The sequence below is a fragment of the Arachis ipaensis genome, chromosome B2 (assembly GCF_059453495.1).
Source record: "Arachis ipaensis isolate K30076 ecotype BB chromosome B2, ASM5945349v1, whole genome shotgun sequence".
In the NCBI taxonomy this organism is placed as follows: domain Eukaryota; kingdom Viridiplantae; phylum Streptophyta; class Magnoliopsida; order Fabales; family Fabaceae; genus Arachis; species Arachis ipaensis.
Window position 1 is genome coordinate 83,893,415 of NC_142437.1, and position 144,179 is coordinate 84,037,593.

The 144,179-nt window shown below is 34.8% G+C and overlaps 1 protein-coding gene and 3 non-coding genes across 4 annotated transcripts; 3 read left to right on the plus strand and 1 right to left on the minus strand.

Moving 5' to 3' along the window:
- Nucleotides 1-19,875: 19,875 nt before the first annotated feature.
- Nucleotides 19,876-19,983, plus strand: LOC148574649 (small nucleolar RNA R71). Its single transcript, XR_015906456.1, has one exon. It is a non-coding gene; the product is annotated as a small nucleolar RNA R71 (small nucleolar RNA).
- Nucleotides 19,984-34,228: 14,245 nt separating this feature from the next.
- On the plus strand, nucleotides 34,229-34,332 carry LOC148574650 (small nucleolar RNA R71). The gene has a single exon (XR_015905817.1). It is a non-coding gene; the product is annotated as a small nucleolar RNA R71 (small nucleolar RNA).
- A 15,071-nt stretch (nucleotides 34,333-49,403) lies between these two features.
- On the plus strand, nucleotides 49,404-91,268 carry LOC107625408 (lupeol synthase-like). The gene is made up of 19 exons (XM_088503425.1): nucleotides 49,404-49,598; nucleotides 50,560-50,632; nucleotides 55,269-55,381; nucleotides 57,293-57,382; nucleotides 57,497-57,685; nucleotides 62,647-62,731; nucleotides 63,110-63,276; nucleotides 64,221-64,409; nucleotides 64,872-64,985; nucleotides 70,485-70,604; nucleotides 72,232-72,354; nucleotides 75,362-75,460; nucleotides 75,708-75,764; nucleotides 75,865-75,911; nucleotides 82,699-82,842; nucleotides 83,818-83,995; nucleotides 85,809-85,889; nucleotides 90,072-90,155; nucleotides 91,032-91,268. The coding sequence occupies exons 1-19, from the start codon at nucleotides 49,404-49,406 to the stop codon at nucleotides 91,140-91,142; spliced, it is 2,259 nt and encodes a 752-aa protein (XP_088359551.1). The 3' UTR covers nucleotides 91,143-91,268.
- A 41,971-nt stretch (nucleotides 91,269-133,239) lies between these two features.
- On the minus strand, nucleotides 133,240-133,347 carry LOC148574651 (small nucleolar RNA R71). Its single transcript, XR_015906365.1, has one exon. It is a non-coding gene; the product is annotated as a small nucleolar RNA R71 (small nucleolar RNA).
- Between the last annotated feature and the right edge of the window lie 10,832 nt (nucleotides 133,348-144,179).

Consider the following 144,179-nt stretch of genomic DNA (forward strand, 5'->3'; position numbering starts at 1 on the left):
AACGCCCACCAAAGACCCTTTTCTGGAGTAAAACGCCAGAACTGGCACCAAAACTGGAGTTAAACACCCAAACTGGCACCCAAGCTGGCATTTAACTCCAAGAATGGCCTATGCATGTGAAAACTTCAATGCTCAGCCCAAGCACACACCAAGTGGGCCCCGAAAGTGGATTTCTACACTATCTGCACTTAGTTATTCATTTTCTGTTATCCCTAGTAATTAGTTTAGTATAAATAGCAATGTTTACTATTGTATTAGTGGAGAATGATATTATAATCCTTGGACTTGGAGGCTGGCCACACGGCCATGCCTAGACTATTTTCTCTTATGTATTTTCTACGGTGGAGTTTCTACACCTCATAGATTAAGGTGCGGAGCTCTGCAGTTCTTCATGAATTAAGGCAAGTACTATCATTTTTCTTTCAATTCACGCCTACTTCTTCTCCAAGATATACTCTCGTACTTAATTCAGTTAAGTCAGAATGAAGGGATGACCCGTGACAATCACCCACTATCTTCGTTACTCGCTTAGCCAAGATCCGCGTGCCTGACAACCACAAGCGGTCTACATGATGTTCAACATAGTCATTGGACGACAGCCGGAGTATATTCTCTTGGGTCTCTGATCCACGATTCGCATCATCTATCTTGACAACAGATCATCCGAATCTGAGATTAGAGCCTTCGTGGTATAGGCTAGAACCATTGGCAACATTCCTGTGATCCGAAAAGTCTAAACCTTGTCTGTGGTATTCCGAGTAGGATCTGGGAAGGGATGACTGTGACGAGCTTCAAACTTGCGAATGTTGGGCGCAGTGACAGTGTGCAAAAGGATAAAGAGATCATATTCTGACGCTAGTGAGAACCGACAGATGATTAGCCGTGCGGTAGCTGTACCTGGTATTTTTCATCCGAGACGAGAAATCCGATAGTTGATTAGTCATGCAGAGATCGTACCTGGTATTTTTATTCCGAGAGGATCATACAGCTTGCCATGGAAGGGAACACGCATGATTGGAAGAAGACAATAGGAAAGCAGAGGTTCAAAAGCAACAAAGCATCTCCAAACGCTTATCTGAAATTCCCACCAATGAATTACATAAGTATCTTTATTTTATTTTATGTTTTATGTATCTTTTAATTATCAAAACCTCATAACCATTTGAATCCGCCTGACTGAGATTTACAAGATGACCATAGCTTGCTTCAAGCCGACAATCTCCGTGGTATCGACCCTTATTCACGTAAGGTATTACTTGGACGACCCAGTGCACTTGCTGGTTAGTTATGCGGAGTTGTAAAAAGTGTGAATCACAATTTTGTGCACCAAGTTTTTGGCGCCGTTGCCAGGGATTGTTCGAGTTTGGATAACTGACGGTTCATCTTGTTGCTTAGATTAGGTAATTTTATTTTATGTTTAAGCTTTTTATTTTTATTTTCAAAAAAAACAAAAAAAAATAGTTTTCAAAAAAATTCAAAAAAAAATTATTTGTTCTTCAGAGTTTTTAAGAATGAATTCTAGAGTTTCATGAGATATGTTGAAGCCTGGCTGGCTGTTAAGCCATGTCTAATCTTTTGCACTGAGGTTTCCACTTATCATTGCAGGAGCCTTTGGATTCCTATATATTTGGCTGTTGTATGTAATGCTCTGCTAAAGCTTGGCTGGCCATTTGGCCATGTCTAATTCTTTTGGACCAAAACTTTAAACTAACATTGCACGAATCCTAGAATTCTTATTAAAAATCTTAAATTTCTTTATTTTCTTTGTCCAAAAAAAAATTCGAAAAAATATACAAAAAAATTTAATAAAATCATAAAACCAAAAAAATTTTATGTTTCTTGTTTGAGTCTTGTGTCAAATTTTAAGTTTGGTGTCAATTGCATGTTTTTAATTTTTCTTGAATTTTCAAAAATATATGCATTGTGTTCTTTCTTGATCTTCAAGTTGTTCTTGATGATTTTACCTTGTTTGATCTTTAATTTTTCTAGTTTTGTGTTTTCTGTTGTTTTTCATATGCATTTTCAAATTCATAGTGTCTAAACATTAAAAACAATTTTTAAGTTTGGTGTCTTGCATGTGTCTCTTTTCTTAAAAATTTTCAAAAATATGTTCTTGATGTTCATCATGATCTTCAAAGTGTTCTTGGTGTTCATCTTGAAATTCAAAGTGTTCTTCAAATGCATTGTTTGTTTTGATCTTAAATTTTTATGTCTTGTGTCATTTTATTGTTTTTCTCTTTCTTCATTAATTCAAAAAAATCAAAAATAATATCTTTCCCTTATTTACTCATAATTTTCGAAATTTTGAGTTGACTTAGTCAAAAATTTTTAAAATTAATTGTTTCTTGTTAGTCAAGTCAAAATTTCAATTTAAAAATTCTATCTTTTCAAATCTTTTTCAAAAATCAAATCTTTTTCAATTTTCTTCTTAGTATTTTCGAATTTCTTCAATAAATTTTCAAAATCTTTTTTCTTATTTTTAGTTCACATTTTCGAAAACTTTACTAACAATTAATGTTTTGATTCAAAAATTTCAAGTTTGTTACTTTCTTTTTAAGAAAGGTTTAATTTTTAAATTCTAGAATCATATCTTTTAGTTTCTTGTTAGTCAAGTCATCAACTTTAATTTTCAAAATCAAATCTTTTTAAATTTCTTTTTCAAATCTTTTTCAAAACTTAATTTCAATCATATCTTTTTCAAAACTTAATTTCAAATCTTTTTCTAACTTCTTATCTTTTCAAAATTTATTTTCAGATCTTTTTCAATTAACCACTTGACTTGTTTGTTTTAATTAAAAAGTTTACTATTTCTTATCTTTTTCAAAATCACCTAACTACCTTTCTCTCTCTCTAATTTTCTAAAATCACTAACCACTTTTTCAAAATTCCTTTTAATTAACTAATTGTTTTAAATTCTAATTTTATTTTATTTTTTTTAATAATTTCAAATTCTAACTAATAATTAAAATAAAAACAAAAATATTTTTCTTTTATTTTAATTAATATTCGAATACTCTCTCTCTCTCTATCTCTCTCTCTCATCTCTTTCTATTTATTTTATTTATTCACTAACATCCCTCCTCTTAAAATTCAAACCCTATCCCTCTCTCTGTGTTCGAATTCTTCTTATTCCCTCTCTACCTCATTCTTCTATTCTTCTATTCTTATACTCACATAAAGGAATCTCTATACCGTGACATAGAGGATTCCTCTTCTTTTCTGTTCTCTTCTTTTTCATATGAGCAGGAACAAGGATAAGAACATTCTTGTTGAAGCTGATCCTGAACCTGAAAGGACTCTGAAGAAGAAGCTAAGAGAAGCTAAAGCACAACACTCTGGAAAGGACCTTACAGAAATTTTTGAAAAAGAAGAAGACATGGCAGCCGAAAACAATAACAATGGTGGAGATGCAAGGAAGGTGCTTGGTAACTTTACTGCACCAACTTCTGACTTCTACGGAAGAAGCATCTCAATTCCTACAATTGGTGCAAACAACTTTGAGCTTAAGCCTCAATTAGTTTCTCTAATGCAGCAGAATTGCAAGTTTCATGGACTTCCATTGGAAGATCCTCATCAGTTCTTAGCTGAATTCTTGCAAATCTGTGACACTGTTAAGACCAATAGGGTTTATCCCGAGGTCTACAGACTTATGCTTTTCTCTTTTGCTGTAAGAGACAGGGTTAGGATATGGCTGGACTCACAACCTAAAGAAAACCTGAACTCTTGGGAAAAGTTGGTCAATGCTTTCTTGGCCAAATTCTTTCCACCTCAAAAGTTGAGCAAGCTTAGAGTGGAAGTCCAAACCTTCAGACAGAAGGAAGGTAAATTCCTCTATGAAACTTGGGAAAGATACAAACAATTGATCAGAAGGTGTCCTTCTGACATGCTTTCAGAATGGAGCATCTTATGTATATTCTATGATGGTCTATCTAAATTGTCCAAGATGTCATTGGACCACTCTGCTGGTGGATCTCTTCATCTAAAGAAAATGCCTGCAGAAGCCCAGGAACTCACTGAGATGGTTGCAAATAACCAGTTCATGTATACTTCTGAACGAAATCCTGTGAATAATGAGATGACTCAGAAGAAAGGAGTTCTTGAGATTGATACTCTAAATGCCATATTGGCTCAGAACAAAATATTGACCCAACAAATCAATATGATTTCTCAAAATCTGACTGGAATGCAAGCTGCATCTGGCAGTGCTAAAGAAGCCTCCTCTGAAGGAGAAGCTTATGACCCTGAGAATCCTGCAATGGAAGAGGTGAATTACATGGGAGAATCCTATGGAAACACCTATAGTCCTTCCTGGAGAAATCATCCAAATTTCTCATGGAAGGATCAACAGAAGCCTCATCAAGGCTTCAATAATAATAATGGTGGGAGAAATAGGTTTGGCAATAGTAAGCCTTTTCCATCATCTTCTGAGCAACAGACAGAGAATTCTAAGCAGAGCCTCTCTAACTTAGCAACCATAGTCTCTGATCTATTTAAGACCACTCTTAGTTTCATGACTGAAACAAGGTCCTCCATCAGAAATTTGGAGGCACAAGTGGGTCAGCTGAATAAAAGAGTTACTGAAACTCCTCCTAGTACTCTCCCAAGCAATACATAAGAGAATCCAAAGAGAGAGTGCAAGGCCATCAATATACCCAACATGGCCGAAACTATAGAGGAGGAAGAGGCAGTGATTTCCAGTGAGGAAGACCTCAATAGATGTTCACTAACCACTAAGGAGTTCCCTAATGAGTAACCAAAGGAATCTGAGGCTCATACAGAGACCATAGAGATTCCACTGAACCTACTGTTGCCATTCATGACCTCTGATGAGTACTCTTCCTCTGAAGAGGATGAAGATATTGTTGAAAAGCAAGTTGCTCAGTATCTAGGAGCAATCATGAAGCTGAATACCAAGTTATTTGGTAATGAGACTTGGGAGGATGAACCTATATTGCTCATCAATAAACTGAATGCCTTGGTTCAACTAAAACTACCTCAGAAAAAACCGGATCCTGGAAAGTTCTTAATACCCTGTACCATAGGCACCATGACCTTTGAGAAGGCTCTGTGTGACCTGGAGTCAGGAATAAACCCCATGCCACTCTCTGTAATGGAGAAACTAGGGATCTTTGAGGTACAAGCTGCAAGAATCTCACTAGAGATGGTAGACAAATCAATGAAACAGGCTTATGGACTTGTAGAGGATGTCTTAGTGAAGGTTGAAGGCATGTACATCCCTGCTGACTTCATAATCGTAGACACTGGAAAGGATGAGGATGAATCCATTATCCTTGAAAGATCCTTCCTAGCTACAGTAAGAGCTGTGATTGATGTGGACAGAGGAGAGTTAGTCCTTCAATTGAATGAGGACTACCTTGTGTTCAAGGCTCAAGGATCTTCTTCTGTAACCATGGAGAAGAAGCATGAAAAGCTTCTTTCAATACAGAGTCAAATAGATCCCCCACACTCAACTTCTAAGTTTGGTGTTGGGAGGCCACCATTAAGCTCTGAGCCTCTGTGAAGCTCTCTAAGAGCTCACTGTCAAGCTATTGACATTAAAGAAGTGCTTATTGGGAGGCAACCCAATGTTATTTACTTATATTTAATTTTATAGACATTTGTTTTCCATTGTTATTTTATGTTTTCTTTAGGTTGATGATTATGTGAAGTCATAAAAACAGCTGTAGAATTAAAGCAAAATCAAAAACAGCATCAAAAACAGCAAACCCTGGAGGACAGGCTTGCTGGCATTTAAACACCAGTAAGGATAGCAGAATGGGCGTTTAACGCCCAGTCTGGCAGTATTCTGGGTGTTAAATGCCAGAAATGGCAGGCAGACTGGCGTTTAACACCAAAAAAAGGTGTCTGGTGTCTGGCTGGCATTAAACGCCAGAATTGGCAGACAGACTGGCGTTTAACGCCAGAAAAGATAGCAGAGTTGGTGTTAAACGCCAGAAATGGCACACAGAGGGCATTTAAATGCCAGAAAGGTGCAAGGAGCAGAATTCTTTGACACCTTAGGATCTGTGGACCCCACAGGATCCCCACCTATCCCAACTCACTCTCTCTCCTCTTCACACCGCTCCATAACACTCTTCCCCAAATATCCTTGACCAATCACGTCAATACCTCTTACCCATAATCTCTTCACCACTCACATCCATCCATCATAAAACCACACCTACCTCACCATTCAAATTCAAAACATTTCTCTCCCAAACCCAACCCCTCTTACACGAATTCCCCCTCTCTCCTACCCTATAAATACCCCTCCTTACCACTTTCAATTTCACACATCATAAACACTTAAACCCCCTCCCCCTTGGCTGAAACCTAAACACCCGTCTATCTCCCCCATTTCTTCTTTTTCTCCTCCTTTCTTTCTTCTTTTGCTCGAGGACAAGCGAACCTTTTAAGTTTGGTGTGGGAAAAGGCTCTGCTTTTTGTTTTTCCATAACCATTAATGGCACCTAAGGCCAAAGAAACCTCTAGAAAGAGGAAAGGGAAGGCAATTGCTTCCACATCCGAGTCATGGGAGATGGAGAGATTCATCTCAAAAATCCATCAAGACCACTTCTATGAAGTTGTGGCCAAGAAAAGGGTGATCCCTGAGGTCCCCTTCATGCTCAAAAAGAGTGAATATCCAGAAATTCGATGTGAGGTTCGAATAACAGGTTGGGAAGCTCTCACCAACCCCATCCAATAAGTCAGAATCCTAATGGTTCAAGAGTTTTATGCTAATGCATGGATCACTAAGAACCATGATCAAAGTGTGAACCCGAACCCAAAGAATTGGCTCACAATGGTTTGGGGAAAATACTTGGATTTCAGTCCGGAAACTGTAAGGTTGGCATTCAACTTGCCAATAATGAGAGGAGATCCTTATCCTTTCACTAGAAGAGTCAACTTTGATCAAAGGTTGGACTAAGTCCTCATGGACATTTGTATGGAAGGAGCACAATAGAAGAGAGACTCAAGAGGTAAGCCGGTTCAATTGAGAAGGCCTGACCTCAAACTCGTGGCTAGGGGATGGTTGGAGTTCATCTAACGTCTATCATTCCTACTAGCAACCGGTTTGAAGTTACAATAGACTGGGCTATCATGATCCATAGTATCATGATTGGAGAGGAAGTAAAAGTTCATGAGATCATACCTCTAGAACTCTACAAGGTGGAGGAAAAACCCTCCACTTTGGCAAGGTTAGCCTTTCATCATCTCATCTGTCACCTATGCAATTCAGCTGGAGTTGTCATAGAGGAAGACATCCTCATTGAAGAGGACAAGCCCATCACTAAGAAGAGGATGGATCAAACAAGAGAGCCCACTCATGGACCTCAACAATAGCATGAGGAAATTTCTCATCAAGAAATCCCTGAGATGCCTCAAGGGATGCATTTCCTCCATAAAACTATTGGGAGAAACTCAACACCTCTTTAGGAGATTTGAGTTTCAACATGGAGCAACTAAGAATGGAGCACCAAGAGCACTCCATTATCCTCAATGAAATCAGAGAGGACCAAAAGGCCATGAGAGAGGAGCAACAAAGGCAATCAAGCACTCCATAAGATCTTCAAAAGGAAGAACTAGCCGCCGTCACTAAGGTGGACACGTTCTTTAAATTTCTTGTTCTTATTTTTCTGTTTTTCATTTCTGATGCTCGGAAAACTTGTCTCTCAACAAATCTCCCTTCGGCAAGTGTACCAAATTTATCGTCAAGTAAAAACTCACAAAAGAGTGAGGTCGAATCCCACAGGGATTGATTGATCAAGCAACTTTAATTAGAAGAATGTTCTAGTTGAGCGAATCCAGAATTTGGGTTGAGAGTTGCAGAAAATAAAATGGCGGGAATGTAAATAACAGAAAAGTAAATGCTAGAATTAAAGAACTGGAAGTAAATGACTGAAAATAAATTGCAGAATTGTAAATGGGAATGGGGGATTTGCTCATAAAAGTAAATGGCAGAAATTAAAGAGAATGGGTAAGATTAGAGATGGGGAGTTCATTGGGCTTAGGAGATGTTGCAATTCTCCGGATCAAGTTCATTTTCATCTCTTCCTCAATCAATGCACTCATTGATCTCCTTGGCAATCTTAAGTGATTGAATTACAATTTCTTGCAATTCAATCTCTCAAATCTTGATCAATAGCCAATTCCTTGGTCAATTGCTCATGAGAAGAGATGAAGTATGGTCACTGATTATACCACATGCATTTCCCAAATCAAGTATTGAGAGGGTTATAGTCACATACCCATCCAAACCCAATTTGGTCCAGCATGAGAAAGCATTTCTAGCTTGATCTCTTCATTCCTCTTTCAAGGTTCAAAAGAGATCCAAGTTTGAATAGCTTCTCTTCCAAGATAACTACTCAATTGGATGAAGATCGAAAGCTTTCAAGTAAAATCAAGAGGAAAGATAGAAGAAGAATAATGAAAATTAGTATTGATCCATCAAATTACAACAGAGCTCCCTAACCCAATGAAAGGGGTTTAGTTGTTCATAGCTCTTGAAAATGAAAACAAAGATGGAGAATACATCACAAAACTAGAAATTGCAAAGAAAGTAAAATACAGAGAGTAGTTCTCTTTTTCCTAGCCTTCAGAACTTCTTCTCAATTCAAAGCTACTCCTATATATACCACTCTTCTCAGCTTCTAGTGTGATTCTTCAAGTCTTGGGCCTTTGGATCTTGAGTTTGAAGCAATTCCTTTCTTTATTTAGGCTTGGCTTTACTTGCAGAGAGAAAGTGCGAAGTGGGCGGAGACTTTAGTTCAGGACGTTAGGGGTGTTAATATTTAGTGAGAATATAAGTTTGAGAACGTTGGTGACACTTAACATTGTCACTAACGTTCCAATGCACCCCTTTGCCTCACGTTAAAACCCACGTTAACTAGGTTAACGTGGCTTTTAACGTTGCCTTGTTAACCTTCGATAACGTTAGTGACACTCAACATTGTCACTAATGTTCCAGTGTGCCCCTTCTTGGTTCACGTTAAAGCCCACGTTAACTAGGTTAACGTGGCTTCTAACGTGGCCCTTGCCATCCTTCGAGAACGTTAGTGACATTCAACATTGTCACTAACGTTCCAATGTGCCCCCAGGTCTCACGTTAGAGTCCACGTTAACTAGGTTAACGTGGCTTCTAACGTGGCCATCTTTAGCCATCCCAACGTTAGTGACAATGTTGAGTGTCACTAACGTTGGCTCATCCTTCATTCCTCATCGTTAGCTTCCACGTTAACCAAGTTAACGTGGAAGTTAACGTGACTCTTAGGGGTTGTGTGGTTGCTTCAACGTTAGTGACACTGTTGAGTGTCACTAACGTTGTCGACAACTCTTCATCCCTTACGTTAGTTCCCACATTAACCAAGTTAACATGGGAATTAACGTGGTACTTTGCACCATAGGCCAACGTTAGTGACAATGTTGAGTGTCACTAACGTTGGCTTCTCTTCCCCCCTTAATGTTAGAGGCCACGTTAACCTAGGTTAACGTGGCTTCTAACGTGACCACTTATGAGTAATTGCCAACGTTAGTGACAATGTTAAGTGTCACTAACGTTGGCTCAACTTCTCTTCTCCACGTTAGAGTTCACGTTAACTTAGTTAACGTGACTCTCTAACGTGGGCATTGATGGCTTTTTTTGAGAGTGTTATTGGCAATCACTTTTCTCATTAACCTTGCAAGTTACCTCCCCTTTTCTTGCTTCTTTTTGGTCCTGAAATCAAGCAATAAAGTGCATCAAAGCTCTAGTCCAAGTCATGAGTAATGCAACATAATATTTGTCACTAAACTTATGCAAAATCCTCATGAAATTATGTAAAATGCACAATGTATGCTTGAATCAAGGCATAAGTGAATATCTACCCAAAACTAGCTTATTTCCTAAAGAAATGCATGAAACTAACCTAAAAACAGTAAAGAAAAGGTCAGTGAAACTGGCCAAGATGCCCTGGCATCACAACACCAAACTTAAAGCTTGCTTGTCCCTAAGCAAGTACTGGAACAAGAGAATGATGAATGGAATATCCAGAGGAATGAGTCATTCTTGTGGAAGTTATGTTACTGATTTTATGGTGGTTTCATGCATAGCAATTTAGGTTCATTCCATTACTGGCTTTCAGACCTTTATCATGTCCTAAAATACCCACTTTCTTTATATCCTATGAGACTTTTATTCATTGATCCTTTTATTGTTATTTCAAGGGTAGTTTGTGTTATTTAGGCTAAGTGCTCTGTAAGGGGGCAACTCTTTAAGATAAGCTTTCAGCCAACACTCCCGAACCAGTTGGTTCAAGGTGCTAGGTGTTGAGACACCCCTAAGGACTTACTCCCTCAAGCCTATCCCCCATACATACACACTACAGGCATTTAGTTTATTTATTTTCTTTTCTTGAGACCTTGGTGTCCAGCAACTCTTTGGGTTACTAAGTGTTCTAGTGAAGGTTACTCTTGATAGTGGACTTTCAGCTGATAATCCCGAGTTAGTTAACCCAAGTTACCAAGTGCTAAGGCACCCCTAAGAGCTTATTCATCCAAGTAGATCCCTCACACAGGAGCACCACAGACACTTGCCTCAAGATTAAAACCATTGATGCCTAGCCTTATTGCTTACTCTTTTTCTTTTGTTTTTCACTTCCATTGTTCTTTCCCTTTTCTCTTCTTAGGATCTTGTTATTAACTTAGTCTCATGAGTGTATCCAAAGCAAAGTATTCAGGCCAGATAATTGTCATCCCAGCCTTGTGGTTGAACCAACTTAGCTAACTTATGACTACCCCAAAGATTCATGAATGCACTTCCACAATATGAACTCTACCCTGGTCTTTTGAAAACAATCATTCTCTTTTTATTTGATTTAAAGGGACAAGCATACAATTAAGTTAAGTGATGGTGCAGTAACATAAAGACCAGCACACAGAGACCTATTCAGAACTTAAAAGACAGAATTTAAAAAGGGTTCAACTACGAGTAACTACAAATCAAAAGTGCATTCGGACTTCCAACTTTCAACAATTCTGAGTACAATGGAATTAGGTAACAATACAACCTTCGGGTGATGATCTCTGGTCCCCCTCTCTCTTTGTCATCATCCTAGTTTTTGCTGCCTCACTTCTTTGGGTGAAGGTGCACCATTTCCTTATAAGATTCCTGCAAGGTTACTGGAAGTTGCTTGTTCCCAAAGCACTTGAGATATAGTTAGCTTACATATATGCTTGTGCCTCTCGAACTCAATTTGGTGTGTGAACACCAAACTTAGTTCTTTGCCCAGTACAAAACATTGCATATATGCAGAGACCCTCATATCTTGTTATCAACAAAGCAATGATCACCTATAGTCTAACTTCATCTAAGTGGTTTCTCTTGATTGGATGGAGCTAGCAATGTTCTTTTGGAGTGGAGTGTAATTCTAACCAATGTCCTTTAGTGGAACACCAAACTTAGAACTACACTATCACTCTTGGATTGTGCTGGTGTGGAACACCAAACTTAGCTCCTTACAATACAGGGGAAACAACTTTATGATTTTTATTGAAATAAAGATGAAAGTGAAACTACCTGAGGTTGGGTTGCCTCCCAACAGAGCGCTCTTTTATCGTCGCTAGCTCGACAAGTTCTTAATTACTTGAGATGGTACTTTACTCTGGGATTTTCCCCCATGTTGCCCAGATAATGCTTGAGTCTTTGTCCATTCACTGTAAAAGTCCTCTCTGAACCTTCATCCGTGATTTCGATGTGGCCATATGGTGATACTTTTGTAACCATGAAAGGTCCGGACCACCTTGACTTGAGTTTTCCTGGGAACAGCCTTAATTTAGAATTGTAAAGGAGTACTTGCTGTCCTTTTTCAAAACTCCTGGGTGCCAGATGCATGTCATGTTTTCTCTTTGCCTTATCTTTATACATCTTAGTGTTTTCATAGGCTTGTGACCTGAATTCCTCCATCTCTTGCAGCTGCAAGATCCTTTTTGCACCAGCAGCAATGCTGTCAAAATTTAGTATCTTGATAGCCCAAAGAGCTTTGTGTTCCAGCTCCAGTGGTAAATGACAAGCCTTCCCATAGACTAGTTGATATGGAGACATTCCAAGTGGAGTTTTGAATGCTGTTCTGTATGCCCAAAGAGCATCATCCAACTTCTTCGACCAATCCTTTCTAGATGCGCCCACAGTCTTTTCCAGGATCCTCTTCAGCTCTCTGTTGGATATCTCAGTTTGCCCACTTGTTTGAGGATGGTAAGGTGTGGCTACTTTGTGTTTTACCCCATATCGTAAGAGGAGAGCTTCTAGTGGTTTGTTACAAAAGTGGCTCCCTCCATCACTGATGAGGGCTCTTGGGACTCCAAACCGGCTAAAGATATTCTTCCTGAAGAAGTTCATGACTATCTTGTTATCATTAGTTGGGGTTGTAATAGCCTCTACACACTTGGAAACATAATCCACTGCTACCAGGATGTACTTGTTTGCATATGAGGTTGGGAATGGTCCCATGAAATCAATTCCCCACACATCAAACAGTTCCAGTTCCAAGATGAAATTTTGTGGCATGGCATTTCTTTTGGGCAGGTTTCCGAATCTTTGGCATTCATTGCAGCTTTTTACTAGTTCCTTGGCATCCTTGAAAAGGGTGGGCCAAAAGAATCCGCTTTGTAACACCTTTGCTGCAGTTCTGTCCCCTCCAAAGTGCCCGCCATAGCATGAACCGTGGCAGTTCCACAGGACTTCTCTCCCTTCCTCTTCCGAAACACATCTTCTAAGAATTCTATCTGAACATTTCTTGAAGAGATATGGCTCGTCCCAGACAAAGTATTTTGCATCATTCATGAGCTTCCTCTTTTGATGTTTATTGATCCCTGGGGGTAATGCCCCAGTTGCCTTGAAATTTGCAATATCTGCGAACTATGGTGCTTTGTGAACTGTCATCAACTGCTCATCAGGGAAGAGCTCGTTCACATTTGTATCATTTTCTCCACCTTGATCATGAGGGATTCTGGATAGGTGATCTGCCACCTTGTTCTCCACTCCTTTCTTGTCTCTGATTTCAATATCGAATTCCTGCAATAGTAAGATCCACCTTATTAGTCTTGGCTTTGATTCTTACTTGGCAAACAAATATTTAAGTGCTGTGTGATCTGTAAAAACAATCACTTTAGCACCAATGAGGTATGATCTAAATTTGTCAAATGCAAAAACTATTGCTAGCAACTCCTTTTCAGTAGTGGTATAATTTCTTTGAGTTTCATTAAGGACTTTGCTAGCATAGTATATTGGTGCACGAAATTGTGATGTCCAGGCTCAAACAATCCCTGGCAACGTGAGCAACTTGGTACGCGTAATCGTGATTACACTTTAATTATGTAAAATTCATGGATCTTTCTTTCCCTGGCAATGGCGCCAAGAACATGGTGCCAATACCATGGTTCACAACTTCGATACAACTAACCAGCAAGTGCACTGGGTCGTCCAAGTAATACCTTACGTGATTAAGGGTCGAATCCCACGGAGATTGTTGGTATGAAGCAAGCTATGGTCACCTTGCAAATCTCAGTCAAGCAGATATAAATTGATAATGGTGTTTTCGAATTTAATATAACAAAAGGGATAGAAATACTTATATAAATCATTGGTGAGAATTTCAGATAAGCGTCTGGAGATGCATTTGTTCCTCTGAATCTCTGCTTTCCTGCTATCTTCATCCAATCAGTCTTACTCCTTTCCATGGCTGGCTTTATGCAAGGGCATCACCGTTGTCAGTGGCTACATCCCCTCCTCTCAGTGAAAAATATGCTCACATGTTCTGTCACAGCACGGCTAATCATCTGTCGGTTCTCGATCATGCTGGAATAGGATTCACCCTCCTTTTGTGTCTGTCACTAACGCCCAGCACTCGCGAGTTTGAAGCTCGTCACAGTCATTCAATCATTGAATCCTACTCGGAATACCACAGACAAGGTTTAGACTTTCCGGATTCTCTTGAATGCCGCCATCATTCTAGCTTACGCCACGAAGATTCTGGTTAGGAGATCTAAGAGATATTCATTCTAGCTTATTTCATGTAGAACGGAAGTGTTTGTCAGGCACGTGTTCATAGGAGAGAATGGTGATGAGCGTCACACATAATCATCACCTTCATCACGTTCTTGGGTGCGAATGGATATCTTAGAAGCGAAATAAGATGAATTGAATAGAAAACAGTAGTACTTTGCATTAATCTTTGAGGAACAGCAGAGCTCCACACCTTAATCTATGGAGTGTAGAAACTCTACCGTATGAAAATACATAAGTGAAAGGTCCAGGCATGGCCGAGATGGCCAGCCCCCAAAACGTGATCACAGGATCAATAATACAATCCAGGATGTCAAAAAGACTAGTAAAAGGTCCTATTTATAATAAACTAGCTACTAGGGTTTACATGAGTAAGTAATTGATGCATAAATCCACTTCCGGAGCCCACTTGGTGTGTGTTTGGGCTGAGCTTGAGTGTTGCACGTGTAGAGGTCTTTCTTGGAGTTGAACGCTAGCTTTTATGCCAGTTTGGGCGTTCAACTCTGGTTTTGGCTCCTTTTCTGGCGCTGGACACCAGATTTGGGCAGAGAGCTGGCGTTGAACGCCAGTTTACGTCGTCTATTCTTGGCCAAAGTATGGACTATTATATATTGCTGGAAAGCCCTGGATGTCTACTTTCTAACGCAATTGGAAGCGCGCCATTTCAAGTTCTGTAGCTCCCTAAAATCCACTTTGAGTGCAGGGAGGTCAGAATCCAACAGCATCAGCAGTCCTTCTTCAACCTCTGAATCTGATTTTTGCTCAAGTCCCTCAATTTCAGCCAGAAAATACCTGAAATCACAGAAAAACACACAAACTCATAGTAAAGTCCAGAAATGTGAATTTAACATAAAAACTAATGAAAACATCCCTAAAAGTAACTAGATCCTACTAAAAACATACTAAAAACAATGCCAAAAAGTGTATAAATTATCCGCTCATCACAACACCAAACTTAAATTGTTGCTTGTCCCCAAGCAACTGAAAATCAAATAGGATAAAAAGAAGAGAATATACTATAAATTCCAAACTATCAATGAAACAGAGCTTCAATCATATGAGCGGGACTTATAGCTTTTTGCCTCTTGAATAGTTTTGGCATCTCACTTTATCCATTGAAGTTTAGAATGATTGGCATCTATAGGAACTTCAAATTTCGAATAGTGTTATTGACTCTCCAAGTTCAGTATGATGATTCTTGAACACAGCTTCTTTATGAGTCTTGGCCGTGGCCCTAAGCACTTTGTTTTCCAGTATTACCACCGGATACATAAATGCCACAGACACATAATTGGGTGAACCTTTTCAGATTGTGACTCAGCTTTGCTAAAGTCCCCAATTAGAGGTGTCCAGGGTTCTTAAGCACACTCTCTCTTTTTTTTTTTTTTTGCTTTGGACCTTGACTTTAACCGCTCAGTCTCAAGTTTTCACTTGACACCTACACGCCACAAGCACATGGTTAGGGACAGCTTGGTTTAGCCGCTTAGACCAGGATTTTATTCCTTTAGGCCCTCCAATCCACTGATGCTCAAAGCCTTGGGATCCTTTTTATTTGCCCTTGCCTTTTGGTTTTAAGGGTTATTGGCTTTTTGCTCTTGCCTCTTGGTTTTAAGAGCTTTTGGCTTGTTCTGCTTGCTTTTTCTTTCTATATTTTTTTCGCCTATTTTTTTTTTCTTTTTTTTTTCTGCAAGCTTTGTTCTTTGCTGCTTTTTCTTGCTTCAAGAATCATTTTTATGATTTTTCAGATTATCAAATAACATGTCTCCTAGTCATCATTCTTTCAAGAGCCAACATATTTAACATCCTTAAACAACAACTTCAAAAGACATATGCACTGTTCAAGCATACATTCAGAAAACAAGAAGCATTGTCACCACATCAATATAATTAAGCTAAGTTCAAGGATAAATTCAAAACTCATGTACTTCTTGTTCTTTTGAATTAAAACATTTTTCATTTAAGAGAGGTGAAGGATTCATAGGACATTCATAACTTTAGGACATAGTTACTAACTACTAATGATCATGTAATGAAGACACAAACAGAGATAAGCACATAACATAGAAAACGAAAAATAGAGAAAGCAAGAACAAGGAATGAATCCACCTTAGTGATGGTGGCGTTTCCTTCTTGAGGAACCAATGATGTCCTTGAGCTCTTCTATGTCTCTTCCTTGTCTTTGTTGCTCCTCCCTCATTGCTTTTTGATCTTCTCTTATTTCATGAAGCATGATGGAGTGCTCTTGATGTTCCACCCTTAGTTGTCCCATATTGGAACTCAATTCTCCTAGGGAGGTGTTGATTTGCTCCCAATAATTTTGTGGAGGAAAGTGCATTTGAGGCATCTCTGGGATCTCATGGAAATGAGCTTCTTGTGCCTCTTGAGCTCCATCACTGGGCTCTCTTTCTTGCTCCATCTTTTTCTTAGTGATGGGCTTGTCCTCTTTAATGAGGATATCTTCCTCTATGTCAATCCCAGCCGAATTGCATAGGTGGCAGATGAGGTGAGGAAAGGCTAACCTTGCCATAGTGGAGGACTTGTCAGCCACCATGTAGAGTTCTTGAGGTATAATCTCATGAACTTCCACCTCTTCTCCAATCATGATGCTATGGATCATGATGGCCCGGTCTATAGTAACTTCAGACCGGTTGCTAGTGGGAATGATTGAGCATTGAATGAACTCCAACCATCCTCTAGCTACAGGCTTGAGGTCCAATCTTCTTAGTTGAACCGGCTTGCCTTTGGAGTCAATCTTCCATTGAGCTCCTTCTACACATATGTCCATAAGGACTTGGTCCAACCTTTGATCAAAGTTGACTCTCCTTGTGTAGGGGCGTGCATTCTCTTCCATGTTTGGTAAGTTGAACGCCAGCCTCACATTTTCCGGACTAAAATCCAAGTATTTCCCCCGAACCATTGTAACATAGTTCTTTGGATCCGGGTTCTTACTTTGATCATGGTTCTTGGTGATCCATGCGTTGGCATAGAACTCTTGAACCATTAGGATGCCGACTTGTTGGATGGGATTTGTTAGAACTTCCCAACCTCTTCTTTGAATTTCATGTCGGATCTCCGGATACTCATTTCTTTTGAGTTTGAAAGGGACCTCAGGGATCACCTTCTTCTTGGCCACAACATCATAGAAATGGTCTTGATGGGCTTTGAAGATGAACCTTACCATCTCCCATGACTCGGAGGTGGAAGCTTTTATCTTCCCTTTCCCCTTTCTAGAGGATTCTCCGGTCTTAGGTGCCATCAATGGTAATGGAAAAACAAAAAGCTTATGCTTTTACCACACCAAACTTAGAATATTGCTCACCCTCGAGCAATAAACAAAAGAATAGAAGAAGAAGAAGAAATATGGAGAGAGAGAGGGAGATGTGGTTTCGGCCAAGAGGAGTGTAGAGGGATGTGTTGTGTGAATTTGACGAAGAATGGAGGTCTTTATATAGGGAAGGGAGGGGGAAGGTTTCGGCCATATGGGTGGGTTTGGGTGGGAAATTGGTTTTGAATTTTTGAAGGTAGGTGGAGTTTATGAGGTAGGTTTATGGGGAAGAGTAGATGGATGTGAGTGGTGAAGAGGTGATGGGGAAGAGAGTTTGAGGTGATTGGTGAAGGGTTTTTGGGGAAGAGTGTATATGTGGTTTGTGTGAAAGAGAGTGGTGAGAAGAAGTGAGTGAAGGTAGGTGGGGATCCTGTAGGGTCCACAAATCCTGAGTGGGTCCTGTGGGGTCCACAGATCCTGAGTGGATCCTGTGGGGTCCACAGATCCTGAGGTGTTCAAGGATTTACATCCCTGCACCCATTAGGCATGTAAAAATGCCTTTGCACACAACTCTGGGCGTTCAGCGCCAGGTTGGTGGCCATTTTGGGCGTTCAACGCCCATTTGTGTGCCATTTCTGGCGTTCAGCGCCCAGAAGCTGTCCATTTTGGGCGTTCAGCGCCAGAACCATGCTCTGTTCTGGCGCTGAACGCCAGACAGATGCTCCTCCAGGGTGTGATTTTTCTTCTGCTGTTTTTGATTCCGTTTTCAATTTTTATATTTATTTTGTGACTTCACATGATCATGAACCTACAAAGACATATAACTAAGAAAGATATAGTTAGATAAATAAAAATTGGGTTGCCTCCCAACAAGCGCTTCTTTAATGTCAATAGCTTGACAGTGGGCTCTCATGGAGCCTCACAGATGTGCAGAGCTTTGTTGAGACTCTCCAACACCAAACTTAGAGTTTGGATATGGGAGTTCAACACCAAACTTAGAGTTTGACTGTGGGGGCTCTGGTTGACTCTGCTTTGAGAGAAGCTTTTTCTGCTTCCTCTCCAAGGTTGCAGAGGGAGATCCTTGAGTTTTGAACACAAGGGAGTTCTCATTTCATTGAAGGACTATTTCACCTCTGTCAACATCAATCACAGCTCTTGCTATGGCCAGGAAAGGTCTTCCTAGGATGATGGATTCATCCTCTTCCTTTCCAGTATCCAGGACTATGAAATCAGCAGGGATGTAAAGGCCTTCAACCTTTACTAACACATCCTCTACTTGTCCATATGCATATTTTCTTGAACTGTCTGCCATCTCTAATGAGATTTTAGCAGCTTGCACCCCATAGATTCCCAGTTTCTCTATTACAGAGAGGGGCATGAGGTTTATTCCTGAACCAAGGTCACACAGAGCCTTAAAGATCATGGTGCCTATGGTGCAGGGTATTATGAACTTTCCAGGATCCTGTCTCTTCTGAGGCAATGTCAGTTGATCCAGATCACTTAGTTCATTGATGAACAAGGGAGGTTCAACTTCCCAAGTATCAATGCCAAATAATTTGGCATTTAGCTTCATGATTGCACCAAGAAACTTGGCAGTTTGCTCTTCAGTAACATCCTCATACTCTTCAGAAGAGGAATACTCATCAGAGCTCATGAAGGGCATAAGGAGGTTCAATGGAATCTCTATGGTCTCTAGATGAGTCTCAGATTCCTTTGGTTCCTCAGAGGGAAGCTCTTTATTGGTCACTGAACGTCCCAGGAGGTCTTCCTCCTTGGGATTCACGTCCTCTCCTCTCCTCACAGGTTCGGCCATGGTGCTTATGTCAATAGCCTTGCACTCTCCTTTTGGATTCTCTTCTGTATTGCTTGGGAGAATACTAGGAGGGATTTCAGTGATCCTTTTACTCAGCTGGCCCACTTGTGCTTCCAGATTTCTAATGGAAGATCTTGTTTCATTCATGAAACTTACAGTGGCCTTAGACAGATCAGAGACTAAGTTTGCTAAATTAGAAATATTTTGTTCAGAGTTCTCTGTTTGTTGCTGAGTGGATGATGGAAAAGGTTTATTATTGTTAAACCTGTTTCTTCCACCATTATTAAAGCCTTGTTGAGGCTTTTGATCCTTCCATGAGAAATTTGGATGATTTCTCCATGATGAGTTATAGGTATTTCCATAAGGTTCACCTAAGTAGTTCACCTCTGCTATTGCAGGGTTCTCAGGATCATAAGCTTCTTCTTCATGAGAAGCCTCTTGAGTACTGTTGGATGCAGCTTGCATTCCATTCAGACTCTGAGAGATCATAGTGACTTGCTGAGTCAATATTTTATTCTGAGCCAATATGGCATTTAGAGTATCAACCTCAAGAACTCCCTTCTTCATAGGCGTCCCATTATTCACAGGATTCCTTTCAGAAGTGTGCATGAACTGGTTATTAGCAACCATGTCAATGAGTTCTTGAGCTTCTGCAGGCGTTTTCTTTAGGTGAATGGATCCACCTGCAGAAGTGTCCAGTGACATTTTTGATAGCTCAGATAAACCATCATAGAATATATCCAGGATGGTCCATTCTGAAAGCATGTCAGAAGGACACTTTTTGGTCAACTGTTTGTATCTTTCCCAAGTTTCATAGAGGGATTCACCTTCTTTCTGTCTGAAGGTTTGAACATCAGCTCTAAGCTTGCTCAGCTTTTGAGGAGGAAAGTACTTGGCTAAGAAAGCCGTGACCAGCTTATCCCAAGAGCTCAGGCTGTCTTTGGGTTGAGAATCCAACCATAATCTAGCTCTGTCTCTTACAGCAAAAGGGAAAAGCATGAGCCTGTAGACTTCAGGATCTACTCCATTAGTCTTAACAGTATCACATATCTGCAAGAATTCAGTTAAGAACTGAAAAGGATCTTCAGATGGAAGTCCATGAAACTTGCAGTTCTGCTGCATCAGAGAAACTAATTGAGGTTTCAGCTCAAAGTTGTTTGCTCCAATGGCAGGAATGGAGATGCTTCTTCCATGTAAATTGGAATTAGGTGCAGTAAAGTTACCAAGCATCTTCCTTACATTATTATTATTTTCGGCCGCCATCTCCTCTTCCTGTTCGAAAATTTCTGAAAGGTTTTCTCTGGATTGTTGTAATTTAGCTTCTCTTAATTTTCTCTTCAGAGTCCTTTCAGGTTCTAGATCTGCTTCCACAAGAATGTTCTTATCCTTGCTCCTGCTCATATGACAAAGAAGAAGGCACAGAAAAATAATAATAATAATAATAATAGAGATCCTTTATACCACAGTATAGGAATCCCTGTGTGAGTAGAAGAAGAGGGGGAGACAAAGAATGTAATATAATGGAAGAAACACAACTGTGAGGATGGCAGAGATGTGAGATGAGATATTAGGATATGAATGAATAAATAGAATAAGTTGGGGGAGGGATAATTTTCAAAAATTATTTTGAAAAAGAGTTAGTGATTTTCGAAAATGGTTTTTGAAAATTGTTAGTATTTTTTCGAAAAAAATTTTTAAAATTAAAAATAAAAATAAGAATACTTAGTTAATTAAAAAGAAATTTTTGAAAAAGAGGGAAGATATTTTCGAAAATTAGAGAGAGAGAGTTAGTTAGGTAGTTTTGAAAAAGTTAAGAAACAAACAAAAAGTTAGTTAGTTAGTTGAAACAAATTTTGAAAAGATAAGAAGTTAGGAAGTTAGAAAAGATATTTTGAAAAGATATTTTTGAAAAAGATAAGATAAGAAGATATTTTAGAAACTAATTTTGAAAAAGATTTGATTTTTAAAATCTCAATTAATGACTTGATTCACAAGAAATCACAAGATATGATTCTAGAACTTAAAGTTTGAATCTTTCTTAACAAGCAAGTAACAAACTTCAAATTTTTGAATCAAAACATTAATTGATTATGTTATTTTCGAAAATTTGATATAAAAATAAGAAAAATATTTTTGAAAAATATTTTTGGAATTTTCGAAAATAACTAAGAATTTTGAAAAAGATTTGATTTTTGAAAAAGATTTTGAAAAAGATAAGATTTTCAAACTGAAAATTTGATTTGACTCATAAGAAACAACTTAATTTTAAAAATTTTTGAAAAAGTCAACTCAATTTTTGAATTTGATGAGAGAAAAAGGGAAAGATATTTTTTTGATTTTTGAAATTTTTATGAAAAACATGAAAATTATGCAATGCATGAAATTTTTAGATCAAAACAATGAATGCATGCAAGAATGCTATGAATGTCAAGATGAACACCAAGAACATTATGAATGTCAAGATGAACATCATAGACACATTATTGAAAAATTTTTAATGCAAAGAAAACATGCAAGACACCAAACTTAGAATTCTTTAATGCTTAGACACTAAGAATTCAAGAATGCATATGAAAAACAAGAAAAGACACAAAACAAAAAATCATCAAGATCAAACAAGAAAACTTACCAAGAACAACTTGAAGATCATGAAGAACACTATGAATGCATGATATTTTCGAAAAATGCAGGATGCACATGCAAGTGACACCAAACTTATAACATGACTCAAGACTCACACAAGAAACAGAAAAATATTTTTGATTATTATGATTTTCTAATTTTTTTGGATTTTTTTTTTTCGAAAATTATATGAAAAAGAAAAAATAAGGATTCCAAAATTTTTAACATGAATTCCAGGAATCTTGCATTCTTAGTCTAAAGCTTCAGTCCAGGAATTAGACATGGCTCACTAGCCAGCCAAGCTTTCAATGAAAGCTCCGGTCCAAAACACTAGACATGGCCAATGGCCAGCCAAGCTTCAGCATGTAATTCAGACATGGCTTTACAGCCAGCCAGGTTTCAACATGCTTCATGAAACACTAGAATTCATTCTTAAAGATTTTAAATCTAAAATTTTTTTCGAAAACAGGTGAGAAAATTTTGAAATATTTTTGAAAAAATTTTTGAAAAAATTTTTGAAAAGAAAATAAAAAGAAAATTACCTAATCTGAGCAACAAGATGAACCGTCAGTTGTCCAAACTCAAACAATCCCCGGCAACGGCGCCAAAAACTTGGTGCACAAAATTGTGATGTCCAGGCTCAAACAATCCCTGGCAACGTGAGCAACTTGGTACGCGTAATCGTGATTACACTTTAATTATGTAAAATTCATGGCTCTTTCTTTCCCTGGCAATGGCGCCAAGAACATGGTGCCAATACCATGGTTCACAACTTCGATACAACTAACCAGCAAGTGCACTGGGTCGTCCAAGTAATACCTTACGTGAGTAAGGGTCGAATCCCACGGAGATTGTTGGTATGAAGCAAGCTATGGTCACCTTGCAAATCTCAGTCAAGCAGATATAAATTGATAATGGTGTTTTCGAATTTAATATAATAAAAGGGATAGAAATACTTATGTAAATCATTGGTGAGAATTTCAGATAAGCGTCTGGAGATGCATTTGTTCCTCTGAATCTCTGCTTTCCTGCTATCTTCATCCAATCAGTCTTACTCCTTTCCATGGCTGGCTTTATGCAAGGGCATCACCGTTGTCAGTGGCTACATCCCCTCCTCTCAGTGAAAAATATGCTCACATGCTCTGTCACAGCACGGCTAATCATCTGTCGGTTCCCGATCATGCTGGAATAGGATTCACCCTCCTTTTGCGTCTGTCACTAACGCCCAGCACTCGCGAGTTTGAAGCTCGTCACAGTCATTCAATCATTGAATCCTACTCGGAATACCACAGACAAGGTTTAAACTTTCCGGATTCTCTTGAATGCCGCCATCATTCTAGCTTACGCCACGAAGATTCTGGTTAGGAGATCTAAGAGATATTCATTCTAGCTTATTTCATGTAGAACGGAAGTATTTGTCAGGCACGTGTTCATAGGGGAGAATAGTGATGAGCGTCACACATAATCATCACCTTCATCACGTTCTTGGGTGCGAATGGATATCTTAGAAGCGAAATAAGATGAATTGAATAGAAAACAGTAGTACTTTGCATTAATCTTTGAGGAACAGCAGAGCTCCACACCTTAATCTATGGAGTGTAGAAACTCTACCATATGAAAATACATAAGTGAAAGGTCCAGGCATGGCCGAGATGGCCAGCCCCCAAAACGTGATCACAGGATCAATAATACAATCCAGGATGTCAAAAAGACTAGTAAAAGGTCTTGTTTATAATAAACTAGCTACTAGGGTTTACATGAGTAAGTAATTGATGCATAAATCCACTTCCGGGGCCCACTTGGTGTGTGTTTGGGCTGAGCTTGAGTGTTTCACGTGTAGAGGTCTTTCTTGGAGTTGAACGCCAGCTTTTATGCCAGTTTGGGCGTTCAACTCTGGTTTTGGCTCCTTTTCTGGCGCTGGACGCCAGATTTGGGCAGAAAGCTGGCGTTGAACGCCAGTTTACGTCGTCTATTCTTGGCCAAAGTATGGACTATTATATATTGCTGGAAAGCTCTGGATGTCTAATTTCCAACGCATTTAGAAGCGCGCCATTTCGAGTTCTGTAGCTCCAGAAAATCCACTTTGAGTGCAGGGAGGTCAGAATCCAACAGCATCAGCAGTCCTTCTTCAACCTCTGAATCTGATTTTTGCTCAAGTCCCTCAATTTCAGCCAGAAAATACCTGAAATTACAGAAAAATACACAAACTCATAGTAAAGTCCAGAAATGTGAATTTAACATAAAAACTAATGAAAACATCCCTAAAAGTAACTAGATCCTACTAAAAACATACTAAAAACAATGCCAAAAAGTGTATAAATTATCCGCTCATCATATATCACACGAACTAGGTTATCTTTCCTTTGTCCTAACACTGCCCCAACTGCAAAATCAAATGCATCGCACATAAATTCAAATGGTAGGTTCCAATCAGATGGGGAAATGATAGGAGCAGAGGATAACCTCAATTTCAAATGTGCAAATGCTAGCATGCATGTTTCATCAAAGATGAATGGTGTATCAGATACAAGGAGATTGCTTAAGGGCTTGGCTATCTTTGAAAAATCTTTAATGAACCTTCTGTAAAAACTAGCATGCCCTAAAAAACTTCTAATTGCCTTGACATCACTGGGTGGGGGTAGTTTTTCAATAAGTTCTACTTTAGCTCTATCAACCTCAATGCCTTGGTGAGAGACCTTGTGACCAAGGACTATTCCTCCTGTCACCATGAAGTGGCATTTTTCCCAGTTCAAGACCAAATTGGTTTCTTGGCATCTTTTCAATACCAAGGCGAGGTGATGTAGGCAACTAGGAAAAGAATCTCCGAATACCGAGAAATCATCCATAAAAACTTCAATGAATTTTTCTATCATATCTGAAAAGATAGAAAGCATGCAGCGTTGGAAAGTTGCAGGGGCATTACATAATCCAAATGGCATGCGCCTATAGGCAAACACTCCATACGGACAGGTAAATGAGGTTTTCTCTTGGTCTCTTGGATCAACCACTATTTGGTTATATCCTGAATAACCGTCAAGAAAATAATAATATGCGTGCCCTGCAAGTATTTCCAACATCTGATCCATGAATGGAAGGGGAAAATGGTCCTTTCGTGTAGCCTCATTGAGTTTCCTGTAGTCTATGCACATCCGCCATCCTGTGACGGTCCTTGTAGGTATGAGCTCGTTCTTCTCATTGGTAACCACAGTGATCCCTCCCTTCTTTGGCACATGTATGTTTGATTGTTGCTTAATTGGTAAGCTAGTATGTTTGATTGTTGCTTAATTGCATTAGATTTTATTTAATTGAAGTTTTCATCTAGGACATTTTGTGAAATCTTTTGAAAATCATGAAAACCTTGAAGAAGCAAATGCAAAAATAAAGCAAGAAAAGAAAAAGGGAAAGAGTGAGAAAGCTGAAGGCTCTGAGTACCAATGGCAATTTATTTGCTAAGTACTTGTGGTGTTTATGTATCAAGCCAAATGCTTGAAAACAAAACACTTAGAAGTCAAGGCTAGGCTCAAAGTGCAAAAGCACTCCCTCAAAGCTCAAGGCTCTGAGCATCAATGATTAGAGAGTTAAGAAAAGAAAAGAAAAATGAGCTTAATGAAGTCCTCTAATCAAATGCTTGTGGTGCTTATGTATCAAGTGGTAATACTTGAAAACAAAGCATTTAGAAGTCGTAGCTTTGTTATCAACTCATGGGGCAAAGCACCCAAAAAGGAGAAGCTAAATAAGAAAATCAAAAGTTTGTTTCAAGGAAGAAATATAAGAGAAAGATTTCATAAATTGAGCTAGATGGAAGCATCAATCATTTACATTTCTTTTGTGATTGTAGCATGCTTAGAAAACTAGCTTACCATGAACATTGAGTTGCTATCCTTCTTGCCTTGGATTGTCAATCTTTATTGCATGATTCTTTTCTTGCTTCGGGACAAGCAAGGTTTAAGTTTGGTGTTGTGATGACATGTCATCATGTCATGTTTTTCTATGCCTTTTTCCTTTGTTTTCAATAGGTTTTATGCACTTTCTTGAGCCATAAGCAAGCCAAGTGGGTAGATTTTCATGCTTCCTTTGATTTAATCAACCATGTATGAATTCATGCTATTTCATGAGGTTTTATGCTAAAATTGTCACATATTATGAAAGAATGAATATCTCATGATTTTGAGCATAGCTTTGATGTGTTTGGTTGATTAATGATAGGTGAAGAAGGCTTGGAGAAAGGGTGAAGCAAGAAGGAATGGCTAGGAGTAAAGAGAGGACAATGGAATAAGTTGAACCAGGAAGCAAAATCTTTTGGGTGAAAAGTTAGCCTCAAAGTTAGACCCCTAACTTTGAGGCTAACGTTGGCACATGAATTTCTCCCCTGGGCACCAACGTTTGCGCCAACGTTAGACCCCTAACTTGGAGGCTAACGTTGGCACATGAATATTCAAGGAAGAGGAGCAAAAGTTAGCCCCAACGTTAGCCCCCTAACTTGGAGGCTAACGTTGGAACTTGAGAATTTCTCCCCTGGGCACCAACGTTTGCGCCAACGTTAGCCCCCTAACTTGGAGGCTAACGTTGGCACATGAATTACAATGGGGAAGGAGCAAAAGTTTGCGCCAACGTTAGCCCCCTAACTTTGAGGCTAACGTTGGCGCCACACACCACAACAGCTTGAAAGGGTATACTTCCAACAAGAATAACTTGAGCTACAGAGCTCCAAATGAGGTGATTCAAGAAGCATTCGAAAGTAGGAATCAAGAGCTTTCCAAGCATATATGGCACTGCATGGTGGACACTAAAATTGAGGGAGAAAACTGCCCCGCAATGTGCATAAATGAACATGGTGGCAACATGCAGTGAGGCCACTTGACCTCTGCACCTTCGATGGAGTATAACTCGAGCTGTAGAGCTCCAATTGATGTGCTCCCAACGGCATTGGAAAGTAGACATCCAGGGCTTTCCAACAATGTATAATAGTATGGGGTGGACAATATGTTTGAGCCTCCAGAACTGGCGTTTTCGCCAACGTTTGAGGCAAACGTTACCTCAAACGCTGCACACCAAAGCCAGCGACCATGCCCTCTTCAAATGATCATAACTTGAGTTGTAGATGTCCAATTGAAGTGATTTTAAGTGGGTTAGAAAGCTGACATTCAGAGCTTTCCAACCATATATGATAGTCTATATTGGGCATAAAATTGGCAACATGACAAGAGGACAAAGTTGGCGCCATAAATGTGCATAAGGGAGGCCAACGTTAGGGTCAAAGTTAGACCCCTAACGTTGGCACCAACGTTCATACCAGCAAGTTTTGTGGGCTGCTATGAAAATTTGGAGCCAAAGTTAGACCCCTAACTTTAGCTCCAACTTTTGGTCCAACTTTTGCAAACTCAACCCGGTTCAATTCGGTTCCTCTTCAAACTCCAAGAGCAATCAACCAAGGCCTTTATCAACCCAATTCCATCAAGAGCAAGGGCCCATATGATCATCACTCAAAGGCACAAGAAATAGATAAAATAGGAATTTCATTTAATTGTAATTTATTTTTAATTTCATTTTCATTTCCATTTTGTAAAGCCTATATAAGGCATCATTTTCATATTTGTGAGGAGGCGAGCTCCACTAGGGAGCACGAGGATTTGAGAGCTCTCTTTAATTTTCTTTGTTTTTGAGTCTTGGGTGGAGAATTGAAGGTGTTCTGTTTCATTCTCCCTCTGAGAGTTCTCTCTGCTTTCTTTGCTGCTACATTGAATTAAATTTTCTGTTAATTGCTCTTCATCTACTTTCTCTGCAATTTACATTTCCTTTGCAATTGTTCTTGTTGGATCTAGGAAGGCATTGAGATTTAGACTTGATTATCTAATCTCTTGGGTCCTGAGATCTTAATTCCAATTTTACATTCTCTGTTATTGCTTTTCATGTTTATTTACATATCTGTTTTGGTTCCGAATCAATCAAATCCATCTTTTACTTCTCTGCTTGTTGAAATTTAACTTTTCCTTGTCTAAATCCAGCCCCAATCCCCTTTACATTTAATGCAATTTATATTTCTTGTCATTTAAGATTCTTGCAATTTACATTTCTTGTTCTTTAAGTTACTTGCCAATTTACATTCTGCAACTTTAAATTCATTGTCATTTACTTTCTGTTGGCTACAATTTCACACAATTCACATCAATGTTAGCTTGACTAAACTAATCACCCACTAAAGTTGCTTGATCCATCAATCCCTGTGGGATCGACCTCACTCCCGTGAGTTTTATTACTTGATGCGACCCGGTGCACTTGCCGGTTAGATTTGTGTTTTGGGAGAAATTTATTTTTCACCAAAATACTCATCAAGTTTTTGGCGCCGTTGCCGGGGATTGATTAGATCAACAATGATTATGTGGGTGAGAAGTCTAGATCAAGCATTTTCTTTATTTTTGTTTTCTGTTTCAAAGTGAAACCAAGGTGTTTGAGTTTTTGCCTCACTAAGAAATTCTCATCTCTGATATGAGTAATTTCAGTTTTCCTTGGTTGTGTGTTTTACAAAACTCAAATGGAGTTCAACTCATCTTATGATCAAACAAATTCTATGGAATATCACCCACCATCACCAATTTCTAATGATGGATGGGAATATCACCAAGAAACTTCAAATTCTGGGCTCTCCAATTCATGGAGCCATGCTTCAGAAACACAAGATGAGCAAGAGAATCATATGGGATACCAACCACCACCACAAAATGATTCATATCATTATCCTCATGGAAGATGGAAGCGTCGCCAAAGAATGGAAAAGCATCCACCCCCACGTCCCAGTTTCTCATTTGAAAGTTCTTCATCACTTGATTATGCCTCAACACAAAGTTTCCTCCAAAATCCATACCAGTCATTCCACACCCCTCAACACAACTTCACCACAACACATTCACTTCACCAAAATTACTCTCGACCTTCATCTCTTGAATTAAAAGATGAGGAATACCTTGAAGGCATTGAATTAACAGATGAGGAATACCGTGAAGGCATTGAAATACAGAGAAAACTAGTGGAATTTTACACAAAATCCCCATCTTGGGAAGAAACCATCCTCGAGCAGATAAATGGGTCCTTAGAGCAAACAAGGGGAAACTTAGAACCATCAACCAGTGAGGATGAAGACAAATGTGTGGGTGAGGAAGTGGAAAAGCAAGATAAGGAGGCCACTGCATCAAGTGAACTTTCAATGAAGAATGAGGTGGTTGAACCTGAAACTACACTTGAGATGACAAGAGAACATGAAAACTCACAACTCTCACAAACCTCCCTGGACCAAAATGCCTCAACATCTGAATCCATGATTGAAAGGTATGACGAGGAGATGAAGAAATGTTGGGAAGATCGACAAACCTCTCCCATGATAGAGCGATTGAAACAAATGTTGGGTGTAAAAGAGGAAGTGGAGGAACAAGAATGTGAAGAAGTCATTCCAAACTCAAATGAGGCAAAGAAGTACATGAAGGAAGAATTCACAGAACCACCATTGCAAGAGACTCTTGATGAAGACAAAACTCCAACAATCACACAACCACCAAAACATGGATTCAAAGAAGTGAAGGCAATTAACAAAAGCACCAAGAAGAGGATTGTGACCAAACTACCAAGGACAACATTCAAGAGGAGGTCAACCACAAGCAATCCAACCCCTGGACCAATAGCAAGCAAGCTCAATCAAGCCATGTACAAAAGAAAGCTTGCTGAGGAGAGACCAAGACAGGGGGTAATAGCTGAATCTTCTCCTCCTTTGAAGTCATTTCTCTTAACAAATTGAAAGAAGAGGAAGAAAGTAAAGAACAGGTAGACAGTAGGTACATTTCTTTTCCTTGCTTTGTTTAAATTTCAATAAATTGACATAGGATTGCATTCTAAGTTTGGTGTTGCTATGCAACACAGTTTGCTTCAAATCTTTACTGGATACTTGCATTGATTCCAAGTGAAAGTGTCACATTAAGTTTGGTGTGCCACTTATTCTTTATGCAAAGTATTATGCTCACCTTCTTAAGCTTGCAATCACAATGTCTCTGTCTCTTGTGCCTTGATTATTATCTTTAATTTTGCTTGCTTGAAACACATGTACTACTAACATTTCTTGTGTAAGACATTCATGATCCATCTTAGCCCCATAGCCACGGTTCTAATAGTTGCTTGAGGATGAGCAAGCATTCTGAGTTTGGTATGGAAGGAGGAGAATGGGAGGAAAATGACAACAATAGAGAAGATGAACTACAAGGTTGTAAAGTTCTTTTTCCTCTCATTTGTTTCAAGCACTATAAACTGCATGATTGTCTTTACCTTCTCTGTATGCATGTGTGTATGAAAAGGCATAGTTGATTTTTAATTTGCAACATGGTGCTGTGTCATTATGAATACCAACTTGAGTTTTGTGAATTCAAAAGCAACAAAGTATCATGATCATAAACAAACAAGGCATTAAAGAAGATTTTAGCATGTGCATAAAAGTATTGGTAAGCTAGTATGTTTGATTGTTGCTTAATTGTATTAGATTTTATTTAATTGAAGTTTTCATCTAGGACATTTTGTGAAATCTTTTGAAAATCATGAAAACCTTGAAGAAGCAAATGCAAAAATAAAGCAAGAAAAGAAAAAGGGAAAGAGTGAGAAAGTTGAAGGCTCTGAGTACCAATGGCAATTTATTTGCTAAGTACTTGTGGTGTTTATGTATCAAGCCAAATGCTTGAAAACAAAACACTTAGAAGTCAAGGCTAGGCTCAAAGTGCAAAAGCACTCCCTCAAAGCTCAAGGCTCTGAGCATCAATGATTAGAGAGTTAAGAAAAGAAAAGAAAAATGAGCTTAATGAAGTCCTCTAATCAAATGCTTGTGGTGCTTATGTATCAAGTGATAATACTTGAAAACAAAGCATTTAGAAGTCGTAGCTTTGTTATCAACTCATGGGGCAAAGCACCCAAAAAGGAGAAGCTAAATAAGAAAATCAAAAGTTTGTTTCAAGGAAGAAATATAAGAGAAAGATTTCATAAATTGAGCTAGATGGAAGCATCAATCATTTACATTTCTTTTGTGATTGTAGCATGCTTAGAAAACTAGCTTACCATGAACATTGAGTTGCTATCCTTCTTGCCTTGGATTGTCAATCTTTATTGCATGATTCTTTTCTTGCTTCGGGACAAGCAAGGTTTAAGTTTGGTGTTGTGATGACATGTCATCATGTCATGTTTTTCTATGCCTTTTTCCTTTGTTTTCAATAGGTTTTATGCACTTTCTTGAGCCATAAGCAAGCCAAGTGGGTAGATTTTCATGCTTCCTTTGATTTAATCAACCATGTATGAATTCATGCTATTTCATGAGGTTTTATGCTAAAATTGTCACATATTATGAAAGAATGAATATCTCATGATTTTGAGCATAGCTTTGATGTGTTTGGTTGATTAATGATAGGTGAAGAAGGCTTGGAGAAAGGGTGAAGCAAGAAGGAATGGCTAGGAGTAAAGAGAGGACAATGGAATAAGTTGAACCAGGAAGCAAAATCTTTTGGGTGAAAAGTTAGCCTCAAAGTTAGACCCCTAACTTTGAGACTAACGTTGGCACATGAATTTCTCCCCTGGGCACCAACGTTTGCGCCAACGTTAGACCCCTAACTTGGAGGCTAACGTTGGCACATGAATATTCAAGGAAGAGGAGCAAAAGTTAGCCCCAACGTTAGCCCCCTAACTTGGAGGCTAACGTTGGAACTTGAGAATTTCTCCCCTGGGCACCAACGTTTGCGCCAACGTTAGCCCCCTAACTTGGAGGCTAACGTTGGCACATGAATTACAATGGGGAAGGAGCAAAAGTTTGCGCCAACGTTAGCCCCCTAACTTTGAGGCTAACGTTGGCGCCACACACCACAACAGCTTGAAAGGGTATACTTCCAACAAGAATAACTTGAGCTACAGAGCTCCAAATAAGGTGATTCAAGAAGCATTGGAAAGTAGGAATCAAGAGCTTTCCAAGCATATATGGCACTGCATGGTGGACACTAAAATTGAGGGAGACAACTGCCCCGCAATGTGCATAAATGAACATGGTGGCAACATGCAGTGAGGCCACTTGACCTCTGCACCTTCGATGGAGTATAACTCGAGCTGTAGAGCTCCAATTGATGTGCTCCCAACGGCATTGGAAAGTAGACATCCAGGGCTTTCCAACAATGTATAATAGTATGGGGTGGACAATACGTTTGAGCTTCCAGAACTGGCGTTTTCGCCAACGTTTGAGGCAAACGTTACCTCAAACGCTGCACACCAAAGCCAGCGACCATGCCCTCTTCAAATGATCATAACTTGAGTTTTAGATGTCCAATTGAAGTGATTCCAAGTGGGTTAGAAAGCTGACATTCAGAGCTTTCCAACCATATATGATAGTCTATATTGGGCATAAAATTGGCAACATGACAAGAGGACAAAGTTGGCGCCATAAATGTGCATAAGGGAGGCCAACGTTAGGGTCAAAGTTAGACCCCTAACGTTGGCACCAACGTTCATACCAGCAAGTTTTGTGGGCTACTATGAAAAGTTGGAGCCAAAGTTAGACCCCTAACTTTAGCTCCAACTTTTGGTCCAACTTTTGCAAACTCAACCCGGTTCAATTCGGTTCCTCTTCAAACTCCAAGAGCAATCAACCAAGGCCTTTATCAACCCAATTCCATCAAGAGCAAGGGCCCATATGATCATCACTCAAAGGCACAAGAAATAGATAAAATAGGAATTTCATTTAATTGTAATTTGTTTTTAATTTCATTTTCATTTCCATTTTGTAAAGCCTATATAAGGCATCATTTTCATATTTGTGAGGAGGCGAGCTCCACTAGGGAGCACGAGGATTTGAGAGCTCTCTTTAATTTTCTTTGTTTTTGAGTCTTGGGTGGAGAATTGAAGGTGTTCTGTTTCATTCTCCCTCTGAGAGTTCTCTCTGCTTTCTTTGCTGCTTCATTGAATCAAATTTTCTGTTAATTGCTCTTCATCTACTTTCTCTGCAATTTACATTTTCTTTGCAATTGTTCTTGTTGGATCTAGGAAGGCATTGAGATCTAGACTTGATTATCTAATCTCTTGGGTCCTGAGATCTTAATTCCAATTTTACATTCTCTGTTATTGCTTTTCATGTTTATTTACATATCTGTTTTGGTTCCGAATCAATCAAATCCATCTTTTACTTCTCTGCTTGTTGAAATTTAACTTTTCCTTGTTTAAATCCAGCCCCAATCCCCTTTACATTTAATGCAATTTATATTTCTTGTCATTTAAGATTCTTGCAATTTACATTTCTTGTTCTTTAAGTTACTTGCCAATTTACATTCTGCAACTTTAAATTCATTGTCATTTACTTTCTGTTGGCTACAATTTCACACAATTCACATCAATGTTAGCTTGACTAAACTAATCACCCACTAAAGTTGCTTGATCCATCAATCCCTGTGGGATCGACCTCACTCCCGTGAGTTTTATTACTTGATGCGACCCGGTGCACTTGCCGGTTAGATTTGTATTTTGGGAGAAATTTATTTTTCACCAAAATACTCATCACGTGGGGGGTTGCATTCCATCTTGCTCTTCTTCCTTTTTATTTGAGCCTTCTTCTTGTGGTTTTTGGGGATGTTCCTTCAGTTCCTTCCCACTCCTAAGTGTGATAGCTTGACACTCCTCCCTTTTGCTTGAATGGGCATCATAGCAAAAATTGTGGTTAGGAAGCTGCTTAAACAGATAGCTGATTTGTGTCTCCAGTTTTGTGATGGCAGCATTTTGATTCTGCATGTTTGACTGCACTTCCTCTCTGAATGCTTTACTGTCTTGAATGTCTCTGCATATTCCTTCAATGAAGGTTTCGATCTTAGAGATCTTGTCATCAATTGATGAGTGATTCGGAGCAGATGTGCTGTTTTGGTTTTGATAAGTGTGTGGAGACGTGTTGTTGTGGGGGTGTTGAGATGTCCTCTGGGTGAATTGCTGGTGAGCTGCATTGTTGTTGGAGTTTTAACGTCTCTGGTCTTGGTTTTGATCTTGCTCACTTCCCCACCCAAAGTTTGGGTGGTTTCTCCATCCAGGGTTGTAAGTCTTGGAGTATGGATCATAGTTTTTCCTTGGTGAATTCTCAATGTAGTTGGCTTGCTCCTGACTCCCCTCTGCTTCTTCATTCACTCCTTCTTGGATTGTTGATGAAGATGAGATTGCTGCTACTTGGTTCCTCTCCATCTTCTTGGTGAGGTCAGCCAGCTGCTGGGTAATGAGCTTGTTTTGGGCCAACAGAGCATCTACATTGTTTAGCTCCATCACTCCTCTTGTGTTCCCTCTTTCGAAAGCATAGAAGTAGTCGTTTTCTGCTACTATTTCAATAACATCTATGGCTTCCTCAATGGTCTTCTTCTTGTTCAAGGATCCTCCAGATGAATGGTCTACGGCCTTCTTTGACTCATAAGAGAGCCCTTCATAGAAAATGTGCAGCTGGACCCATTCGTTGAACATGTCAGGTGGACACCTCCTTGTTAAGTCCTTGAACCTCTCCCATGCTTCATACAGAGTCTCACCATCTTGTTGCCTGAAAGTTTGAACCTCAGCTCTCAGCCTATTGATTCATTGAGGAGGGTAGAATCTTGCTAAGAATTTGTTCACCACATCCTCCCAAGTTGTCAAGCTCTCCCTTGGGAAGGATTCCAGCCACTTGGCTGCCTTGTCCCTGAGTGAGAAGGGAAATAAGAGCAGTCTATAGGCGTCAGGATGAACACCATTAAATTTCACTGTGTCACATATTCTCAGGAAGGTGGTCAAATGTTGATTGGGGTCTTCTTGAACACCTCCTCCAAACGAACAGTTGTTCTGAACAAGGGTGATGAGCTGTGGTTTAAGTTCAAAGTTGTTGGCATGGATTGTTGGCTTTTGGATGCTACTTCCACAATTGCCTGGGTTTGGATTGATGTAAGAGCCCAAAACTCTTCTATCCTCACCAGCATGATTTGCTCCACCTCCTCTGCCATGGTTGTGAGTCTCTTCTTCATGATGATTTTCCATGTTTTCTTCCATGTTAGGTTCAAAGTATTCCTCAAAATGTTCCTCCTCTTCTTCAGCACCAACTACACATTTTTCTTTTGCCTCCCTCCTTAGTCTAAGGAAGGTTCTCTCAGGTTCAGAATCAAAGGAAGTTGAAGCCCCGCTTCTTCTCCGTGTCATACAACCAACAAGTACAAGCAAAGAAAATAGGTGCAGACATTATTTGTGTCAGAATTGCTGTTAGTTGTGGGTGATGCAATATATCAAACTGTTAGTGGGTTAGCAAACAGAATTGAAAATAACAAAGAAAAACAAAAGAGTAGAGGGAGAAGGGAAGAAGTTTAACTAAAACAAAAAGTAAATCACTCAAACAGAAAAATGAAATTCACAAAATAAAAATGCTCAATCTAGTGATCTTCCAATTTAATCATTGTTGATGCACAATCAATCCCCGGCAACGGCGCCATAAACTTGATGCTCGGAAAACTTGTCTCTCAACAAATCTCCCTTCGGCAAGTGTACCGAATTTTTCGTCAAGTAAAAACTCACAATAGAGTGAGGTCGAATCCCACAGGGATTGATTGAGCAAGCAACTTTAATTAGAAGAATGTTCTAGTTGAGCGAATCCAGAATTTGGGTTGAGAGTTGCAGAAAATAAAATGGCGGGAATGTAAATAACAGAAAAGTAAATGCTAGAATTAAAGGACTGGAAGTAAATGACTAAAAATAAATTGCAGAATTGTAAATGGGAATGGGTGATTTGCTCATAAAAGTAAATGGCAGAAATTAAAGAGAATGGGTAAGATTAGAGATGGGGAGTTCATTGGGCTTAGGAGATGTTGCAATTCTCCGGATCAAGTACATTTTCATCTCTTCCTCAATCAATGCACTCATTGATCTCCTTGGCAATCTTAAGTGATTGAATTACAATTTCTTGCAATTCAATCTCTCAAATCTTGATCAATAGCCAATTCCTTGGTCAATTGCTCATGAGAAGAGATGAAGTATGGTCAATGATTATACCACATGCATTTCCCAAATCAAGTATTGAGAGGGTTATAGTCACATACCCATCCAAACCCAATTTGGTCCAGCATGAGAAAGCATTTCTAGCTTGATCTCTTCATTCCTCTTTCAAGGTTCAAAAGAGATCCAAGTTTGAATAGCTTCTCTTCCAAGATAACTACTCAATTGGATGAAGATCGAAAGCTTTCAAGTAAAATCAAGAGGAAAGATAGAAGAAGAATAATGAAAATTAGTATTGATCCATCAAATTACAACAGAGCTCCCTAACCCAATGAAAGGGGTTTAGTTGTTCATAGCTCTTGAAAATGAAAACAAAGATGGAGAATACATCACAAAACTAGAAATTGCAAAGAAAGTAAAATACAGAGAGTAGTTCTCTTTTTCCTAGCCTCCAGAACTTCTTCTCAATTCAAAGCTACTCCTATATATACTACTCTTCTCAGCTTCTAGTGTGATTCTTCAAGTCTTGGGCCTTTGGATCTTGAGTTTGAAGCAGTTCCTTTCTTTATTTAGGCTTGGCTTTACTTGCAGAGAGAAAGTGCGAAGTGGGCGGAGACTTTAGTTCAGGACGTTAGGGGTGTTAATATTTAGTGAGAATATAAGTTCGAGAACGTTGGTGACACTTAACATTGTCACTAACGTTCCAATGCACCCCTTTGCCTCACGTTAAAACCCACGTTAACTAGGTTAACGTGGCTTTTAACGTTGCCTTGTTAACCTTCGATAACGTTAGTGACACTCAACATTGTCACTAACGTTCCAGCGTGCCCCTTCTTGCTTCACGTTAAAGCCCACGTTAACTAGGTTAACGTGGCTTCTAACGTGGCCCTTGCCATCCTTCGAGAACGTTAGTGACATTCAACATTGTCACTAACGTTCCAATGTGCCCCCAGGTCTCACGTTAGAGTCCACGTTAACTAGGTTAACGTGGCTTCTAACGTGGCCATCTTTAGCCATCCCAACGTTAGTGACAATGTTGAGTGTCACTAACGTTGGCTCATCCTTCATTCCTCATCGTTAGCTTCCACGTTAACCAAGTTAATATGGAAGTTAACGTGACTCTTAGGGGTTGTGTGGTTGCTTCAACGTTAGTGACACTGTTGAGTGTCACTAACGTTGTCGACAACTCTTCATCCCTTACGTTAGTTCCCACGTTAACCAAGTTAACGTGGGAGTTAACGTGGTACTTTGCACCATAGGCCAACGTTAGTGACAATGTTGAGTGTCATTAACGTTGGCTTCTCTTCCCCCCTTAACGTTAGAGGCCACGTTAACTAGGTTAACGTGGCTTCTAACGTGGCCACTTATGAGTAATTGCCAACGTTAGTGACAATGTTAAGTGTCACTAACGTTGGCTCAACTTCTCTTCTCCACGTTAGAGTTCACGTTAACTTAGTTAACGTGACTCTCTAACGTGGGCATTGATGGCTTTTTTTGAGAGTGTTATTGGCAATCACTTTTCTCATTAACCTTGCAAGTTACCTCCCCTTTTCTTGCTTCCTTTTGGTCCGGAAATCAAGCAATAAAGTGCATCAAAGCTCTAGTCCAAGTCATGAGTAATGCAACATAATATTTGTCACTAAACTTATGCAAAATCCTCATGAAATTATGTAAAATGCACAATGTATGCTTGAATCAAGGCATAAGTGAATATCTACCCAAAACTTGCTTATTTCCTAAAGAAATGCATGAAACTAACCTAAAAACAGTAAAGAAAAGGTCAGTGAAACTGGCCAAGATGCCCTGGCATCAGTTTCTATGCTTTATGCTTTGTCTATATTTTTGTCTTTATTACATGATCATTAGTGTCTAGTGTCTATGTCTTAAAGCTATGAATGTCCTATGAATCCTTCACCTTTCTTAAATAAAAGAAATGTTTTCTGAAAAAGAAAAAGAAGTACATGGATTTCGAAATTTATCTTGAAATTAGTTTAATTATTTTGATATGGTGGCAATACTTTTTGTTTTCTGAATGAATGCTTGAACAGTGCATATTTTTTATATTGTTGTTTATGAATGTTAAAATTGTTAGCACTTGAAAGAATAATGAAAAATGAGAAATGTTATTGATTGTCTGAAAAATCATAAAATTGATTCTTGAAGCAAGAAAAAGCGGTGAAAAGAAAAAGCTTGCGAAAGAAAAAAAGAAAAAATAAAAAAAAAAGCAAGCAGAAAAAGCCAGTAATCCTTTAAACCAAAAGGCAAGGGTAAAAAGGATCCAAGGCTTTGAGGATTAATGGATAGGAGGGCCCAAAGGAATAAAATCCTGGCCTAAGCGTTAAATCAAGCTGTCCCTAACCATGTGCTTGTGGCGTGAAGGTGTCAAGTGAAAAGCTTGAGACTGAGCGGTTAAAGTCGTGGTCCAAAGCAAAAAGAGTGTGCTTAAGAGCTCTGGGCACCTCTAACTGGGGACTCTAGCAAAGCTGAGTCACAATCTGAAAAGGTTCACCCAGTTATGTGTCTATGGCATTTATGTATCTGGTGGTAATACTGGAAAACAAAATGCTTAGGGTCACGGCCAAGACTCATAAAGTAGCTGTGTTCAAAAATCAACATACTGAACTAGGAGAATCAATAACACTATCTGAATTCTGAGTTCCTATGGATGCCAATCATTCTGAACTTCAAAAGATAAAGTGAGATGCCAAAACTGTTCAGAAGCAAAAAGCTACTAGCCCCGCTCATCTGATTGAAACTAATCTTCATTAATATTTTTGGAATTTATTGTATTTTCTCTTCTATTTATCCTATTTTGTTTTTAGTTTCTTGGGGACAAGCAACAATTTAAGTTTGGTATTGTGATGAGCGGATAATTTATACCTTTTTTGGCATTATTTTTACATAGTTTTTAGTATGTTTTAGTTACTTTTTATTATATTTTTATTAGTTTTTATGCAAAATCATATTTGAAGACTTTACTATGAGTTTGTGTGTTTTTTTGTGATTTCATGTATTTTCTGGCTGAAATTGAGGGACCTGAGCAAAAATCTGATTCAGAGGCTGAAAAAGGACTACAGATGCTGTTGGATTCTGAACCTCCTGCACTCGAAGTGTATTTTCTGGAGCTACCTAAGCCCAATTGGCAAGCTCTTAATTGCGTTGGAAAGTAGACATCTTGGGTTTTCCAGCAACTTATAATAGTCTATACTTTTCCTAAGATTTGATGGCCCAAACTGGTGTTCAAACACCCACCAAAGACCCTTTTTCTAGAGTAAAACGCCAGAACTGGCACCAAAACTGGAGTTAAACGCCCAAACTGGCACCCAAGCTGGCGTTTAACTCCAAGAATGGCCTATGCACGTGAAACCTTCAATGCTCAGCCCAAGCACACACCAAGTGGGCCCCGGAAGTGGATTTTTACACTATTTGTACTTAGTTATTCATTTTCTGTAATCCCTAGTAATTAGTTTAGTATAAATAGCACTTTTTACTATTGTATTAGAGGAGAATGATATTATGATCCTTGGACTTGGAGGCTGGCCACACGGCCATGCATAGACTATTTTCTCTTATGTATTTTCTACGGTGGAGTTTCTACACCTCATAGATTAAGGTGCAGAGCTCTGTGGTTCTTCATGATTTAATGCAAGTACTATCGTTTTTCTTTCAATTCAGGCCTACTTATTTTTCAAGATATACTCTCGTACTTAATTCAGTTAAGTCAGAATGAAAGGGTGACCCATGACAATCACCCACTATCTTCGTTACTCGCTTAGCCAAGACCCGCGTGCCTGACAACCACAAGCGGTCTATATGATGTTCAACGTAGTCATTGGATGACAGCCGGAGTATATTCTCTTGGGTCTCTGATCGGCAATTCGCATCGTCTTTCCTGACAACAGAGCATCCGAATCTGAGGTTAGAACCTTCGTGGTATATGCTAGAACCATTGGCAGCATTCTTGAGATCCGGAAAGTCAAACCTTGTCTGTGGTATTCCGAGTAGGATCTGGGAAGGAATGACTGTGACGAGCTTCAAACTTGCGAATGTTGGGCACAGTGACAGTGTGCAAAAGGAGAAAGAGATCCTATTCTGACGCTAGTGAGAACCGACAGATGATTAGCTGTGCGGTAGCTGTACCTGGTATTTTTCATCCGAGACGAGAAATCCGACAGTTTATTAGCCGTGCAGAGATCGTACCTGGTATTTTTCATCCGAGAGGATCATATAGCTTGCCATGGAAGGGAGCACGCATGATTGGAAGAAGACAATAGAAAAGCAGAGGTTCAGAAGCAACAAAGCATCTCCAAATGCTTATCTGAAATTTCCACCAATGAATTACATAAGTATCTTTATTTTATTTTAGGTTTTATGTATCTTTTAATTATCAAAACCTCATAACCATTTGAATCCGCCTGACTGAGATTTACAAGATGACCATAGCCTGCTTCAAGCTGACAATCTCCGTGGGATCAATCCTTAGTCACATAAGGTATTACTTGGACGACCCAGTGCACTTGCTGGTTAGTTGTGCGGAGTTGTGAAAAGTGTGAATCACAATTTCGTGCACCAATCCCCCTAAAGGGTGAATCTTTTCCCTTTTATACTTAACTTAATTTGATTTAAAACTAAAATAAAATAATAAATTCTAAAACTAAAAGATATTGTTTGTAAATAAAAATTACAAAAATAAAAGATAGATAAGATAGTAATTAAAAGCTAAGATGTTTCTGTTTTAGTGGGCTTGATGGCGCTAAACGCCAGCTGGGCATTTAACGCCCAGAGAGGCAGCTCCAATTCTTCTTTTTTTTTACACAAAACTCTTCCAAATTGCTCTGAAACTCACCTGAAATAAATAAAAACACTCAAAATAGCATCCAAAGAAGATTTTTGCACTAAAATACAATAAAACTTCACAAATTCTAACTAAAAATGACTAGAAAATAAGGGGAAAATAGGGTAAAGATGCTCACGTATCAATGTACTCAGGAGATTACCAACCTCATCAAGCTGATGTACGACCTTCCCTGGCCCAGCTACAAGAAGATCCCTGCTGAGACCAAAGAGCGATGGTTTCAAAAATGGGTGGAAATTAATTTGTTTTTAGTTTCAAACTTTTTTAGCGAGTTTATATCTTTTATTTTGCTTAACTAATTTTGAAGTTTCTTTGTACAACTGCACTTTATATGGGACGCCACTCACGATGTCCTCATTAGGAAGATCTACGACCATTGAATAGGCCGGCGGCTATAGCAGATGTTGGAGGATGTTCGTGAGGAACGGACCACCTGACGACCTGGTTCTGACCAAAAATAAAGAAGGCTCTGTTAGTTTACTAGGAGACCAATGTGAGATTCAAGCAGCGGTGTCTCACCAACAGAGCTAACAGGGCATCGGCTAGGTTGTCCAAGTATACCGGCAGTCCAGCAACCTTCATGAAGACTAAGGTCAGGTTGGCATGTAGCATCTTTGATTTTGTTATTAACCTAATTCTATTCTTTTACATATCATTACTAGGCATCATAATTATATTGTTTCAATGCAACATGTGTAGTTGAAGTCGTTGGATCGCGAGGTGACATTGGCAGAGACGTTTAAGTACACTCACACGTTAAAAGAGAATAAAGCAAGATTTGCTGATCAATGATCTCAGAATCATTATGTGAGTAAACATACATCTGATCTTCTGATAAAAAAATTAGTGATTAACTGTATAGTTGTCGTACTAATCACATTAACATGTGTTACACAAGAGTCCTAGGCGCAGAAACTAGAGGCCGCGACTCAGCAATCTTAGCAAAGTGGGGAGGACGCTACTGATGGATTTGCTGCTTCAGTCGTCGATCCTGATGCGGTTTGGCATGAGACTGCCTCAGCACCGTACAATAATCGTGTATACGGGTTGGGGTCATTCTTCGCCAGCAGCCTCTGCACCTCTATTTTGAGGCTATCATCCGCCTCTACCACCAGTCGAACCCCAGGAAAGCGTGGATTTAAGGCTGCAGGTGCAAGAGCTCACCTGCAACCTTTACCAGCAGGTTTAGGAGCTGAACAATTATGGGAAAGGTATCAAGAGATCCTCACACTGTGATGGACACCAATGACCTCCGGCTGGAGTGGAGGGAGTAGCTAAAGGGGCTTCAGCAGATGGAGGCTCAGATGGAAGTGTACCAAGCTCAGATGCGCGCCATTAGCATCATCCCTACTGATGGCAACACCGCTGCTAGTGGCAGCACTACTACTGGTGGCAGTGGTCCTGCTGGTGGCACACAGATATCACCGCCTTCTGTGCCATTTCATCAGTGCCACGAGAACGATGATGACGATAAGAACTATCTGGATCTTTAGTGATTAGTGTTTTGTTTTTTTTTTTTTTTTGTTTCATTGTATTTATTTGATTTATTTGACTTTTTATTTATTTGAATATTTTATCATTTATTTTAAATAAGAGGTATCTATTATTTATAAATTGACCATTAATCACAACTAGAAAATTGATTAATACAGACAGATTTACAGACAGATTTAGTCTTTATTACAGACGAATTTTTGGTTATCGAAGAAATTACCGACGGATTTTGTCCCTCTGTAAAAGCCCCGTCGGAAATTATTTACCGACGGATATCGGATTTTTATCCGTCGGAAAATTACCGATGGATTTTTACCAGTTACCGACGGATTTTTCCTCTGTAAATTCTCCATCCATTTCCCCGAAGGCGATGAACTTTCTGACGGATTTCTCGTCTGTAATTACAGACGGATTTTCAGATGAATTTTTTGTCTGTAATCACAGACGGATTTTCAGTCTGTAATTTGAACCTTAGAAAATCATCCCAAACTCTGAATACAGACAGAAAATCCATTTGTAAATCCGTCAGTAAGGTAAAATAGAATTTTTTTTTCAAATTTTTCCATTGCAAAATAAACCTATTTTCATACAAAATAAATATAAAAAACTCAACTCAACTCATATAAATTATATACTATTTTTTTTCCTTTGAGGTATATGAAAAATAGATTATCTATATAATATTTCTTTGCATATAACTCTACTTATTCAATAATATACAGTTATATATTCATATGGAGTGAAAATTACATCCATGTCTCAGAAACATTAGTAGAGTAGCATCCTTAGAATTTTCTTTAATCTCTTGAACAATGAAAGCTAAGCTAGAAACCACTCATATGGTAAGTGTAGAACTTTATGGCAGCTATGTACACTCTACTGATTCTACAATGTACACTATATTAAAGCTGCAATGGCCGCAACGGCAGCAGCTACGCCTGCCACGTATACTACAGCATGCAACTGAGCATTATGAGTCCTAATTTCCTGCTTTTTCCTCTCTTTTGATCCTTCAGTCATCTTCCCATTGTCCTTCCTCTCAGCAAATTCTTGTAAAGCTATTATGCAAAAATTTACAAGAAAAATAACAAAGAAAAAGAGTAATGAATGATTGAGCTTTTATCTTTAGTATATAATCATGAGGTTGAGTGTAATGTACCCCATTTCTGAGTAAGTTTTGACTGGAAATGAATTCTGAATTGATTGCTTGATGGGGTAAAAATAAGTCCTGCACATAGTGATTGACTGTTTCAAATTCCATGTGAAGTTAAAAGAATCAATTACCGTATATCTTGATCTTTTGTCAAGAATATATTTGAGCACTGCAACAGATGTGGAGAAAAAGATAAACACAGTTTCTCAATGATTTATATGATTTGTTTGACAGCATGGTGGATATATGAAATTAGCTACCTATATGCACTGATCAGAACTCAATCATTTATGTGTCCCCGTGGGAGCAATATAATGCAACAACAACTGTTCCTAATAAAAAACTAAATTTGTGATGAAACAAATTTGTAGAAGCAACTTGCTTTGTTTATTTCTCTATCTACTAATCTGGATCCCTTAATTTGCTAGCCTGCCAAAACGTTTCAATGTTCCACTACTATATATTTCTTAATAGAAATTATTATTATCCTATTATTTAATATGCAATTCCAGACATACTTTGTTCAAGTACCAATTACTTGTTTTTATTGTAAAAGCGTGTACTTTTCATTGTTCCTATCTAATCTAATATCTATATATATATAACCTTCTCTTCAACAAACACAAAGCACTACTACATGGTATCTGGAGGTATATTAATCTTTATTCTCTCATCACATCACATAAGAAGGGAGGAGGAGGGTGATATCTACATAAGAAAAAAGACTTGAAACTTTAGCAAGCAGTGAAAGAATAATAAATCATGTAACCAGTATAACAACTCACACAAAGAATATTGCCTAAATTTTTATATCAGGTATAACACATTATGAATACAAAAATAAATGAAATACAGAAACTTCATATCCCTGTCAGTCTTAACATGGGATGATTTTTCATGCCGTCTAGAATCTTGATGCTTAATTGACAAAAGTGACAAGAAGCAGCAAGATAGTCACAATCAATTTGAAGTCAAAGTATTACCTTTGATTTTCTTGATCAGCTGTTCTTCTGAGACGTGTGCTTTATACTCTAATATCAATAGAAACCTTTATAGTGCAGTAGGTGAATAGTGAATACAATTATAAACAAACAAAAAGATACTATTTTAATTTAGGAATATAATTATTACAAGTTTTGAGAGTAGAGAGTAGTGTACCTGCTACTTTAGCGGCAGCAGTTTGAATAAGGGTGAGTCCTACCATAAGAGTGTAGGCACCCCTTCCAGCTAAGGACGCTTCAGCTTCATGTGCCTCCAACAAGTTGAGATCACTTGCATTCATGTAATGATGCTCAACCGCTTCAGATGCCTTGCTTGAAAGAACAACAAGAATGCATAAGAGAATCAGCATTTTAAGAGAATGTTAACAAATAACCATAAGGACTTAAAGGTTGAAAGGCTCATTATTTGACTGAAAAGCGCATGCATGTTTTCTTATACCAAATTAATTTACCATTAATCTCCATGGATTTTGAGACCCTACAAGCTCATTCCACTTTCACACACATAAAATCTATTCCTAATTTCTCCTGAGTAATGACGACAGAAAGCCAGAAATAGGCAAAACAGCAAACAGGTAGAATGCATGCAACAAACTCTTTCAACAGAGTCCATTTCAAAATGTACCCAATCTGATTCAATTCAATGCTCAACAAATCCACTCCTTCAAACTATTAATCCACTGATCCCCTGTGAAGAGTCTGAGCTTTCGTTCTTCCTCTTGACTTGGTGCCATATTCAACAAAGTGTTTAGGAATTCTGGGGGTATTTCATTTCCTATCACCAACAAAAAATTATAAGAATTCATGCAAGTACAATATATAATTGAACGAGGAAGAAAAAACCACCTTCAAGGAGTGCATCACGAACTTCTTCTAGTGTTACATTCAATGCTTTCAACAGAATTGACAAATTCTTTGCTTTCTTTGGTTCAATGATCTGAATATATTGAGGAGTTTGTTCACGAGATTCTTTCTTCATTCCGGGTTTAGATTTTTCTTGAGCAGCATTATATCCAAAAAGCGACTCCATCATTTCTTCATTGAACCTGTCAAGAACATACCATTCAATTTAACTCAACTCAAATGTAGTTGCAACAAGAAAGCAGGAAGCAAAACTAAAAGAAATTCGAAACTTACTGGAAGGATCTTGCTTTGAGCTGATTCCAAACCATAGCCTGATCTGAGTTTGCTTGAACCTTATCTATAAACAGAAAATTTGGAAGTTTACCATATAGCCTCTATAAACAGCCTGGATCTTAGATGCCGCGGCATGTTGGTTCCTTAAAGTTGGTTCCGGTCTATAGCCAACCTCCTTGTGGTGATGAACAACCCTGGAAGAAGTAGCTTTGGGAGAGGTAGCATGCAGAGAAGGAGCCTTCAGAGACGCAGCTCTTGGAGATGGAGCCCTCGGAGAAGGAGCCCTTGGAGAAGCAGCTCTAGGAGGGACAACAGGGGCTGGTTTTGGTTGCTCGAGAGGCGTTGGAGGTCTTACAGATAGTAATTGTTGCTCTCTTTCGAAGTCGCCAAAGATAAACTTCAATCATATGACACAACTCGCGAACTTGTTAATAATCTTGCATGTTGTAAAAAGAGATTGTTGCAAATTTTGAAGAGTGAAGACAGAGTTCTATGATGATTGATTTCAAACAAAATAAACATTAGTTTGCAAATTTTGCTTCTTTTCCATATAGAAAATGAGCATAAAAACATTAGTATTCTGTTTTCTACATTTTAAATTTTCTATTACTGATTATGAAACAACTTAATTGGCATCTATCAGATCCTTTTAGTTTATGACTTTATACAACATAATTATATTCATCTACATTCTTATAGACTAGAATCCCAAAATTTAAAAATATTAGAAATGATTAAGTATTTTAATACTACTACAAGTCTCTATCAGTAACAAGAAAACCAAGCCTAATAACAACAAAAAGAAAAATCAAGAACATGCCAAACAGGATCAAGATTTTTCACATCATAAATAAATAAATAAATATAAATAAAATCACTTACATTAGGTACTTGCTTCTCCTTGGAGTGGTGTGTGAAAACCCTCGTTATTGCAGAAAACCAACTACCCTTCTTTCCCATATAAGTAGCATTAGTATCTTTTCCTATAAAGAGTTTATGATTTTAGAAAACTCCAAATATAACATGAATCCAGTGTTGTAAGATCAAAATCACATTCATTTTTATACAATCTTGGATTCTTTTAGAAAAAATAAAACTATTATCAAATCAAACTAGTGAATAGCATATCCTTATGATAATGTAGATCCACTAGTGACCCTCATAAACTCCTCAACATGTCTAGGCAAAGGAGCAGCTCCTGATAACAAGATTCGAACTCGTCCACCTAATGCTTATTTTGTCTACCAATTATTCAAACCAATAATGTATTAGCTTTTTAATTCAATCTTTCATGAGCTTTCTATCTTTCTAGTAAAGTATTGGTTAAGTTTAAAGCATACCTTATCAAACACAAGCTTATTAAACAAAGGTGCTGCTTTGTATTGTGGAAGACCCTTCTCTAGATTTCTCAACTTGCTGTTGTTAGAGTCAAGATTAGTTTACATATGAATTAGTAATTAAAACTATCAAAGAGATTAATTAGTGATAAAAAAATACTAGTTATATGCATAATGAAACAATGGTAGTTTGGAATATATATATTAACTAGTGATAAAACATACTAGTTATATGCATAATGAAACAATGTGGCAGGAACAGGTTGAATATGGTGGGAGGTATGAAACATGCTAAAATGGTAAAGAGTAGAGTTCTGAAACCAGATTGCTAATGGACACACACGTCAGAATGCCAATAATAAAACAATTTTGCTGCTTTTTTGCAACCAATTTTGCTATGCAATGAAACCATACACTTACCATCAAACTGCTCAAAGAGATCCTTGCTGTTCTTTGCCACATCTTCCTCTGCTGCAACACGAGCAGAATTGATCTCCATGCCATGTTGCTCATTGCTATTAGAAGCATTACTGTACACAAGTGATTGATATTGCATCAGTTGATCACAAAAGTATTAGTTTAAGAGCGGATTACGACTGGATGAAGCACATTTTCAATAAGCATGGGCTTTACTGATAGTTATTCTCAGTTTCTCATAATCAATTCACTAGATACCTGATTAGTGACACTGCTGCAGAAATATTTTTGGACTCTTTCTCATTTACAGCCTCATGAGTCCTCTTAATATGCTCTAAAGCTGATCCAGTGGTACTTACACTACAGATATAAAATATTTTTCACATACCATAGATAAAGCCAGCTAAATCTCTGTATCTAATATGCCTTGTTCACCAAATTCATGGAGCTTAGCAAGAAGAGCATTGGCGTAGAGAGAAATTGCAGTTGCAAGAATCAATAGACAACAGTTTCTTAATCAGATGCTGTGCTGCAGATTAGACTTGATATTCAACAACCCTATCAATCAACAATTATATAATAAAGTTACACACTAGTATCACATGAATCACATGAATCACACAAAATATTGCATTTAGGTCAAAAAAAGCTTTCGATTGTAGAAAAAAATTCATCAAAATCAGAGTAAACACATAGATTCACGAAGCACAAAAGCAGAGTATGATAAACCTAGCTAAAACTGGCGCAGAAAAATTGAGCCCTAAGATTTATCACGAAGAACAGAATCACAAAATCAGGATATATATACCTGAAATTCGAGATGATTACGAGAAGAACCGAGAGAGCGAGTTGTTGAGATTAGATGGAAGAGGCGCCAGAGGGAGCAGATGCGATGAGAGCGGCGGCGGAGAGAGCTCGTGTGACGCAAGGGATGACAGAGAGAGATCGTGCGATGCCATTGGCGGCGGAACCGGCAGCGGCAGAAGCAGCTCGTGCAACGGAGAGAAGAAGCAACTGTACGACGGAGAGAGGAAGAAGCACCTAAAGGTAGGTAGGAGTTGGCAGCTGTGTTTATTTGTGAATGGATTTCGGGAGAGAGGGGATAGATTAGGTCAAAGTTAAAATCTTCAGACGGAAAATTTTAAATTATAGACGGATTTTCCATCTGTAATCATTTTTCACGAAAAAAAAATTAATTTTTCCGACGGAATTATCGACGGATTCTCTTTTCCGTCTGTAATTTATGCTAATTTATTTTTTTTGTTTTCCGACAAAAAAATCCCTCTGAAATTTTGTCTGTATTTCCATGGGATAAAATCCGTCAGAAATATCCGTCTGTAATAACTAGTTTTCTAGTAGTAAATTGTGTGAAAAATAAATTTAAATAAAAAATTAAAATTTACCATTTATTTCACAAATTTTTTTTAAAAAAATTAACATTACCGTCAGATTTACCGAGTGAATAATCCGATGGTAATAATGTAGGAAACAACATATTGTACTGCCAAAATTATTGTTGAAAAAATTTACCGGTAACAAAATAGTATTTCGAGCAGGTAATCCATCGCAAAATCCAACGATGATTACCGTCAGACTAAAAAATTCTAACGGTAAATATTTACTAGCAAGGTTTATATTATCTGATTTCTTTCGATGGTAACTTAATTTTTACCGACGAATTTTGTTCGTTCTTTCGATAAAAAATTCAATGATACTCAACGATTTTTTTATAGTACAGTTCTATTTGTATTTTATTTCGAATAAATATAAAACAACTGTATTCAATACACTTATTATATAACAACGATGACAGTATTATACTAAAATTATAAAATTTATAATTATAAAATATTATTTTTAATTTATCATGTGAAATTAAAATGTAAGATGTACGGATTTAATATATATATATATATATCCCTTCACGGTCTGGTTTTATATCATTCTATTCCAGGTACGCAAGTGTGGTAACGCTTGTCCCTTTCTACTTGAGTCTATCTCTTCAGTCTTGAGTCTTGAGGCTCTTTCAATTCTTTTTCAAAAGTTTCTGGATCTTTTCACCACATACAGTGTCTCGAACACATTACTTTAATCATACTCTCATATTTCAGTCAGCGTTAACTAACTAATTAACTTGCTTTAATATATATTTTATTATTTTATTACGAATTACAATTTACATAATGTAATATATATGAATGTGTACTGTGTGAATTGTGAACGCAGTAGTTAGGAGGAATTGAAGGAGAGAACGAAGGCACGCACGTGATTTTAGTGACAGTTAAGATAAGATGTGGAAGTTGAAGATAGCAGAAGGAGGAGAGAATTTGGTTTCAGAGAACAACTTCATTGGAAGACAACACTGGGAGTTTGATCCAAATGCTGGAACACCTCAAGAACGTGCTGAGGTTGAAAGGCTCCGCCAACAGTTCACAAAAAACAGATTTTTCATCAGACAGAGCTCTGATCTCTTAATGAGAATGCAGGTATGAGTATAATATTTGTTATCAATTCAAATGTTACGTTTTTAATATATATATATATATATATATATATATATATATATATATATATATATATATATATAGTTTCATTACATTATTTAATTTAGAAAAAATATAGGTAATCAACAAGATTTTTGAACAATGTGTAATCAATGTGAATTAATAGGGTTAAAAGAGTAAATTTAATTAGTAGCATTAAATTAAGATATAGTATATTTTCATTTGATTAATGGTTGTTCATGTTGTTCAAAATTTTCATTATTCTCCTAGCACTCCCCTTTAATTTATTACAACCAGACCAAGTATACATAAAAATTAGTCCGTTATGTAATTTTATATAAAGAAAAATGTTACAAAGTCATAAAAATTTATTATTTTTTGTTATTATTTTTATTTATTAATTCAATTTTTTAATTTAATAATTTAATAATATAATTTATCTTATATTTTTAAATATTAAAGTTATTATTTTTATTTATTAATTTAATTTTTTAGTTTAATAATTTAATAACATAATTTATCTTATATTTTTAAATATTAATAACTATTTAATAGTTAAAAATAATAAATTTTAATAATTTTTTAATATTTTTTTATATATAAATATATATATTATTTAATTATTTTTAATATATATTTTATATTTTAATATATATTTTATACAAATAATTAATTTTAATAGTTAATTAGATAATATTTTTGTATTTATTGCTATGAATTGACGTGATTAAGCCAACAACTTTTTAGCAAACATATATTCAATAGTTTTAAGTTCGTTCTTTTTATTTCACAAAATAGACAAAAATCTTATATAGATTCATGATTAATTGGTTTTCTTGTTTTTCGCTTATGTTGCTTACCTGTTTCCTACAATATTAACGATATTTTAGCATGTCTTATTAGTTATTACCAAATAGTGTACTGATAGATTATTAACTCGCAGTTAAAAAAAGAAAACAATTTTCAAACGATTCTGGCGAAGGTGGAAGTCGGAGATGAAGAGGACGTAACAGCAGGTATAGTAGTGTTTGCGGTGCAGAGGTATATATTCACGGGTATCGATAAAAATGGATCAGATCCGATCCGATTATATTAATTCTACATTTGACAAGGATTCAAGTCAGATCCCATTAAACTTAACCTCAATTAATTTGGATATTGGTTTAGGATCATAGAGTCCAAATTAACTCTATTTACGGATTAGATTATATTAATTTAAAATATATTATAGAGAGTTATTTAGTAACTCTAATTTTAGTGACTAAAAGTGACATAAATTTAATTTATAAGTAAAATATTAATACATAGTAAGAAATTAAATCTAATATTAAAATAATTCTCTTTTCTCTTATAATTTTTTATAATTATTTTTATCAAAATAATTTTAAAATAATTTTTTTAATTATATTAATAATTATTATTTTATTATTATTTTTATTTTTAAAAATAATTTTTATAATTATTTTTATGATTATTTTATTAAAATAATTTTTTATAATTATTTTTTATTATTATTATTTTAATAATTTCTAAAAATAAAATCAAAATTATTTTTTAATTATTTTTTAAAATAATTTTTATAATTATTTTTATCAAAATAATTTTTTTTTGGTAATTTTGAGAAACTAACACCAAAATGATATTTTCTCTCTCTTATAATTTCTTATGAATATTTTTATCAAAATAATTTTTTATACTTATTTTTATAAAATAATTTCAAAAAATTAACACCAAAATGATTCTCTCTCATATAATTTTTTATAATTATTTTTACCAAAATAATTTTTCATGCTTCTCACTTGTCCAATCTTGACCATTGTGATTTCACAAATTTATCTCCATGATTTATTATTTTGAATATAAGATTGGAAATATTTAGACAAATTTGTGAAATCACAACTTTTGTCAAGATTGAACAAGTGGGAAGCATGAGAAATTATTTTGATAAAAATAATTATAAAAAATTATAAGACAAAGAGAAAATTGTTTTGGTGTTTGTTTTTTGAAATTATTTTATAAAAATAATTATAAAAAATTATTTTGATAAAAATAATTATAAAAAATTATAAGAGAGAGAATCATTTTGGCGTTAGTTTTTTGAAATTGCAAAAAAATAATTATAAAAAAATTATTTTGGTAAAAACAATAATAAAAAATATTTTTTTTAAAATAAAAATAATTAAAAAATAATTTTGATTTTATTTTTAGAAATAATTAAAAAATAAAAATAATTATAAAAAATTATTTTAATAAAAATAATCATAAAAATAATTATAATAATTTTCTTAAAAATTTTAGAAATAATTAAAAAATAAAAATAATTATAAAAAATCATTTTAATAAAAATAATCATAAAAATAATTATAATAATTTTCTTAAAAATAAAAATAATAATAATTATAAATATAATTAAAAAAATATTTTGGTATTATTTTTTTGAAATAATTTTGGCAAAAATAATTATAAAAAATTATAAGAAAAAAAGAAAATCTTTTTTGTGTTGGATTTGATTTTCTTATCATATTTCAATATTTTACTACACTACAAGAAAAAAGGTCTATGATCACGGTAAAAAACTGTGACCATAGCTAGTGAAAAAGAGTGATCATAAATCTATGGTCACGGTTTTGGACTTATGGTCACGGTTTTTTACTGTGGCCTATTCCGCCGTTGTCATAGGTCTATGGTCATGGTTTTTTTACCTATGGCACGGTTTCTATAGTCATGGTTACAATTTTCAAATTCTGACACTTTAGGCCACGGTTTTTAACCGTGACCATAGGGCAATCTATGGTCACGCATAAAAACCGTGACCATAGCCATATCTATGGTCATCATTCCTTAAAACCGTGACCATAGCTTCTATGGTCACCCCTCCTCAAAACCGTGACCATAGCCTTATCTATGGTCACGGTTTTTGCCGTGACCATAGCTCTATGGTTACCCCACCTTAAAACCGTGACCATAGCCTCTATGGTCACCCCACTTAAAACCGTGACTATAGCCTTTATGGTCACCCCTCCTTAAAATCGTGACCATAACCCTCACCGTGACCATAGACTCTATGGTCACCCCACCTTAAAACCGTGACCATAGGCTTATCTATGGTCACGGTTTTTCACCGTGACCATAGCTTATCTATGGTCACCCCACAAAACCGTGACTATAGAATAACAATTTAGAATTTAAATATAATATTGTAAGGATTATTTTTAGAACAGATAAAATTTTATTTATCAAGATAGAAGATATCATTGAGTTCAAATAATTATTTCTAATTTAAATTATAAAGTAAACATACTAATTACATTTTATAAAATACAGTTAAATTCAAAATATCAAATACCTAAATTAAATGATATGACCTTTCATTATTTTTCCATCATAACTTTAATTTCAATTTAAATTTAATTATATAACACTTCCATTATTAAGTTATTAAATTATTTTTTATGTTATTAAGTTTTAAATATTTTTTTAATTTAAAATTAACAGTGTTCAACTTAATTTTTTATTTATAAAATTAAATTTAAAATTTTAATATTTAAAATAAATCATATAAAATTATTATCAGTTTTTAATTATTAAAATTTTTAAAAGATAAAATATTTAAAATTATAGGCCCTTTTAGGTTACCCTTTTTTGAAAAACCGTGACCATAACTCTTTTTTGGTCACTGTAAAAAACCGTGACCATAGACCCCTCTAGGTCACCCCTAAACCCGTGACTATAGACCCTTTTAATTTAGGCCAGTCCTAAAACCGTGACTATAGACCCCTTTAGGCCACCTCCCAAAACTGTGACCATAGACCCTTTTAGATCACCCCCAAAACCGTGACCATAGACCCCCTTTAGGTCACCCCCCAAAACTGTGACCATAAACCCTTTTAAGTCACCTTTTTTTGAAAAACCGTGACCATAGTCTCTTTTTGGTCACTGTAAAAAACTATGACAATTGACCCCTTTAGGTCACCCCTAAAACCGTGACCATAGACCCTTTTAGGCCACCCCCTAAAACTGTGACCATAAACCCTTTATTTAGGCCACCTCCTAAAACCGTGACCAGACCCCTTTTAGGTCACCCCCCAAAACCGTGACCATAGATCCTTTTAGGTCACCCTTTTTTGAAAAACCATGACCATAGCCCCTTTTTTGTCACTGCAAAAAACTGTTACCATAGACCCCTTTAGGTCACCCCCAAAACCGTGACCATAGACCCTTTTAGGCCACCTCCCAAAATTGTGACCATAAACCCCTTTAGGCCTCCCCCAAAATCGTGACCATAGACCCTTTTAGGTCACCTTTTTTTGAAAAACCGTGACCATAGACCCTTTTTGGTCACTGTAAAAAACCGTGACCATAGACCCCTTTAGGCCACCCCTCAAAACCGTAACCATAGACCCTTTTAGGCCACCATTTTTTAAAAAACCATGACCATAGGTACTCTATGGTCATCATTTCCAAAAAAACCGTGACCATAGAGGGTCTATAGTCACAGTTTTTTACCGTGACCAAAAAAATCGTGGCCATAGACCCAAAATATTATAGTGACTTGTAAATCAAATTCATATCAATCTTAATCACCAAAACTAAAGTCACCAAAAAAACTTCCCATAATAATATATATACATAATTATATCCCTAACCCTAATAATGATTACCAATCTAAAAATATAATAATAGTTATACTTAATAAAATATATATAATTTGATGACTTATGTAATTGCTTATTACGTGAATTACTTTGTGATCTTGTCTTGTTTGTTAAACTTTAAATATATTAGTGGGCCAAATTATGATGTTTATTTAAATATAAATTTGATGAAGTATTGTTTTTAATATTTTACTACATATTATTTATAGAAATATATTTTTTATTTTATTTTATTATTTTCAACCTTTTTAATTTTATTTTCAATCGGATATCTGATTGATCTTAACCGATTTAATTTTAGTCTATTCAATTCAAATTGGTTGGATCTATTCACAAAAAACTCTTAAATTTAAATTCTAGACTAACCTAAACTAATTAAAATTTAATTGGTTTGATTTTTATTCTTTCGTAGTTTCATAAATCCAAATTATTCCGGCCCATGAAAACTCCTAGGTGCAATTTAAGTTGGTTTTAAAGAAAAAATCAATCTAATTTAAAGTATATAATTTGTTGTAATTTGAATTAGATCGATTTGACAAATCCAATTCAATTAGACTTTGTAGTTTTGATTGAATCAATTTATTCTTTCTTCGAAAAATATAATTTTACATTTATTTATTAAAAAATAAAATAAATTTAACTTGATCAAATAAATAAATAAATTTGACATTCTCAAAAGCTCAGTAAATAATAATAATACATAAAAATGATAAAAATATGCAACAAATTAAATATATTATAAACAAAATCTTAAATTTAATAATAATAATAATAATAATAATAATAATAATAATAATATATCATATTATACCGTTTAAATTAAATTGAATCAATTTTAAAAAAATATATCTAGAATTTGATCTAATCTATTTAATTTATTAAAAATAAAACCCAATCAAATATTAATATAATTTTAATTCGTTTTTAATTTGAATTAAATTAGGTAAACATTTTTATTTAGATGGATTTAGATTTTAATTAACTATTCTAATTGCAGGAGTAATGATTACAACAATGAGAAGGGCTCTCACTTTCTATTCCTCTATTCAAGCACATGATGGCCACTGGGCTGGAGATTTTGGTGGTCCTTTGTTCTTGGTGCAACCATTGGTAAGATTTATTTTAATTTCAGCAGCCTTGCTATTTGATATCTATGTATCACATAGATTTTATAATTTTTCACATAGCAAATTAACATAATATTAATTATTTTTCAATTACAGCACTATTTCGGAAACGATACTATTCTCTCCCAATTTTCATCATATCTCGCATAACACTAACAGTTTAACACTGTAACTTCAAACTACACAATGCAGACTTTATAAATTTAATGTCCACAAGAAAAAAAATCCTCAACTTATTCTCAATCAATTTATATTCAGAAAACTAATGCTTATGTCTTTCAACTAGTTGTCGTCTTCGATGAATCCCATGAATCTAGACAGCAAGTCTGATTTATTAAAACTCGTCGTCATCGTTGCCATCTCCCTCCTCCTCTGCCCTAACATCTCCATGACCACATTGTCCACCACTCCCATCACTTTCTTCAACTTCTTCTCCGAACCAATGTTCAGTAATCGCTTTAGTTTTCATATGAGCGGCAACGGCGACATTGCTCGTTGTAATAGCTTGGATGCGAGGTCGAAACTGTCTGCCAACTTGGACTTTGGGAAAGAAGGAATGAAGCACTCGGTGTCTATTTCAAATGAGAATTTGCATATGATGTCGAAGGAGAATCTTCTCATGATGTTCTAATGTCCAACAATCTATATTGCTTGCCAGAGAGTGGTGAAAGGCGTGCCTTTAGAGTAGTTGTGAAACTTGGTCTTGAGGATGTTGTGGACATTGTCGGGGTTGGAGGTGATGTTATCAAAGACATGAAAGTGGATGCTTTTGGTGGGTGAAGTGCAGAGGAGGTAGATGTACCAGTCACAAAGATTTAAGAAGTGTGTGGTTCATGACATGTTGAGGTAGGTGCCACACGTGTGACAATTACACCATGGCTTAATCTTGGAGCTAAAGAGGAGGAAAGGAAAGATGGAAAAGAAGAATGTGAAGGTGAAGAAGGAGAGTATGAATGTTAGGGTTATGCGAGATATGATAAAAATTGGGGAAGAATAGTGTCGTTTTCGAATAGAGGGGTCAGGGATCATTTTGTCCCTTGTTAGAGTTGTCAGTGATTATTTTGTCCCATGTTAGAGTTTTCAGGGACCATTTTATCTTCCGTTAGAGTTGACGGAGGCAAGAACCTAAGTGACTGACGAAATTAATTATTAAGAATCAATTTAGTAATTAATTTTAGTTAGGGACTAAAATATTTTATTTGAAATTTTTTTAGGACCAAAATGAATATATACTCTGCTTTTTAAAAGTACAGACACTTCATTTTATATAAATGAAGAAGATCATGTGTTTGTATGTAGTTTTGAAAATTTAGAAATATATACTTTTGAAAGTTATTGAAAAGGTATTTTTTTTAAGTTAATTATGTTTATCAAAAATTACAAAAGTCTAATATAACTAATATATTAGTAAATATTTAGATTTGTTTAATTAATTATTCATGTCAAATTTTTCACCTTAATTAGGTCTATTTTGATAATTTTAAATTTTAAAATTATTTTACTAAATATAATTAGTGTTGCTTGACAATTATTTTTAGTTTAATTTATCAAACAAAATTGCTACTACTGTTGGAAATTTTTCTTTCAAAACTCAATTTCGATAAACTCAATTTCGATAAATGCATAGATACTTGTGAAAAGTAAAAATAATTTTATCAATCCAAACCTAAAGTTACTATTAATATAAATTTTTAATTTTTTATCTTAATAAACAATAATAAATATATTAAAATTTTAAATTCTGTATATTTTTCGTAACAACTTTTTATTTGATAATCTTATCATATATCTCAAATATACATTGTAGATTTTAGTTAAAATTAATAATAATTATTCTCTTCCGTGAACATGTATAACAGCATATACTAACTGTATAACCTTACTTATTTCACAGGTAATGATTCTATATATTACAGGAACTCTTAACGTTGTTTTAGGAGCAGAACATAAGAAGGAAATTATTCGGTATTTGTATAATCATCAGGTAATTTAACTAATTAATTGTTATGGGTAATCATCAATATATAAACTAGCTACTAAATGATAATAAACTTAGGGCTAATGAATTGTTGCATTTGATCTTGAAATATATAAACAGAATGAAGACGGTGGATGGGGACAGCATCTACTAAGTGAGAGTGGAATGTTTGCAACAGCATTGAGCTATATCGCATTGAGAGTACTCGGAGAAGATCCTGAAGACATGGTATTGGCCACAGCCAGAAAATGGATCCTTGATCATGGTGGTTTAGTTGCTATTCCATCTTGGGGAAAGTTTTGGGCCTCAGTAAGCACAACATCTTTTTTATTTTATTTTATTTTATTTTATCTTTTGCTAGGGCTAAGTATGGAAATATGTCATAAATAAATAAATAAAAATTACAAAAAAAAACCATTATTTTCTAAAACAGTTGTTCCAATAATTTATTGACACAATTAAATTAAAATCAATTGAAAAAAAAAGGAGACACATAAATAAGAAGGAGAAAAAAAATTTGGTTGGAATTAATTACAAAAATAATTTGCTTATCTAGCATTTTTCCAATTATTTTTATTTTATGGTGTACGATACAATGTGCGGGAATTTACTCAATTTTGATTTAAAAAAAAAAAAGAAAATTTATGTTTTCTATTATTCATTTATATTAGATTTTAGTGACAAATTTTTAAGATTAGTAGATCTTTTAATAAAAGCAGCTAGTTTCTCAATACCTAATTACTTAACATTAATTATTTAAGATCTACAAAAGTATATTTTAGAGTTAAACACAATTTAATTTAAAACATAAAATACTACCGTCAGTATAAATATTAAAAATAAATATAAGATTGAAATATCAATTAAAATTTAAAGTGTTTGATTGTAATTGATTCAACATATATGGTTTTCTAACAAAAGATTTAAAAAATTATGAGTATTAAAATTAAAAGTAATTAAACTTGATAAAACAAATAACTAACGAAAACTCCAATTTTAATAAACCATCATTTAAGTCTAAAAACTCAAAAACAAATTAAATAAACCAATCAAATTCAAACCTAAAAAATTTATATCTTAATTTATATACTTGAGACATATTTAGTTTTAATATTTATATTGGATTATTTATTTATTTATTACTTTAAATTAAAATTATTTTAAATTTTACTTTTTTATGTTAAATAATGTTAACTTAATTTCGTGTACTTTTTAAAAAGGAAAAAATTGTCACAATCTGGTCCAGCCATGATTGGCATTTAAAAAAAATCATTCTAAAAAAGTTTTACAAATAGATTTTATAGAAAAAAATTTCTAATAATACTAACAGGGAACACATGTTTAGATATCATATTTTAAACATTCAACATATTTACATAAAATTCTAGTTTAGTATTTACGGCTAGTCTAATAATTTCATATATTATAAAATATACAAAACAAATTATTTCAAATCACTAAGGTTGGATTTTGCGTGTGGCATATGAAACACTTTAAGATACTTAAAGACTTCTCAAAGTATGTACACAAAACATCTTGCACTTAAACAATAAAATACTCACTAACTTAAACAAAACTAGAGTAGAACTAATAAAGAGAAGTTAAGACTTAATTAAGATGAAGACCTGTCTCTGAAAAAAAAAAATAACAAAATGAGTCTTACAATTTATTAGTAGTAAATAAAATATCCATGCATAACCCACAAAAAAACAATTGTATAAATATTAAATACTTGGCAAAATAAATCTGCTATAATAATAATAATGATGATAAAAAAATATATTTAAATACATTGATAATGAATCATAGATATCAAATGTTCAAACTTTAGTTTTTTATTAAAAAAAAATCGAAGTAGAAGGTTATCTAATTTATAAAGGTTAGAACAACAGACAAAAATTATATTTAGGTGATTATCTTTTGTGTGAATCTAAAATAAACGTGTTCTGCTAATTTTGCAAACATGAAATAAATAGTTATAGTTTTTCATTTTATATGGTCGTGAAAATAGAATTATATATAGTCAAGATGCTTCAATTCTAACGTCTACTATCATTAGCTGCAATTTCTTTCATAAAGCCTTCTAAATAGTTTTATACATATATATTAAATACATTATACAACAAACTAATGGTTGTTAAACAAATCAATATATATTTCATCAATCAAATATTTACTAATATAATAACTAATCTTGTCCAAATTCAATACTAAATTCACATAGAAAGTGAAAATTGCAAAGAAGATATTTAATTGTAATGGCATCTACTCAAATGAAGATACTAAAAATATCTTCTTATGAAAATTTTTGTATAAAAAATGCATTTTGTTTGTTTAGTCACGTTTAAAAAAAACACTTTTATAATATATCAAAATCAAACCTTATAATTTATCAATAAAAAAATATCTTTATATAAAAATAATTATAAAATCTTCATAATTAAGTCTCTCATACATCAAAGTCAATTAATAATCTCAATGCAAAGCATTATGTCATATTTGAAATTTCTTTTATAAAATAGCTAACATAAATATCATGCTAATAAATAAGTGAATAAATAACCAAATAATTATTTTATTTCTAATTTTTTTTATAACGGAAAAAATAATACAATAATAAAATCTAACTATAGATATAAAATTTATTTATAGACTAAAATCTAAGAGAAATTTCCACTACTTCATGTGTCTAATAGGCAAAGAATTGAAAATGGTTCCCTTAAGGATCTAATATAACAAACATATAACAATAATATCATTAATAAGTTAATCTTGACATTAATTAATATAATAGAATCTAATTGCATAAAAATTTTTAAATTCTATCTTATCCTAATTCTAAAGTTTTGAATTTATTAATACTTATAATTACAAACATGACAAAAATTGATGATAATATAAGTAATTATTAAGCTAAAGAATTTTTTTAATGTCTTATTAATTATTAAGATTTGAATTAAAGATATTTTTTTTCTTTGTTAAGTTTAGGTTACTTCATTAGGGTTTAAAAAAAAGAGCCAACAAGAGAGAATATGACTGATAGATCATGAATATGATTGGGTAGAAAAAGAGTATTGAGTTAAGTAAAACAGAAGTAGGCTGGAATTTATTATTCAAAAGGGAGGATATGAGGAAGAGGAGAAGTGACTGAGACATTGAGGAAGATGAGTGATTTACAACAATATGTGTATGTCTTGCTGATGCTATAGTGGAAAAACAAAGGAAAAGAGAATTTTAGACTTGACCCATTATCATTTTTATAAACTTTCTTTTATATATAGGCCCTACAAAAACTATAAGTCCAATGTAAAACTTTTTAGAAATTGGATTTATGCAGAGAAGTTCTAAAAGTGTATGGTTTATGTATAAATTGTAGCAAGACAAAATATATAGAGTGCAAGTTCGGTTGTCAAAAGAAAAATTTAAAAACACAGAGGTAAAGATTGGAGAAAATATTCTACGAAAAAGTTAAAAGTTTTAAGTATCTTGGGTGTATAATATAGGATAATGGAGAGATTGAATAAGATGTAAATCATAGGATCCAAGCAGGTTGGTTAAAATGGCAGAGTGCGTCTGGTTTTATATGTGACAAAAAAAGTGCATTTAAAACATAGAGGTAAATTTTATCGCACTGCTATCAGACCGGCTATGTTTTATTATACAAAGTATTGGACGGCCAAAGAGGAGCATAAACATAAGTTAAGTGTGATAGAGATGAAGATGTTGAAATGAATGAATGGTCATACGTGATTGAATAGAATAAGAAACGAAGATATAAGAGAGAATTATTGGAGTAGCACCAATTGTGAAAAAGGTGGTAAAATCACGTCTCCAGTGATTTGGACATGTGAAAAAAAGACCGACAGAACACCCAATCAGGAGGGTGGATGAAATGGAAGATGGAAAAGAGGTGAAAGACAGAGGACGACCTAGAAAAATCATCCATGAGGTAGTCAAACGAGATCTACATGTAAACGGTCTTTCTGTAGACATGATACAGATCAATGACGTCGTTTAATCCATGTAGTCGACCCTACCTAGTGGAATAAGACTTCGTTGTTGTTATATTCAAGGTTTTAAAAACCAAACTGATAATTGAATTAATTGAACTAAATGTTAAAAAGATTTAAAAGTTTAATCGTCAAAGTTTAACCGAATATAATAAAATATATAATTTTTGTTAGAAAGAAATAAATTTTTTATGTTTTATTATTATAAACAGTTAATCATCAAAAAATTAATTTGGTCTAATAAATTAATCGATTTTGACTTTTTTTTTTTATTTTTGACTGATTTATTATTGTTCGATTTTTGTCCCGATTAATAAGTCATGTATTATAATTATATTTATAATTCATAACCTTTTTCTTTTAACAAAAAATTTACAATTTTATCTAGTCTTTATAAGTAAATAGTTAAAAATTTAAATAAAAAAAAATATTTTGATAAGTGAGCCCAATAAATTTTATAGACTTTTTATAGATTCTATGACCTAGTCTTTAAACTAATAGACTTTTAAAAAAATCTAAACCTAACTTATTTAATAAAACAAGATGAGTTGAATCGAAGCTAAAGGTAAAATAAATCGAACAACCACGAATTCTGATGGAGTAGTCCGGCTCCTTCTACCTCTAATTAAGGACCCCCTATGTATGTGTATGTACTCTCTGACATTGAACGACAAGAATGATCACATTACTGATATTTCAAATACATGTTTTTTATGTCTTTAAATGAATTGAACAACTTTATATGCATGTATATATTAATATTAACAGTACTACATGCTGTACAATAAATACAAGCCATAACACACATAAGTATACCAAGTTTCTGTATTAAATAACATGCATCAATAGGCTAACCACATTAGGATAAAACCTTGAATTCTAATAACATGTCAACTATTCAATTACATGATGCAGAATAGCAAAGTAATAAAAAAATACAAATGATGCGTTGAAGTGCTTAATACAAGAAGAATCATTAGTTATTTAGTTTATATGATTTTTTCCGATCAGATATTAGTTACTACACACTCAATTCAAACGAAAAGATTCAAACAAAACATCATATGAAAACTAATTTTTTTTTTTTGGCATTACTATCAAAGAGAATTTATATGATATAATGTCTAAGAAAAATGACTACATCATTTTGCAGATAGATAAATATGCCCTTAAGTATAGTTTATAATTTAAAATAATTTTAGTGCAAAAAAATTTGTTTTTGAATTTTTGATAGATAATCATGACTTGACCTTTTTAAAGGTATTTGGAGTATATGAGTGGTCAGGCTGCAATCCACTTCCACCAGAATTATGGCTTTTACCTAACTTCAGTCCTATTCAACCAGGTTTGTCTCAAAAGTACTCATATACTTTAAACTTTGGATTCCATGCATCAATGCGAATTATTATTTGAATTTTGGTTATGTATATTTGAATTTCAACTCATTTTCTTCTAAAATTATCTTTATATGATCATTTTTTGTTGATATATAAATATTCTTTAATAGAAATAAAAATTTAAGAAAAGAATTTAATAAAATGGTTAATTTTTCTGGACAATTTGATAAATTTAAGTTGAATTATACCATTTAAAATTTTGAAATTAAATTAGGCATAATCAGCAAAATCAAGAAAAATATTGCATTATTTCATTTATTTTCTTTCCTCAACCAATCCCTAGGTGTGTTCTGTATAATTAAGTTGTTTTCCAAACAATATGCTAGAATCCATCATGTGCTACACTCGCTTGATTTACATGCCTATGTCATATATATTTGGAAAGAAGTTTGTGGGCCCTATCACTGAATTAATCAAATCCTTAAGAAAAGAACTGTACAATGAACCTTATGATCAGATCAACTGGAATAAAGCTCGAAATACAATTGCTAAGGTAAGAGCATAATCCTTCCCATCATTTTATGGAATCCTAAATATTTTCGATCATATTAGCTAAAAATTACCTATAAAATTTATTATCTATATAAAATATATATTAAAAATAATATATATATATATAAACATAAATATATAATAGTTAATTTAATAATTAATTTTAATATATATATATATATATATATATATATATATATATATAATATTTTTAAAATATTTATTTAATGCTTATAAATTTTAAAAATATTTGGTAAACACAGAAAATAATCAGGCTTTTTATTTAAGCGAAAAATTTCTTATGATTTTAAATCATTATAAAAAGAACTATGTTTTTGTGTATTATCTTATAATTTCATAGAAAATACAGAAAAATATATTTTTGTTAAATGATTTAAATTAGAAAATAATTTTTTTATTTAAATAAAAAATTGAAGATTAATTACCATGTATTATATATATATATATATATTATATTTTTTAGTAAACTAATTAATTATTAAAATAATCAAATTTATTATAGTAGAATAATTAATCATGTCATAGTTAATGAACCAAACTTATTTATAACAACATAATCAATTTTTTTTATATAAAAAATACTCATTCTGAGTTTATTCTTTTCTTTTTTGTTATGTCATATTTAAAAGTTTTATTTCTTTATCTTAAATCAAATCAGATAGTAATATATTTCAAGTACATTCGACTCATTTTTTTTTTTTTTGGTTTTATCCAAAGTGTACAATATTTTAAATATGTATATCTATGTAAATATAACATATTTTGGGTACATCGAAAATATATATTTTTTTAAACGTTACATATCTGGGATGTACAGTATTCAATTTTTATGTTTATTTACTTTTTATTCTATGTATTTTAGATGTGTAATGACAATATAAAAAATCCCATTCCAAGCACATCCTAACTCCATGCAATTTTCAGGAGGATCTCTACTATCCGCATCCTCTTATGCAAGATATATTATGGGGTTTTCTTCATCACGTGGGAGAGCCTCTGCTAAAGTATTGGCCCTTTTCCATGCTTAGAAAGAAGGCATTAGAAATAACGTTTAGTCATATTCAATATGACGATGAGATTACTCATTACCTTTGCTTTGGAGCAGTAGAAAAGGTATATAACAACAAATTGTAAGTATGTATTAAAATTAGTTATTAAAATTAGATATTAATATAAAATATATATTAAAATATAAAATATATATTCGAAATAAATTATATAATGGTTGATTTTGATATTTAATTTTAGTATATAAATATTATTTTTAAATATAACAAATAATATTAATTATAGAACAAATTTTAGATAGTTAAAATAGTTATGATGCTTTAAAAAAATTATTAAAATAAAAATAATGTTTTTTTATTATTTAATAATATTTTTTAAAAAATATTACTAAAAAATTATTACCAAGATACAAAAGAAAAGATAAAATTTAATTTTAATAATATTTACATCACTATTGTAAGATAGATATATTAAAATATACCTAATTATAACCACTAGGTTTTATTTATTAATAATAGTTTGATTCATAAGAACAATTAGTCATTATTTGGTGAAAATGCATCGAAGGTACTATCTTTACTTGTGCATTGGCATGAAGACCCTAATTCGGAGGCATACAAACTTCATTTAGCTCGAATTCCTGATTATTTTTGGGTTGCAGAAGACGGCTTAAAAATTGTGGTGAGTTAGTCACTCTTAACTTTTTTTTTCAGCGTCTCTAGATATTTCTTTAAATACATGCATAACATTGCATCAATATTTTAAGTTTAGGACCGTTTAGATAAAGATGTCTAAAACGTCTTTTTTTAAAAATATTTTTTAGTAATTAAAATTTAATATATATAATCAATTAAATCATGTTATTTTTGTTAAAATTAGGCCAGACAAATTAATTTGATCAAAAAAATAGTAAACCAAATCTTGAATTAGTCTAAATTAATATTATTTTTTATAGAAAATGACTATAATACCCTTATTATAAAAAATGACTAAAATACTCTTATTTTATATATATATATATATATATATATATATATATATATATATATATATATATATTAATTTTGAGAATCTTAAATTCTAGTCCTTTATTTCTTTGTCATTATAGAGTTAAGATTTAGAATTTTCAATATATATATATATATAGGACAATTTACATAAATAAATTGTTTGCCCCTTAAATTTACGCAATTGCATTGTTTCAAATATGAAGACGCAAATAAATTGTTTCATATATCTATAGAAACTGCTACTGCCAGTAGCGGTTTATCGAAACACGTAATCAGCTATAACCAGCAGCGGTTTACATGCGAATGGGGGAACACAGAAACCGCTAGAGGCTGTCGCGATTTCTGTTTGTTGATGCTTGGTCATAAATCGCTACTGGCAGTAGCGGTTTATGTGTATTGGGACATGTGCGTAAACCGCTAGAGGCAGCAGCCATTTACGTTGAGCATGAAAACAAATAGTAAAACTAATCTTTATCTAAAAAATAATTGCAAAACAAATAACTAATGATATATACTATTTAAATAATATTATAAATAAAAAATTTAATTTATCATTTCACAATATAATTTAAAAAATATAAATATGCATGTAATAAATTTTTTATTTGTATTTATTATTAGAAGTGAGACCAAATTACAAATAAAAAAATATAATCTTCAAAAAGTATTGAATTATATAAACCAAGACTAATTTTTTTTATTCTCATCTCTTTTAAAATTTATAAATAATAAAATAATTTATTTTTAGCCAAAAGTTTACTAAATCATATATTTTTCTCTTTAAAAATCAGTTCATTCTTTTTTATTTATATCAACCATACAAAGGAGATTGGAGAGTTTGAAAAATGGGTTGTGTTCTTTACTGCTGATTTGCATTTGAGGTTCTAGCTAAATGATTTTTTTTATTTGTGCAACTTTGTTATCTTATACCAAAAAATAAAAATTATTTGTATTTTACAGTTGATTAATTGGATAAATAATAGTGATAGCATCATAATTTTGATGAATAAAATTTAAAATATAAATATGCATGTAATAATTTTTTATTTATATTTATTATTAAAATGAGATTAAATAGCCAATCAAAGAATGAGTACTCACAGAGTACTAAAATATATAAACTAAGACTAATTTTTTTTTATCTTCATCCCTTCTAAAACTCATGAATGATAAAATAATTTATTTTTAGTAAAAAATTCAATAAAGCATACACTTTTTCTTTAAAATTACTTCATTTTTTATCCATATAAATCATATGATTGCAAAAAATATATATTCCGTTTTCTTTCTCTCAATCTTTGTGTAACTTAATTTAGCATAAACAAACATTTTTTCTAATCAACGTAAACCGCTGCTGCCTCTAGCGGTTTACGTACATGTCCGAATACACATAAACCGCTACTGCCAGTAACGGTTTATGGCCAAGTATCAACAAACAGAAACCGCGACAGCCTCTAGCGGTTTCTGTGTTCTCCCATTCGCATGTAATCCGCTGCTGGTTATAGCGGATTACGTGTTTTGATAAACCGCTACTGTGACAGTAGTGGTTTCTATAGATATATAAAACAATGTATTTGCGTCTTCATATTTGAAACAATACAATTGCGTAAATTTGAGCGGCAAACAATTTATTTATATAAATTACCCCTATATATATATATATATACATACATATACATATATATATATATATAATAGGAATATTTTAGTCATTTTCTATAATAAGGGTACTGTAATCATTTTTTATAAAAATAATATTAATTTAGATCGGTTCAAAATTTAATTTACTATTTTTTTGGTTAAATTAATTTGTCTAACATAATTTTGACAAAAATAACACGACTTAATCAATTATATATATTAAATTTTAATTAATAAAAAACATCTTAAAAAAAAGATGTTTTAAACGCCTTTATCTCTAAGTTTTTATGAAAACACATCAAATCATCAAATTAACGCACATATTGATTGTTAAAGTATAATATTATCATATTCTTATTTAACAATAAAAATATTTATCATAAAGAGACAAATAATAATAATAATAATAATAATAATAATAATAATAATAATATGGTGCAACACGCCCCCTTTTAAATAGATACAGAAAGCTTGAGTTATTGGTTTATATTCAGCAGTCGTTATTGTTTCTTGGTTTTATTTATTCAATAATGTCACGCTTAGAATTTGAATGCTTTAATATCACGGTTAATAGCACCCTATAAAGTATAAAATAACGGTGTAACATTTTATGCCAGATGTATTTTTTTTTTTTTTTTGTACGTAAAAACAAATTTTTATTCGTAAAAATCGTCAAATGACATTTACATATCGTTAAGAAAAAAGTAAATATTTTTGTTCCTAACATTTGGAATAAATTTTAAAGTTGTCTCTAATATTTAAATCATCCTATTTAAATCTCTAATATTTAAAAATTGACTCAATATTGTCTTACCATTAGAAATATGTGAACAGAATTGATAGCGAGACAAAATTGAGACAATTTTCAAATGTTAAGAACTTAAATAGGACGAAAATGTTGAAGACAAAAACGATACATAAAAATAAATTTTAATTTTATCCTTTAATAATATCAATTTTTTACAGTACATAGTTATTCAATTATTTTTTAATCACATCTAAGTAAATTATACTTAATCACATTATTTTTATTCTAAACAAATTTATTTTTTTATAATTTTACTTTTAAAAATATTTATACATAATAAAATATTTATAAAATGACTAATACATAAAATTTCGAAAAAAAAATAATATATATATATATATATATATAAATATAAATATAAATCGTACATTTTGTTTCTAATATATCGAAATTCTTTAATGTTTAATTTAGTTCAACTTTATTTTTAATAATTTTAATCTTTTTTTCAATAATTTTAATTTTTTAACGACAAATAATCATTTAATTTATTTTTTAATTTTGTTCTTAATAAAAAATAAATTCACTTACAAAAAAATATAATTAAGAATAAAATTTAAAAAGTTATTGAATAATTATTTACCGTAAAAATTCGATATTATTAAAAAATTAAATTAAAAATAAAGTTGAACTAAATTAAACATTAAAGAATTTTGATACATTATAAACAAAATATATATATATATATATATATATATATATATATATATTATTTTTTCTTTTTCTGCAAATTTATGTACTAATCATTCTACAAACATTTCATGATGAGTAAAAATCTTTAAAAATATAATTATAAAAAAATAAATATATTTAAAATGAAACTAATATGATTAAGTGTAATTACTTAGATGTAATTAAAAAATAATTGATATTATTGAAGGATAAAATTAAAATTTATTTTTATATATTATTTTTGTCTCCAATTTTTTTGTCCTATTTAAGTCTCTAACGTTTTGAAATTGGCTCAATGTTGTCCTTATTGAGCCAATTTCAAAACATTAGGGACTTAAATAGGATGATTTAAACGTTAGAGATAACTTTAGAACTTACCACAAATGTTAAAGACAAAAACATTACTCTACTCCAAAAAATAAATTTACATATGTAAAGGCAGATAAATATCTTATAAATTAAAGGGTTAAGTTCGATTTTGGTCCCCAACGAAGAGGTCGAAAATCAAAATCGTCTCCAACTTTTTTTTGCTACAAAATGGTCCCAAAGTTTCAGTTTATTTTAAAATTGTCATTTTTACCAATTTTATTTTTTTATTACTAAATTACCCCTCAATAAAAAAATTATAAAATAAAATAAATATAAAATAAATAAAAAAAGAAAGAAAGAAAGGGATAACAAAAGCGGGGGGTGAGGAGAGAGAGAAGGGAGGCGTGAGAAAAAGGGGGGGGAGGAGGGGGAGGAGGGGGGAGAGAAGGGGGACCGCCGCCCTGCCGCGCTGTTGCCCTGCCGCCTGCCGCATTGCACAGCACTACCACCAGCTTCTTCTTCTTCGCCGCCTTGCCGCCCTGTCGCACCGCACCACCGCATGACCAGCTTCTTCTTCTTGGTTTTTATGTGAATTTTTGGATTTTTTTGTGAAATTTGTTGTGGAATATTGTTGTTGCTGAAATTTGAATTTAGAATATTGTTGTTGCTGAATTTGTTAATTGAATTTGAAATCTGTGCATGTTGCTTGAATTTTCTGATGATGATGATGATGAGGCCATGATGATAATGGTGGTGGTGGTGGTAGGTTCTTGTTCAGCTTGGATTTCTGGTTGATTTTTGTTGATTTTGGAGAAAGTTCTGATGAAGATGATGATGACCATGATGATACTGATAGTGGTGGTGGTGGTTCTAGTTGGGCGTAGGTTTCTGTTTTGGTAGTGGTGGTGGTGGTTGATTTTAGGGTGAAGGGAGAAGAGTATTTTCGTTCGAGGGACGATTTTAAAACAAACTGAAACTTTGGGAACCATTTCGTAGCAAAAAAATTGGGGGCAATTCCGATTTTCGACCTCTACATTGGAGACCAAAATCGAACTTAACCCTAAATTAAACTATTAACTGAGAAAAAGAGCAATATTTCATTACAAAGAATTTTAAAAAGTAAAAACAACAAAAAATTTGAGTCCCTTCTATATTTAAAATGACACATATGTGTTGCATGCAACACAATGGGTTATTTTTTCTTTTTCTCTGAATAAATCTTATCTCTTTTTAAATTTGTAAAATTTTCTATGAACATCAAGTTTTTCTCGAGATATCCTTCTCCTAAATCTAGATTTTAGAGTGTCTACACTACTAACTCCAAACATAAAAAAAATTACAAAATTTACTCAATCACACACCATTAAAAACATCAATAATAATAACTATTTAATGACTACAAATCACAAAATTTACTGTCTCCAATCACCCCTCTAATTTTAATATACATAGCTTTTTTTTAAATTTTTTATTTTAATAAATAAAATAAATATAATAATTACCAAAATAATTAATTTAAAAAATATTTACTGATTTAAATTTTTCGGTCAGATTTAAATTTTTCAGTCTTGTAAACGAAATAAGACTGAAAAATTTAAATCGATAAATATTTTTTAATTATTTATTTTAATAATTATTACATTTATTTTATTTACTAAAATAAAAAAAATTCCTTTTTTCTCATGATAAAATAATCTCTTTTAATTTTGGATAACTAAAAATGGGGTCGTTTAACTAATGCAGGCTCTCGGTAGTCAAACGTGGGATGTAGCTTTTTCTATACAAGCAATACTTGCTTGTGATCTAAGTGCAGAGTATGGACCTATGCTTAAGAAGGCACACCAGTTCTTGAAGGCTTCACAGGTAACCCATACATTCTTTGGCTTTCGTAAACAACAAACCCCCACCCTCCCAATTCCCTCTCTTCTTCTTCTCTCTGTCTTCCTCTCTTTTCGCCGGCGTGCCTGTCACGCGCGCACACAACGCATTATATATATATATATATATTACCGTTAGAATGAATTTCAGCCAAAATTAAATCTCATTTAAAAATTAGAATACATGAAATAAAAAATTAAAATTATTATTTTCTCTTAACAAAAGCGTGATTATCTTTTTACATTATTTTTTCTCTCTATTATACTCTTTTCGTTTTAGATATCAAAAATTAAATCTCTAATTGTAATTTCTTTGTTTTAAATCAGATTTAATTTTGACTATTAAATTCAATATAATAATAATAATAATAATAATAATAATAATAATAATAATAATAATTATATTCTCATATTTTTATATAAAAAATTTATTTTTTCTCTCTCTATATGTATATATAACTGTAATAATATGAAGTGTAAAGTATCGTTTTTGTCCCCAACGTTTGGGGTAAGTCCCAAAGTTGTTCCTAACGTTTCAATCGTCCTATTTAAGTCCTTAACGTTTTAAAATTGACTCAATGTTGTCCTGCTGTTAGGGATCCGTTAACAGAATTGACGGTAGGACAAAATTGAGACGATTTTGAAACGTTTGGGACTTAAATAGGACGAAAACGTTAGGGACAAAAACAATACATAAAAATAAATTTTAATTTAATTTTATCTTTTAATAATATTAATTTTTTACTGTACATAGTATTCAATTATTTTTTAATTACATCTAAATAAATTACACTTAATCACATTACTTTCATTTTAAATAAATTTATTTTTTTATAATTTTAAAGAACTTTGATACATTAGAGACAAAAGATTTAATTTATATTTTCTTGTATATATTATTTTTTTCTTTTCTACAAGTTTATATACTAGTCATTCTACAAACATTTTATGATAATTAAAAATTTTTAAGAGTAAAATTATAAAAAAAATTAATTTATTTAAAATGAAAGTAATATGATTAAGTGTAATTTACTTAGATGTGATTAAAAAAATAATTGAATACTATGTATAGTAAAAAATTGATATTATTGAAGGATAAAATTAAAATTTATTTCTATGTATCATTTTTATCCCTAGCGTTTTCGTCCTATTTAAGTCCCTAACGTTTCAAAATCGTCTCAATTTTGTCCCGCTGTCAATTCTGTTAACGGATTCCTAACGGCAGGATAACATTGAGTCAGTTTTAAAACGTTAGGGACTTAGAACGATTGAAACGTTAGGGACAACTTTGAGACTTACCCCAAACGTTGGGGACAAAAACGATACTTTACTCTAATATGAATTGAAGATGCTTTGGTGGTTATAGTAATTATATACATATTATTAAAATTAAAATGATATTTTTTATATTTTAATAACATTTTTATTTTTTAAAATAAAAAATATCACTTTATTAATTTTTAACAATACTTTTTAAAGCATTATAATTATCATAATCACTGCTATAACAAAATTATACTAAAATGATTCTAATATGTTTAGAGTTTTAACTTGGTTAAATGTACTATAATTATTAATTAACAGGAGTATAAATAAATAAACTATCTTAATAGATTTGTGAAGATCCCCCTGGTGACTTCAGCGCAATGCATAGGCATATTTCAAAAGGGGCGTGGCCATTCTCTATGCTGGATCATGGTTTGCAAGTCTCCGATTGCACCGCCGAAGGGCTAAAGGTTAGTTCACCGGAATATACCATAACACCGACAAATAATTAGGTGTGTCTTATTGATGATCAACATACAATGGAAATATTATATGCATAAAAATATAGTTATTAATATATTTTTAATATATATTTATTATTTTAATATATATTTTATATAATTAGTTGATTTTTTAATTTGTGTATCTCTAACATGATTAATATAATAATTCTCGTATTTTATTTTTAATTTAATTATTTTATATACAGATCTTTATAGTTTTATTAAATTTATAATTAAGTTTCTATATTTTTTTCTTTTCAATTAAGTTCTTATACTGCTTTTAGTTTTATAATTAGATTTTTTTATGTCAAAAATATTAAAATTAATCGAATATTTTTTTTAAAAAAGCATGTAGTCAAAGATGTAATTAAGTTTTTAATTGTAGATATTTTTAATTTGTAAAAAAAAATATATATTCAATTAATTCTAATATTTTTTATACTTGAAATGACTTAATTATAAAATTAAAAATAATATAAAAATTTAATTAAAAATAATATAAAAATTTAATTACAAATTTAATAAAATTATAGGAACTAACAAAATAATTAAATCTTTATTTTTTATATAAATAATTATCTACTTAATATATTTTGGATTACATTATTATTCATTGATATTAAAATTTGTATGTGTACGCGCATGTGTGACGTTTGAGCCAACACTACTATATGTTAGTCTTTAACGTAGATATAGTAAATCTGAAAACTTGTAATTAAAACCACACGTTGTTAATATCTCATTGTTCATAAAGAACATCAACTTGATCTTTTGGTGTTGGTGATGAACTGAAGGACCAATTAGATAGCATTTTGGAAAGCCAATTTCAATTTCATGAGATCAATTTAAATTAATAGGGTAAAATATTTTTTTAATATTTTCAAAAAATTTTAAAAATATATCTAACATTTAATTTATTTTAATATTGTTCTTAATATTTTTTATAAGTTTCAATCTATCTGTACGGTTAATTTTTTGATAATTAATATATGATCAATATTTTTCTTTTCAATTTTACTATACACATATTTTTCAAAAAATTAATGATAAAAATAAAATTAAAATTTATAAAAAATATTAAGAATAATATTAAAATAAAATAAACATTAAAAATAATTTTAAAATTTTTCAAGAATCTTAAACGCAAAATATATTTTACCCAAATTAATAAATGAAGGATCGGAGAGATATAAACTATGGGCACATTTTGGATGCGATTATATAGGAGGAGAAAAAGTGCTTGCTTTAGAAAAATCTATATATGTACTTCGATTAGGGCACTATATTTTGTGTTTATTTGCACTTTGAAAAAAAAATAGAAGTTAAAATAATTTAGTTTTTATTTGTTTAAACAAATGGGTAGATAATTGCTTATGGTGTTAAGTTATTATTAATGAAGTAAAATTTAAAAGAGAGAAAATGCGGTGTGATAAAGTATATATCGAAGTAATAATTTTTCTTCACATCAAGTATAAGTTCGTTAAACCAACTTGGTGGTTCAACTTGGATTGAACGAGTAGCAATTTTTAAATGAAGTTTCGATTCACGATTTATTAGTCTTTAGCCAATCAAATTAGAAGATATTGTAAAAAAATTAATTAATAAAAGTATAAATTAGTTAACAAATTAATACACTATATTTAAACTCAACAAAACTTAGCATGGTTGACGGCTTAGTTATTAGTATACATTTTTTTAATAACAAATTTTTATTATCAATAATATAATAATTATTATATATCTTATTTATTTTTTTGGGTAATTATATATTTTTTATTATTATTATATGTTATGATAGTAATTATATATTTTTTGCGGCTATTAAAAAGAATTTTATCGACAATTATTAATTATTACTAAAATTTTTAGTGACAAAGTATAAAAAAATTAATATCTAATTGCCGATAAATATATATTAGCACTCTTTTTAATACTAACAAAAACAAAATGAATAAACACTAAAAACGATTTCTTTTTTTAATGGTGTAAAGAATTTATTTAAAGTTAAGTGTCTGTCAAAATATTCTTAAATCATTTTTTAACAGTAGTAAATATTTTTTTCTAATAGTGTAAATATTTTTCTTTTAATAGTAGTAAATATTCTTAAATCATTTTCTAACAGTAAAACATTTTGTCAAAATAATTATTTTCAGTGGCCGTCAAAATTGCTTAATTTTTTTTAAGTGATTCAATAGTTCTCTACCCTTCTATTTTTTATTCATTTTTGTTTATTTAAAAAAAATTCTTTTACTATTTTGTTTATCAAATAGATCTTAAATATATGCGAAGATAAACTTAAGGATAGTTAATCAACATATATATTAGTTGATTAACTATTTCCAATTCATATATATATATATATATATATGGCAATGAGGTTCCCACTTTTTATTATGTCACTTTTTGTTATTTTCATGTATATATATTAGTATTAGAAAAAATTAATTTTAGTGGTTATTTATTTTGGTTTTAGCAACAATAAAAATAACGATTAATATATTTATTAACAATTAGACATAAGCAGTTTTATATTTTGTCATTAAAAATTTTAGCGACAATTAACAATAATTGATAAAAACCTTTTTAGTAGAATTGTTGCAAAAATAAATAAATTAAATAAGATATATAAAGAGAATTATTCTAAAATAATTATGTTATGGTGACTATAATATTTTAAAAAATAATTACTAAAATTAAAATAATTTTTTTATTGTTATTAAACATTTATTTTTCAAAAAATATTATTAAAATAAAAAAAGTAACTATAATTTTAATAATATTTATATAATCACCGTATAGTCATATAGAATTCTCCATATAAAAATCATTTTGTTATTGCCACAAAATTTATCATTAAAAATAATTTTTGTTGCAGTATATATATATGTCACACTCACACATGACACATGTATGTGGCTCCTTTTTACTTTTTGCTATCCAACTTTGATATTTGGTTGCTACTAAAATTAAACAGGCTGCACTTCTGTTGTCGATGATGCCAAGTAATCTAGTTGGAGAAAAGATGGACTCAAGAAGATTCTACGATGCTGTGAATATTCTTCTTTCCCTGCAAGTATGTTTTTTTTCTATTCCATGTTTCATGTTTCATGTTTCATGTTTCATGTTTAGATTCTAAATTAAATTATTTTTTGTTCTTAATCTTGATATAATTTGATTTGACCATTATTGTATAAGTTTTGCTAATACTTAAACTTGTTAAAGGGTTTTGTTATTGGTTCAGGTTACAGAAAAACCTATTTAATAGTTAGACTCGTAATTATTAGATGCAATTTTGATATATCTGTTAATTTCAACTACAGAGCAAGAATGGTGGTTTTTGTGTTTGGGAGCCTCGAAGAACATATCATTGGGTAGAGGTAAACAAAACTAGGATGCATTCGACTACATGATCAATTAATTAACTAAGGATATTTTCCTAAATTATTCCTAATTGAGAAACTCACATTTTTATTGCAGAAATTCAATCCAACTGAAATCTTCGAAAAATGTCTCATTGAGTCAGAGTATGATTATTTATATATTTTTTCTTCATATATATATATATATATATATATATATATATATATATATATATATATATATATATATATCCGTAATTATATTACGGAAATATAAATCTTTTAAAATTATGTCGGTTTTGTTCTGACATTATAGATTATGACACAAAAAAATTATAGAATTAAACTATTTTTACAAAAGGATCATAGAAGATAAAAGTCTTCGTTGGCTAAGAAAACCAGGATATCCGTAGATAAAAAATTAAATAATAAGATTTTTAGTTATTATTTTCTTGTGAAAGAGTTTGATTTATTACTAATAATTAATTCTAATATTCGTTATCTAAAATTTGAAACGATTTAACTTCTATACTTTGATTAGGTGTTAAGTCTGCTGCACAAATAGAAATAATTAATTTTTAAACTTGCTATTTAAAAATAATATTTTTTTCTCTATGTATAAAAAATATAATTAGATATTACCATAAAAAAAATATATTGATAGTTATAAAATTAACTCAAAATTAATTTTTCTTAACAATTGAATATTGATTTTAACTTTTAATCATAACATTAATATTCTCTCTAAATTATATTTAATAAATATTTGAAAGAAGAGAAATGAAAATATAGATTAGAAAGATAAGCAGTGAAACAATGATTTCTTGACATAATATGATCAACTGATGACATTGACACATAAGACTAGTAATAGATAGGATATAGTAGGGTTTAGACTTTACCATAATCCTATATGTAGGTTTAAATCTCTCTAAAACTCAACCTTATTCTACCTGCAAGTTAAAAATGTTCAACCTTAATCTACCTTATTTGTGGGTTAAAAATACCTGAAACTGGGTTACCCTTGGGCTTGTAAGTGAGGTCCAAATCCTCAATAGAGCGGGTTTCGACTTGTCCCACGTCCTGTGGCCGTTGTCCAAGTTGTTTGTGTGAAGATGGGGGGTTGTACCTGCAAAATACTCCGATGCTTAAGTCAACAAGGGTCTTAGCAGGTTTTAGTGTATTGGAACTTAAATGTACCTGAGTGTGTCAGGGTATCTATAGGAGATGAGCCAATAACCACCGCTGAAGTAGTTTCACTTCTGATGTTGGATAACTGTCCCTTTATGTTAGGGTTGTTGAGATCTCTCTTCTAGAAGTGAGAGATCCGGGGAAATAGTTACTTACATGGATAAGTACAAATCATTTGTCGAATCCGACCTTTATAGGGAGGTCGGGTTTCCGAGTAGGTCGTCTTCTTATTTGGGCCTTTCGGCTCTATTTGGTACTTGCTAACTTAGAGAGGGCATCGGTTCTGCTGTTGAGTTTCCGAGTTATGTGCCTGACCTTGGTTTCAAGAAATTGCCTAAGATGCTCAAGTATTTTTTCCAAGTACCTTTTCATATTAGGATCCTTTGCCCGGTACTCTATTGATTTGATAAGTTACTATTTGGGAGTCACTGAAGACTATTACTTTGGTCGCACCGACTTCTTTGGCGAGTTTCAAGCCTGTGATTAAGGCTTTATATTCGGCCTGGTTGTTGGAAGCAGGGAATTCAAATTTCAGGGAGACTTCTATTTGAGTCCCTTCTTCACTCACTAAGATGATGCCAGCGCCGTTTCCGACTTTATTAGAGGATCCGTCTACATAAAGGCTCCAGGTCGTAGAGGCTTCGTTCTTGTTGCCGGTGTATTCTGCCAGGAAGTCGGTAAGGCATTGGGCTTTAATTGCTGTCTGAGTTTCATATCTCAAGTCGAACTCGGATAATTCTATAGCCCATTGAACCATTCAACCTGTAATGTCTATTTTCTGGAGGATTTGCTTCATGGGTTGGTTCGTTTGGACTCTTATGATGTGAGCCTGAAAATAAGGTTAGAGTCTCCTGGATGCCAGAATTAAAGCATATGCAAATTTTTCTATCTTTTGATACCTCAACTCGGGTCCTTGTAAGACTTTGCTGGTGAAATAAACTGGATACTATCCGACCTCATCTTCTCGAACTAGTGCCGACGCTACTGTTTTCTCAGTAACAGCTAGGTACAGTATGAGGTCCTTTACCCTTTAGGCCGGGTAAGGACTGGTGGCTGACTCAAGAACTTCTTGAATTCTTGAAAAGCTTCTTCACATTCAGGGGTCCATTCAAATTGGTACCCTTTTCTTTGTAGAGAAAAAAGTGGCAAGGATTTTAAGGCCGATCTTGCCAGAAATCTAGACAAAGCTGCAAGTCGGCCATTCAACTGTTGGACTTCTTTTATGTAGGTCGGACTCCTCATTTCTAGGATTGCTCTACACTTATCGAGGTTAGCCTCAATTGCCCTCTGTGTGAGCATAAATCCCAAAAATTTTTTTGCCTCTACTACAAATGTGCATTTTGCGAGATTTAGTCTCATCCCATGCCTTTTTATAGTACTGAAGACTTGTGAGAGGTCGGTCAGGAGATTTGCCTCCTCCTTGGTCTTTACCAACATGTCGTCCACTTACACTTCCATTAGGATTCTAAGGTGGGGTGCAAAAATCTTGTTCATCAGCCTTTGATATGTGGCGCCTGCATTTTTTAATCCAAATGGCATAACCACGTAACAGTAATTCGCTTTAGGTGCGATGAAGGATGTTTTTTCTTGATCCAACTTATACATCGGGATTTAATTGTATCCCGAGTAGGCAATCCATGGATGATAGGTACTAGTATCCCGAGCTGGAATCCACTAAAGCATCTATATTGGGAAGTGGGTAGGGGTCCTTTGGACATGCTTTGTTGAGGTCGGTGTAGTCAACACACATTCTTCACTTCCTGTTTTGCTTTTTTACCAACACTACGTTCGATAGTCATGTCGGATATTTGACTTTCCTGATGAATCCGGCCTCTAACAAAGCTTATACTTGTTCTTCGACCACCTGAGCTCATTCTGGTCTGAGCTTTCATCTTCTTTATTGGACCGGTCGGAACCCGGGATAGACTGCTAGCTTGTGTGTCATGAGTTCGGAGTGTATTCCGGGCATGTCGGCAGCCTTCCAAGCAAAGAGATCGGAATTCTCGTTAAGGAGTTTTATGAGGTCATTTTTTAACTCCGTTCTCATATTGGCTCCTATGTTAGTGTCCTTTTCGACCTCTTTTGCGATCTGGACTACCTCCGTCCTTCCTTCAGGCTGTGGCCGTAGTTCTTCCTTTACTCGAACTCCTCTAAGTTCATTTGTATTGACTTCTTTGCCCTTTTCTCGTAAAGTCAAGCTTTCATTGTAACATTTCCTCGCCAGCTTTTGGTCTCCCTTAATGGTGGTAATTCCGTCCTCTGTTGGAAACTTCATACAGAAGTGAGGAGTAGAGACCACGGCTCCCAACCGATTTAGAATTGTTCTATTGATTAGGGCATTGTAGGCTGAAGCTACATCCACAATAATGTAGTCCATGCTTAGGGTTCTTGATCTTAGCCCTTTTCTAAAGGTGGTATGTAGGGAAATGAACCCCAAGGGTTTGATTGGAGTATCTCCTAGCCCGAAAAGAGTATCCGGGTAGAATTTAGCTCTTTTTTCTCTAGCCCTAACTTGTCGAATGCCGGCTTGAAAAGTATGTCTACTGAGTTTGCCTGATCTACCAAGGTCCTATGTAGGTGGGCATTGGCTAGTATCATGGTGATGACTACTGGGTCATCATGCCCGGGCACAATTCCTTGTGCGTCTTCTTCTGTGAAAGATATTATAAGGAGGTTGGGGCTATCTTTCCCGACTTGGTATACCTCCTTCAAATGCCTCTTCCGAGATGACTTGGTTAGTCCTCCTTTGACAAATCCTCTTACTATCATGTGGATATCTCGTTTCGGAGTCTGTGGGGTTGACCTCTTCATCCGGCATATTCATCATCTCTTTTTCTTGTTCCATGATTGTCTGACCTTTCCTTGAGATATTTATCCATCCGACCTTCCCTAGTCAGTTTTTCTATCACATAGTTTAGGTCATAACAATCATTTGTTGAGTGACCATACAGCTTGTGGTACTCACAATACTTGCCCTTTTAGTTTTTAATTGGACGCAGGGGAGGGAGCTTCTCAGTGTGATAAATTTTTCTCTAAACATCCATGAGAGAAACTTGTAATGGAGTATAATTGTGGTACCTTCTGGGTTTCTCAAATCTGACTTCTTCTTTCTTCTTGGGCTCCCTATCTCTTTTTTTGGCTGGTGAGGGTGCCCAAGTCGCCAACTCGACTCTGGTAGCCTGGCATTTTCTTTCATATTGATTTACTTTTCAGCTCGCTCTTATACAACGTTTAGGAAAGTCGGATGTCTTTTTGATATAGATTGGGAGAAGGGTCCTTTTCGGAGCCCATTGACTAGTCCCATTAGTACTGCCTCAATAGGCAGGTCTTGAATTTTCAAGCATGCTTTGTTGAATCTCTCCATGTAGTCTCTCAGGAGTTCTCCGACCTCCTATTTGACTCCGAGTAGGCTAGGTGCATGCTTAACTTTATCTTTCTGGATTAAAAATTGTGTAACGAATATGTGCGTAAGGTCATCGAAACTGGTAACCGACCTAGGTGGCAGGCTATCAAACCACTTCATAGCCACTATTATCAAGGTTGTCGGGAAGGCCTTACAGTGAGTAGCATATGAGGCATCGGCCAAATACATCTGACTTTTAAAATTGTTGAGGTGATACTTCGGGTCGGTTATCCCGTCGTATAGATTCATGTCAGGGATTTTAAAGTTTCTAGGAACTCTAGCTCGCATGATGTCCTCAATGAAAGGATCTTCTCCCCCAATGGGGTATCTTCCCGAGCTGTGCGGGAATCCTTGTTTCAAAGGTTGGATTCTAGCTTTGAGAGCTTCTCCTCCAGCTCTCTTCGCCGTTTGATCTCCTTCCTCAGGCTCCTCTCTGCTTCGCGCTATCGCTCTAATTCTTGCTCTAGCTACTCGAGTCAACCATGATGCCCATGCAGCAATCCCATGAGGTCAGCGCTATGAGGTTGTTCTTCCCCTTTAGGGAGACGAACCTCGGGCGGGATTCTCCATTGGTGTTGGTCTCTGGAAGGGCCTTCATCATGTGGTTTCCCCATTCTTGGAGGAGGTATTACTATTGCTTGGTCATTGTTGACCATGTCCTGGTATTCTTGATCTGATTCAGACACTATACGTTTGTCTTCATACTGATTGTCCCCCATGTAATGTTAGATCTCAGATCCTCGGCAACGGTGCCAATATTCCAAGAGTTACTTGAAACTGGGTTGCCTTTGGGCTTGTAAGTGAGACCCAAATCCTTAATGGAGTGGGTTCCAACTTGTCCCACGTCCTGTGGCCGTCGTCTGAGTTGTTTGCGATAAGATTGTGGGGAGGAGGGGAGGGGGGTGGTACCTGCAAAATACTCCGATTCTTAAGTCAGCAAGGATCTTAGCAAATTTTAGTGTATTGGAACTTAAATGTACCTGAGTGTGTCAGGGTATTTATAGGAGATGAGCCAATAACCACCACTGAAGTAGTTCCACTTCTGATGGTGGATAACTGTCCCTTTATCTTAGGGTTGTTGAGATCTCTCTACTAGAAGTGAGAGATCTGAGGAAGTAGTTACTTACATGGATAAGTACAAATCATCCGTCGAATCCGACCTCTATAGGGAAGTCGGGTTTCCGGGCAGGTCGTCTTCTTATTTGGGTCTTTCGGCTCTTTGGGCCTGGCTTGTATCTTGGGTCAGGGTATAAACACTAATCGTACCTGTACCCTAAAATTTTTCACCCGAATCCTACTCAATCCTATCGGTAACAATCATTTTTTATATCAAACACAATATCTAATTATTTCATATTTTATAAAATACAAATAAAATAGAAAATAAAATTAAGCCCACGTTAAAATTAAAAGTAACATAATGAAATTGATGATAAAATTACAAATAACATAAATATTTATTAATCGGTCAACTTAATTATACATGTATAAAATTATAAAATAGAAAAGATGTGGATTCAATTTCCATCAACTTTATTATACATGTATAAAATTTTAACTACATATTATAATATATTAGGGTACAAATAAATCGGATAGAGTTAGACTTAAACTCGCACCCGATCCTATCAATAACTTAACCTGCTCTGCTTTCAAACTGATTCGCTGCGGGTCAAGTTGTCGATCCTATCTAAACAGGTTGGACCAAATTGAATATCCACAGATAAAATTAATACTCAACTATAATTTAAAATATTGAAAAATAAAACATAAAAATTAAGAGGTTATTGATGTTAAGTTTAGGTTTTAATTGTTAAATATGTTGTTCATATAGTATTATTTCATATATATATGTTAGTTTAGGATGAAAATTTTTTTTAAAAAATATCTAAAAAAATTATTAACAAAAATTTAAACATAAAAATTGACTTTTGATCATATAATAATTTATGACACATAAAAATAATGTCATTTAATTAAATATAATCAATCTACCTACTTAGTATTATTTTTTTATAGCAGTAAAATGATATTTTTTTAAAAAAATAATGGTGCGTTGCGAAAATTGTTACTAACGATTTTACTTTTGTAATTTTTGTATTTTCAAAAGTAAAAATAGTTACTTACGATTTCACTTTTTAATTAATATTTAATTTTTAAACCATACAAATTACTATTTATGAATTTATTTTGTTAATTTTTAAAAAATAAAAATTATTACTCACAATTTTATTTTTAATTTATTTTTTGAAAAGTAAAAATTTCAATCAAGTTTTACTTTACCCCATATTCTGATAAAATCCAAAAAACGCTCAATATTTTTGTATTTAACACAAAACCCCCAATATATATAAATAGGTATGTAGAGTGCACAGGATCAGGAATGCAGGCCTTAGCTCTATTTAGAAAGCTATATCCAAATCACAGAAGAAGGGAAGTTGATCGTTCCATTTCCAAAGCAATCCGTTACATGGAAAGCGTACAAAATCCTGATGGCTCCTGGTATTTATCCTTTCTCTTTTTTGCTATTAAGTTATTGTCTCTACTTTTTATTATAATGATTTGTAATTATGTTAGACATTGTCTCAAGTATAAAAATATATAGAAAAATACTTAACAAATATTACATTGGAGTGTGAGAGAGATAGTTATATTGAACTAAATTTTTGTACAGTGATAAATATTAGAATAAAATACTGTTTTGATCTTTAATATTTAACATAATTATATATTTTAGTTTTAATATTTTAATTATTTTATTTTTATTTTAAAATATTTAAAATAATATTAATATTATTTTATTATCAATTTTTTTATTAATAATTAATAAAATTGATGTATTATATATTAATAATATTTTTATTAAAGTTATATTTGTTTATTTTTCTCTCTTACTTTTATTTTTTTAATAAGTCTAAATCTTATTCTCTTACTCTTTTTTTCCTCTTCTTCAAACTTCTTTTAAAAAATTAATAGCATAAAAAGAAATAAAAAAATAAGGTTTAAACTTGTTAAGAGGATAAAGGTAAAATAGGGATTGAGCAAATGTAGCTTTAATAAAAATATTATTAATAGTAGTACATCAATTTCGTTAACTATTAGCGAAAAAATTTGACGGTAAAATAATATTGATATCACTTTAAATATTTTAAGATAAAAATAAAACGATTAAAATGTTAAAAACTAAATAGAATTCACTTTAAATATTAGGCATCATAACATAACAGTACTTTTTTTACCCTAAATATTATTATGAAATTGAAATAAATAATTTCCATTCTAAATACATTAATTTATGAATCTATGAATCCATAGAATTTAAAAAAATAAAATAAAATGGGGTACTATCATCCATAATTAGTAATATATAAACTTAAAGGTAGTCATAATAAAGAAGTCATTTCCTCAAAGGGCATAAAGGACAAAACAAGATGTAACCAAATGTGGTTATTATATGCTAACCCCTTAATTATACAGGTACGGTTGTTGGGGGGTTTGTTATACTATAGGTGCATGGATGGGTGCAGAGGGACTGATGGCTTGTGGAAAGAACTACCAAAACTGTCGTGCATTGCGCAAAGCGTGTGAATTTTTGCTGTCAAAGCAGCTTCCCAATGGTGGCTGGGGTGAAAGTTACTTGTCATCCGTAAACAAGGTACATTTATTTTGTTTTCAATAGTGCATCATAGGTAGTTAAATACCGTATGTAAACAATTTTTTGAAAAATGTTACAAACAGACTAATTTTTTTTATCAATATTAATAAATATTTTATTTATATAATATTTAGATTGAGAGTTTAGAATTAAAAATTTATTTTATACTTAAGATTTAGAGTGTCAAACAAGTATTGACAAAAATAATAAATTTTGTTAATCATATAGTATTATTTTAAGTCATATTTCTATAATTGCTTTTATCTTAAATTTCTTAAGTGTCGCCCTTTATATTCGTAATCATATCTACTTAATAATGAATAACTATTATTGTAATTACATTAAATTAAAAATTGATAATTTAATTTAATACTTTAAGATAAATTAACGCTTCACTATAATTTTCTTGTTTTGAAATAAAAGATGATTTTCAAATGTTATATATTACCACTTTCGTATTTTAAAGTTATATTTAGTAAATAATAAATTTTAGAAAAGCGGAACATAAAGAGCTTATTGCAATATATAGTGGATGGTTATTTATGATTGTTTAACAACATATTAAATTTTTAATTGGTTGATAATGTAAATTATTGGTAATATGTAAAAATTAAAAGCACACATAAATTATTTAAGTATGAATCAGATAACTTATTTTTTATTTGTTTGAGTTTTTTTTTTAAATATTTTTAGATTTTTTTTTAAAATTTTCTTAAAATATAAAAATAATTTGATATTCAGATATCTTATAAAAGTAAATTTTTATCAATATTTTAGTATATCAATATAAAAATATTTTTTTATTTATTATATTAAATATCTTTTTTTATAATAAAATTATCTTTTTAAAAAGATGAAAAGTTTAACTTTTTTAAAAAAATATTTTTCTAATGATTTTATTTTTACTTTAAAGAAACTTCCAAACACACTAAAATTTAATAAAGGTTTTTTTAATTCGAAAACAACTTTTTCTTATGACTTTAAAAACTAGAACCACTTCTTTGAATATTTTAAAACGTATCATTTTGAAATATTTGACCCAAAAATGAATGCTTAAAGTTACTTTAAAAGACTTATGTTTTAATAAATAAGAAATAAATTAAAATATGAATTTAACGAAATGATGATTAGAGGGGTTATGTAAATAAGACCTAGGAAGATAATGTCATTCTGCCTATAAAAGGCTTGTTTGATGAGTTTTTTAAAAAACATTTTTCTTTTAAAAAAATATTTTTTATAAATCTTTTGAAAAGTAAAGTTAATTTAACGTTTAGAAGTCTCATTTAAAAATATTTTATTTATTAATCTATCTATCTGTTATGTTTAAATACCAAATAACAAAATACCTTTTGTCTATCTATTATATTATATTAGAACATTTTTTTATAGCAAAAGCTAAGAGTACATTTGATTTGTGTTTTTATTTTTTGTTTTTATTTTTAGTATTTTTGGTTTTTTGAATTTTGTAAAGAAAAAAGTAAAAACAATAAAATTTTATTTTCTATTTTTATTTTTTTCTTTACAAAATTAAAAAATAGAAAATATTAAAAATTAAAATAAAAAATAAAAATACAAACTAAATACACTCTAAAATTCTTTCTTTAAAGATGAAAATTGAAACCTTAAAGAAAAGCTTGTTTTTTTTTTTATAAATAATTTTATTTTTTTAATATTTTTACTTTTATTAAGAGTTTGTTTTTTTCTAATCATACTAAAAAATGAATAATTTTTTTTATAAGTTATTGACATCTAACAGACACTATATACAAAAATAATTGGTTGGCCACAATATTAATTTGATATTGTGAAACAGGTGTATACAAATTTACCAGACAACCGTTCAAATTTAGTTCAAACTTCATGGGCTTTATTGGCCCTTATTGGGGCAGGCCAGGTCAGTAATTTTAGCTCAAACAAACATCATAAAATTATCATCTCATTAAAAAGAATATATATTTTCACAAAAAAAAAAAAAACGAATATATATACACACGATAAAGTATTCTTTTGTTTCTAACATTTGCAAATTTTTTTAAAATTATTCTTAACATTTAATTTTATTTGATTTTGTCTCTAAAAATTTTAATTTATATCAAAATTATATATCCTTGAATCTTAATTCTATTTAAATTGTTAGAGACAAAATTGAATGAAAGTGATGTTATAAATATTTTTGAAAAAAAAAAGACAAATATTAGAGATAATATATATATATATAAAAGAGTAGAATTTGATAAAGAATAAATTTTTTTACTAATTTATAGAGAATATGTAATAAAACTATGAAAGAATAAGAAAATAAAAGATGAAGAATTTTTATTGTATTTGATATAGAGTACAATGCTATCTATTTATACTAAATTGATTACAAATTTTAAAATAGTTAAAACAACCAAATTTTCTAGATGATTCTGTTAGAGAAAGATAAACATAACAAATTTAGAAAAAGATAAGCATAACAAATTTTGTTTTTAGAAGAAAAAGGATGATGGTTTAATACGCCCCACAAGCTAGTGGATGGAAGATGTCAATAATCCACAGTTTGGATAAGATCTGATGAAATGATTGAGGAAGATGTGTGCAGCGCGGTGACACAGAGGGAGATGTGTGCAGTGGAGCTAGGGCTTCCGGCGGCAGAAACATAGAAGGAGATATTGTGCTTAAGGGAGAGAGAGCAAGCAGCGATCTTTAGAGAGCGCGTAGAGCACGGTAAAAGTGATCTTCAGAAAGTTCGTAGAGCGTGATAAGAGTGCAGACGGTACTGCTGAAACAGAATGCAGATGAAATTGCCGGAAAAAATACAGATGGAACTGCCGGAAGAAAGCGTAGACGGAATTGCCAGAAAAAACCATCGACGAAACTGACGAAAGAAGGCGCAAATGAAACTGCAGGAGGGAAGCGCAGACGGATCTCTGGGAAGGAAGCGTAGATAGAACACGGAACTACGGGAAGGAAGTGTAGAAGGAACTGCAAAAATGAAGCGCAGACGAAACTGGTGGAAGGAGGAGGCGTGTGGCGGTTTGTTGCAGCTCCAACGGTGATAATTTTAGGTCTATTGGACCCAGAAGGATAAGACGAAAAGGATGGATTATTTGGTGCAGTGAGAAAGTATCAAATCAATAACAAGAACAAGGTAAACAACATGGATGAAAAAGAAGCATGGTGATTTCTCAGTGGAAAGATGATAGCTTATATATGCTCCTCAAACAGGATACCAAGACTCTGATACCAAAATAAAACTATGAAAGAATAATAAAAAAAAGATGAAGAACTTTTATTGTATTTAATATAAAGAACAATGCTACCTATTTATACTAAACTGATTATAAATTTTAAAATAGTTAAAATAACCAAAATCTCTAGATGATTCTGTTAGAGAAAGATAAGCATAATAAACTTAAAAAAAAGATAAGCATATTTTGTTTCTAAAAGAAAAAGAATGATGGTTTACACAACTTGTGAACCATCATAATAATAAAACTTAAAGAGTACCCAAGGAGTATGCAAAGATAAAGAAGGTTGTGTTATGTATTTCTTGATTGTAAAACTTACAAAGGTAAAGATAAATATATAAGTTGGCAATGTAACCAAATTAATTTAATTAGGCTGAATTTATGGGACGGTGTGAGACTTCTTTGTTGTTGTCATGGGCTAAGATGGAAGAGTAGTTTAATACGCCCCCACAAGTTGGAGGATGAAAGATGTCAAGAACACCGAGCTTATTAAGATTAAGATGGAAGGGCTGAGGAGACAAAGGCTTGGTGAAGATATCAGCTAGCTGCCCAGACAAGAAAATGGGGAGAAGTTTCATAACTCCAACTTGAGATTTTTGTCAAACCAAGTGACAATCAACCTCTAAATGTTTTGTGAGTTCATGAAAAATTGGATTAGCAACAATATGAAGTGCACTCTAATTATCACAATATAAAACTGGTGGGCGGATAGAAGAGATGTGTAAAAATTGTAACACATTTAGTATCCATTGAAGTTCACAAGTTGTATTGGTCAGTGCACGATATTCTACTTCAGTGGATGAGCGGGTAACGGTTTGTTCTTTGGTCTTCCAAGAGATTAAAAAGTTGCCCAAAAAGAAACAATAGCATGTTAAAGATCGCCGAGTGTCAGAACATCTGGCCCAATTAGAGTCACTAAAGCCAAGAAGCTGAATTTTTTATTCTCTTGGAAAAAAACACCCTTTACCGGGACTAGTTTTCAAATATCGTAACACACGCTTGGCAGTTTGAAGATGAGAGTCAGTGAGAGATGCCATAAATTGACTTAATTGTTGAGTGTTATACATGATGTCTAGTCGGGTAGTGGTGAGATAGATAAGATGGCCAACTAAATAGCGATAAACAAAAGGGTCAGATAGCAGGGGACTATTATCTTGATATAGTCTTGTAGCACTGTCCATTGAATCATAGACAAGTTTAGCACTTACTAAACTAGAATCCTCTAAAAGATCAAGACAGTATTTTCTCTGAGATAAACAAATTTTTTTCGCTGATTAAACAACCTCAATACCCAAAAGATATTTTAATGGACCCAAGTCCTTAATTCAGAAGTATTGGTACAAGTAGACTTAATGGCAGCAAGTTCAGAAATAGAATTACCAATGAGAATAATGTCATCAACATAGACTAGAAGGATAGAAATTTGAGCGTCAGTGAATTTAACAAATAGACTATAAGTAGAAGGTCTGCTGGTATCCATGAGATAGTAAAAGATGAGAAAGTTTGTCGTACCACATATGACTAGATTGTCGTAAACCATACAATGACTTCAGCAACTTGCAACGTTGATTCGGTCAAGGAGATGTAAAACTTGGGTGGCAGAGTCATATGAACATCTTCAAAAAGATTTTCATGTAAGAAAGCATTATTGACATTCAACTGATGTATAGGCCAATTCTTCAAGAGGCCAATGCCAAAACTAGTTTGATGGTGGTAGGCTTGACAACAAGGGAGAAGGTTTTAAAGAAATCAACACCTTAAGTTTGGGTGAATCCTTTAGTCACAAGGCGTGCCTTATATCGATCAACTGAACCATCAGGCTTGCGTTTGATGTGATAGACCCATTTACAACCAACCGACTTAACACCTGCAGGACAATCAACAAGACACCAAGTTTTGTCAACTCAAGAGTTTCTATCTCATCTTTCATAATACTATCCCAATTAGAGTGTTGATTGACATCTTTAAAAAACTTTGGCTCAACATCAGAATGTAGAGATAAAAGAAACTTATGATGAGAAGATGAAAGAGAAAAAAAATACATAACTGAAGATAGAGGATACCAGTACTTTGATGGGAGAGAGATTTGTGGAGGTGAGTGAGAAATTGCACAAGTAATCAGAGAGATATGCTGGAGGTCAGTGAGGTCGTTCGGAATGACGAGGACGAGGTTGCTCAGGTGATGAGGAAGGTGACATGAGATAAAGAGCTGATGGTAGACTAGTGTCTATTGCGGAAGGAAGGGAGGGTGTGTGACTTGAAATAGATTCGGTGGTTATGGATTCAAGTTGGTTAGGACACGACAGAGAGGAAGAAGAATAGGTTGTTGGAGAAAAGAAAGAATTAGATAGAAGTGGGTTAATGGGTATGAGTGAGGGTTAAATTGAAAGACTAACTGAATCTTATTTTTGAGAAGGCGTGTCTGACAATATTGGGGTGGGTATATGGAATTGGACATTTTTGATAACTAAGGGCAAGATCATTTCATAAAAAATAACAAAAATACTTATTTTAAAAGGGGGAGTGATAAACAACTTTTTATTATAAAAAAAATTATTTTTTTAACTCTTTGATAAATACTTCAAATAATTTTTTAAAATGTCAGAAATTAATTTTAAAAAAGTAACTACTGAATCTTCTCAAACAGGACCTAAGAGCAGTTAACCATCTCTAACACTTAAGTAGAAAAAAAAGCCTTAACTTATATGAAAATAGTAGAAATAAGTTTATTAATAGATGCAAAGTCTGTGGGTTTGCACGGGTGTATTTATAATTTTATATATATAATGTGTGTTGTGTCTTGTGTGTTTATTGAGTATTATAATGTTTTTTCTGTAAAAAAGGCTGAGATAGATCCAACACCCATTCATCGTGGAATAAAGTTGATAATCAATTCGCAAATGGAAGATGGAGACTTTCCACAACCGGTAATAATATTCCTTCAATTCCAACCTAATATTGTATTGTTAATTAACAAGCAATCTATTTGACGTTTAGGGTTGTCCAAAACCCTTTTGAGAGTGAAAATATACGAAATTCAATTACCAATTAAAAAAATGTATCAATAACATTTTAGAGTTATCAAAATAAATTTATCACGTTATGTCATTTCAACAGATATATTATTGACATTAAAAAAACACTTCATGAATAGCATAAATCAACAACCAAATTATTCACTATTTTTTTGTGTATAATTTATGCATATTATTTCACATACTTTTTTAACATGGTCAACTATTAAAATAGTCAAATTCTTTGCAGTAGAATAATCAATTTTGTTTTACGATAGCATTTCAAGCTTTTTATGAATGCAAAAAATTGGCTATCTATTATTGTATTATGATACTTATTCGTATCTTGATAATAAATATAAATTTGACTTGATTATATTATTTATGAAGTTTGATTATCTGCGTATATATATTATTTCTAAAGTTTTTTTTTTAAATATGCTTAAAATGTAAATATATAATCATTTTGTATAGTCACCAAAAAATATAATTATTTTGTATTTCAATATGTATCTCAATAAGAATAGCTAATTTGTTTGTAACCATAGACTGTATGATTGATCCCTAAATTCTCTTAGATATACTTTCATCATCCACCATCAAATTGGTTTTAAACTTGAATTTAAGTAAGAGAAAAGATGAGAAAAAATATATTAAAAGAGGTGTTCAATTCGTTGGATATCCTGTATATACTAAAAGAAATTCTGTTAAATATATATTTTGTTAACACTTGGACGTGACTCATTAGATGTATTTTATTTGATGAAAAAAAATAAAACAAAAAAACAGGAGGAAACAGGACTATTTTTCAGGACTGGAATCCTTAACTACGCAGCGTATCGAAACATCTTTCCCATATGGGCTTTGGGAGAATATCGTCGCCGAGTTTTATATGCCTGAACACCAATAATACATCAACTCTATTATATTTCATGTCCTTCATTCGCCATGTTTGCTTTGTTTAATTTATATAATATTGATATGTGTAATTTATCTACTATGTGATATGTTGGTACTTAAATTAACCGTATTGTTTGGTCTAAAAAGTTATTTAGATCAAGCAAATGCTAGAAGTTTCAAGTTGTTTGTGATAATGTTTGAAATAATCAAACTTATTAATAACTATCATGCTTTCATTATATTATCAAGACATGAGTAATGTTAGATAGTCAATAAATTCCATACCATAACTATTTAAGAATTAAATGAGAATTTATTTATGAGTTTACTTAATAAATGAAGTGTTTTAATATTTTATTCATTAGTTATGTTATATATATAAGTTATTTTGCCAATTAAATCTAACTAAGTTAGTCCAGATTCAACAAAAATTAACTTTAAATTAGAGAGTGTGTAAACATGCGCTCCCACAACTGTTCAATAATAGGAAGGTTAATATGAAAAACACTTCTTTTTCCTCGATCAAAACTGAAACGATTGAACTCAAAATCTTCGCGAAAACTCAAAGAAATCTCAAAGTTACGTTCCAAATCTTCATAAAAAAACACAGAAATAGAAGATGAAAGATTATTGAAGGTACTGTTAACTAATCGTTCAATTTTTTCACATTTCTCTTTCGCATTTTCGATCGCAAAACATTAGATAGTAATATTTCTGTTTATTTAATAGATTTATTTTGTGTTCTTGCGTTAAAGTACATATTACTGTTCTCATTAAATTGTTCATTTGGTGATAACATTATTATTAGATCGGTGGAAAAATATTACGTAGTGTTTCTCGTATAGTTTAACCTATATCTGCATATGTTTGAGGGATTTGAATGTGTTTTTGTGCATGTTTGAGTATTTGCATGTTTTGAATTGAGTTCCTGTGTTGTAATCAGTAACAACTTTCGGTGTATTTTGTCTAAACTGAGGTGCATGCACTTGGTGTTGTTGTCCTCTTTTTATTGTAATTAGGCAACAAAATATTGTTGTAGTGCTTCTGATGCTATTTTGTGCATGTTTGAGTGATTTCACTACAAGAAAAATACTGTGTACTGTCGAATAATTTACTGTTAGATTGAATTTGATGGTATAAACGGCGCCGAAAATTATTCACCGGCAGATTATTTTGTCCGAGGCTAATTACCGGCAGATTTTCATCGGATTTTTAATGAATTTGTCGAGATTAAGTTGCTGATTACCATTGGATTATTTCAATGGTAACTTTGGTGCAATATTATGTGTTTTGGCACTCAATTACTGTCAGATATTTTTGTCGGTAGATTTTTTTTCACAATTAAGCTACAATTAATAGTCAAGTTAAAATTCTTGTTAACATAATTAGGGCATAATTTTCAAATTATGAGAAATCAACTAATAATTTTTATTAAATATCAATTGTCTGAATATAATAAAATGTCATAGAAGTAGAATGCAATGAAATAGTCATAAAATAAATTAAAACCCGAGACCCAACAAGTCCCGGTGATCATTGTCATCGTTTCCATCTTCCCTTTGCTGAGGCGACAGATTAGGTGCCGATGTCGGTGCCCCAGCAGTGCCGCCGCAGCCTCTAGCTCGCATATGCTCATTGTACACTTCCATCTGCTCTCAAAAATGCTCTAGCCGCTCTAGCTTCTTCATCATCTACGAGTTGATGGCTTTTGTGTCCCCCTTCTAGGCACAGAGGCTCCTGTGTGAGCTTCTGCATCTCCTCCCTCAAGTCGATAACTTCCTTGGGATTGGCAAGGCTGGTGGCAGAGGCAGATGAAGCCGCCAATGTCGAGGTGCGGAGGCCGTTGACGAAGAATGACCCAAACCCAAAGTGGCAATTCTTGTGGGGCTCAGAGACGGTCTCACACTAGACCCTATCAGGATTTACCACTGAGATATCAGAGCCAGGGTCGATGTTCCCACTAGGCGACTGAGATTGCTGGGTCGCGGCCTCCAATCTCTGTGTATAGTCCTCCTGTGTAACACACGTTGTAATTAGAATAATAGTTAATTGACTTTAAACAGAATAAATTTCAAACTTAGAATTCCTTGAAACTCGCATATTGATTCGCAGACCACTCATCAGCAAATCTCTTCTTGTTGACCTTCAAAGTATGGGTATACTTGAAGATCTCCACCAGTTTTGCCTCACCATCCAATGACTTAGACTACACATATCGAAATTAACCAAGTAAATAAATCAAGAAACAACTAATTCAAGTAATAATCAACAAACATAGTGAACTACTTACCAGCTTACTCTTTGTCTTCATGAAGGTTGCCGACCCACCCGTATACTTCGACGACCTCAGCGAAGTCCTATTAGTGACGTTCGTCAGACGGCGATACTTGAACCCCTCGTCAGTTCTAAAATGGGCCTCCAGTTCCTTATTAATAGATAGACGGATCTAGGTCATTAGGTGTTGCACCCCTGACGAATGTCGCTTATCATTTGCTGAAGTCGTTTATCTACCCGGTGATCATAGATCTTTGTGATCATGAGATTATGTTCCATATCCCATATGAATTTCAACTGCATAAAGTGATTCAATAATATTAGTTAGTCGAAATAAAATACAGTTGGAATACATTTAATTCAACAACATTGGGATCTTACCGTCCACTTCTGAAACTATCACTCTCTAGTCTCAGTACGGATCTTCCTGTAGATCAGCCACAGGTAGTCGTAATGGACTTAATCACCTCAGAGATCTCCTGTGTACATGCATCATTTTTCGGTGCAAACCTATCAAGGAAAAAACTTAAGATTAACAAATATATAAAAACACATAAACCTTCCCTACAAGATTTTTGTTTATTTGTGGCAGTCTTTTTCTTATTTGTGGAGGTTTATAACCCCACCAAATAGTTTGTGGGAGTTTCTAAAACCCCCAAAATTTGAGGTGCCACAAGGTCTTTTGTGGGAGTTTTTAAAAGCCTCCACAATCTATTCAGTGGGGGGTTTTTATGTATGTTTAGTGGGAGTTTTATATTAGACTTCTGTGGCGGTTTTAAATCATTTTTGTGGCGGTTTAAAGTCCCCCACAAATTGATTTTTTAATTTAATAAAAATTAACTATTTTGTGAGATTTTCAAACTTCCACAAATCGTATAATTATTTATTAATTTTTAATTTCAAATCATCCATTAATGTCATTTCATTTACATACTCTCAAATTAAAAATTTATTTTTTATTATCAAAATTTAAAAACTAAATCTTTTATAATACAATTCTTCAATATAAGACATAACTCTCTATATATAAAATTCTTAATGTCAATAATTCCAAATATAATTGCATATGGTATTGTTCTATATAACTATTACTGTTTTTCTTTAAAAAGTAAAATAAAACAACTTTATATTTTAATATCATCTAATTACATAAAAATCTCAAATATTTGTCCTTGTCGTTGCTATGACAAGCTAATCTCCTAGCATCAAAGGGAGTAGTAGGCTTGCTTTAACATCATTAGCCTATATGTAAACATAAGATGTTATTAGTAATTTCGGTAAAGTTAAGCATCAAGATGAGGTCTATGCTAAGTGCAAAGAATTTAATTAAAAAGTTCCTATGTTATTAGTAATTTTGAGAGCATACAACAAATAATATAAAGCCATATTTATATATGCTTTGATCTAATCCAATCCAATAACTAACTAATTTTTCTTCAATTATTATAGCACTATGTTGAAGGGATATGAAATCTTGGGTTTTGGATTCTTTGTCATTGGTTTATGGCATCTATGCGAAGTACATGGCTGATCCTGCACCATAGTACAATTGGGTATACCAACAAAAATCCAAGGTCCTTCATTGATCATGCACCCTACTTCGCCACCAACATTGATCTCAGCAGTACACTGCAATTTGTGCATAAAACCAAGCTCAACATTGAAACATGCATAAATGGGAGAATAATAAATTAAGAAAAGAGTGGGAACATAACCTGTCCAAACTGGTAGTCCCAAACTCTGAGAGTCTCATCAATACTTGCAGTATAAAGCTTATCGGAACCAAAAGGCAGAGCTATTCCACTCACAACCTGTTCAGTTCAACACAAAACTAACACATCAACTTCAAGAACAATCATGATTATGTTACTAAGATTGTTATACTTTTACCTTGGTGTGGCCTTCAAGCTAAGTCAGCAACGAGAAATTAAACCATCCCCACAACTCCAAGAATGAATGAACTTACGCCTCTCACCATAACCACAACTTCCCTGCACCCAATAATTACATACTTTATCAGCCTTCCTAACTGCTCTATGATTACCTCCATCGCTGCCATGGCCCTACGTCAAAGTGCCATTCATAAAATTGAGATAAAATTATTAATTGCAATAAAACTAGCCTCATGTAAACATGCAGCTAAAATTGAAAAATCAGCTAAATAAAGAGAGAACACTATCATCATGCAATTTAGATTTCAAAGAGAACTACAGATAATCATCTTTTTTTGGAAGGGCAAGAGATGCAAGCTTCATATTCATATTTAAGATGTGCAAGTTTTATTTAGGGGGGTTTTGTAAACTGTTATAAATAGATGATGTTGGGGAGGTTTTCAGAAACTTCCATTATAAAACCTCTGCCAATTAGTAAGAATCTTGTAGTGGGTGTTTGAGACGTTTCAAATTTGTTCTCAGTCCCGCACCAAATATTTGGAGATATACATGCATTAAAGGGGTGAAGAGGATGTTAGAACATGCTTCTAAACTTGTTCTTCTTCATGGACAAGATTTACATCATATCTTGGAACCTCCTGCACCTGTGCACAAATCAATGTTTGAGCTTTGGCAGCTTTATCCATCCAATTTATTCTTGCAATGAATGTTAATAACAAAATAAAGTAGTGAATAATACCAATCAAGAGACCTACGAACAATCCAGCAAGACCTAAGTGAAGCTTAAATGCAAAAACCAAATCCAAAAGAAATGCTATGAAATAGAATCCACAAAGACATTGAGAATGTACCAGGAAGAGCTATGAATGCATCAGCATGTTTAGCCATTATTGACTTCCTTTCATGCATGTTTGCAACTGTTTTCACTTCTCCAAAGGTTTCTCTACATATCTAAACGAGGGATTTGATCAGCATAAGCTTTTTATAAGTAAAAATCCGAATTAAAAGATTCACTTACATGATCATATAGTAACTAAAGATGGAATTGTACCTCATGATGCAACAGAGCTTTAGGAATCACTCTAACCCATGAAAGATAAACAAATGAAGTTCAAGAAAGTTTAGAAAAAATTTACAATAAAAACAGTATATAACAGTATATAAGTCATTAGTCCTAATCTTCTTCTACTATAAACCAAATCAATCTTTTTTTTCAACCTTTCAATACAACGACTATAAATAAAACATATGCAAGAGTTTAAATATTAAGTTAAATAAAATAATTTGGGTTATTATTTTCCTAGTATTCCCAAGAAACAGAAATATAACATTTTAAAATTAACACTAGGTAAGAGAATTTAAATAAACTAATGCTTCTGGTAATTTATTGCAGGAATATATTATCTAGTAATTGGTAGTTATCGAAGCATAACCATAATCTTAATTTGCACTTTTGCAAAATCACATCAAACATCAGATACACCTCATAGTGCAAAATCCATGGCACAAATGAGTTCTAATGTAATAATTCCTAAACAATAATTAATACTAGGGGGGGGGGGAGTAGAAGTTACCTTGACAGCAAGAGTCCAAGTGCAAAAGCACTCCATTTTTCAACCTCATGCTCAAATGGCAACAGCTTCTAAACGAAGTCTTCTTCCGTCACGAGAGGAGCTTGGAGGTGCTGAACCAAAGCCAGAATAGCTTCCCCTTCGACAATCATGTTCACCACTTCCTCTACAAGACACAACCACTGGAGGATTTAAACCTAGAGACATGCATGACCGGATTTGTCAAAAATCGAAACGAAGGGAGCAACACACTAGGAGATCGAGGAAGGGAACGTGTTTTTACTATTTTGGCAAGATCGGCGAGCGCGTGAGTGGCGCTCTTGGTGGTGGCTCGATCTGACTCCTTCCATGAGAAAGTGGAGTTGAGGATGAAAACCTGCTCCTGGACGTCGGCAAGGATGGCGTCGCGGGTGTCGCTGGTTACTCTCCCTCTTATCTCAGACGCTACGGCGAGTTTGATGGTGACAATAGTGAAGAGATGAATATGGTGGCGGCGAGTAGATCTAGGGTTTCATTCTCACTCTTCTTCCTCTTCGAATTTTTTTGGGCAAGTTTTTGTTTGGAGTTAAATTTGTTTGGACTTAATGAGAATAAGTTAGGGACTGACTATTTGTTTGGACAATTGGGCTTAAAAATTTAAACTAACATTAACTAATGGGAGGTTTCATATTTTTCCATAAATAAAATAAGTTATGGAGGTTTTCTAAAACTTCCACAAAAGATTTTCCATAAACAAGTAGGAATCTTGTAGCGCTTATCCGTATAGAAGACATCAAAATTTTAATAACTCACGCCTGAATGCCATCATGCTAAATCCGAATCCGTATGATGGGAGGTGGACGTGGGGCATCTTGCTGGGACGCATTAGTTGAATCACCCACCGCGGGATCTGTCGTTGGATCTATAGGGGAGCGTAGAAGAAGGAGGCACGTAGTTCTAGTTCGGGTTCGGGACCATGATGAATTGCTGGTCCGCTGGACCTGCCTGTGATATCACAGGGGTTGACAGGATAGTCGGAGTAGAGGGCGATAACTGAGTAGTCTCACTGGGAATTTGGTGGAAACCTTTCCTCTACCACGACCACGAGACCCACTCAATCTACCTCTATTACCTGTCGTCATGTTTGCAAAGAAAATACATTATTAACACTAATTAGCATATATACTACACGAATCCTTCAATTTTTATATTATTCCAAAAAAAAAAAATTTGGCATAACCTCCCCTAAAATTGGACTTGTATCCACCTTTATGGTTAGGGGTGGAAAAAGGCCAGACGGCCTGCCAGGGGCCTACAACCTGGCCTGTGTTTGGCCTGGCCTGGCCTGGTTTGTTATAAAATAGGTACAGGCTTAGGTTGTTATAAAAGTCTTATTATGTTAATAGGCCAGGCCCAGACTCACTAATTAGCCTGGCCTAGCCCGTCAGACTTGTCTGGGCCTTTTAATATATAATTATATATATAAATAATTTTTTTATTATTGACAAAATTATGAAATATTTTAAATTTATTATATTTAATTATAAATAGTTTTGTATATTTTAAATACTTTAAAGTTTAAAAATTCTTATAAATATTAAATATGACATTTTACATATAAATATGTTTATTAAAAAATATTTTTTAAATAATATTTTTATTTTTATAAAAAAAAATTAGCAGGCCTTTTAACAGGCTTCAGGCCAGGCCAAAATGAATAACAGGCCAGGCTCAGGCCAATCAACTACATGACAGGCCAGGCCTGTTAAGAGTAAAGCCTGGCCTGACCTGGCCTGTTAGTGCACGAAATTGTGATCATCAACAATGGCGCCAAAGGACTTGGAGCTCTTAAACGTGAATCACACTTTGTCACAATTCCACACAACTAACCAGCAAGTGCACTGGGTCGTCCAAGTAATACCTTACGTGAGTAAGGGTCGATCCCACGGAGACTGTCGGCTTGAAGCAACCTATGGTCACCTTGTAAATCTCAGTCAGGCGGATTCAGATGGTGATGGAGAATTGATAATTAAAAGATAAATAAAACATAAAATAAAGATAGAGATACTTATGTAATTCTTCGGTTGGAATTTCAGATAAGCGTATGAAGATGCTTTGTTCCTCCTGAACCTCTGCTTTCCTATTGCCTTCTTCCAATCGTTCATACTCCTTTCCATGGCAAGCTTTATGTTGGGCGTCACCGTTGTCAATGGCTACTTCCCGTCCTCTCAGTGAAAACGTTCCAAATGCGTTGTCACCGCACGGCTAATCATCTGTCAGTTCTCGATCATGTCGGAATAGGATCCATTGATCCTTTTGCGTTTGTCACACGCCCAACAATCGGAATACCACAGACAAGGTTTAGACTTTCCGGATCTCAAGAATGACCGCCAATAATTCTAGCCTATACCACGAAGGTTCCAATCTTAGATTGGAAACCCAAGAGATACGCATTCAAGCTATTGCTAGTAGAACAGAGGTGGTTGTTAGGCACATGTTCATAGGTGAGAATGATGATGAGTGTCACGGATCATCACATCCATCAAGTTGAAGAACGAATGAATATCTTGGAGAAGAAATAGACTTGAGTTGAATAGAAAAACAATAGTACTTTGTATTAATTCTTGAAGAACAGCAGAGCTCCACACCTTAATCTATGGTGTGTAGAAACTCCACCGTTGAAAATACATAAGAACAAGGTCTAGGCATGGCCGAATGGCCAGCCTCCAAACGTGTCTAAGATAGCATAAGACTTATCAAAGATCCCTCAAATACAATAGCAAAAGGTCCTTGATAAACCACTATTTTATGGTTTATCTTGTGCTCAATTGAGTGGATTTCATCAACTCTTTACCCACTTATTCATACTAATTGCATGGTTTTACATTTGCCTTCCTAATTATGTGTTTTGATTGAAAACATGCTTATTTGATCTTATATTTGCTTATTATTAATCCTCTCTTATTACCATTAGATGCCTTGATATATGTGTTAAGTGCTTTTAGAGATTATAAGGCAGGAATGGCTTGGAGGATGGAAAGGAAGCATGCAAAAATGGAAGGAATGCAAGAAGTTGGAGAAATTGCTAAGCTGTCCAGCCTGACCTCTCTGCACTCAAACGGCTATAACTTTAGCTACAGAGGTCCAAACGACGCGATTCCAGTTGCGTTGGAAAGCTAACGTCTGGGGCTTCGATTTGATGTATAATATGCTATTGTTTTTCTGACGCTAGGCGACGCGACCACGTGATCCATGTGGCCGCGTCGCAGTGACGAAAAACCAGCGTGGCAAAATTTGAAACCAGCGAATTCTGGACTGTTTCTGACCCAGTTTGCGGCCCAGAAAATATAGATTAGAGGCTATAAAGTTGAAGAATGTATCCATTCAAAAGGAGGCTTTTATTTTTACAAGTTTAGGAGTAGATGTAATTTTAGAGAGAGAGGTTCTCTCCTCTCTCTTAGGATTAGGATTTAGGATTTCTCTTAGTTTTAGAAGTGACTCTCAATCCCAGGTTCTTTATTTTTATTTATTTTCATTTATTTTCTCAATTTAATTTATGAATGTCTATGCCAAATTTAATTTCTTTTGTTAATGCAATTCGAGGTATTTTCAGATTTAAGATTGCTTTGCTTATATTGATGCTTTTAATTTAATTTAGATATTTTCTTCCTTTTGGCTTTGGTTAGGTAATTGGTAACACTTGAGTTGTCAAACTCAGGAGTGGTTGAAATTGGCAGATTTTGCTTTAGCTAGGATTGCTCTAACACTAGTCTCTCTACAGGAGTTGACTAGGACTTGAGAATCAAGCTAATTAGTCCACTTGACTTAACTAAGTGGGAATTAAAATCCAATTCTCATCACATCTGATAAGGATAACAAGGACAGGATTTCCGGTTCTCATACCTTGCCAAGAGTTTATTTTACAGTTATTTATTTATTTTTATTGCTCGAAAATATACCTGTGCGCATTGCCCAAACTTCCAAAACCCCCAATTTACAATCTTCATAACCAATAATAAGAACATACTTCCCTGCAATTCCTTGAGAAGACGACCCGAGGTTTAATACTCGGTTATCAATTTAAAAAGGGGTTTGTTACTTGTGATAACCAAAACGTTTGTACGAAGGGATTTTTGTCGGTTTAGAGACTATATCTACAACACGACTGTTTTTATGACATTCTTTACTGGCAAAAATCCCAACGTCAAAATGGCGCCGTTGCCGGGGAATTGCAAACGTGTGCCTTATTATTGGTTATTGTAACTATTTTTCTTTTGCTTGTTTATTTGTTTTTATTTTTGCTTTTCCATAAATTAAGAGGTTATTTGTTTTTATTTAGTTATTAAAAAAATTTTTTTTTTCTTAATGTTCATCTTGATCTTCAAGTTGTTCTTCACGTTCATCTTAACCTTCAAGCTGTTCTTAGTTGTTTTCTTCGTTTTGATCTAAAAATTTGAAATTTGGTGTCATTTTATTGTTTTTCTCTTTCCTCATTAAATTCAAAAATATTTTTAATTAATTTTTTCGGAAAAAAAATATTTCAGATTTTTTTTTAAATTTTTATCTTATCTTATCTTATTTCAAAAATCAAAATTTCAAAATTCAAATTTAAAAATTTTCAAAATTTAAATTTAAAAATTTCAAAATTTCAAATTTCAAATTTCAAAATTTAATTTTCAAATTCAAAATTTAGATAATCTTTTAATTTAAATTTATTTTCATTTTTAATTTTTATTTTGCTATTATGAACTCTCACCCCTTTGGCTATGAGTCTGGTTACAATTATGTTGCAGGAAGAAGAAATTACAATGAGAACAGGCATCAAGATTGGAACAGTCAAAGATGGGAGGAGCCACAAGGATTTGATCAACCCTCATGGCAACAACCACCTCCAGTGAACTATCAACAACCACCACCATATGCCTATGAACCCTTTCCTCAACATGACTTTGGACCACCATACTCACAAGCCCCTTTCCGCCATTCACCTCCATATGACCCTAACCCACATCCACCATACCAACCACCTTATGAACCAAATGAACCATACATAGATCCACCCCAAACCTCCATGGAGAGAGCACTTACCGATCTAAACTCTACTATACGAGCTCTTGCCGCCCAAATCAGACCACCAAATACCTTTAACAATCAACCCTCAAGCTCTAGTGCACTTCCTTTTCAATCACAGAATGATCTCCCCATCCCACCACCACCTCAATATTTGCCATCTCCATATCCATCAATCCAAGAGCACTATGATCCTACCTATGATAACCGAGTGCATCAAGAGACAAAGGATCGTTTCAAGGAAACAGTGGATCGATTTCAGGCAACCACTCAACAACTGGAGCAAGCATTAATTCAATGGGCTTCTAGGCGCTTAAATACACAAGGATCAGCCACAGCCCCATGTGGACAGTCTAGTGAAGAGCGTAGCATGAAGGAAATACAAGAAACCCCAGTGGATAAGACAGAGAATGAATTCGTACTAGAACAAGTAGAAGAAGCTGTCATTGTTCAAGGATCAGCCACAGCCCCATGTGGACAGTCTAGTGAAGAGCGTAGCATGAAGGAAATACAAGAAACCCCAGTGGACAAGACAGAGAATGAATTCGTACTAGAACAAATAGAAGAAGCTGTCATTGTTCAAGAAGAAGAGGTAGTTGAAGACTTAGGAGATGCAGAACCTCCATGGGAAAGTCCAGTCATAGAACCCCCTTCCAAGACGTTTGAAATTGATGCTGAGGAGGGTGTACAACCTCCAAAGCATATCATAGTTGAAGACTTGGAAGAGGTTGATCAAGAGATGGAGATTCAAGAAAAAGAAGTACAACCTCCCATGCCCTTAAAAAGCAATGAAGAGGAGATTGAACCGGAAGAAAGCTACCAAGAGGAAGAGGTTGAAATTGAAGAAGCTTGCAAAGAGGTGGTAATTATCAAAGAAGAGCACAAGGGAGTGGAGCTTGCAATTTCATTAAAAATACCTCCCCTTAAGTTGCCATCATCCTTCACAACATTCAAGTGGGTAAAATTTATATCCCATAGCTTTCTAATCCCACTTGAATATGGGCTACTGGAGACGGATGGTCAACTTAGAGCTCTTTGTGGCATTAAGAGTAAGAGGAAGATGGCCAGTGATAAGAATTGTCAAGCAAGGTTCATCATGGTTGGAAGCTTTAAGTTTAAACGCAAAGGTTGGTATAAAGCTCAACTGAATGGGTCTAGGAAGCTGTTTGGTCACTGCAGTGAGAATTCAGTTCACCTTTCACCCGGCTGGGAAAGTGCAGATCGAGACAAGAACGGGTGTAAAAGTAAAGTTTGGGATCCTGGAATCTGTTCTGACATTTGTCACCCCGGGAGCCTAAGAATCTGTTTGAAGCTTCTTAAGGGCTTTACATGCTTAGTTTGGGACCCCGGAGGCTACTGGAAACACAAACATTGGTGGGGATTCCTGGATCAGTACAAGCACAAGCCACCATAGCAGGAATCTCATCAAATGTCCAACTTAAGGACTATAACTAAAAGTGCTAGGTGGGAGACAACCCACCATGGTATGATCGTTCCCTTTTCATTACTTAGTTTTATTTATTTTTGAATTTTATTTTATTTTGTTATATTGAACCTGGAGTTTTGCATCACATTCATATTAACACTGCATTCTGCATTTTTCAGATTATAAAAAAAAAGCGAGCACACGATGTGACCGTATCAGCGACGCGTCCGCCGCAAGGAGAGAAGAGAAAATAAAAACGAATAGAGAGTCACGCTGGAGCAAGGCTGGAGGCGTGCCAGTGGCTCAATTCGTCCCACGCGACCGCATCGCTGACGCGTCCGTGTCACAGGGGAATACTGGCCTCCCACGCGATCGCGTGCCCCACGCGGCCACGTGACCTGAAATCGGCGTAAAAAGGGTGTATGGCAGAAAGTTGAGCTGGAGTTGGGCTGGACTCGTGTTGGTAGCCCAAGCCTCACCACGCGAACGCGTGCCTCACGCGCCCGCGTCATTTTTAACAGAAAGGCCACTCACGCGATCGCGTCACCCACGCGATCGCGTCACCCAGATTTTTGGCAAAAGAGTTTTGAACAGAGAGTTGTGCGACCGCGAGGCTGCACTCGCGCCACTAGCACAAATCGAGTCACGCGATCGCGTGCCCCACGCATCCGCGTCACCCAACCTTATCGCATACCACGCGACCGCGTCACCCACGCGACCGCGTCGCCAGCGTCGCACAACCTATCCAGATTAGTGCCAATTTTCTTCTCTTTTCTTCTCCGAATCCTTATTCTTCTTATCTTATCTTATTTCTTTCTTCTTCCTTTCCTATTTTCTCTCACTTCCATTCTATTTTATTTAAATTATTTGCATACTTTCATTCATTGCATATTTTTATTTTTCTAAAATTATTATTGGTGTTCAAATGTTCTTATTCAACTGTTACATCTTTTCTGGTATTTTCTTGGTGCTTAATGACTTGTTTAGTTCTGATTGAGTAATATTATTTAAATCAATGCCAATCTTTTATATCTGTATTACTTTTGCATTGACATGAATTTATATTATCTCTCCTTCCCCATTCTCTTCTCCATTGTTGCAAATTTTTGCACCACTGGTATGCCATGTGCTTCTATTATTTTCTCACTTGCATGTTGTAGCTACCATGTAATTGAGACCCTCATTATTTGGCATCAACCAACCCATGTTTTATTTATTTTCCTATCTTTAATTCTGAGTTACTCTTCTTCCCTTTTTCTTTCAGGATGACCACCCAGAAGAGAACCGGAAGACGTTTACATGGGGAGACAGGCAAGTCAATCTGCACAATCTATAGAGAAAGGCATCAGTTGGAGCAGCCCATCCACTTGTACATCTTAGCATGCACCGAGGACAGTGCAATCTTTAAGTGTGGGGAGGTCAATACCGATCTCCACGGGTTAGTATTTTCTTCTCAAACACCAATATTTTATTTTCCTTGTTAATTGTTGCATTTGCATGTTTGATTGCATGATTATTTGAATTTTTGCATATTTTACCACTTGGTTGAAGTAATATTTTCTTTTTCAAGAAAATTTTTAGAGAATTTCACTAATTTGAATAAAATTTTATATTAAAACTTGTTTGAAGTTGTATTTGGAACATGGTTTTTGAGCCAAAGAACACACAACCTGTGAGATTTGAGCTTATTTATATGGTTACATTATTTAACCATAAATATATTATTCCTGTGTGTTTTCTTCTTTATAATTGTAATCTATATTTTGTTCCAATCTATATGTCTATTATTTAGTGTATTTACATGCTTGCATATGATTGAGGCCATTGTTTGATTTTAGCTCACTTATCCCAAAATTAGCCTACCTTTTACATCACCCTTGTTAGCCCCCTTGAGTTTTTAAATCCCTTCTATTTTATAACCACATTACTAGCCTTAAGCAGAAAAAACAAAATAAGAATCCCAAGTTGAATCCTTGGTTAGCTTAAGATAGATATTGTGTAAAATTTAAGTGTGGGAAATTTTATGGGAACATGGGATGATATGAAAAAGTAGAAAATTAAATTGAATAAGTTATTTGAAAATTTGGGAAGCATGCTCATGTGAAATCAAAATAATTAAATTACCATGTGCATTGAAGAAAAATATATTAAGTAATTAAATAAGGGGATACAAAAAAAAAAAAAAAAGAAAGAAAAATGAAAAAAATACCCCAAATGCAAAATAAAAAAAATCAATGCACATGGGACAAAATTCAAAAATAAGTTTGATACATGAGCATGTGATACAAAAGTGGGAAAATTTTGGGTAGCTAAGTAAAGTATTTTTAAATTATATAAAGTATGTATATGTTAGGTGAGATCTTAGACTAATCAAGGATTCACTTTGTTAGCTCACTTAGCCTTATATATATATACCCTCACCCTTACCTTAGCCCCATTACAACCTTGAAAAGACCTCATGATGTTTGCATTAGTACATTAAATTTTTGTTGATTGGTTAGATGAAGAACAAGGTTTAGAAAGCATGACTAGAGAAGAGTAGAGTGAATAACCCTATACACTTGAGAGATTAGAGTGATATACACTTCCAGTGAGGGTTCAACGCTTAAATTCTATGTTCCCTGCTTTCATGAGCTGTCTTCTTACAAGTTCACTTGCTTTTTATTGTCTGATTTGAATTAGTGGAAATTGGTTTGTATTTGTCTTGGAGAACTTATTTACTCTTAACCAAGTAAGTAAAAGCATTTAGCATGTAGTTGCATTCATAGGTTGCATTCTACCATTCCTCTTCATTTCTTTATAGCTTCTCTTGAGCTTAGCATGAGGACATGCTAATATTTAAGTGTGGGGAGGTTGATAAACCACAATTTTATGGTTTATCTTGTGCTCAATTGAGTGGATTTCATCAATTCTTTACCCACTTATTCATACTATTTGTATGGTTTTACATTTGCCTTCCTAATTATGTGTTTTGATTAAAAATATGCTTATTTGATCTTATATTTGTTTATTATTAATCCTCTCTTATTACCATTAGATGCCTTGATATGTGTGTTAAGTGCTTTCAGAGATTATAAGGCAGGAATGGCTTGGAGGATGGAAAGGAAGCATGCAAAAATGGAAGGAATGCAAGAAGTTGGAGAAATTGCTAAGCTGTCCAGCCTGACCTCTCTGCACTCAAACGGCTATAACTTTAGCTATAGAGGTCCAAACGACACGGTTTTAGTTGCGTTGGAAAGCTAACGTCCGGGGCTTCGATTTGATATATAATATGCTATAGTTTCCCTGACGCTAGGTGATGCAACCGCGTGATCCTTGTGGCCGCGTCGCAGTGACGAAAAACCAGCGTGGCAAAATTCGAAACCAGCGAATTCTGGACTGTTTCTGACCCAGTTTGCGGCCCAGAAAATACAGATTAGAGGCTATAAAGTGGAGAAATGTATCCATTCAAAAGGAGGCTTTCATTTTTACAATTTTAGGAGTAGATGTAGTTTTAGAGAGAGAGGTTCTCTCCTCTCTCTTAGGATTAGGATTTAGGATTTCTCTTAGTTTTAGGAGTGACTCTCAATCCCAGGTTCTTTATTTTTATTTATTTTCATTTATTTTCTCAATTTAATTTATGAATATCTATGCCAGATTAAATTTCTTTTGTTAATGCAATTCGAGGTATTTTCAGATTTAAGATTGCTTTGCTTATATTGATGCTTTTAATTTAATTTAGATATTTCTTCCTTTTGGCTTTGGTTAGGTAATTGGTAACACTTGAGTTGTCAAACTCAGGAGTGGTTGAAATTGGCAGATTTTGCTTTAGCTAGAATTGCTCTAACACTAGTCTCTCTACAGGAGTTGACTAGGACTTGAGAATCAAGCTAATTAGTCCACTTGACTTAACTAAGTGGGAATTAAAATCCAATTCTCATCACATCTGATAAGGATAACAAGGACAGGATTTCCGGTTCTCATACCTTGCCAAGAGTTTATTTTACAGTTATTTATTTATTTTTATTGCTCGAAAATATACCTGTGTGCATTGCCCAAACTTCCAAAACCCCCAATTTACAATCTTCATAACCAATAATAAGAACATACTTCCCTGCAATTCCTTGAGAAGACGACCCGAGGTTGAATACTCGGTTATCAATTTAAAAAGGGGTTTGTTACTTGTGACAACCAAAACGTTTGTACGAAGGGATTTTTGTCGGTTTAGAGACTATATCTACAACGCGACTGTTATTATGACATTCTTTACTGGCAAAAATCCCAACGTCAGTCCTATTTATAGGAAACTGGTAGCCTAGGGTTTACAGAAATAAGTAATTAATGCAGAAATCTTCTTCCGGGCCCACTTGGTGTGTGCTTGGGCTGAGCATTGAAGCTTCCATGTGTAGAGACTGTTCTTGGAGTTAAACGCCAGCTTTTGTGCCAGTTTGGGCGTTTAACTCCAGCTTTTATGCCAGTTTTGGAGTTAAACGCTAGAATTCTTGAGCTGACTTGGAACGCCGGTTTGGGCCATCAAATCTCGGACAAAGTATGGACTATTATATATTGCTGGAAAGCCCAGGATGTCTACTTTCCAACGCAATTGAGAGCGTGCCAATTGGGCTTCTGTAGCTCCAGAAAATCCACTTTGAATGTAGGGAGGTCAGAATCCAATAACATCTACAGTCCTTTTTCAGCCTCTGAATCAGATTTTTGCTCAGGTCCCTCAATTTCAGCCAGAAAATACCTGAAATCACAGAAAAACACACAAACTAATAGCAAACTCCAGAAAAGTAAATTTTATTTAAAAACTAATAAAAACATAATAAAAACTAACTAAAATATATTAAAAACATACTAAAAACAATGCCAAAAAGCGCATAAATTATCCACTCATCACAACACCAAACTTAAATTGTTGCTTGTCTCCAAGCAACTGAAAATCAAATAGAATAAAAAAGAAGAGAATATACAATGAATTTCAAAAACATCTATGAAGATCAGTATTAATTAGATGAGCGGGGCTTTTAGCTTTTTGCTTCTGAACAGTTTTGGCATCTCACTTTATTCCTTGATGTTCAGAATGATTGGCATCTATAGGAACTCAGAATCCAGATAGTGTTATTAATTCTCCTAGTTAAGTATGTTGATTCTTGAACATAGCTACTTTATGAGTCTTGGCCGTGGCCCTAAGCACTTTGTTTTCCAGTATTACCACCGGATACATAAATGCCACAGACACATAATTGGTTGAACCTTTTCAGATTGTGACTTAGCTTTGCTAGAGTCCCCAATTAGAGGTGTCCAGGGTTCTTAAGCACATTCTTCTTTTTGCTTTGGACCTCGACTTTAACCGCTCAGTCTCAAGTTTTCACTTGACACCTTCACGCCACAAGCACATGGTTAGGGACAGCTTGGTTTAGCCGCTTAGGCCAGGATTTTATTCCTGTGGGCCCTCCTATCCACTGATGCTCAAAGCCTTGGATCCTTTTTATCACCCTTGCCTTTTGGTTTAAAGGGGTATTGGCTTTTGCTGCTTGCTTTTCTTTTTTTTTCTTTTCTCTTTTTTTTTTCGCCTCTTTTTTTTTTCTACAAGCTTTTCACTGCTTTTTCTTGCTTCAAGAATCAATTTTATGATTTTTCAGATCATCAGATAACATTTCTCCTTTTCCCATCATTCTTTCAAGAGCCAACAATTTTAACATTCATAAACAATCAAATTCAAAAATATGCACTGTTCAAGCATTCATTCAGAAAAACAATAGTATTGCCACCACATCAAGATAATTAATCTGTTTTAAAATTTGAAATTCATGCACTTCTTTTTCTTTTTCAATTAAAAACATTTTTCATTTAAGAAAGGCGATGGATTCATTTTCATAGCTTTAAGGCATAGATACTTAGACACTAATGATCATGTAATAAAGACACAAACATAAATAAACATTAAACACAATTTTCAAAAAAAATAGAAAATAAAGAACAAGGAAATTAAAGAACGGGTCCACCTTAGTGATGGCGGCTTGTTCTTCCTCTTGAAGATCTTATGGAGTGCTTGAGCTCCTCAATATCTCTTCTTTGCCTTTGTTGTTCCTCTCTCATGGTTCTTTAGTCTTCTCTAATTTCATGGAGGAGGATGGAATGCTCTTGGTGCTCCACTCTTAGTTGTCCCATGTTGGAACTTAATTCTCCTAGGGAGGTGTTGATTTGCTTTCAATAGTTTTGTGGAGGAAAATGCATCTCTTGAGGCATCTCAGGGATTTCATGAGGAGTTTTCTCATGCTCTTGTCCATGAGTGGGATCTCTTGTTTGCTCCATCCTTTTCTTAGTGATGGGATTGTCCTCATCAATGAGGATGTCTTTCTCTATGTCAATTTCAGCTGAATTGCAGAGGTGACAAATGAGATGAGGGAAGGCTAACCTTGCCACAGTGGAGGACTTGTCTGCCACTTTGTAGAGTTCTTGCGATATAACTTCATGAACTTCTACTTCCTCTCTAATCATGATGCTATGAATCATGATAGCCCGGTCTATAGTAATTTCAGACCGGTTGCTAGTGGGAATGATTGAGCGTTGGATGAACTCCAACCATCCCCTAGCCACGGGGTTAAGGTCATGCCTTCTTAGTTGAACCGGCTTCCCTCTTCAATCTCTCTTCCATTGAGCACCCTCTTCACAGATGTCCATGAGGACTTGGTCCAATCTTTGATCAAAGTTGACCCTTCTAGTGTATGGGTGTGCATCTCCTTGCATCATGGGCAAGTTGAATGCCAACCTTACATTTTCCGGACTAAAGTCTAAGTATTTCCCCCGAACCATTGTAAGCTAATTCTTGGGGTCCGGGTTCACACTTTGATCATGGTTCTTGGTGATCCATGCATTGGCATAGAACTCTTGAACCATTAAGATTCTGACTTGTTGAATGGGGTTGGTGAGAACTTCCCAACCTCTTCTTCGGATCTCATGTCAGATCTCCGGATATTCGCCCTTTTTGAGCTTAAAAGGGACCTCGGGGATCACCTTCTTCTTGGCCACAACTTCATAGAAGTGGTCTTGATGCACCCTTGAGAGGAATCTCTCCATCTCCCATGACTCAGAGGTGGAAGCTTTTGCCTTCCCTTTCCTCTTTCTAGAGGTTTCTCCGGCCTTTGGTGCCATTAATGGTTATGGAAAAACAAAAAAGCTTTAGCTTTTACCATACCAAACTTAAAAGGTTGCTCGTCCTCGAGCAAAAGAAGAAAGAAGAGAGTAGAAGAAGAAGAAATAGAGGAGATGGAGGGGGCTTAGTGTTTCGGCCAAGGGGGATAGGTAATGTGTATGTTGGGTAAAAATGAAGGAGTGAAGATGGGTTTATATAGGAGTGGAGAGGGGGGTAAGGTTCGGCCATTATGGGTGGTTTGGGTGGGAAAGTGGTTTGAATTTGAATGGTGAGGTAGGTGGGGTTCTTATGATGGATGGATGTGGATTGGTGAATGGGTGAAGAAGAGAGAGATGTGGGATAGGTGGGGATCCTGTGGGGTCCACAGATCCTGAGGTGTCAAGGATTTCTCATCCCTGCACCATGTGGTGTGCAAAACGCCCCTTGTTGTCAATCCTGGCGTTAAACGCCAGGCTGCTGCCCATTTCTGGCGTTTAACGCCAGCTTCTTGCCCATTCCTGGCGTTAAACGCCAGTCTGGTGCCCATTTCTGGTGTTAAACGCCCAGAATGGTGCCAGACTGGGCGTTTAACGCCCATTCTGCTACCCTTATTGGCGTTTAAACGCCAGTAAGTTTCTCCTCCAGGGTGTTCTATTTTTCATTCTATTTTTCCTTCTGTTTTTGCTTTTTCAATTGTTTTTGTGACTTCTCATGATCATCAACCTACAAAAAACATAAAATAACAAAAGAAAATAGAAATTTAACATAGATAAGTAAAAATTGGGTTGCCTCCCAACAAGCACTTCTTTAATGTCAATAGCTTGACAGTGGCTCTCATGGAGCCTCACAGATGTTCAGAGCAATGTTGGAACCTCTCAACACCAAACTTAGAGTTTGAATGTGGGGGTTCAACACCAAACTTAAAGTTTGGTTGTGGCCTCCCAACACCAAACTTAGAGTTTGACTGTGGGGGCTCTGTTTGACTCTGTATTGAGAGAAGCTCTTCATGCTTCCAATCCATGGTGAAAGAGGGATATCCTTGAGCTTTAAACACAAGGGAGTCTCCATTCACTTGAATGATCAATTCTCCTCTGTCAACATCAATCACAGCTTTTGCTGTGGCTAGGAAGGGTCTGCCAAGGATGATGGATTCATCCATACACTTCCCAGTCTCTAAGATTATGAAAACAGCAGGGATGTAATGGTCTTCAAGCTTTACCAAGACATCCTCTACAAGTCCATAAGCCTGTTTCTTTGAATTGTCTGCCATCTCCAATGAGATTCTTGCAGCTTGTACCTCAATGATCCCTAGCTTCTCCATTACAGAGAGAGGCATAAGGTTTATACTTGATCCCAGGTCACACAGAGCCTTTTCAAAGGTTATGGTGCCTATGGTACAAGGTATTGAGAACTTTCCAGGGTCTTGTCTCTTCAGAGGTAATTTCTGCCTAGTCAAGTCATCCAGTTCTTTGATGAGCAATGGAGGTTCATCCTCCCAAGTCTCATTACCAAACAACTTGGCATTTAGCTTCATGATTGCTCCAAGGTACTTAGCAACTTGCTCTTCAGTAACATCTTCATCCTCTTCAGAGGAAGAATACTCATAAGAGCTCATGAATGGTAGAAGTAAATTCAATGGAATCTCTATAGTCTCAGTGTGAGCCGCAGATTCCCATGGTTTCTCATTAGGGAACTCCTTGGAGGTCAGTGAATGTCCATTGAGGTCTTCCTCAGTGGAGATTACTGCCTCTTCCTCCTCTCCAGGTTCGGCCATGTGAGACGTGTTTATGGCCTTGCACTCTCTCTTTGGATTCTCTTCTGTATTGCTTGGGAGAGTACTAGGAGGGAGTTTAGTGATTTTCTTACTCAGCTGACCCACTTGTGCCTCCAAATTTCTAATGGAGGATCTTGTTTCAGTCATGAAACTTTGAGTGGTTTTGATTAGATCAGAGACAATAGTTTCTAAATCAGAGTGGCTCTGTTTAGAATTCTCTGTTTGTTGCTGAGAAGATGATGGAAAAGGTTTGCTATTGCTAAACCTGTTTCTTCCACCATTATTTTTGTTAAAACCTTGTTGAGGTCTCTGTTGATCCTTCCATGAGATATTTGGATGATTTCTCCATGAAGGATTATAGGTGTTTCCATAGGGTTCTCCCATGTAATTCACCTCTTCCATTGCTGGGTTCTCAGGATCATAAGCTTCTTCTTCAGAGGAAGCTTCCTTAGTACTGCCTGTTGCTGCTTGCATTTCAGACAAACTCTGAGAAATCATATTGACTTGTTGGGTCAATATTTTATTCTGAGCCAATATGGCATTCAGAGTATCAATCTCAAGAACTCCTTTCTTCTGATTTGTCTCATTATTCACAGGATTCCTTTCAGAAGTGTACATGAATTGGTTATTTGCAACCATTTCAATGAGTTCCTGAGCTTCTGCAGGCGTCTTCTTCAGATGAAGAGATCCTCCAGCAGAGCTATCCAATGACATCTTGGATAGTTCAGACAGACCATCATAGAAAATACCTATGATGCTCCATTCAGAAAGCATGTCAGAAGGACATCTTCTGATCAATTGCTTGTATCTTTCCCAAGCTTCATAGAGGGATTCTCTTTCCTTTTGTCTGAAGGTTTGGACTTTCACTCTAAGCTTGCTCAATTTTTGAGGTGGAAAGAACTTTGCCAAGAAGGCATTAACTAGCTTTTCCCAAGAGTTCAGGCTTTCTTTAGGTTGTGAATCCAACCATGTCCTAGCTCTGTCTCTTACAGCAAAAGAAAAAAGTATAAGTCTGTAGACTTCAGGGTCAACCCCATTGGTCTTGACAGTGTCACAGATTTGCAAGAATTCAGCTAAGAACTAATGAGGATCTTCCAATGGAAGTCCATGAAACTTGCAATTCTGTTGCATTAGAGAAACTAATTGAGGCTTAAGCTCAAAGTTGTTTGCTTCAATGGCAGGGATTGAGATGCTTCTCCCATAGAAGTCGGGAGTAGGTGCAGTAAAGTCACCAAGCACCTTCCTTTCATTGTTGGCATTGTTGTTTTCGGCTGCCATGGATTCTTTTTCCTTGAAAAGCTCTGTTAGGCCCTCTAAAGAGAGATGTTCTTTAGCTTCTCTTAGCTTTCTCTTCAAGGTCCTTTCAGGTTCAGGATCAGCTTGAACAAGTATGCCTTTATCTTTGTTCCTGCTCATATGAAAGAGAAGAGAACAAGAAAGTAGGGAATTCTCTATGTCACAGTATAGAGATTCCTTGAGGTGTCAGAGGAAAAGAAGAATAGAAGGAGGAGGTAGATAGAAGAGAATTCGAACATATAAAGAAGGAGGGAGTTCGAATTGCACCTTGAGGAAGAGTGTTAGTCCTTTAAATAGAAGGACGTGGGAAGAGGGGAAGAATTTTTGAAATTAAAGTAAAATATTTTTTAAATAATTAAGAGAAATTTTGAAAATTTGATTGTTGATTTTCGAAAACTAAAATTGGGAAAGAAATTAAGTGATTTTTGAAAAAGATTTTGAAATTAGAAATCAAAAAGATATGATTGAGAGTTAATTTTGAAAAAGATGTGATTGAGAAGATATGATTGAGAAGATATAATTGAAAATCAATTTAGAAAAAGTAAGTTTTTAAAATTAAAGTTGATTACTTGACTAACAAGAAATTAAAAGATATGATTCTAAAATTTAAAGTTTGATCTTTTCTTAATAGGCAAGTAACGACTTGAAAATTTTGAAGTAAATCTTTAATTATAACAAGGATTTTCGAAAATTAAAAAAAATGGAAAGTAATTGATTTTGAAGAGATATGATTGAAAAGATGTGATTTGGAAAAGATTTGATTTTGGAAAATTATGAAGATTTGAAAAAAATTTGAATTAAAAACAAAATCTTCCCTCTTGTGTCCTTCTGGCATTAAACGCCCAGAATGGCATCCATTCTGGCGTTTAACGCCTAAAACTCTACCCTTTTGGGCGTTAAACGCCCAGCCAGGTACCCTGGCTGGCGTTTAAACGCCAGTTTTCCTTCTTCATTGGGCGTTTTGAACGCCCAGCTTTTTCTGTTTGATTCCTCTGCTGAATGTTCTGAATCTTCAATTCTCTGTATTATTGACTTGAAAAGACTATAGTTTTGAAAATATTTTTGAATTTTTGATGATGAGAAACAACAATAAAAAATGCAACTAAGATCAAATGAACAATGCATGCAAGACACCAAACTTAGAAATTTTGTATTAGAGGCTTTAACAAATTGAGAATGCATAATAAAAACAACAAAACACACAAAACAAGAGAATTTAAAGATCAGAGCACTGAAATCATCAAGAACAACTTGAAGTTCAATGAAGAACATAATGCATATATTCGAAAAATGCAAGAAGAATAAAAACATGCAATTGACACCAAACTTAAAAATTTATACTAGACTCAAACAAGAAACATAAAATATTTTTGATTTTTATGATTTTATAAAATTTTTTGTGATTTTCGAAACTTATATGGAAAAAGAAAATAAAGAGAATCAAAACTTTTAATGAGAATTCAAGGAATCATGCAATGTTATTCTAAAGCTTCAGTCTAAAAAGATTAGACATGTTTGGCCAAGCTTCAGCAGGACATTACATTCAGCAGCTAAATTGATGAGAATCAATTAGCTTTTGTGATGCTAAGAACATCACCTTGAAACTCTAGAATTCATTCTTAAAAATTCTGAAAAGTACCTAATCTAAGCAACAAGATGAACCGTCAGTTGTCCAAACTTGATCAATCCCTGGCAACGGCGCCAAAAACATGGTGCACGAAATTGCAATCACACTTTTGCAACTCCGCACAACTAACCAGCAAGTGCACTGGGTCGTCCAAGTAATACCCTACGTGAGTAAGGGTCGATCCCACGGAGACTGTCGGCTTGAAGCAAGCTATGGTCACCTTGTAAATCTCAGTCAGGCTAATACAGATGGTGATGGAGAATTGATAATTAAAAGATAAATAAAACATAAAATAAAGATAGAGATACTTATGTAATTCTTCGGTTGGAATTTCAGATAAGCGTATGAAGATGCTTTGTTCCTCCTGAACCTCTGCTTTCCTATTACCTTCTTCCAATCATTCATACTCCTTTCCATGGCAAGCTTTATGTTGGGCATCACCATTGTCAATGGCTACTTCCCGTCCTCTCAGTGAAAACGTTCCAAATGCGCTGTCACCGCACGGCTAATCATCTGTCGGTTCTCGATCATGTCGGAATAGGATCCATTGATCCTTTTGCGTCTGTCACACGCCCAACAATCGCGAGTTTGAAGCTCGTCACAGTCATCCCTTCCCAGATACTACTCGGAATACCACAGACAAGGTTTAGACTTTTCGGATCTCAAGAATGACCGCCAATAATTCTAGCCTATACCACGAAGGTTCCAATCTTAGATTGAAAACCCAAGAGATACGCATTCAAGCCATTGCTAGTAGAACAGAGGTGGTTGTCAAGCACATGTTCATAGGTGAGAATGATGATGAGTGTCACGGATCATCACATCCATCAAGTTGAAGAACGAATGAATATCTTGGAGAAGAAATAGACTTGAGTTGAATAGAAAAACAATAGTACTTTGTATTAATTCTTGAAGAACAGCAGAGCTCCACACCTTAATCTATGGTGTGTAGAAACTCCACCGTTGAAAATACATAAGAACAAGGTCTAGGCATGGCCGAATGGCCAGCCTCCAAACGTGTCTAAGATAGCATAAGACTTATCAAAGATCCCTCAAATACAATAGCAAAAGGTCCTATTTATAGGAAACTTGTAGCCTAGGGTTTACAGAAATAAGTAATTAATGCAGAAATCTTCTTCTGGGCCCACTTGGTGTGTGCTTGGGCTGAGAATTGAAGCTTCCATGTGTAGAGACTTTTCTTAGAGTTAAACGCCAGCTTTTGTGCCAGTTTGGGCGTTTAACTCCAGCTTTTGTGCCAGTTTTGGAGTTAAACGCCAGAATTCTTAAGCTGACTTGGAACGCCGGTTTGGGCCATCAAATCTCGGGTAAAGTATGGACTATTATATATTGCTGGAAAGCCCAGGATGTCTACTTTCCAACGCAATTAAAAGTGCACCAATTGGGATTTTGTAGCTCCAGAAAATCTACTTTGAGTGCAGGGAGGTCAGAATCTAACAGCATCTGCAGTCTTTTTTCAGCCTCTGAATCAGATTTTTGCTCAGGTCCCTCAATTTCAGCCAGAAAATACCGAAAATCACAGAAAAACATACAAACTCATAGTAAAGTCCAGAAAAGTGAATTTTATTTAAAAACTAATAAAAACATAATAAAAACTAACTAAAATATATTAAAAACATACTAAAAACAATGCCAAAAAGCGTATAAATTATCCGCTCATCACCTGTTTCCACAAATCCAACCAACCTCAGTCTACAACATCACTCAACAAAACTCAATTAAATTCACAACATATCCAGTAGAATATGTTAACTTGTTTATACATTAAAAAGGCAACAATCTCATTAATTCTTAGAAGTTATTACACATAAATAAGAGTATACAATATAACACGCACTTATACTTAACATATACATGTATCTATCTCTATTTGGAACGATAGTGCTAAATTTGAAGTTCGATTAATGATCATATAAATTTACTTGAAATTTCATCTTAATTATTGATATCAAGCTTAACTTACTCCTAAATCCTAAAGTAGCATATGATAATCAAATCCTAAATCCTAAATTAACATATAACCAAATCCTAATTAACAATTAACTTAACCCTAATCCTAAAATAGCATATAATAATCAAATCTTAAATCCTAAATAGACATATAACTAAATCCTAAATTAACAATTAACTTAACTCTAAATCCTAAATTAGTATATAATAATAATCAAATCCTAAATCCTAAATGAACATATAACTAAATCCTAATTAACAATTAACTTAACTCTAAATCCTAAATTAGCATATAATAATCAAATCCTAAATTAACATATAAGTAAATCCTAATTAACAATGCTTAACCCTAAATCCTAAATTAGCATATAATAATCAAATTCTAAATCCTAAATTAACATATAACTAAATCCTAAATTAACAATTAACTTAATTCTAAATCCAAAATTAGCATATAATAATCAATTCCTGAATCCTAAATTAACTTAAACAAAAAAAAGAGTAACCATGGAACTTGAGGAGCAAACAGAGGAAGAAGAACTCAGGGGAGGGAGATGCAGTGGCGGTATTGGACAGCGACGGTGGCGCACACACACAGAGAGAGAGAGAGAGAGAGAGAGAGAGAGAGAGAGTCGTGGCTGACAGAGGGGATTGGAGGAAGGACAGGCTGGTTTCGGTGAAGGAGGGAGGCGGCAACGATAAGAGGGGCCAGCAGCGGCAGTCTGACGGAGTGGCAGGGAGAGGAGAGGGTTAGAGTGAGAGGTAGAAGAGAGGTTAGAGAGAGAGAGAGAGAGAGAGAGAGAGAGAGAGAGAGAGAGAGAGAGAGAGAGAGAGAGAGAGAGAGAGAGAGAGAGAGGACATTTCAAAAATAAGGGGGAGAGGGTTCACGCTTTCAATTTTAGGGCTTGTTACCGTCGGATTTACCGGCGGATAAATCCGATGGTAACGCATCGCGGTGACTGAAACGTAGCGTTCTACTAAAATAAGTTTACTGGAAAATTTTTCCTTCGGTAAATCTGATAAACCTCATTTGTAGGGTTTATCTTGTATTGATTTTAGGGGGATTTTATCATCTTTACCCACATTTATTCAATGAAATAGCATGGTTTCATGATTGTCTCCTAATTTGTGCTTAAGTGTGAAAACATGCTTTCTAGGTCTTTAATTAGCTAAATTTAATTCACCTTTGATTCCACTAGATGCCTTGATTTGTTTGTTAAGTAATTTCATGTTGAAAAGGCTAGGAATGAATCAAAGGAGTGAAGAGGAAAGCATGCAAAGTGGGGAAATCATGGAAAAGCAAGGATTTGGGAATCATCAAAATGACACGCACGCACAGCAGACGCGCACGCGTGGATTGTGAGGTCGCATGCGACGCGTACGCGCACGTGACGCGTACGCGTGGATGGAAAATTGTCAATCGACGTGCACACGCACTGTACGCGTACACGCCGATGTCCGCACATGACCCACTTAAAGTGAATCCGCTGGGGGTGAATTCTGGGCATCCCAGGCCCAAATCCAACTAATCTCTGATGCTATTTAACCCAAGGAATGAAGAGGAATCAACATACTTTCACACATTAGTTTAGTTTAGTTTAATTTTTGGGGGGAAAGTTAGTTTTAGAGAGAGAAGCTCTCACTTCTCTCTAGGATTAGGATTAGGTTAGATCTAGATTAGGAACTCTTAGATCTAGTTTAATTTCATGCTTTGATTTATTTTTCTCTTTGTAATTATTCTTCTTCTGTCTCTCCTCTTTCTAGTTTTGCTTTTAATTCTTGTAACTCTTTACTTTTATGTTGATGCACTTTTGTTTCTTTTATTTTCATTTTAATGCAATTTATGATTCATGTTCCTTTATTGTTGAATTACTTAATTCATGTTGTTTACTTTTATTGCCCTTTATGTGTTTGATGAAATGCTTCTTTTAGTTTTAGTGTAGATTTTTCTCCTCTTGGCTTGTGAAGGTAACTTAGGAACTCTTGAGTTACTAATGTCCAAGTGATTGACGATTGGGAGCCATTAACTCTAGATCCCACTAATTGAATTGGTGGAGAACTAGGACTTATGGACTTGGATTGACATAGCTCATTTGACTTTTTTTTATTAGTTAGAGGATAAATTAATGGGGTTGATCCTTGCCAATTCTCATGTTGTGGTTAGTGATTAGGATAGAGATCCTTGACCACCAAACCTTGCCAAGACATTTTAAGTGTTAGTTTATTTCCTTTGCCATTTACATTTCTTGTTTCTTATCAAAAACCCCAAAATACAACTCATAACCAATAACAAAGCACTTTATCGCAATTCCTAGGAAGAACGACCCGAGGTTCAATACTTCGGTTTATAGATTTTAGGGGTTTGTACTTGTGACAAACAATCTTTTGTATGAAAAAGATTATTTGTTGGTTTAGAAACTATACTTGCAAGGAGATTTTATTTGTGAATTCTAAACCGTCAAAAGTCCTAATTATCAAAATCCCATGCTACATTTTGCACATATTTTCCCCGTTTTCCCTTCAACTATTACTAGCAAATTTACCGACGACAAATTTTGTGCATGTTTGATTAAGTTACATGTGTTTTTGAACTGATATTGGATGAGGCAATTAAGAAGTAATAGCAGTGTATTTGGCCTGTCTTTCAGTGTATTTCATGTGAATTGAGGTGTACTTGGTGCTGTTGTGCACGTTTTGTTGTAACTAGGCAATAGAATCTTGTTGTAGTGCTTCTGATGTTATTTTGTGCATGTTTAAGCGATTTCAATGTGTTTTTGTCCAATGTTTTGGGATTTTGTTCATGGATTTGTTGTAACTAACCCATAAAAATTTGTTGTAGTGCTTTTGGTGTTATTTTGTGCATGTTTAATTAAGTTGCATGTGTTTTTGAATTGATATTGGGTGATGCAATCAAGAAATAATAACAGTGTATTTGGTTTGTCTTTCGGTATATTTCATGTGAATTGAGGTATACTTGGTATTGTTGTCCTCTTTTTGTTGTAACTAGGCAACATAATATTGTTGTAGTGCTTCTGCTATTTTTTTTCATGTTTGAGTGATTTTAATGTGTTTTTGTCCATTTTGAGTGATTTTGTTCCTGGATTTATTGTAACTATCCCATAGAAATTTGTTGTAGTGCTTCTAGTGTCGTTTTGTGCATGTTTGATTGATTTACATGTGTTTTTGAACTGACATTATGTGATGCAATCAAGAAATAATAACGGTGTATTTGATTTGTATTTTGGTGTATTTCATGTGAATTGAGGTGCAGTTGGTGTTGTTGTTAGCTATTAACCTAATTTTTTTTATTGCTTACAGAAAAAATGACAATCAAGAAATTTGTTGAGAAGAGTACCATAAAAAAGGAAGGACCAAAATATAATGTAAACATATATATGTTAGAACAACTCAATTTTTTTGTATAATATAATTATCTAACATAATATTTATTTACAAAAAACTCATGATTTGAGATGCTCCACAAGATCCATTTATGATTTATTCCACAACATGAGCAATGACAAGACAGCTATTGTCGAAGAATTGGGATTTGTTGCTATGACACATATCCCAGCCTTGAATGTGCCGCATAAGCTCCTGAAAGGATTGGCATATTCATTTTTACTAATCAATTGAGATTCAAGCATTCATCCTCTACATCCAGAAGTGCTTCGTGCTGTCAACAACAATAAACAAAATTTGTTCGGTTCACATGCCGCCCATTCTTCACGTTGATACAATATGAGAATGGTATTGGGTTCCTCATGTTCTTAACTTCTTCATCAAAGGCATCAGAGGGCACAAATTGGAAAAATATGCAGTTGATGTCTGCCTTTTTGTGCTAATGATCGTATATTTCATGAATCCACAAATAAGAATAAGTTGGTGGATAGAATTGTTAGACCACCATGGGTCCAACATTGGACTAGGGAGAAGCTGGTTTAAAGAATAGAAAGTGAGGTGAAGGATGAAATGGTAACTCAATAGATATCTTTTCTTTAATTTTGGTGTATTTATTTTAAATATATTATGCTAACTAATGTTTTTTCTATTTTAGGGCCTCGTGAGAAGAGCACAACTGAGAGACCAATCAAAAGACAAAAAGAAGGAAAAAAGGAAGGAAAAAACAGAAGTAGCAAAAGAAGCCACAAAAAAATGTTATATCGCACTCATCTTCAGAAAGTGAAAGTGTTTAAGTATGAGATTCTGAACATGACTCAGAGGAGACATTGAAGAGAAAAAAATAACCTCAAAAGAATGGCAAAGAAGTAAGTATTACTTTTCAATGTCTTTTGTATATATTTATTCTCTTTATTTACCTCGTGTGTTTGTACTTTTCTAGCATAGATTCCGAAAAAAAGAAGCGCGTTATTGTGGATTCATCTTCCCAAACAGAGGTTGAATTTGATGATGAGTAAGATTCAGAAACTATCATTGTAATACTATATTTTATTTTTTCATCGAAAGTTTTTTTATAAACAGAATTTTTTACATGTATTATCAGAAGTGAAGAAATAGAGGAAATAACAAAAAGAAGATTGAAGAAAAAATGACAGGCCTGCATAAAAGTATGTGTTATTTTTCGGTATTTTTTGGTCAATTTTATGTGTTTATTTGCCTGATGATTGTTTGCTTTTTTAGGATGGAATCCAAAAAGAGGAAGCGTGTTATTGTGGATTCATCTTCCCAAATAGAAACTAAATTAATCATGAGTGAGATTCAAAAACTATCATTGTAATGCTATGTTTTGTTTTTTTATCAAAATTTTCTTAATTAACAGAATTTTATGCATGTATTGTCAAAAATGAAGAAATACAATAAATAACAAAAGCAAGATTGAAGAAAAAAATGATAAGCCTGCAGAAAAGTATGTGTTAATTTTCGGTGTATTTTTCCAATTTTATTATATTTATGATTGCTTGCTTTTCCAGGATGCAGGAAAAAAACCACAAATATTCCAAAAAATGGGCTCCACTCAACAGAAGCTCATTATGATCTTTGCAAACGTAAGATTCAATATCTGAAATTCTTTCTTTCCTAAAATTTTCTAAAACCTTATGTAATTACTCTAGTTTTACTGAATAATGTTTATTTTGTCCTTGGAATGCCACATGTAAATTTGTCGAGTGAAAATGATCTTGTATTTCAAACACGGACAAGCTATCAGAGCTCTGTAAATCAACCAAGTGATAACATGTAATTTTTGTTTCTCTTACCATTTCTTTATTTCTTGTTCTACCATAATCTGCTTTTGATTTCATATATTTTTTTAGAAGAAAAAGCCCTTTAATATTTTATTCAAGAAAAAAAAATTGCAACTATGTAAATTCTGATATAGCAGAAGTTGTATTTTTATTGAATGATTGAGGTGTTGTGGTGAGATAATTTCAGTGCATTACAGGTTCAAAGAACAAGAAGAAGCATTGCATGAACCAAAACCTGTTCAGGAAGCAAGATAGAAATCCAATTGAAGGAAAGGATGAGTAGCACAATTGATGATATCGATAATGATCCTAAAGAACAAATAATTATTCTTCGAACATAAACTCATTCTCAATCTGAATCACTGGACTTGTGTGTTTCCCAGTTCCCTTTTAATGTTCTTATCATTGAGTTAATAATTTGCACCTGAATCTTTACTGTATATTAACTTCTTCATTTGAAACTATACAGAGGACAGTGGGATACTCACTACAATACCTAGATAGAATTGAAGAGGAGGAGACAAGTTTCGTGTGGCCGAAAACGGCTCATCAATCGGAGTTTCGGAGAGAAAGTTATGGTGGTTTGAAGTTTCAAAAGGAGGCTGGGGTTTCTCTCTTCTTCCCTCTCCTCTCTATTTTCGAACCTCTCTCATAAATGGGGGGTATGATGGCTGAAAGTGTGTTTAGTGATGTTATATATATGTGGACTTGGGTCCATTTGGGCTCCGTTCACTCGGTTAAGCCCGTTTGGCCCAACTTTGGGTCCATTTTAGATATTTTCAACTTCCCAATTTATAGATTCTAATATATTAACCTTTCTCACTCATAATTAATTTTTCAGTCACAGTATCGGACAATCTAAGTGTAAGAACCGCGACTAATTAACCACCTAATTAGGTAATTAATATTACCCAAATTAGGTTCCAAAAATTGGAACGAGAATCAGAGGATTTAAATATGATTTTTGGACTCACTAGGTTTTTCTGAGTCAGAAAATGTATTTTCTGCGAAAAACTGTGAACCGGTAGTCAAACCGGTTGAGCCGGTTCAAGTCTGCCCGGTATTGTGCGCGAAAAAGTGAAAACAGTCAAAAACCTTAGAAAAATATTAGAAATGGAAAACTGGGCGTTCATTTTAAAGGTTTGGCCCAAAGTTGGGCCAAACGGGCTAAAAATGCTAACGGATTGGACCGGGCCCAAATTGGGCCCAAGCTCAACATATATATGGGTTCATTAAGTGAACCCATCAGCCATAACACTCTCAAAATACAACACCACCAGCTGAGAAGAGAAGGAGAAAAGAAACCCCATGAGCACTATTCATCACCATCTTCTCAAGCTCATATCTTGAGCTACAGAGCTCCGATTGTCGCACCGTTTACGGCCACGCGTTCCTCGTGGAGAGCTCTACGGAACCACCTAAGAAATTGGTAAGGAAGGATCGAATCCTTCTTAGCCCTTCTCTTCAAAATTTCGAGTTTTAGGGTTTTTAACTAAGTAGAATTTTGTGATTTTTGGGTGTTTAGGTACACTCTAACCTTTGATTAGCTTTGGTTTTGGCTTCAAAAACTGTTGGGCAAGGTAAGAGCTCTTGAAACCCTTGTGAGATTAGGATTAAATTGAGCCCTAGGTTGATTAAGTGATGATTTGTGTGTATATAGCTTGATTATTGTGAGTTTGGAAGCTATTGGGACTTGTTGGTGCTTGTTGAAGTGGAATTGGAGGCTTGCTTGTGGTTGAAAGTATAGATTGTGCTCAATTTTGAGTTTTGGCATATTAGGAATCGCCCAAGGTATGGTTTTGATTTCCTCTATGTAGTATATAATATTCATGGACACTTAGGATAGTGTCCCATAGGATAGGTTTGGATTTATGTGGTTGTTGACGATGGTTGATTGAAAATGTATGTTGAATTGATATTGTTATATTGAGCAATAATGATGTTGAGGTATGATGCTTGATGACTTTGAATGATTGTATATTTTTGGATATTGATATAGAACACGAATGAGGTTGATAATGAGAACTGATAGTGGTAAAATGATTATTGGTGAATGTGTTTGGTGGAGGATTGACTTTGGTATCATATATTTGAGGTTTGATGGTTGAGAATGGTGCAATATGTTATAAAGGATAGATTTTGATGAGAAATAGAGTTTGGGATGGTTTTATTTGGTTTTGGTTGGTTTGAGTTGTGAAAATGGGAAAATTGGTAAAGTGTGGATTTTTGGTGAAAGTTAATTTTTGGTAAACTTTGTCTGATCACTTATGTCTCAGTTTTCAAAATTGGTTGAAGTTTTTTTGAAATTAAAGCTTATTGAAAACTCTTCAAATCGATATAAAGTTTGCAAAATTTGGATTTTTTTAGAGGAAGTTATGATCATTCAAAGATTGGTGTCAAAATCTAAAATTCTGTAAAGTTGCAGAATTTTATGATTTTGGTATGTGCGCACGCACAACCCTGCGAAATTTTAATCCTGTGCGCATGCACAGGTAGGGAAAGGCTTCCTATTTGCAGTGCTAGCACAGCTTGTGCGCGCACAAACCCAACGAGGATTTACATCTTGTGCGCACGCACAAGTTAGGAAGGACAGTCTGTTGAGGGCGCTAGCACACCTTGTGCGAGCGAACAGACCTTGCAAAATTTTGTACTTGTGCGTAGGCACACCTCTATGCGTACGCACACTTTTAAAAATCTTCCGGCGTGTGTGCACGCACACCCCTGTGCACATGCACACGCCCCTGTTTCTCAAACTTAAACTTCGTTTTCAACTATTTTACCTTTCCAACAAGATTGTAAGCTTCTATGACACCATTTTAAGACTTTTGGGCTTAATTCTGAGTATGAGAACATGGGAAATAACTTAAGAGTCTTAGTTGATATTATTGTGAAAAATTAGCAAATGGAGGCCTAAGTTTCGGGTGTACTGAGGATGGGTTGATGGCGTGTGAAGGTAGACGGGTATGTGAAATGAACACTGACGAACTGTTGAGTTCGGAGCTGAAATGTGAATTGACAATGGTTGATATGAGTCGAGGACTTGGATGTGCAATGATGAATCATTGATGTATTGAAAATATTTTTTGAAAAACCACTGAACTAATGTTTTATACTGAGAAATGATAACACGCTATGCGCCCGGTAGGGACGACGGTTAGATCCTGCCTGTCGAGGTAGCGTCGGTGGCGTAAGGACAGTGGTTAAATCCCGCTTACGTTGAGATGTGAGGTCGGAGGCAATAGTGTCCTGCTCCCATCCCTTCGGATCAATAGAGTGTGCAGGCACAAAACCCTGGACAGTGATCTGAGCACTATATCTCGAGGGTTCCCAGTTATGATTCCGAAGGGCGACATCTCCATGGAGGTGTGTCGGGTGACGAGAGGACTTTTTCCAGTAAAGAATTTAATAAAAGTAATCGCGTTGTAAGTATAGTTTCTAAACCAGCAAAGAATCCTTTCGTACAAAAGTTTGGTTGTCACAAGTAACAAAACCCAATAAAATTTATAACCGAAGTATTTAAACCTTGGGTCGTCTCTCAAAGAATTGCAGGAAAGTATGATTTATTATTGGTTATGGAAAATGGTATATTTTTGGGGTTTTGAAATAGGGAACAAGTAATTTAAATGGCAAGAAAAATAAATTAATAATTAGAAAAACTCTTGGCAAGGTATGAGAACTGGAAATCCCATCCTAGTTATCCTTATAAGGTGTGATGAGAATTGTTTATTGCTCCCACTTAGTTAACCCTTACTAAATAAAGGAAAGTCAAGTGGACTAATTAATTTGATTCCTCAAATCCTAGTCAACTCCTATGGAAAGACTAGCTTTAGAGGGATCCAAATCAACCAGCAAGAATTCCAATTTTCAATCAACAGCTAAGTTTGACAACTCAAGTGTCACCAATTACTCAACCAAAGCCAAAAGGGGAAAAATCCAAATTATTTATATCATAAATAAAAGAAAGCAATCATAAATCTGAAATACCTCGAATTGTATTGAAACATAAATTCAAATCTAACATGGGAAGGTTCATAAGCAAATTTGGCAACATAAGTAATTAACAAGTAAAAGCATTAGAGTAAATAAAAGTAGAAGAGAAACATAAATTAAAGTAACATAGAACTTGGAATGAAGAAACAATCCTAAAACTAAAAGGAATCCTAAATCCTAAAAACCTAAGAGAGAGGAGAGAACCTCTCTCTCTCTAAAACTACATCTAAAACCTAAAATTGTGAATTATGAATGTCGTATGAATTGTCTCTATTAATCCTCCATTCTCCTGCTTCTATTTTGTGTTTTTGGGATTGGATTTGGGCCGAAAAGGGCCCAGAAATCGCTGGGGGCGACTTCTGTAATTTTCTGCACGTGGCGTCCGTCACGCGTGCGCGTCATTTGGAGATTTTCTTTGTCACGGGTATGCGTCAATCACGCGTACGCGTCGCTTGCGTTTTGCACTAGGCACGTGTCTGTGTCGTCCATGCGTGCGCGTCGCTGCCATTTTCTTCAAAACTCCATTTTGTGCGTTCCTTCCATTTTTGCATGTTTTCTTTCTATTCTCTAGGCCATTCCTGCCCTATGAAGCCTGAAATTACTTAACACACAGATCACGGCATCGAATGGTAGTAAGGGATAATTAAAATAAATATTTTTAAAGCATAGAAAACATGTTTTCACATATATCATGGAATAAGGAAGGAATTATAAAACCATGCAAATCTTATGAATAAGTGGGTGAAGAATTGATAAAAACACTCAATTGAGCACAAGATAAATCATAAAATAGGGGTTTATCAACCTCCCCACACTTAAACATTAGCATGTTCTCATGCTAAGTCCAAGAGAAAAGAGTGAAGGTAGAATGGTGGAATCTTATGCAATGCAATCTATTCTAAATGCAAGCTACCTAAATGAATCATGCAATTATAATTACTATCCACTTATATATATAAAGCTTACATGTAGTTAAATTGATTCATATCTTCAAGGAATCATATATGTACAACCAAGGCCAAACCATATTAAAACACATTCACAATTGAGTTGGGTTAAAAGATTTCACAAACTTGCAAGACAACTAATAATTAAACATGGATATATGGAAATGAGCTATTGAACCCTCACTGGATTTGTGTTTACTCTCTAATCACTCAGTGTTTGGGGTTAATTACTCTATTCTTTTCTAGTCATGCTTTCTAAAACTTTCTTCTTCATCTAACCAATCAACAAATACTTAATGTATACATACAAATATCATGATGTCTTTTTCAAGGTTGTAATGTGGCTAAGGTAAAGGTGAGGGTATATATATAAGGCTAAGTGAGCTATAAATTGAATCCTTGATTAGTCTAAGATCTCACCTAACATATACATACTCTATACAATTTTAAAATTTGCCTAGCTACCCAATTTTCCACTTTTGTATCACATACTCATGCACCAAATTATTTTTTATTTTATCCCATGTACATTGATTTTTCTATTAAACTTAATAATGGGGTAATTTTGTCCCCTTATCTATTTATTTAATTAAAAGGATTTTTTTAATCTTAAACACAACATTTCAATGCACATGGTATTTTAATTATTTTGGTTTCACATGAGCATGCTCTCAAATTTCAAATGATTTATAGAGTTAATACCTTCCTATCAACCTAAGTTCCCACAGTTTCTCCACACTTAGTTGATAGATAATCTCTATCTTAAGCTAACCAAAGATTCAATTTGGGATTTTTAATTTGTTTTTCTGCTTAAGGCTAATGATGTGGTTATAGAACAGAAGGGGATTAAAAAGGCTCAAGGGAGCTAACAAGGGTGACATAAAAGGGCAAGCTTATTTGGGATAAGTGAGTAAAAACAAGTAATGATCTCAATCATATGCAAGTATGTAAATACATTCTATATTGGACATATAGACTGAAACAAAGTAAAGATTGCAAGCATAGAAAAGAAGGGCGAAACACACAAGAATGAAAACTATGGTTAAATGTAACCATGCAATTAAGCTCAAAAACTCACGGGTTGTGTGTTCTTTGGCTCAAAAACCATATATCAGTTATATATATCATGCAAGTAGAAATTAAGAGTTTCCATTCAACTCAATGTGAATCTTTGAATGGCTCATATAAAAATAAGTATTTTCTTGAAAAATGTTGTCAATTAACCAACATTTATTGCTATATATATATGGTGGGTGGATTGTTGTGATTCTGAAAAACTAAAATTTCTAATTTACTCTTTTTATTTTTAATTAAACCAAATTATCATATGATAAAAGGGTAAACTAAACTAATTAATCCATAATTTCTATATCACAACTAATAAGCTATAAGTGCAAATTAAACTAAATATCCAAGATATATATAAACCAAAGTGAAAAATATAATAAAGTAAACAGAAATACAGTAAAAGAAAATGTGCAAGTAAGGAAAAGGAAAAATAAGATAAAATAAAATAAAATATAGAAAAAGAAATAAAAATAGGATAAAGAGAGTCTGAAAGTGGTTCACCAAAATAAAGTTCGCCAGAGATGGCGACCTCCCCACACTTAAATAATAGCATCGTCCTCGATGCTCAATCAAGCTGGGTGTGAAGAAGTGGCATCTCCGGAAGGATGTGCTGCTGGTGTCTCTGTGGGCTCAGGTAGTGATAGTGCATGAGGCTCTGCCTGTATCGGTGCCTGTGGGTCTGATGGCTGTGTCTGCGGAGGCTCCTCATGCTGGGGAGCAGCCTGCTGGGATCCTGCCTGCTCAGCCTCGGCTTGTGTCTGCTCCTCCTGGTCATCCGCCTCCTCCTCAGATGGCTCTGATGGTTGATGAGCAATTTATACGCTTTTTGGCATTGTTTTTAGTATATTTTTAGTAGGATCTAGTTACTTTTAGGGATGTTTTTAATAGATTTTGTGTTAAATTCACATTTCTGGACTTTACTATGAGTTTGTGTGTTTTTCTATGATTTCAGATATTTTCTGGCTGAAATTGAGGGACTTGAGCAGAAATCAGATTCAGAGGTTGAAAAAGGATTGCTGATGCTGTTGGATTCTGACCTCCCTGCACTCAAAGTGGATTTTCTGAAGCTACAGAACTTGAAATGGCGCACTTCCAATTGCGTTGGAAAGTAGACATCCAGGGCTTTCCAGCAATATATAATAGTCCATAATTTGGCCAGGAATTGACGACGTAAACTGGCGTTCAACGCCAGCTTTCTACCCAAATCTGGCGTCCAGCGCCAGAAAAGGATCCAAAACCAGAGTTGAACGCCCAAACTGGCACAAAAACTGGCGTTCAACTCCACAAATGGTCTCTGCACGTGCAACACTTAAGCTCAGCCCAAACACACACCAAGTGGGCCCCGGAAGTGGATTTATACATCAAATACTTACTCATGTAAACCCTAGTAGCTAGTTTATTATAAATAGGACCTCTTACTATTGTATTAGGCATCCTGGATTGTATTTTGATCCTGTGATCTCGTTTAGGGGGCTGGCCATCTCGGCCATGCCTGGACCTTTCACTTATGTATTTTCAACGGTAGAGTTTCTGCACTCCATAGATTAAGGTGTGGAGCTCTGCTGTTCCTCAAAGATTAATGCAAAGTACTACTGTTTTCTATTCAATTCTTCTTATTTCGCTTCTAAGATATCCATTCGCACCCAAGAATGTGATGAAGGTGATGATTATGTGTGACGCTCATCACCATTCTCCCCTATGAACGCGTGCCTGACAAACACTTCTGTTCTACATGAATTAAGCTAGAATGAGTATCTCTTAGATCTCCTAAACAGAATCTTCGTGGCGTAAGCTAGAATGATGGCAGCATTCAAGAGAATCCGGAAGGTCTAAACCTTGTCTGTGGTATTCTGAGTAGGATTCAATGATTGAATGACTGTGACGAGCTTCAAACTCGCGAGTGCTGGGCGTTAGTGACAGACGCAAAAGGAGGGTGAATCCTATTCCAGCATGATCGAGAACCGACAGATGAATAGCCGTGCCGTGACAGGGTGCGTGAGCATATTATTCACTGAGAGGAGGGGATGTAGCCACTGACAACGGTGATGCCCTTGCATAAAGCCAGCCATGGAAAGGAGTAAGACTGACTGGATGAAGATAGCAGGAAAGCAGAGGTTCAGAGGAACGAAAAGCATCTCCATTCGCTTATCTGAAATTCCTACCAATGATTTACATAAGTATCTCTATCCCTATTTTATTATATAATATTCGAAAACAACATTATCACTTTATATCCGCCTGACTGAGATTTACAAGGTGACCATAGCTTGCTTCATACCAACAATCTCCGTGGGATTCGACCCTTACTCACGTAAGGTATTACTTGGACGACCCAGTGCACTTGCTGGTTAGTTGTATCGAAGTTGTGACAATTATGAATTAAGATCAGAGCACCAAGCTTTGGAGCCATTACCAGGATTTGTTCGAGCCTGGAGATCACAATTTCGTGCACCAAGTTTTTGGCGCCGTTGCCAGGGATTGTTCGAGTTTGGACAACTGATGGTTCATCTTGTTGCTCAGATTAGGTAATTTTCTTTTTATTTTATTTTCAAAAATATTTCTAAAATTTTCTCATCTGTTTTCGAAAAAAAATAAAAATGTTTTCAGAAATTTATTCAAAATTTTTAAGAATGAATTCTAGTGTTTCATGAAGCATGTTGAAGCCTGGCTGGCTGTAAAGTCATGTCTAAATTTATTTAGACTGAGGCTTGCAATTTGTTATCAAAGAGCAATATACTCTCGTGTTAAAGACTGAAGCTTGGCTGGCCATTGGCCATGTCTAGTGTTTTGGACTGGAGCTTTCTTTGAAAGCTTGGCTGGCTAGTGAGCCATGTCTAATTCCTGGACTGAAGCTTTAGACTAACATGGCAAGATTCCTGGAATTCATATTAAAAATTTTTGGAATCCTTATTTTTCCTTTTAATATGCGAAAAATATAAAAGAAAAATCCAAAAAAAAATTAGAAAATCATAAAAATCAAAAATATTTTGTGTTTCTTGTTTGAGTCTTGAGTCATATCATAAGTTTGGTGTCACTTGCATATGCATCTTGCATTTTTTTCGAAAATATCATGCATTCATAGTGTTCTTCATGATCTTCAAGTTGTTCTTGGTAAGTCTTCTTGTTTGATCTTGATGATTTTTTGTTTTATGTCTTTTCATGTTTATCATATGCATTCTTGAATTCTTAGTGTCTAAGCATTAAAGAATTCTAAGTTTGGTGTCTTGCATGTTTTCTTTGCATTAAAAATTTTTCAAAAATGTGTTCTTGATGTTCATCATGATCTTCATAGTGTTCTTGGTGTTCATCTTGACATTCATAGCATTCTTGCATACATCACATGTTTCGATCTAAAAATTTCATGCATTGCATTTTTTTTGTGTTTTTCTCTCTCATCATAAAAATTCAAAAAATCAAAAAAATATCTTTCCCTTTTTCTCTCATCAAATTCGAAAATTTGAATTGACTTTTTAAAAAATTTTTAAAATCAAATTGTTTCTCATGAGTCAAATCAAATTTTCAATTTGAAAATCTTATCTTTTTCAAAATCTTTTTCAAAAATCAAATCTTTTTTCAAAATTCTTAGTTATTTTCGAAAATTTTAAAAATATTTTTCAAAAATCTTTTTCTTATTTTTATTCCAAATTTTCGAAAATAACATAATCAATTAATGTTTTGATTCAAAAATTTGAAGTTTGTTACTTGCTTGTTAAGAAAGATTCAAACTTTAAGTTCTAGAATCATATCTTGTGATTTCTTGTGAATCAAGTCATTAATTGAGGTTTTAAAAATCAAATCTTTTTCAAAAACTAATTTCTATCATATCTTTTCAAAAATATCTTCTTATCTTATCTTTTTCAAAAATATCTTTTCAAAATATCTTTTCTAACTTCCTAACTTCTTATCCTTTCAAAATTTGTTTCAACTAACTAACTAACTTTTTGTTTGTTTCTTAACTTTTTCAAAACCACCTAACTAATTCTCTCTCTCTAATTTTCGAAAATATCTCCCCCTTTTTCAAAAATTTCTTTTTAATTAACTAATTATTTTTATTTTTATTTTTGATTAAAAAAAAATTTTCGAAAAAAATACTAAACATTTTTCAAAAACCATTTTTCAAAAATCACTAACTCTTTTTCAAAAATATTTTCGAAAATTCCCCCTCTCCCATCTTATTCTATTTATTCATTCATATCCTAACATCTCATTTCATCTCTCTTCCATCCTCACAGTTGTGTTTCTTCCATTATATTACATTCTTTGTCTCCCCCTCTTCTTCCACTCACACAGGGATCCCTATACTGTGGTATAAAGGATCTCCATTATTATTATTATTTTTCTGTGCCTTCTTCTTTGTCATATGAGCAGGAGCAAGGATAAGAGCATTCTTGTGGAAGCAGATCCAGAACCTGAGAGGACTCTGAAGAAAAAATTAAGAGAAGCTAAAATACAACAATCCAGAGATAACCTTTCAGAAATTTTCGAACAGGCAGAGGAGATGGCAGCCGAAAATAATAATAATGTAAGGAAGATGCTTGGTGACTTTACTGCACCTAATTCCAATTTACATGGAAGAAGCATCTCCATTCCTGCCATTGGAGCAAACAACTTTGAGCTGAAACCTCAATTAGTTTCTCTGATGCAGCAGAACTGCAAGTTTCATGGACTTCCATCTGAAGATCCTTTTCAGTTCTTAACTGAATTCTTGTAGATATGTGATACTGTTAAGACTAATGGAGTAGATCCTGAAGTCTACAGGCTCATGCTTTTCCCTTTTGCTGTAAGAGACAGAGCTAGATTATGGTTGGATTCTCAACCCAAAGACAGCCTGAACTCTTGGGATAAGCTGGTCACGGCTTTCTTAGCCAAGTACTTTCCTCCTCAAAAGCTGAGCAAGCTTAGAGCTGATGTTCAAACCTTCAGACAGAAAGAAGGTGAATCTCTCTATGAAGCTTGGGAAAGATACAAACAGTTGACCAAAAAGTGTCCTTCTGACATGCTTTCAGAATGGACCATCCTGGATATATTCTATGATGGTTTATCTGAGCTATCAAAGATGTCACTGGACACTTCTGCAGGTGGATCCATTCACCTAAAGAAAACGCCTGCAGAAGCTCAAGAACTCATTGACATGGTTGCTAATAACCAGTTCATGTACACTTCTGAAAGGAATCCTGTGAATAATGGGACGCCTATGAAGAAGGGAGTTCTTGAAGTTGATACTCTGAATGCCATATTGGCTCAGAATAAAATATTGACTCAGCAAGTCAATATGATTTCTCAGAGTCTGCATGGAATGCAAGCTGCATCCAACAGTACTCAAGAGGCATCTTCTGAAGAAGAAGCCTATGATCCTGAGAACCCTGCAATAGCAGAGGTGAATTACTTAGGTGAACCTTATGGAAACACCTATAACTCAACATGGAGAAATCATCCAAATTTCTCATGGAAGGATCAAAAGCCTCAACAAGGCTTTAATAATGGTGGAAGAAACAGGTTTAGCAATAGCAAACCTTTTCCATCATCAACTCAGCAACAGACAGAGAACTCTGAACAAAATGCTTCTAATTTAGCAAATCTAGTCTCTGATCTATCTAAGGCCACTGTAAATTTCATGAATGAAACAAGATCTTCCATTAGAAATCTGGAAGCACAAGTGGGCCAGCTGAGTAAAAGGATCACTGAAATCCCTCCTAGTACTCTCCCAAGCAATACAGAAGAGAACCCAAAAGGAGAGTGCAAGGCCATTGACATAAGCGCCATGGCCGAACCTCTGAGGAGAGGAGAGGACGTGAATCCCAAGGAGGAAGACCTCCAGGGACGTCCAGTGATCAATAAGGAGCTTCCCTCTGGGGAACCAAAGGACTCTGAGGCTCATCTAGAGACCATAGAGATTCCATTGAACCTCCTTATGCCCTTCATGAGCTCTGATGAGTATTCCTCTTCTGAAGAGAATGAGGATGTTACTGAAGAGCAAACTACCAAGTTTCTTGGTGCAATCATGAAGCTGAATGCCAAATTATTTGGCATTGATGCTTGGGAAGTTGAACCTCCCTTGTTCATCAATGAACTAAGTGATCTGGATCAACTGACATTGCCTCAGAAGAGACAGGATCCTGGAAAGTTCATAATCCCTTGTACCATAGGCACCATGATCTTTAAGGCTTTGTGTGACCTTGGTTCAGGGATAAACCTCATGCCCCTCTCTGTAATAGAGAAACTGGGAATCTATGGGGTGCAAGCTACTAAAATCTCACTAGAGATGGCAGACAGCTCAAGAAAACAGGCTTATGGACAAGTAGAAGATGTATTAGTAAAGGTTGAGGGCCTTTACATACCTACTGATTTCATAGTCCTGGATACTGGAAAGGAAGAGGATGAATCCATCATCCTAGGAAGACCTTTCCTGGCCACTGCAAGAGCTGTGATTGATGTTGACAGAGGTGAAATAGTCCTTCAATGGAATGAGGACTCCCTTGTGTTTAAAACTCAAGGATCTCCCTCTGCAACCATGAAGAGGAAGCATGAAAAGCTTCTCTCAAAGCAGAGTCAACCAGAGCCCCCACAGTCAAACTCTAAGTTTGGTCTTGGGAGGCCACAACCAAACTCTAAGTTTGGTGTTGAACTCCCATATCCAAACTCTAAGTTTGGTGTTGGAGAGTCTCAACAAAGCTCTGCACATCTGTGAGGCTCCATGAGAGCCCACTGTCAAGCTATTGACATTAAAGAAGCGCTTGTTGGGAGGCAACCCAATATTTATCTAATTCTTATTTTTATTGTTTTTCATGTTTTCTTAGGTTCATGATCATGTGGAGTCACAAAATAAATATAAAAATTGAAAACGGAATCAAAAACAGCAGAAGAAAAATCACACCCTGGAGGAGCATCTGTCTGGCGTTCAAACGCCAGAACAGAGCATAGTTCTGGCGCTGAACACCCAGAATGGGAGCATCCTGGCGCTGAACGCCCAGAACAATCATGGTTCTGGCGTTCAACGCCAGAAATGGCAGCAAAGGGGCGTTGAACGCCCAAAATGGGCACCAACCTGGCGCTGAACGCCCAGAGTTGTGTGCAAGGGCATTTTACATGCCTAAATTGGTGCAGGGATGTAAATGCCTTGACACCTCAGGATCTGTAGACCCCATAGGATCATCTCAGGATCTGTGGACCCCACAGGATCCCCACCTACCTCATCATCTCTCTTTCCATTCATGATCATCCCTTCTTTTTTTTTCCATTTACCACTCACATCCATACACCACCTATCTTCAAAATTCAACATCTCTTTCCCACCCAATCCCACCCATATGGCCGAATATACACATCCCTCCTTCTCCTCCATATCTTCTTCTTCTTCTATTCTTTCTTCTTTTGCTCGAGGGCGAGCAATATTCTAAGTTTGGTGTGGTAAAAGCATAGCTTTTTTGTTTTTTTCCATAACCATTGATGGCGCCTAAGGCCAGAGAAGCCTCTAGAAAGAGGAAAGGGAAGACAAAAAGCTTCCATCAAGGGTCTATAGCTCAGTGGTAGAACATTTGACTGCAAATCAAGAGATCCCTGAGATACCTCAGGGAATACATTTTCTTCCACACAATTATTGGAAGCAACTAAGGGTGGAACATCAAGAGCACTCCATCATCCTTCATGAAATCAGAGAAGATCTAAAAGCAATGAAGGAGGAGCAGCAAAGACAAGGAAGAGACATAGAAGAGCTCAAGGACATCACTAAGGTGGATTCATTCCTTGTTCTTCTTTCTTCTGTTTTTCGTTTTCTATGTTATGTGCTTATCTATGTTTGTGTCTTCACTACATGATCATTAGTAGTTAGTAACTTTGTCTTAAAGATATGAATGTCCTATGAATCCATCACCTCTCTTAAATGAAAAATGTTTTAATTCAAAAGAACAAGAAGTACATGAGTTTCGAATTTATCCTTGAACTTAGTTTAATTATATTGATGTGGTGACAATGCTTCTTGTTTTCTGAATGTATGCTTGAACAGTGCATATGTCTTTTGAAGTTGTTGTTTAAGAATGTTAAATATGTTGGCTCTTGAAAGAATGATGACTAGGAGACATGTTATTTGATAATCTGAAAAATCATAAAAATGATTCTTGAAGCAAGAAAAAGCAGCAAAGAACAAAGCTTGCAGAAAAAAAAAAAATAGGCGAAAAAAAAAATTATAGAAAGAAAAAGAAAAAGCAAGCAGAAAAAGCCAAAGCTCTTAAAACCAAGAGGCAAGAGCAAAAAGCCAATAACCCTTAAAACCAAAAGGCAAGGGAAATAAAAAGGATCCCAAGGCTTTGAGCATCAGTGGATAGGAGGGCCTAAAGGAATAAAATCCTGGTCTAAGCAGCTAAACCAAGCTGTCCCTAACCATGTGCTTGTGGCGTGTAGGTGTCAAGTGAAAACTTGAGACTGAGCGGTTAAAGTCAAGGTCCAAAGCAAAAAAAGAGTGTGCTTAAGAACCCTGGACACCTCTAATTGGGGACTTTAGCAAAGCTGAGTCACAATCTGAAAGGGTTCACCCAATTATGTGTCTGTGGCATTTATGTATCCGGTGGTAATACTGGAAAACAAAGTGCTTAGGGCCACGGCCAAGACTCATAAAGAAGCTGTGTTCAAGAATCATCATACTGAACTAAGATAGTCAATAACACTATTCGAAATCTAAAGTTCCTATAGATGCCAATCATTCTGAACCTCAATAGATAAAGTGAGATGCCAAAACTATTCAACAGGCAAAAAGCTATAAGTCCCGCTCATATGATTGAAGCTCTGTTTCATTGATAGTTTGGAATTTATAGTATATTCTATTCTTTTTATCCTATTTTGATTTTCAGTTGCTTGGGGACAAGCAACAATTTAAGTTTGGTGTTGTGATGAGCGGATAATTTATACGCTTTTTGACATTGCTTTTAGTATGTTTTTAGTAGGATCTAGTTACTTTTAGGGATGTTTTTAATAGATTTTGTGTTAAATTCACATTTCTGGACTTTACTATGAGTTTGTGTGTTTTTCTGTGATTTCAGGTATTTTCTGGCTGAAATTGAGGGACTTGAGCAGAAATCAGATTCAGAGGTTGAAAAAGGACTGCTGATGCTGTTGGATTCTGACCTCCCTGCACTCAAAGTGGATTTTCTGGAGCTACAAAACTCGAAATGGCGCGCTTCCAATTGCGTTGGAAAGTAGACATCCAGGGCTTTCCAGCAATATATAATAGTCCATACTTTGGCCAAGAATAGACGACGTAAACTGGCGTTCAACGCCAGCTTTCTACCCAAATCTGGCGTCCAGCGCCAGAAAAGGATCCAAAACCAGAGTTGAACGCCCAAACTGGCACAAAAACTGGCGTTCAACTCCACAAATGGCCTCTGCACGTGCAACACTTAAGCTCAGCCCAAACACACACCAAGTGGGCCCCGGAAGTGGATTTATACATCAAATACTTACTCATGTAAACCCTAGTAGCTAGTTTATTATAAATAGGACCTCTTACTATTGTATTAGGCATCTTTGGATTACCTTATGATCCTTTGATCACGTTTTAGGGGGCTGGCCATCTCGGCCATGCCTGGACCGTCACTTATGTATTTTTAACGGTAGAGTTTCTACACTCCATAGATTAAGGTGTGGAGCTCTGCTGTTCCTCAAAGATTAATGCAAAGTACTACTGTTTTCTATTCAATTCTTCTTATTTCTCTTCTAAGATATCCATTCGCACCCAAGAACGTGATGAAGGTGATGATTATGTGTGACGCTCATCACCATTCTCCCCTATGAACGCGTGCCTGACAAACACTTCTGTTCTACATGAATTAAGCTAGAATGAGTATCTCTTAGATCTCCTAACCAGAATCTTCGTGGCGTAAGCTAGAATGATGGCGGCATTCAAGAGAATCCGGAAGGTCTAAACCTTGTCTGTGGTATTCTGAGTAGGATTCAATGATTGAATGACTGTGACGAGCTTCAAACTCGCGAGTGCTGGGCGTTAGTGACAGACGCAAAAGGAGGGTGAATCCTATTCCAGCATGATCGAGAACCGACAGATGAATAGCCGTGCCGTGACAGGGTGCGTGAGCATATTATTCACTGAGAGGAGGGGATGTAGCCACTGACAACGGTGATGCCCTTGCATAAAGCCAGCCATGGAAAGGAGTAAGACTGACTGGATGAAGATAGCAGGAAAGCAGAGGTTCAGAGGAACGAAAAACATCTCCATTCGCTTATCTGAAATTCCTACCAATAATTTACATAAGTATCTCTATCCCTATTTTATTATATAATATTCGAAAACAACATTATCACTTTATATCCTCCTGACTGAGATTTACAAGGTGACCATAGCTTGCTTCATACCAACAATCTCCGTGGGATTCGACCCTTACTCACGTAAGGTATTACTTGGACGACCCAGTGCACTTGCTGGTTAGTTGTATCGAAGTTGTGACAATTATGAATTAAGATCAGAGCACCAAGCTTTGGAGCCATTACCAGGATTTTTTTGAGCCTGGAGATCACAATTTCGTGCACCAATGGTGTGTCAGGCTCGGAAAGGATGTCATGGTGGCCCGATCGGATCATCAACTTTAAATGCTCATAGCGTTGCTTGCTGCGACGCTCAGATCTCTCATATCGCCGCTGGTTGCGGCGCTCCATCTAATCCAACCGGTCAAATAGGCGGTGCACGAGGTGGTAGATGGGCTCTGAAGCAGGTGGAAGTGCTGTGGTGGTGGCTGGGGCAGCAGGGGCTGAAGGGGCAGCAGAAGATGTGGCTGCCTCAGCGGAGGCAGTGAGAAAGGGAGGTCTGTAGCCCAAAGCCTGGAACTTTCTGCTGTGTGGGATAATCTTCTTGCAGTCGGCGGCAGGTGGCTTTGATGGGTCCCCAAGGGTGTATTGGTAAAGATTTTCTTCAATAAGATCGCGTTGCAAGTATAGCTCTACCAACAACAATCCTCGGGTGTCAAATTTAGAAGAGGGATTTGGTTGTCACAAGTTCAACCCAAATAGCAATAACCGAAGTATTCAAACCTCGGGTCGTCTCACAAGGAATGGGAAAATATGTGCTTCAACATTGGTTAGAAATCCGGGGTTGTGAGTTATGAGCATGAAAATAAATGGGAATCTTAACAAGTAAGTAATCTTAAATTGCAACAAATTAATTCAATTAACTAAGCGAAACATGAGCAATTCCAATGAACAAGTAACATTCCACTTAATTCTATTATAAACCAAACAAGTAACTATAACTAAGGCAAATAGTTGAGAAATTTGGTTTTCAAATATGAATAATAAAAGCAACTCTTGGCTAGGCATGGGAATTGAGGTTACCATCCTTGTCTAACAACCATATCTTGACAATTATGAGGAACCAAGCTCATTACGTCTACTTCCAAAAGTCTTAAGTACGTAATATCTACTCCTAGACTTGAAGTACATCAAATGGCTTTGATCACATCAACACATGGTAAGCGTTAGCAAAAAACATGTTCAAAATAGCAATTAAATTGAAATCTACAAGTACCCACTAACAATTATCAACATACAATCATCCAAACAACAAAACTAAACATAGAAATCAACAATGTAACATCAACAAGTCAAGATTCACAACATTCATGAAATGGGTATAAAATGACAATTAACAAGGATTCATAAAACTATCACTAGATATAAGCAAAATTGTAACAAGGAATTCAAATTGAACAATTAAAACTAGTAATTAACAAAATCCAATTCACAATCCAACAAGGGAAGATCAAATTAAAATTAGATCTAGAGAGGAACAAGGGTTTCTCTCTCTAGAATAACCAAAGAAAATAAAAAACTAGCTAAAATTGTGTCTTGTGTAAAAATGATTGACCCCCCTTTCCCCTAGCATCCTTGGGTCTTTTCCATGCAAAAACAGCTTGAAATTGGGCCTGATGAGCCTCAAAAATCGCCAGGCACGATTTCCTTTAATGAGGTCACGTGCAGCTTCCCACGCGTGCGCGCCATGCATGCGCGCGCACCGATTGCTTTTGCGATCCACGCGTGCGCGCCAAGTGCGCGTGCGCGTCGATAGGAATCTTCTGATCCGCGCAGATGCATCCATCCTTGCGCGCCGCTTCTAGCCAACCTCAGCCATGTGCGTAGTGTGCGCGGGCGCGCCAATGCTGCTTCTCCCAAGATTTTAATTCTTCATGTTCCTCCCTTTTTGTACATGCTTCTTTCTCTCTTCTAAGTCATTCCTACTGATGGGATATTTTCGCAGAGAAACGAATTTCTCGAAAACACCCAAACTTAACCGGCAAGTGCACCGGGTCGCATCAAGTAATAATAACTCACGGAGGTGAGGTCGATCCCACAGGGATTGAAGGATTGAGCAATTTTAGTTTAGTGGTTGATTTAGTCAAGCGAATCAAGGATTGGTTGAGAGATTTGTGATTTACAGAATTTAAATTGCATAGAAAGTAAAGAAAATGGATGAATTGCATGAAATTAAAGAGAACTGGAATTTAAAGTGCTGAATCTTAAAGAGCAAGAAATTAAATGGCAGAAACTTAGAACGCAAGAAATGTAAATTGCAGAATCTTAAAGTGCAAGAAATGTAAATGGCTTGAATTGTAAAGGGAATTGGGAGTTAGATTTGCAGGAATTAAACAAGGAAAAGTAAATTGCAACAAATAGAGAAGTAAAGGATGTCTTGAATCAAACCGGATCTTAAAACAGAAATGTAAATAAGCATGAAAACAGTAAACAGGGAATGGGAAATGGGAAATCCGGATCTCAGGACCCAAGAGACTAGAAAACCAAGTCTAGATCTCAATGCCTTCCTAGATCCAACAAGAACAATTGCAAAGGAAATGTAGATTGCAAAGAAAGTAGATGAAGAAGCAAGTAACCGAAACTGAAATTCAATTAAGCAGAAAATTTAAACAAGATCCCAAGGTGAGATTGAAACAGAATTTCTTCAACTCTCCACCCAAAATCCAAGACAAGAAAAGTAAAGAGTGCTGGGCAAGAACAAGGAAGAAGAGAGATCAATTCTCCTCCCAAATTCTCTTGAATTAAAACAACAATGCTAAGAAAAATAAAAGTGAGCTCCAAGCAAAACCGAAAAGAAAGCTCTTCTGAAAAACTAAAAGGGAAGCTCTCTAAAAACTTAAATCCTATGCTATTTATACACTTTCTTCAAATGGTCTTCAAGCCTTCAATTGGGCCTTTGCTCTTGATGGAATTGGATTGAGAGAGGCCTTGGTTAATTGCTCTTGGAGTTTGGAGAAGAACCGAATTGAACTGGGTTGGAATCATGAAAGCTTGAGTAAAAGTTGGAGTAAAAGTTAGGGTCTAACTTTTGCTCCAACTTTTCACATCAGCACTCTTGTTTTGCTGATACCAACGTTGGGGCAAAAGTTAGGGGTCTAACTTTTGCTCCAACGTTGGCCTCCCCTTAGTTATTCATGGCGCCAACGTTAGCCAGAAAGTTAGAGGCTAACGTTGGCGCAAACTTTTGCTAGCCCAGGGAGTTTTTCAGGCGCCAACGTTAGCCAAAAAGTTAGGGGCTAACGTTGGCGCAAACTTTTGGTGCATCCAGGGAGTGTTTTTCATGCCAAAAGTTAGCCAAAAAGTTAGGGGCTAACTTTTGGTCCAGCTTTTGCCCAAAAGTTAGCCAAAAAGTTAGGGGCTAACTTTTGCTCCAGCTTTTGCCCAAAAGTTAGCCAAAAAGTTAGGGGCTAACTTTTGCTCCAGCTTTTGCTTCCTGGTTCATAATTAATCCAAGACTCAAGTCATTCCTCCTAGCCATTCCTTCTTGTATCAACCTTTCTCCAAGCTTTCTTCACCTATCATTAATCAACCAAACACATCAAAGCTATGCTCAAAATCATGAGATATTCATTCTTTCATAATATATGACAATTATAGCATAAAACCTCATGAAATAGCATGAATTCATACATGGTTGATTAAATCAAAGGAAGCATGAAAATCTACCCAATTGGCTTGCTTTTGGCTCAAGAAAGTGCATAATTCAATTGAAAACAAAAGAAAAAGGCTAGTGAAACTAGGCTAAGATGACTTGTCATCACAACACCAAACTTAAAGCTTGCTTGTCCCCAAGCAAGAAATGATTTATTGAGAAGAAAGAATGAAATGGGAGAGGATGTTCATGCTAGTAGAGTGTTATTGATAGTTCATGAGGTTTTATGTGGATATGTACACACTCACCTCTTATTGACTCTTAAGCCTAGAAAGCCTCTTTCAAGCTTCAAGTAACATACTGCTATGACCTCTCATTATTCCTTTATCCTTGGCTATTATCTTGTTCATGAGCTTTATTTGAGTGTCATGTGTAGCAAGTTCATTTCCTTTTCTTTATACTTGACACATTATTCACTATAGACACTTGGCTCACATTCCTTCTTAGAACATTGATGCCCAGCACCTCTTTGGGCTACTAAATGCCTTGTAGTTAGGTTGCTCTTGATAGTGGACTTTCAGCTGATGATCCCAGGTTAGTTAACCCAAGTCATCAAGTGTTGATGCACTCCAAAGAGCTTAATAATCCAAGCAGATCCTAATACAAAGACACCACAGGCATATATTCTAAGGTTCAAGCTATTGGTGTCCAGCTTTGTTTCTTTTTGTTTTTCTTTTGTTCTGCCACTTCTTGGCTATTTCTTTTTCTCCCCTTTTTTCTTTCTTTTTGTTTTTCTTTCTAACCAAGGATTTTTATTCGATTGAGATTCATAGACAGTAGCTACTTTCTATTTAAGAGGAGACATCCTAGTGTTCTTATTCATTAAAGGTGAGCTATTATACAATCACACACATACCACCACTTACTTTTATTTTACTTCTATCTAACAGAGAACTATCTCACTTCACATTCAAACATTTCTTTTATTGAATTGAAAATGCAGGGGACAAAGCATGCTTTTTGTTTAGTGAAAGTAAACACACAAGCACACACATAGACTAGCTTACTTATTCTAAGAGTAACAAACAAGATGCACAGACTATTAATTATGACAACTTCTTAAAGATGCAAGGACCACTTAAAACAGACACAATGCATGCTTTCTTAGTGCTGAACAAGGAGCAAGTCCACCTTTTATTTGTCATGCTTTTTCTTTCTTCTTTCATACACCTGGTTGCTGGTGTTCCCTGTGTCCACGTCTGTTGTCTGTTGATCCCGCCAGAACCCAGCTCTATTCATTGCTTCCTCTACTCTATCTTCAAGCTTCATTGCATTGCTTACTTCTATCTCACTTCTCCTTTTGAAGAATTCATCAAAGGTTGGAAAAGCTGGATCCATGTTGTGCAGATGCTCTCCAATATAGTTCAGCTTGATTTGACTATTTATGTTGTAGTCGGCTTGGACTTCATATCTTGCATCTTGGAGTGTTGTGAACTCTTTGAGAGCCCTCAAATTTTCAGCTTGCATTTGTTCCAACTTTCCAAATGATTCATGAGATTGAAAAGCATGTTCTTCTTGCATCACAAGGAATCTTGACTCGAATTCACTTTGTTTGTTCATCATTCTTAGCTCCTGTTCTTCTTGTGCTTGTTGGTTTTTCATGTATAGTGAATGGTATTCCTCTTGCCTTTCTTGAATTCTCATGTACTGTTGTGATAATCTTCCAATTACTTCCTGTATTTGAGTCATGTCCAGATTGTTATGTAGAGGAATGTGCTGCTGTTCCTCCTCCTCTTGTGGCTCTTCTTCCTCTTGTAATTCTTCTCCCTCCATTGGTTCCTCTCTTTCCCTTCTTCCATGTGGTCTTCGGCCTTGATGTGCTTCAGGGGGAATCATCATTCTTTCAATGGTTATAGGCATGCCTTGGCTTAACC

Bases quoted from the DNA above. Each gene is read 5' to 3' on its own strand.
- LOC107625408 (XM_088503425.1), top strand. From the start codon at position 49,404: ATGTGGAAGTTGAAGATAGCAGAAGGAGGAGAGAATTTGGTTTCAGAG. The intron at 72,355-75,361 runs GTTAGTTCACCG...AAAATTAAACAG, and splicing joins GCACCGCCGAAGGGCTAAAG to GCTGCACTTCTGTTGTCGAT. The intron at 75,461-75,707 runs GTATGTTTTTTT...TTTCAACTACAG, and splicing joins ATATTCTTCTTTCCCTGCAA to AGCAAGAATGGTGGTTTTTG.